Raw genomic sequence first — 142294 nt, 5'->3', positions numbered from 1 at the left:
CAGGGAAGGGCTGGCCAGGTTTTGATCCTCCTTTCCTTTCATCCTGAGCTTCTACCGTATCTGTTTTATCTTATTTGGGGTAGAGAAATTCTTCCCAGTTTATTCCTTTTTTGTTTTGTTTTGTTTCCAAAATTGTTTTTAGTTATTCTCAGGTCTGTGCTTTACTGTCTAAATGTTAGGATAAGCTTATCTATGTCTACAAAATACTTGGTTAGAATTTTTTAATTCCAGTGTAATTAACATACAATATTATATTAATTTCAGGTGAACAATATAGTGACTCAATTCTATACATTACTCATAGCTCATCATGATAAGTGTATTCTTAATCCCCTTCACCTATTTCACCCATCCCCCCACCCACCTCCCATCTGATAACCATCAGTTTGTTCTCTATAGTTAAGAGTCTGGGTTTGGGATTTTGTGTGGGTGTGTATGTGGGGGGGGGGGTTGTTGTTGTTTTGTTTTGTTTCATTTCATTTCATTTTGTTTGTCTCTTTTTCTTTCATCTTTTGTTTTACATCTTAAATTCCACATATGAATGAAATCATATGGTATTTGTCTTCCTCTGACTGGCCTATTTCACTTCCTTACTAGGATTTTGAAAGAAATTACATTAAACCTATAGATGAATTTGGAGAGAATTGACATCTTTACTATGTCAAGCCTTCCAATCTATGACCACAGTGTATCTCTCCATTTATTTAGGTCTTTTATTTATTTCATCAGCATTTTGTAGTTTTCAGCATACAGATCCTGTGCATGTTTTGTTAAGTTTAAACCTAAGTATTTCGTTTTCTTTGGAACAATTATAAATGGTATAGCATCTTAAATTACAGTTTCTACATGTTTGTTGATTTTTGTGTGTTGATCTTGTATCCTGCAACTTTGCAGAACTCATATAGCAGTTAGAGGAATTTTTTTTTTTTTTTTGTAGATTCTTTGGGATTCTCTATAGCCAATCATGTCATTTCAAATAGGGACGATTTTGTTTCTTCCTTTCCACTCTGTATGACTTTTATTCTTTTTCTTGCCTTATTACAGTGGCTAGAAATTCCAGTACTAAGTTGAATAAAAGTGATGAAAATAGAAATCCTTGCCTTGTTCTTCAGTCTTAGGGGGAAGGCATTCAGTCTTAGGGGGAAGGCATTCAGTGACTCATCATCAACTATGATGTTAGCTGTAGGCTTTTTATAGATGTTCTTTATCAAGTTGAGGTAGTTCCCTTTTATTCCTAACTTGTTGAGAATATTTATTATAAACGATTATTGGATTTTGTCAAATGCTTTTCCTGCACCAATTGATAAGATTATATGATTTCTCTTCTTTAGCCTGTTGATATGGTAGACATTTTTGTTAATCCAGCTTTATTGATTACTTGATATGATGGACTTTTAAAATTTGAATCAGACTATATATCTGGAATAAATTGTACTTGGTCATGGTATGTAAGTTTTTGTATTTATAATTATTTTATAATGATGGATTCAATTTGCTAATGTTTTTTTGAGGATTTTGAAGGAGATAATTGGTATAAGTTCATAAGATATTGGCTTATAGCTTTTTTTTCTAAGTTCATGACAGATACTGGCTTATAGTTTTCTTTTTTTTAGTACTGTCTTTGTCTGGTCTCATAAAATCAATTGGGAAGTGTTCTCTCCTTCTCTGTTTTCTGGAAGAAGTTGCAGAAAATTGGTATTTATTCTTCTTTAGGAGTTTGAAAGAATTCTCCAGCGAAACCATCTGAGCCTGGGGATTTCTCTTTGGGAAGGAAATCTGTTTTATCTGGATCATGACATCTTTGTCCACTGAAGTCACAAAGGTTTTGGCCAAGTTTTAGGATATCAAATTGCAGAAAACCCTGGAAATCATCACCCACATCCCTCACCACATATGAAGAAAGTGACTTGCCTAAAGTCACAGAGCTAGTTAGTAGTAGAAATGAGAAGAGCCTGTGTTTCAGGATACTCAGTCCAGCTTTCTTTGCTGCTAAGTAAATGAAAGTGGCTCAAGAGTGAAGACTCAATTTTCAAACACCCTCCCATTCATTGCCCACTCACTGTCTCATAGGAGGAGATCAAATGCTTCCCTGTGTATAAGCCCTCAATAAGAAGATTCCCCAAGCCCCTTCCACCCCAAAGTTAGAACCAGGAAGGGCAGGAGTCAAGAGCAGAGCTGGCAACCCATGGCCAAGGGGGCAGAGAGGCAAAACTTTGGCAAACAAATCCCCCAAGGAAGAAGCAACTATAGGGCTGATCAGCCTGGGAATCAGCCCCCTCTGTTGGTCTGATAGACACTTGGATGAGAGGCTGAGCCAAAGAGGAACAGAGACCATGGGCACCTCTCCCAACAGGGTCAGCAAACAGTAGAAAGTTAGGGTTTCCTGATCACATGCCCTGTTTTCCTTAGGGTATGAGCCAGCAACCACTCTCCAAACTGTAGATAAGAAGGCAGAAGATAGGGTGCCTGGGTGGCTTAGTCACTTCAGTGCCTGACTCTTGATTTCAGCTCAGGTCATGATCTCACGGTTGTCGGATGGAACCCTACATTGGGCTCTGTGCTGGCAGCTCAGAGCATGCTTGGAATTCTCTATTTCCTCTCTCTCTCCCCCTCCCCTGCTTGTGCATGTGCTCTCTCTCTTAAATTAAATAAACATTAATTTTTTAAAAAAAAAAAAAGGGCAGAAGAAAGGAGTGGATAGATTATACCTGCACAATAACATAACATGACATTCCCACAGCTGGATCCCCATCACTGCTTAGGATGTCATCCAGTAGAACATTCTGCAATAGAAATATTATATATCTGCACTGTCCAATGAGATGGCCACTAGTCCTATGTGGGTATTAAACACTGGAAATGTGAATAGTGCAACTAAAAATACTAAATTTTTTATTGTAATTAATTTAAACTTAACTAGTCATATGTGACTAGTGGCTACTGTATTGGATAGCCCAGAACCAGAGAGACCCCTGTAAATGCACTCACGAACAAACCTGAAAAGCATATGAAAACCAGAAGCATAATCTATAATAAGGGAAGTACTAAGATGCGATGGCAACTCACTTAAAATTGAGACAAAACCTCACTCCTCAAATTTGCACCAATATTACACGATGCTCTGGTTTCACTTTATTTTAGCTCTATGCATGCTAGTTTTGGGGGAAAAGATCACTTTTGGCAATATAAGGGAAGGAGCATATCATAGGCTTCAGGGATCCACTTGGAAGTTACTAAGCCTATATCGAGTTAGAGAAAGAATATTATGGAGATTTGGCTTGTTTTGTTGACCGTTATATCCCCAGTGCCTAGACTATCCCCTGGCAAGAAACATTCTGGGTAAAAGTTTGTTGAGTGAATGAAAGGAGAGGCAGACTGCCAGAGAACTCGTCTTAAGAAAAAGAACAATTTATAAAGCAAAACCTCTAGGCTCAGCCGAATGGCCACTAGAGGGCGTTCCAGTCCAGCCGCTAACTGGTGACCCGCCGCAGGTAAATCGTTCTCCCCCTTGGGAGAATTCCCCGGTTTTCCCTAGCACTTCCCACGCTCTAGGGTGGCTGTAAAAGAGTAAATCCCAGCCACCACCACTTCCTTCTTATCACACTCCCATGTCTTTCTTTCTTTTTTATTTGTCTGTATGTTTTCTCATGTATACCAGACAACCCTCTGACTTAGATGTTAGGATCACATCTATGTATCTATGTATGGGCAACGCAAGGCCCCCAGCATGCTAGGACGCTTAATAAATGTCATATTTTGCGCTTCAAATAAAGGAAATGGAGAGTCATAGGCAGCAGCCCACGCCTGGGAATCAGGAGGTGGGTTTCTAGACAACTCTGTTCAATATAAGTCCAATATGGTCCCAAACACTGTGCTGTAAGATTCCCATAGGTAGTATTATCTCCATTTTACAGATGAGAAAATTGAATTTCAGAGTGATTGGCAAAGGTCACATAGATTATAAGTGGATTTTGAACCCAGGATGATTTGCCTACAAAACCCTTGGAATTAACTCTGTAGCATTGGTTTTGAGTTCAAATTCGGCAATGCTGAGAGCATGGCTTTCTAGGAGATCCAGTGAGGCTAGAAGACTGAAATTGGGGGTTGCGCTGGAGTCAGGAAAGGGAAAGAAAAGGCAGTTACATTGGAGTCCTTCGGGGGGGGGGGGGTTGGGCAAGGGCACTGTTACCACCCAGAAGAGCAGGGTGGACCTATCACAGACCAAAGTCTTCAAGATTTCTGTTTAAGGACTGCGTGTTGGGGTGCCTGCGTGGTTCAGTTAAGTGTCCAACTTTGGCTCAGGTCATGATCTCACAGTTAGTGAGTTTAAGCCGTGTGTCGGGTGTTGGGGTCTGTGCTGACAGCTCAGAGCCTGGAGCTGAATCTGTCTCCCTCCCTCTCTGCCCCTCTGTCCCTCTCTCAAAAATAAATAAATAAATAATCATTAAAATTTAAAAAAATAAAAGGACCGTTTGTGTTGACCCCCAAATCCACAAGTAAGCCCCAAAGAGATGGCATTTGGAGGTGGGGCCATTGGGAGGTAATTAGGTTTAGATGAGGTTATGAGGGCGGGGCTCCCTTGATGAGGCTGGTGTCCTTTAAAAGAGGAGAGACAGGGGCCCTCTCCCTCCGCTGCGTTGAGGATACAGCAAGAAGGTGGCCCTCCCAAAGGCAGGACTAGTGCCCTCACCAGAACCAAATCTGCCAGCACCTTGACCTTGGACTTCCCAGCCTTCAGAACTGTGAGAAATCAATGTCTGTCATTTAAGCAGCCCAGCCTATGACATTTTGCTATAACAGCCCAAGCAGACTAAGACACCACCTTGCCTCCGCTGTACCCTTTCCTTTTCTTTGGGATAGTTGTCTCTTCTCCTCGAATTAGAACTTTCTCTCAGGTAAAAAAAAAAAAAAAAAAAGAACTTGCTCTCAGGTGAAGATCCCACCTGCTTCCCAAGCGCTGCAGCTAATCTCATACTCTCCAAAATTTGGAAATCCCTGCGGTGGTTGTTAAGTGCATGGGCTTTGGATTAAGCAGGTTATAAAAATAATTAAATATGAGGCTTTGCGCAAAGGCCGGTTAATCCCCCACACCCACGACTCATTTTCCTCACGTATATGCAGCGTGGATAATACTTGCCTTATGAGGTTGTCGTGTGATTTATTGATTTTGTCAATGCCAAACCTCTTGCATTGGGTCTGTAGGCACAGAGCAGGAACTCAGGAAGTGTTCGTTTCCTTTTTTCCTTACTTGTGGTGTCACGAATGCCAAGGACAGTTTACATTTAGCAGAACCTTTAGCTCAAAGGAAAAAGCTAAAATGGAAGAATTTCAAGCATCAACCTGTGAGTGGAGAAGATATCCGGGGGTAGGGAGGAACATTTGAGGACCAAGGACCTTGACTTCTCACCTTGTACACAAGAGGATTGTGCACACAGGTCCCTGCCCTCACCTCAAAACAAGAAGAGTGCCTTGTGAGGCTCAACAGGCTTCCAGCACATACATTTGCTCAGGACCAAGATTTTCTCTGGACTGCTCCACAAGTTACTCCCCTCCTGATTTTTTCTCTACTCCACTGTGTTGGACTCCTCTGCTGTCCCTGTAGATCCAACCTCCCTCCACTCTCTTCTGTCCCACTCAGTGTCCCAGGAGGTTGGGCTATCAGGCTTGTCCTTTGTTTTCCAGCTAGATTAGGCTGTCAGGGAGTCAGGCAGGTGAGTTGAGGGCTGGAGGCCAGAGAGGTGAGAGTTTCTGTTTCCTAGCTCCCTCCCTGTGCTTGGCCAGGACTGAAGGCCACAGCTCCAGGGTGGCCTCTCCACACAGTTGTTACTGCAAATACTCGGCGCCCAGGAAGAGACAAGCCACACGCACTCGGGGAATCAGGAAAAGATTGTTTATTGCACACTGGTTCCAGCCCAGCAGAGTCACTTCCAAAGGCTGAGCCTGGAACCTTGGCATCATCTTCCTTTTTTTTTTTCAATTTTTTTTTTCAATGTTTATTTATTTTTGGGACAGAGAGAGACAGAGCATGAACGGGGGAGGGGCAGAGAGAGAGGGAGACACAGAATCAGAAACAGGCTCCAGGCTCTGAGCCATCAGCCCAGAGCCTGACGCGGGGCTCGAACTCACAGACCGCGAGATCTTGACCTGGCTGAAGTCGGACGCTTAACCGACTGCGCCACCCAGGCGCCCTGCATCATCTTCCTTTTATGGCTGGCATGGTAGGGGGTTGAGAGACAAAAGAAAAGGGGGAGGGGGCACTTATCAGTGGTGCTGTCTGGGCAGTTGGTAGGCACAGGAGGCAAGCCAGATTACAGAAGCCAAAGTAGTATGCAAGGGGAGCATCCAGCCTCGGACATCTGGCTGGCCCCTTTTCTCTTGTTTTTACTAGCTTTTCTTCTCACAGTGAGTGTGTGCTTTCCCTAACAAGAACACACTCTCCCTCTTTTTGGATTTCAGTCCCCACACCTTCCCCTTGCTCCTTCAGGCCCAATTTCAGTGCCAGATACCACAGTGTATCTTCTGGCTTCCCTACCTCCTGCCCACACCTTTGTAGATCATCCTTTTGTCAAATTCTCTCCAAATTACCCAATTTGAGTGACCCTAATTGATATAACGCTGATGATGAGGATGCAAAAGGTAAGCTGAGGGCAAAGGAGGTAGCTTTACCCCTCTCCCCAGGTGGGATATGTATGATATTCCTCAGGCACCCCTGCTCGCCCAAGAACAAAGGAAAGAAAACAAGTAGTTAACTGATAGAGATCACAGCTATGCAGGACATGAGTCTCCATCAGTTTACAAATGTCTTAGTAAATTACAAGAAAAAGGCAATCTTATCAGTAGCCTAATCTCCAGAAAGCTGTGGACTCAGTTTCCTGGAGCCCTAATATTACCCTCCCCTCCATAATGATATGGGGAACAAAGGCAAGAAGGAAATGGCAGGTGAACTTAAATTTCCTTATAACCTGCAGCCCATTAACAAATACTTGAGGCAAATACAGAGTATGACATCTCTCCAGGAAACCCCTACTGTCGTCATGTTAATGCCTTACTAGAGGGAAAACAACCTTAGCTTGATAATAGCAAGGCCTCAGGTATTTTAGAAGTCCTCTTTGGCATAGCAAAGTCCTTCTGGAGGCCTCCATTTGTCTTCACCTCCCCCAGCTCCACAGTATATAACCAGTTACTCTGCACAACCCCAGTGCAGCTCTTTCTGCCCACAGGTCCTGTCCCTGTGCTTTAATAAAATCACCTTTTTGCACCACAGATGTCTCAAGAATTTTTTCTTGGCCATTGGCTCCAGACCTCCACTACTCCCAAACCGTATCACCGAGGGCTGGTTAGGCCCAAGTAGTTGGTCTCCCACTGATCCATGGAGACCACGGGGCCACTGTTCTTCAGTTGCCACCAAAGGCTCTCTGCTGTTTTGCTCTCCCGGCCAGGACACAAAACCTTCTCAGGTGGACACACCCAGAGCCACCTGTAGGAGGGCAACCCCAAGCAAATCCCAGGTGGCGACTCCTGGCACTTGCCAGCACCAGAGTATTGTTCCCACGTGGGAAGAAGATGATTTTTATTTTTTTTTAAGTTTATTTATTTATTTTGAGAGAGAGAGAGAGAGAGAGAGAGAGAGAGAGAGAGAGAGAGAGAGAGAATCCCAAGCAGGCTCCACACTGTCAGCAGGGAGACTGATGTGGGGCTCGAACTCACAAACTGTGAGATCATGAACCGAGCCAAAATCAAGAGTGGGATGCCCAACCAACTGAGCCATCCAGATGCCTGGGAAGAAGATGATTTTAAACCTGAGAATCTGCTCTTGAGGTCCTTTTATTTATTTTTTTAATTTATTTATTTTTTTCTTGAGGTCCTTTTAAAGATTGCATACCCTGCTCTGAGCCACTAAAATTTTTTGGAATCTCTTGAGCCTAGAAATGGTACTAAAATGTTAAATCTACCATTGGGAATTGTTGAAAGAGAAACAAGAAGTCCAAAATGGAGTCATTGGTCCCCAACCACAGCAAACCAAGACCTAATTGTAGTTTGAACCTCTCTCAGGAATGTGACCTTTTAAGTTAATCTGAAATTTCCTGATCAGCTCTGGTTAAAGTAATTGCGTGATAAAAACCCTGCAATCCCTTCCTCCTCAAAAAAAGATGTAACAGGGGTGCCTGGGTGGCAGTTGGCTGAGTGACCGACTCTTGGTTTCAGCTCAGGTCATAATCTCATGGTTCATGAGTTCGAGGCCCACATCAGACTCCACCCTGACAGTGCAGTTCCTGCTTGGGATTCTTTCCCTCTTTCTCTGTTTCTACTTTGTTGGTGCTACCCTCACCCACCCCACCCCACCCCACCCCCACAAAAAAAATAAACTCTTAGAAAAAAAGATGTAACAATCCTTTTCTTTGCTGATAATGTCCTTGCCCCATTCTCCTTCCTATAAAAATCTTCTATTTTGTACAAATCCTTGGAGCATCCCTGTACTTGCTAGGTGGGATGCTGCCCACTGATTGAAAATCAATTAATAAATCACAAATCGATTAATCAATTAGCAAATCGCTTAATAAAGCCAATTAGGTCTTCAAATTCACTCAGTAGAACTCTTTTAACAGACTCCTTTATGTTAGCTCATGTGACCTCCACAATGTGTCTTCGGGCTCCCCAATATTCAGTCCCTTCATGGTCATTGGCCATGACACCATGACTCTCACTTCTGCTTTGCCTCGGATGATAATGAATGACCAAGCTATTTCTCACTGTAGATGTTTATTTTCAACGATAATCTGTTTATCCTCTAGTCAGTGGAGAATGTGCCTGTTTTTTTTAACGTGTCCTTTTTTTTTTTTTTTTGGTACCTTTTGACCCCCTTCGAGAGAGAATTCCTCCCCACCCTCGCTCTGCCTCTGACAACCACCAATCTGTTCTCTGTATCTATGAGCTTTTTTTTGTTTTGTTTTGTTTTTCTTTTGAACATGTCTTTTTTTTTTAAATGGCTGAATCTCGATCAGGGGCAGTAAGTATAGGAAGCCCTAATTGTACAAGAAAACACAATAGCCTCCAGAAGCCACTGGGGCCATGGCGACAGGATGCATTAGCTAATTCAAAGGACTTCCAGTGGTGAATGGGGAACATTTTCAGCACCAAATATGTTAGGAATGGATTCCCTAACCTGAGGGGCTTCCTAAACAGCATCTATTATAGTGTGATTCGGAGACTCTGAAAGCATTTGTCACTCTTGTGGCTCCTGCTACTTTCCTCCCAGGCAGCCACTCCTGGGGGACCCTCTCTTGGCACTGCTAACCCCACACTGGTCCAGCTCACCAGAGATGTGTTGAGACAAAAACTGGGAAGGGCCAGTGCCTGCTTAAGGATTAGACCTCTGTGCCTGGTTGGCTACCCAGAGAAATTCCACTTACTTAAAGTGATAAAATCGGTCCCTTGTCCCTCCCTGCCTACAGATCAAGTAGAGCAAGATGAAATGGAAACTTCCCCAACCTGTGTGCACAGATCATTACAAGTGTTCAGCTAAGCAGCTGCTTTCCCTGGAAGTTCAGTTCTAACCAAATATGCACATTCAATAAGGCAACTGAGCCAACCTCCTTTCAAAACAGTTCTTCCCAAGGCAAGACGGTGGGCCACTTTGTTTTCTAGCGTGGTGACAAAAGGACAGGCCTGGAAGGGAGGGGACACTGGGCCATCTAGTTTTGCCTCAGGTCTTTCATCGCTGTGTGATCTCAGGCAAACCCCTGCTCTTCTCTGACACTCTGGGTTTTGTTTTTTGAATAAGAATGTGGTGAATTAAAAGAAAAAAAAAAAGGTGTGGAGAGCTCTCAACACTAGAACTATAAGATTTTGCCACAGAATGTTAGCATATTTTAGCTCAATTTGTAGAAACCTCAACTGGAGAAAATATGTATGTAGGATCATTTGACATACATATTCCATTTACTCTTTCAGAGAATTTTCGTTTTTAATCTTTGGCCAGGACAGATTTTTCAAAAAAAAAAAAAAAACAAAAACACCTGAGCTTAAAATTATACAAATTATGGAATTATTGTGGGATTTCTTTTTGACCTAAATGCCAATGAATGCTTTCACTTTCCTTAATTATTAGCTTTTTCCTCACGAACAGTGCAAATTATGGCCTGAATGATTGAAGAAAGATTAAATAAATGAATAAATAAGCAAATAAATAAATAAGATGGTGGTGAATGTTGTCCTGGATGACTTATAACGTACCTGGCCAGAGCTAAAATTTGGTGATTGCATAGTTTCCCGGGAGGAAATTTCCTGGAAGAACTTTAGGATTGCTTTTATCATTCTGGAGCAGCACTATCCAATAGAAATATATACATACATATTACATACATGTAATTTCTTATAGTTTGACCAAAACAAGTAAAAAGAAACAGGTAAATTAATTTTAATGTTTTACTTAATCCAATACAGTCAAAATATTTCAACATGTAATCAACATAAATTATTGAGATATCTGAAGTGTTTTTCATGCTAAATCCTTGAAATCTATTTAGTTTACACTTGTAAATACGGACTAGCCATATCTCAATTGCTCCCTAGGCACAGAAGGCCAATGTCCCCCACAGTAGGCAGTGTAGGCCTAGAGTTAGCTCAGGAGTGCCCAAACCCAGCCAGTCCTCCTACCTGGGGCCTGATCCCTCCTGTGGTCCCTTCTCAAACTCCATAGCTGGCCAGTCATCTTTCTGAAACAAACAGACCCAACCCTAATCCTGTCACTCCCCAGTTTAAGAGGTCTCTGATATCTCCTACCCTTGTGGGACAGAGTCTGAACACCTTGGCATGATTTAAAAAAAAAAAAAAAAACCATCACAATTCAGCCCCAATTTCTCTCTTTAAAAAAAAAAATTGTTTTAAGTTTATTTTTGAGACAGAGAACTAGTGGGGGAGGGGCAGAGAGAGAGAAGGAGAGAGAGGAGGGAGAGAAGGAGAGACACAGAAACTGAAGCAAGCTCCAGGCTCTGAGCTGTCAGCACAGAGCCTTGAGGCAGGACTCGAAGTCACGAGCCTGAGATCATGACCTGAGCCAAGGTCGGACACTGAGCCATGAGATCATGACCTGAGCCAAGGTTGGACACTTAACAATGGAGCCACCCAGGCGCCCCTGACCCCAATTTCTCTTTCAGCGTGTTCGCCTGTCTTCTCTCCCCTTGCATGACGTGGCCACAACGATAGAAACTGTTCTCTCACACAACAGGCTTTTCTGTTCCTCCTAGCATTTTTCTGTCCCCATTCGGAGAGGTCCTTGAAGACTCATTCATTCGTTCGTTCATCCATTCTTTCAAGGAGTGACTACTAAATGTCAGGTAGCGTGTGGGCCCTTGTACCCAACTCAAAGGGCTACAAGGAGCCTCTTTGGCCAACTCTTACCCTCTCCACTCCTCCCTCCCCCCCCCCCCCCCCCCCCAGCCACCACTGACGTCAACCCCTCTCAGCTCCACCTGGGCTCTAGTTTTAGTTTTGATCACCCATCTGTGTGACTTGTTCACCCGTCCTCCCACACCTTCCCCCAAGCCGTGGAACGCCCATTCTTGGTTATTTCTTCACACCGTGAAGGCTCAAAACATCGAAGGGGGGTGAATGACCAATCAACCCCCACCTCCTCATCGGAGGAACTAAAGCACGGAACAGGGAGGGGACCATCCGGCCCAAAGTCCTCAGGCAGAAACCAGGCCTTCGCCAACCGCGAGGACTGCTAGGATCTCGCACAGCTCTGCCACACGCCCCGGACCCGGTGTGGGGTTAACTAACCTACACCAGCCCCCGGCCCCCGGCCCCATCCCATCGCTGCCAGCGTGGAGGAGAGGGTCCTGGGAGCGAAAGGGGCAGGCCGTAGTGGGGCGGCGCCCGCACCCGCGCCGGAGGCCATGGGGAGGAGGCCTCAAACTTAGGCTGCGGAGGATCGCCCGTACCGGCGGCCAAGCCGAGGCGGGTGCGGCTGCTGCTGCTGCTGCTGCGCGGCGGGAACTACAAATCCCAGGTGGCGCCGAGACGCAGAGGCGGAAGGGGTGGGCGTGGGCGTGGGCGGGGCGAGGAGGGACGGGCCTGAGCGGCCTGAGGGCCACGCTCTGGCTGCAGGCACTGCGAGCGGGAGACCATGTCCGGGAGCAGCAGCTGCAGCCAGACCCCAAGCCGGGCCATCCCGGCCACTCGCCGGGTGGACCTCGGCGAAGGTGTGCAGCTGCCGCCCGGGGACTACAGCACCACTCCCGGCGGCACCCTCTTCAGCACCACCCCGGGAGGTAGGCGCGGGCTTCGGGTGCTCGCGGCGCGGGAGGACTGACTGGGCAGAGCGGGAGGGGTCGGGAGTGGCCAGTTGGACAGGGCGACGGGGCAGAGGGGCCCGACGACTGGAAAAAAGGGCACCACGGACACAGCGAGGGTCACGAGCGGATGGCCGCTTCCCATTGCCTGCCCTCTGAGTGCGTCCTCCGAAGCCCCGGCTGCAAACTACCCCAATTCGTTTCCTCCTGGGAGAGACAGCCGAGTCTCCCTACCCAGACGGATACGCACACTTCCAGAACAACCACATGCTGAGGTGTGCTGCCTCTTGTGGGTGTGGGGCGTACTGAGGGAAAATAGCGCCGGCTCAGGGTGGCCTGGAAGCAAGGAGAGGCCTGGCCTGGGGTTTTTAGGGGATGGGATGGGCGTTCTTTTTTGGGGTAAACGACTCTTGCAGAATCCCTTTTTCCTTCCCGAGGCGCCCCCAGTTTTGCGTTGGGCCTCCGCCTCTGACGGAGGATTTGGGCCGAGGGCTCTCTCCTCCAGCAGCGCCTCACCTGCACCTGTGGCAGGTTGCCCACTTACGCATGTGGGATCTACGCAGAGGGACCTGGGGCCGCGGGCAGGACTGTGCAGAAAAACACGTTCTTCTGTCCAGGGGGAGGGGGAGCCTTGTGACCTCCCTGAGTGTATAAGGAAGAGGAAGCTGAACTGGCACGGGTTGGGGCCAGCCTTAGGCTGCCCCCGGGAGCCAGGCATTCCTCCCAGCCCGGGAGCCCCGGCGCACAGGCGCTGATGAAACCTGCCCGCGCGTTTGCATGATGAAATCCTCGTGGCTCACCACTTCCCTGCCATCCCCGCGCTGCCCTCAGCCCGCTTTGCTCTTCTCCCCTCCCCTAAGCCCTCATCCACCGCTCCTGCCCAAACTACTCGAAAACTACTCGCAGACAGTGGCGCTCCGTTGAGAGGCACGGGTGCAAGTGGAGTCAGGGGAGCAGCAGCGTCGCGGGCCACATCACATGCTTATTTTCTCAGGCTGCGGTCCCGCCATCAGCAAGCACAGCCAGATCCGAGGTCTCGGGCCGTTTGATCCAAAACATACAACGTTAGAACTGTTAGGAATCACAGATGTACTTGTTTCATGAGGCCCCAAACTGGAAAACACATGTCCCTTGTCCGATGTCACACCGTTTCCTCAGATTGAACGAGAAATACTATCCAAGTGTAGAGGGGAAAATGCTCTCTCTTCTATTAAAAATGATCCAAGGAAAAGTTCTCAGTAAGCCTTCTGTCCACCCTTGACTCAAATTCTCTTTCCATGCTTTTGTAGTCCATTTGGTCTGCTTTCTCTGTGTCATACTGTGTCTGCCAGGATCCTTCCTGACAGTTTTGGGGTTCTTCAAGTGAGGGTGTGCATCTCTGATCTTTTCAGAGTGGGCACTGAGGCAGCCCTGAAGGCTCAGAGGTGCCCTTTTCTGCACTCTTTATTGCTGGATGGGGACAAGTCAGATTGGAAGGCACAGCCAAGGGCACTGTTTACAGGGAACTCTGATCTACTTCTCACCTTGGACTGGGAAATGGGTTTTTTGTTTGTTTTTGGTAAACCTCAGCATATCTCCCTGCCTTTGAAGGTCTCTAGTTGGGAGAGAGGGAAAGGGGCTCTGAGATCAGAGTGTAACTCCGTTTCTGAGGCCAACTGGAGGGAAGCTAGCAGTGCCAGGAGCCTAAAGCCAGCTTTCTTGTCCTGGAGTGTCCAGCAGGACAGGCATAACGCACAGGCTGTAACCTGGAAAAACACACCTTGTTTTTGCCAAAGTCAGCCAGTCTGGTCTGCCTCAGTTAGCCAAGGCTTGGAGTCTTCCTCCAAAGCCTGCTTCACCCTACTTCTTTGCCAGGGCAAAGAAGCTTAACCTAAGGAAAGGTCATTTCTGGCACCCTTTTGCTGTAGCCTTGAGTGCTCTTTCTCATTCCTCAATATACATGTGAATTACCTGGAGACCTCATTTTAATGTTTCTTTTTGAGAGAGAGACATAGCGTGAGAGGCAGAGAGGAGTCACAGAATCCGAAGCAGGCTCCAGGCTCTGAGCTGTCAGCACAGAGCCTGACGTGGGGCTCGAACCCACGGACTGTGAGATCATGACCTGAGCTGAAGTCAGATGCCTAACCGGCTGAGCCACCCAGGCACTCCACCCGGAGACCTCATTTTAAGTGCAGACTCTTGATTCTGTAGATTCTGCCATTGGGCCTGGGATTCTACACTTCTAACCAGCGCCCAGTGATTGATCTAAGTACTACACTGAGTACTCAGGAATGAGTGGACTGTGACTTCCCTCACCTTTGCAGATCTCAGGGTCTGGCAAAATGCTGCTGCTCTCCAAGTAAACTTCTTTTGAGGTTGGGTTTGGCATCAGCCCTCAAACCAGGCTCTGGAGAGAGTCTGCACAGGTGCCCATGCTAGTTTCTTTGCAGGTGTCAGGAGCTCTTGGAGTGTCCACAGGTCACTCTTGCTGGGAATGGCTCTGCAGTGTTTGTCCCCAGAGGAACAGGAGCTGTGGTTGATTTGAACCGTCTCATTCCTCAGGCTCTGATTTACTTTCCATGGTCATTAACCTTTCACAGGCTAAAACACTGATCTGGTTAGAAGTCTGGAGAACTTCAGAGAAATTTGTTGAAAGGAGTGTTGCTTATGAATGTTTGAGGCTTAAAAATCACCAGTGACACCATAGCCCCGCAGAACCTTTGAATGGTCAGAAACCTTCTTCCACCCCTCTCCCATCAACCTCCACGTTCCCCATTTCATGTTGGATTGTTTGACCCCAAAGCCACTAGGGTAGCTTGGCTGGTAATCATACCTAAACCCTGTAACTGGGTAAGGTTAATCAGAGGTAGGCAGGTGGGGCTGCAGGTGTTAATGGCACCCTGATATAGACAAACAAAGTCTATGCCCAGAAAGCTTACCTTGGAGCAGCTCCCAGGTCTTTGGCTATAGGACAGACAGTGCTGGGAAGAGGAGGAGGTGGCCTGGGCACTGAAGCTACATCTGTCCACTGAAGTCACATCTGCCCAGAGCATAGCCAGTGTCCGGAGACCTCGGTCACACAGTGGGAGATTATGTCTCCTAATTACCCAGGGTCGACAGTAACTCTGATGAGACTAGGGTCTCATTATTCTGGATGGGTTAAAAGAACTTGGACATTAAGGCAGTGAGGGAAATGTAATGGGCCCTCTTCTCCCATTGAGCTGAGCTTCCTATTAAGACATTTAGAACATTCCACACTATGTCCCTCATTAAAGACTTTGACGGGGAGCCCTGGTGTAGAGCACCCCAGACTCCCTCTGATGCCCACCAGACTCCATGTGTTTAAGGCATTGACCACATCCAGAACCTGGAAAACAGTCTGACCTCAAGGGCTTGGCTTGCTACTTAGGAAGATGAAGACACACCTGAAATAGAATTAGAAGCATCAAAGTTGTAGCCGTAGAATGAGGCAATTAGGCAGATACCCCCACCCTTCATAACCAGTAGAACTTGTATGATTCTCATTGTGAGAATTGCCTGCTCCAGGTCGGCAGCCTGCTAAGCCTTACATTCTAGCAATGCACACACAGCTGTGAGATTTTAATTGCCTTCACATTTTGTTGTTGCTTTTGTTTCCAGTATCCTCAAAGGATGGCAGGGCCTTATTTGAAAGAAGAGTTTGATCTTTTACATATTGATTTTTTTTTTTTTTGAAAGAGCAAAAAAGTCCTCCATTACCAAATTTAGTAAAAGGACAGGCAGGGTGGTACCTTGTCTACTGTTGTCATCAAGCAGTGAGGCCTTTTCTGGTGTGGGTCTTTAAAGTTTATTTATTTATTTTTGAGAGAGAGCGCAAGCGGGGGAGGGGCAGAAAAATCCGGAGCACAGAGCCCTATGCGGAGCTTGAACCCATGAACTGTGAGATCATGACCTGAGTCCAAGTCTGACGCTTAACCCACAGCCACCCAGGTGCCCCTCTTGTGTGGGTCTTTATTGATATCCTTGCAAAAGAGCGGGAAAGGGGCAGCGGGACCGAAAAAAGGATTGCTTCCCAGGGCGCAAGTTTTGAACCAGGAGTGTTCATTTTCACGCCTACGTTTTACGTGTTCACACAAACAAAAAAACCTGTTGCTTTCTGGGCTTAGAGCCACGCCAGTGTTCTTCCTCCATTATGATTCATGACAAATGAATCACATGTGCTTGTTTACATGTTTGTTCCCTGGGTAGATGGGAAGTTCTTTCCGAGCAGTCTTACTCATCTTTGTATTGCAGTGACTGAGTGCTGAGTCTGGTGTTTAGCAGGTGAAGAGTTGAAAAGAATCCTGGAACGACCGTATTCTCAGGGTAACCTAGTTCCTTTGCCACCGGGCCTGGGTCTGAGCTGGCTTAATGAAGACATCTAAATTTTTCTTTTCTGCTCTTTCAGTTGCAGGGCATAATTGCTTACCTTGGAATGTCCCAGGGGCAAGACTAACTTTCCCTGAACTTTGTCACTTATCCCAGTATTGCTAATACTACTTTTTCCAACTATTGCACAGAAAGTAGAAGGAGGTAGCCTTTATACTGAACGTGTCACTACTGGGGCCAGGGTCTCAGACACTGGGATTGATGCTCCTTATTTACTTGTTTGCACCCAACCTCACTGCTAGGCAGGAGTAAGTCACATCTGCCCAGGTCATTTGGATGCTCCAGGACATGGGCAACACAAGGTGCCTTGCAATCCAGTGCCCATGCCCCTGAAAGTTTGAGAGAGTTCAGATACTAGGCCCCGAGTATCACAACACTTAGTAACTTCAACAACAGCAACAGTAAATTCTTTAGGCTGGTTGGGCATTTTCTGATGATCTCCCTGAACTCACTCATCTGGCTGCATACAGTTAGCAGCTAGATTGTCTGGGGCTAGAAGGTCCAAGATGGCCGTACCCACATATCTGGGGACACCTGGAAGGCTGGGAGTTCTCTCTTTCCTCTGTATTCTATTACTCAAAGCAAGCCACAGGGCTACCCCAGATTCCAGGAGAGGGGAGATACCAGCCTTGGAATGAGAGGAGCCTCCTATAGGGACAGGGATGGGAAGAGTCCCGGGGCCACGTTTTCAGGCAGTCTTCCACAAGGGCCAAGCCTCAAAGAGTGGTCCTTCGAGGGAACTTAACTGCCCATCCTGCTGTGTGGCTGCGCAGGGCCAAGGCCAGGAATTAGAAGCAGACCAGAACTGCAAGCCTGTGAATTGACTCTTGGTTTAAGAACTGAAGACACCTTCCTGAAAACACAGAGCTCTCGATCCGATGCCCCGTTTTCAAGGCCTTATGTTCAGCTCCACAGAGCAAACTATGCGGGTGGCCATGATGCCAGGCCGCTGGGCCATACCTTCCACTGTGTGTCATGCCCCTCCTTGCTAACTGCTACCTAGCCTGCCTCCTCTTTCCTCCTCAAAGCAGCTAGGCTTTGGGAACTCCCTTCAGAGGAGCCCACGCTTGCCCACCCTGCCCAGCACTTCCATCTGAACATCCTTGATTTTCTGGAGTGCTGGCAGTAGGATGGAGTCAAGTTCTGAGGCCAGCGGTCCAAAAATGCGTAGGAGTGAGAATCCCAGGAGGTGCAGGTGCAGGTGGGTTCAGAACTCCCCTTGGTTTCCTGGTGACACATACAACGCGGAGGTTAACCAGGTCTGTTGCCTTAGAGAGAGTGCGTGTGTGTAAATCAATTTCTCTCTTCTGGTCTTTGGAATAAAAGGGGAAGGCAGGCCTATCTTAATTTGCTCAAGCGGCCATAACAAAATACCACAGACTGGGTGGCTTAAACAACAGAAATTTATTTTCTCACAATTCTGGTGGCTGGAAGTCCAAGTCAAAGTGCCAGAAGGGTTGGTTTCTCCTGAAGCCCTTCTTGATGGTTGCAGATGACTGTCCTCTTTGCTGCCACTCTATGTGGTGTGTGTGGTATCTCCCTCTCTCTCTTATAAGGACACCAGTATATTGGATCAAGGCCCTACCCTAACAGCCTCATTTTAACTTAATGACCTCTTTAAAAACTTTATCTCCAAATTCAGCTACATTGAGGCTGGGAGTTGGGACTTCAGCATATGAATTTGGATGCGAGGGGTTGGGGGGCAATTCACACAAAAAACAGAGCCCCTCCTCTTTCCAACCACAGCTTTTGTTGCTGTGTAAAGGGAGGCATTTCAGATGGAGGCTTAATCTGCTTGGCCTGGGTGCATTTTGAAATGTTTGGTTGGGGTGGGTGTGAGGGGGTTGAGGGAAGGGGAAGGAGCTTGGCCAGCCCTTAGAATACTTATTCCAGCTATTTTGTTCTGCACATTTCTGTAAAAACTTTGTCCCTCCCACTTAATTTTCAAAAACAAAATTTTTATTTTGGTGTTTATTTTTTGAGAGAGAGACAGACAGACTGCAAGCAGGGGAGGGGCAGAGAGAGAGGGAGACACAGAATCCAAAGCAGGCTCCAGGCTCTGAGCTGTCAGCAACAGAGACTGATGTGGGGCTTGAACTTACAAACCACAAGAGCATGACCTGAGCTGAAGTCAGACGCTCAACCAACTGAGCTACCCAGGCACCCCTCTCCTGCTTAATTTTCAAATAAAGCGGACTCTTCCTCACATGTCAGGGCCTCGAAGGGAGGGACTAGTGAGAGGGCCCTTTGTTACTCACTGATTGCCCTCATTTGGTATTTGAGGATCTTCATGAGATTCCCGGCCCCTAAGAAACTTCCAGACTTTGGTTCTCTTTGCAGAGCTGGTAGGGCCAGAGATGAAGAAAAATCTCAGACCAAGCACACCCTGATTGTCTCCCCAAGATATTCTCCTTGACAAGGTGGCTCTGCTTGCTAAACAGACTGCCCAGCAAGGAAAGCCACCCTGACGCATCGAGCTCCTGCCTGGTGTGTGGCGGGCGGTTGGGAGCCCCCCCCCCCCCCCCCCCGGTAGACCCCGCGTGTTGGCCTCCAGGTTGACACAGAGCTGCTGGCGAGAGCTGAATGTAAAATTATCCGGAGTATTTTGTTCACAGGCTGCTGGCTTGCATCCGAACAAACGTAGGCATTTGAGCCTCCCCCAAGCATGTTGTGAAACACTCTCCCTTTCCCTGGAATGGGAACAGCAGTTCTAGGAATTCTGTTCTTGTACTCTGGCTCGGCCTCACGTCCCCCCCCCCCCTCCGCCCAGGGGAAGAATGTTTCCATCAGGAGAGGCACAGGGGAAAGTGAGGAACAAGCAAGGCTCAATTTACAGAAATCCCTGCCAGCCCCATTTTGAAGCTGAGTGTGGCTACTGTGGGAAAATGGAGAAGAGATCAAGGCCAGCCTCTCTCTCAGGGAACATCCTGTTCTGGCCAAACACTCAGAAGAATAGGTAGCAGTCTGGAGACCCCTGGAATGTTCCCAGTTGCCCGTGCTGGCTAAGGCACGGTAGCCTGGTCTGCCTTGCTAGTTTTAAACAGAAATTGGTGTTTAGGACTGGAGGCAATACAGGTTAGGTCTGCCCCCTGGATGTCCATGGAGGGGACAGCCTTTCTGAGCCTCAGCTTCCTGTCTGCCAGTTGAGGATACTGTATCTCCCTTGTGGGGAGTGGGGGATGGGGCACTAAGACCTGGCCTGTCAGGCTATGGGCAGTGATTTAATCTCCACACTAGTCCTGTGAGGTGTGGATTTTGTTAGTACCGTCCTCTTAGAGCTGAGGAATTCAGCGGCCCTTGAGAGTTGAGGGGCTGTTACACGGCATACCCAGGTTTGAGCCCAGAACTTGTGCCTCCAAGCCCCGTGCTGTTTGCACCGCACTGAGCACCTGCCAACCAGCTCCTAAAAATAAATGGTAGTGTATCAGACCTGGAACAGACCCTAAAGATTACCTACAAAGCCTGGCACATGGTTGGTACTTTAAAAATAGTTTGAATGAGCCTAGTACACTGCCCTTGTTTGCAAGTGAGGAAAACAGACCCGAGGGGAATGTCTGCATTGCTTTGTACATTCAAAGAAACTGCTGTCACCACAAAGCATGTCTTGAGAAAAAATACCATTCTTGTATTTGGCGCACATCTGAAGTTTTCAAAGTCCCAAATGACACTGGTTACCAAACGTGCCGAAGCGCATGTTGGTTCTTGAAGCGTGTTTCCGTGGGCCAAAAATAGGATAGAGGGTGCCCTTACCCTACCCCTTTCACCCCCAGTCTCTTTTTCCAGGGTTGCATACCTCCCCTCTGATTCGTCCCAGCTCTGAAAATATAATTGGTCCCTAAATCATGTCATCTGAAGCTGTGCCAGTCATAATAGCTAGGATTTGTTTGCATAGGGCTGACCTCATGTCAGCCTCTGTTGTATTCCACACCATAACCCTATGACGTAGGCACCATCATCATCGTCCCCATTCTACAGAAGAAGAAATGGAGGCACAGAGAGATTGAGTAATAACTTGCCCAGGGTCAGTAGAGTTAGCAAATGGGAGAGCTGGGTTTCTAACCACTAGACTGTATGGGGAGAGGAGCTCGTATTCATCCTGGCGTGTTGTACCCATACCCTCTCTCTACAGGGCAGGTAACTCTTGCAGCCCGCTGGACTTAACATCTTCCCCACGTGTGTTTATGTGGTGACGTGTTTAAAAGGCTTTCACTTCGGGGCGCCTGGGTGGCTCAGTTGGTTAAGCGTATGACTTCGGCTCAGGTCATGAGCTCAAGGTCCGTGGGTTCAAGCCTGCTTCAGATGCTGTGTCTCCTTTTCTCTCTGCCCTTCTCTCTCTCAAAAATAAACAAACATTAAAAATAAATGAATAAAAAGGCTTTCACTTAGAAAATAGACTCAGTTCTTCTCTACAAGTAGTTCAGAACCAAACCTGACTGCTACCCCAGCACCCAGCAGGATCCCAGCTACACAAATGGTTTGAAGCATGGGGGGGCGGGGGTCTGCCTCTGTTCTTTTCCTACCCTGCTGGGAGGCAAGTTCTGGATACCCCTGCTCTGTACCTCCAGTTTCTCCAGTCTAGACCACCCTCAGTCCATAGACCCATTCCACTTTGGGAGAGTGCAGAATTGGGGTGACACTGATTTCTCTGGATGCCTCTGACTTTTGGAGGGCTTGATGTCTCTGTCCACACTGGCACACACAGGGTAGATCTCTCCCCTGTCTCTGATCCCCACATATGCCTCTGCTCTCAGACTTTACCCACTTGACTATAGTTGTTTGTTTACAGATCTTTCCAACTAAATTCCGAGTGAGATCAGGAAATTGTTCTTTACATGCCTAGCACTTGGCATGGTGCTGGTACAAAGGGGTTCAAATACATGAGACCAATACACCTGTTTGGGGATGCAGGATCAAGCAAAGATTGATAAATGTGTAGGTGAGGGTAAACACTTGTCCATGGAGGTTAACACTTATCCCTGGATTGGTCCCTATCCTTGGATACATGTCCTGGGAGTTACAGTCTAGCATGGACAGGGCCTAGCACACAGCCCAGAGAGGTGCTGGAGGGACGGGCTCACCACTCCACTTACCCTGCCCAGCAGAGAGCCCCTAGGCTTTTTGTGGGGAGTGAGGGGAGTCTACCTAGTTCCGGTCAAGGCCATTTTCACTTGACTTACTAGAAAAGACATTCTGACCCTATATCCTTATTTATTTGTTTGCTTAATGCCCTGTGTGTTAGAGTTTTGTATTAAAAAACAAAATATACTCAGCGTAAAAGATGTTCGTCTTGCCTTGATCCTTATCTCACCCCCAGAGGTGACCAGACACAAAATACATACAGTTCTGTGACTCTTCCACACAATATGTTGCAGACAATGTGCACTTGTTCCAAATAGTAACCACACAGCACCGAATTATAGGTCTGATCCATACTTTAACCTGTCCTTTAATTTAAAAAATAAATCAAAGTTTTATATACATATATATGTGTGTGTATAATTATATAATTCTATCTTCTTTTGTATGTACTTGATTTTTTTCTGTAATACAAGTATGTGAACATTATTTGTAAATTGTTTATGTAGGTAAGTAGTTAAATCTCAAAATTACTGAAAGCCTCCCAACAAAACAGTAGCCCTGTACCTCTCTCCACCCCCATCTCTTTAAAAAAAAATTTTTTTTTTACACTTATTTATTTTTGAGAAACAGAGTGAGACAAAGCGTGAGTGGGGGATGGACAGAGAGAGAAGGAGACACAGAATCCGAAGCAGGCTCTAGGCTCTAAGCTGTCAGCACAGAGCCCGATGCAGGGCTCAAACCCACAAACTGTGAGATCGTGACCGGAGCCGAAGTCGGACGCTCAATCAACTGAGCCACCCAGGCGCCCCCCCCCCCCCCCATCTCACTCTTTAGATGCAGCTAACATTTTTCAGCCCTTTCTCTGGGGATTTACTTCCATATTTCTGACTTTTTCTTGACTTTTATTGATAGTTGAGGACTTATTGTCTGTACACCCTCATCTCTTCCTTTTTTTTTTTTTTTTTAATTTTTTTTCAACGTTTTTATTTATTTTTGGGACAGAGAGAGACAGAGCATGAACGGGGGAGGGGCAGAGAGAGAGGGAGACACAGAATCAGAAACAGGCTCCAGGCTCTGAGCCATCAGCCCAGAGCCTGACGCGGGGCTCGAACTCACGGACCGCGAGATCGTGACCTGGCTGAAGTCGGACACTTAACCGACTGCGCCACCCAGGCGCCCCTCTTCCTTTTTTTTTTTTAATGTTTAGTTTTGAGAGAGAGAGAGGGAGAATGCGACCTGGGGGAGGGGCAGAGAGAGCGGGAGACACAGAATCCGAAGCAGGTTCCAGGCTCTGAACTGTCAGCTCAGAGCCCGACATGGGGCTTGAACTCACAAGCCGTAAGATTGTGACCTGAGTCGAAGCCGGAGGCTTAACCGACTGAGCCACCCACGTACCCCTCTCATCTCTTCCCATTCCCTAATTTAATTATATCACAAATTAAAAAAAAAATACACATTATTTTTATTACTATGGCCCTTGATGAGCCAGGTAGTTAATTATTGTACAACTTAGAAAAATAGAGTTAATAATTGCTTCATTTTAAAATGTAATTCGTTTTCAGGGGCCTGGCTGGCTCCGTTTGTAGAGCATAGGACTTTTGATCTCAGGTGTGAGTTTGAGCTCCACATTGCGTGTAGAGATTACGTTTAAAAAATGTGCTTACACTCACTTTAAGGACCCCAGGTTCAAAAGTAACAGTGTTGGCCCTACTTTGGGGTCTAAGAATAGGCGTGATGGGTGAAGGACCTGGACTGTGGCAAGTAACCTGTTACAGACTTACGAGGTGGCTATTTGAGGCTTCTGGTGAAATCTGCACATCTGTGCTTCATATCTGTTTCCTACCCTCTAACCCACACCTGTGCACTTGTTCTGTGGTTCTGGTGTCTTGTAATATTACTGGGTAGCCAGAAACAGGTGCAAATGCGTTGAGGTTTTTGCTGTGTTTAGCATGATCGGCAAGTTGTGAAAATGTAGAAACACACAGAAAAGGTCCAGTGGCATAAAATAAATGCAGAGCTGGAAGTGGACTCCCTGGGGCTGCTAGACTTGGTACGCTGGACTGTGAGCCTGTGATGAGCTTCTCGTCTCTGTATAGATGCAGTGTTCTTAGCCTTAGTGGAAAACCTTGGTTTGGTGGTTTCAGCCTAGGGGGGCAAATAGATTGTAAAGGACAAAGCAGTATCTCGGTAGCATAGACCAGTGCTAGCCCTGTCTATTGAAATAGAGAAATGGACTTAGCTTAGCCACAGAGGTTTAAACTATCTGGTTGTCCCATACATGAACACAACCCGGGGCTCGGATACACAGTTGTATTTAGTGTTTTGTGGTCTGCTAGCCTTTCCAGCCCAGGAGCTTTTGGACAAACCTCTGTCCTTGTGTGAGGTTCGTTGTTGGGATTTTGTGTTTGTTTTTGTGAATATTCCATCCCTGAGCTGTGCAGGTAGACAGATGTGATTCAAAACTCACATTCTGAGGTGTTTCTTGCAGCAGAGTAATTGGTTTGCAGGAATAAGTCACGCTTTTCCGCTCAAGGTGGGGGAGGGGTGGTAATCCATGGGATAAACTAAAGTTAAGTTGTTAGGAGAATTTGATTGGAAATTTTAGCTTTGAGCTTTGTTGCTCTAGTTCCTGAAGTAACTTGGAGATGCTCCTCAATTGTCCATCCACTGCTGTGATTCCTTGGGTCCCACCCATTCTTTCACTTTAAGAGAAAACAAGTAATTGTTGCAGGAGTGTCTGTATTTTGCAGCTGCCCTTTATAAGAAGCACTTTTTCCAAATAAAACAATTTTTTAAAAATGTGCTTAGTTAAAGGATGCCTGGGTGGCTCAGTCAGTGGAGCATTTGACTCTTGATTTCGGCTCTGGTCATGCTCTCACAGTACATGTGTTCAAGTCTCACGTCGGGCTCTGCGCTGACAGTGTAGAGCCCACTTGGGATTGTCTCCCTCTCTCTCTGCCCCTCCCCCACTCACTACTCTCTGTCTTTGAAAATAAATAAACATTTTTTTTAATTTTTTTAATTTTTTTAACGTTTTATTTATTTTTGAGACAGTGAGAGACAGAGCATGAACAGGGGAGAGTCAGAGAGAGGGAGACACAGAATCTGAAACAGGCTCCAGGCTCCGAGCTGTCAGCACAGAGCCCGATGTGGGGCTCGAACTCACGGACGGAGAGGTCATGACCTGAGCCGAAGTCGGCCACTTAACCAACTGAGCCACCCAGGTGCCCCAATAAACATTTTTTTTAAATGTGCTTGGTTTTCATTCAGGTAAGTCTCCCACACCCTCCAGCACCTCTAAAATACTAAACAAAATACAGTTTTACACACAAATTCGACTTGTGGATTTATCAGTACATTCTTTCCTTCTGTCCTGAAATGACAGGGTTTGGTGGCTCTAGAACGGTTCTAGTAGCTGCTGACATGAGATCTCCTGAAGCCCTTCATCTTATTCTAATTTTGTTACAATATTCATCCTGTAGCTTTCTGAAAATGTTTCTATTATACTTTTACTTGGTTAGTATTTGGCTGGGTATAAAATGAGGCCAAAATGAATTCTCCCTGGAGATTGTGAAGGCATTGACCCACCATCTTCAGGTTTCCAGCCTTGCCATTGAAAACATTTATGCCATTTTTATTCCCAATCCTTGCGTGCACCTGCTGTTTTCTCACCCTTTCTGGAAGATTTTAGGATCTTTTTATCCTCAGTGTTGTGAAATTCTGCAGTGCATGTTAAGTTGGTGTTTTTAATTCATCACACAGGATACTCAAGGGGCATTTCAAGACTGATCTCTTTCAATTCGGGAAATTTTTCTTCCCTTTTTGTCTTTTTAGGTAAATTCCTCTTAGCAGTTTGTCTTTTCTCTCTTTCTTAACTTCTTGTTATCTGATGCTGGATTTCTAATTTGGTCTCTTTTTGCCTGTTATTTTTGTCTTTCTGTTCTTTAAAGTCTTTAAAAAGTTAGGGTGCCTGGGTGGCTATGTCGGCTAAGTGTCTGGGCTCAGGTCGTGACCTAGCAGTTCAAGGATTCGAGTCCCGCATCGGGCTCTGTGCTGACAGCTCAGGGCTTGGAGCCTGCTTCAGATTCTGCCTCTCCCTGTCTCTGCCCCTTCCCTGCTTGCACTGTCTCTGTCTCTCTCTCTCTCTCAAAAGTAAATAAACGTTAAAAAAAAATTCTCTCTCTCCCTCTCTCCCTATCTCCCACTCACTCTCTCTGTATCTCTGTCTCTGTCTCAAATAAATTAAAAATATATATATTCTTTCAAAAAAAGTCTTTAAAAAGTTGAAAAGTTTAAAAAACAGTAAAGTCTGGGGCGCCTGGGTGGCTCAGTTGGTTAAGCGCCTGACTTTGGGTCACATCATGATCTTACATGAATTGTAGCCCCACATCAGCCTCTGCTAATAGTGCGGAACCTGCTTTAGAACCTGTCCCTCGCTCTCTGCCCCTCCCCCACGTTTGCTCTCTCTTTTTCTCTCTTAAACTTAAACAAACAAACAAACAGTAAAGTACCTTAACTGTTTCCTTCTGTTGGTTTGTTTGGATCTCTCCTTAGATGTAAGCTTTTCTCAGAAATGTATGGAGACATCTGGCTGGTTATATTTAAGAGTTAGACACTCCAGAGCTGACTGGAAGCCCTTTGTGAGGTCTGGAGGCTGGTGGGTTCAATCTGGTGGCTAGCTGGTATTTTTCATTGGGAATCCCCTTCCCAAAATCAACTTCTTTTTTTTTTTTTTAATATTCTGTATTTTTTTTACGTTTATTTTTATCTATTTTGAGAGAGAGAGCGCCCACAAGAGCAAGCAGGGGAGGGGCAGAGAGAGAGGGAGACAGAATCCCAAGCAGGCTCCTCACTCTCAGCACAGAGCCCAACATGGGCTTGAACTCTGTGAACCAGAGATCATGACCTAAGCTGAAGTCAAGAGTCAGACGCTTAACTGACTGAACCACCCAGACACCCCCCGAAATCAACTTCTATTGGTCTTTATTTTTGCTGTTTATTCTAAAGCAGAGCAGGGAGGGGGGTGTGAGGCTCACCATTCAGGAGGTCAACCTAAACTTAATTTCTCTGTCTCCCCTCCCTCCTGGGGTGAGGGACATAGGGGACCTCTCCCCATTCCCATTTTCCATGTTGACTCTAATTCCTGAACCTTCCTGGGGTTCTTCAGAACCCCGCTTCCTGGTGTAATGTCCACCCCTACCTCCCTGCATTAAAATTTTTTTTTTAACATTTATTCACTTTTGAGAGACAGAGAGCATGAGCAGGGGAGGGGGAGAGAGAGTGAGATACAGAATCGGAAGCAGGCTCCAGGCTCCGAGCTGTTTGTTAGCACAGAGCCTGGTGCGGGGCTCAAACCCACGAACCTCCCTGCATTTAGATGCCACCCTCATCCTCTCTGTTAGAACTATTCCTCCATTCACTTTCTGTGTTCATGTATTATGATTTGGGGTAACAGTTTGAGCCCCACTTGCTTCCAACTTGAGTATGGGCTTCTGTTTCTTGTTTTATTTCTCGGTGTTTACGAGACTTTTGAGGGAAGCATCAGGGAAAAAAGTGTCTTGGCGTTGCCATCTTAGAGCCGCCTGGATCCTCAAAAGCTCTTCCTGATCTTGTTTGTAGAAGCCTAATGGAGTTGGATCATGTTCCCTAATATAGAGAGAAAAGGTAGGCCCTCGGCTGAAAAGGATTATGTGGAGACCACGGGTGTGAAACCCACATACCCCAGAAGACCACACCTGACCGACACCCAAGGTGCTGCCTGCTGCTCAGCGCTTTATAGGGACCTTTGCATTCCCCCCCCCCCCCCCCCGGTTTCCATTTCCTGTTCCTGTATGCAGGCCAAGTCCCCAGCTCCTGGAGACTGCGTTTCAGCCAAGGGTACCTATTTTTGACGATATGAGGCTGTGTATTTTGCTGTTTGCCTCATCTGTGGGAGACATAGGGAATTTCCAGAAGATCACTGTTGCCATGTATTGGTGGATCCCATGAAGGGACAGGGGGAAAAAAGGGTTAAAAAGCTAAAACTGCTTCCACAGGAAACATTTCCACTACATTGATCTCTAGCTCACATTCCTCACTGACCCCGGATGAGTCAGTGGGGGTTAGTGGTCCCCTCCTAGGCTTGACACCTTGCCAGCTGACTTTCTGAACACCACTGTTCCTGCCCCCCGCGTGGCCTCCCTCCCCAGCTGAAATACTCCCACAGTGGGCATCTTGGGAACCACCTCTGCTGGCATTTGGTTTCTGGATTTTATTAGCACAAATGAGGATTCCTATTTTTAAACAAGTGGCCTACCTAGGTGGAGGGCAAGGGGCACAGAAGTTCTTTCTTTTTCTCCTTTAAGTATAATTAATGACTTAAAAATCGCCCGGTATAGACCCCCAAAGAACTGAAAGCAGGCTCTCGAAGAGATAGTTACACACCCAGGTTTACAGCAGTATTATTCACACTAGCCAAAAGATGGAGGGTGAATAAACAAAATGTGGCATATCCACACAATGGAATATCATTCAGCCTTAAAAAGGAAGGAAATTCTGAGACATGGCCAACAATGTAGATGAACCTAGAGGACATCATGCGAAATGAAATAAGCCAGTCACAGAAAGACAAATACTGTATAATTCCACTTATACGAGGTACCTAGAGCAGCCCAATTCATAGATACAGAAAATAAAACGGTGCTTTCCAAGGCTTAGCGGGGAGGGAAATGGGAGTTGCTATTTCATGGGTGTAGAGTTTCAGTTTCGCAAGATGAAAAGCATCTTGGAGATTGGTTGCAGAACACTGTGAAGGTACTGAACACTGCTGAACTGTATACTTAGGAGTATTTAAGATGGTGAATTGTATGTTATTTGTATTTTACCACAATTACAGAAAAATTTCTGGGGGCTAGTGGCCTTTAAAGAGCTTCTCCAGGAGTGCTGACCCCCCTCTTTCGTTTTTTGAGACCCTTGAATCTCCAGCTCTTAGGTTCCACTCAGATGGGGTCAGTTCCCTATTCTGTGGTGAACAAACCAACAAAAAAGCAAAGCTGGAGGGAGGCCAGGACAGGGGAGACTCTTGCCGAGCCTTGAAGATTAAGAAACAGAGAAGAGTGGTCCCTCTCTGAAGCCAAGGCATTTACCCTCAAGGAGAAGGCACTGTTGTTCTCCATTTGTAGCCCACTGGGCTCACAGCCCTTCATGTTACAGACGAGGAAACTGAGGTTCAAACGGGGGAGGAACAGAGGTCTGTGTGCACAGGGTCACACTACTGGCCAGTGGCCGAGCCTAAAATGCAGCCTGGGTTCTGTGTTCTTTGCTTTACACTGTCAGCACGGAGCCTGCTTGGAATTCATATTCTCTCTCTCTCTCTCTCTCTCTCTCTCTGCCCCTCCCTTGCTTGTGCTCCCTCTCTCATTCTCTCTCTCAAAATAAACTTAAAAAAAAAAAAAAGGAAGAAATGTGAACTGTGAACTTTAGCCCACATAGTGATGATGAACAAGACTCAACTTCAGCATCATTGCCTCTCAGCCAAGGAGAGCAAGGCTCTGGGTAACTTAGGGCCAGAGTCAGACTAGGACATCCTACATGAGTAGGCCAAGTGCACGTTTTGGTGTCTCTGACCATTTTTCTGCTCTTTAGCATCCTAGCCCTCAGCAGAAGGACCCCGACCCCACGCAAGCCTACTCAGAGCCCAGAGATGCAAATGAATTCCTCTCTAGGATGCCACTCACAGAGAGCCAGTGCTCAACATCTGAGACGGGAGTCCCTGCTGTTGGGACAGCACACTGTCATAGCCTTTAAGTGAGGGAAATATTTGAGGGCTATTGATAAGGAGGGGCATTCCTGAAGTCTAAACCATAGCTTCTAGCTGCTTCTCCAGGAAAATACCAAATGGCGGATGACCTTGGTGCTGTGGAAATGGGAGGCCAAGAAGGCTTCCACAGAGTCTTGGGCAGTGGCATCTGTGGCCAGGGTGGGGCCGTGGAGCTCCAGGAGGCAAGGCCAAGGACAAAGAGTGGGTCTGCATCACCAAGCTGGGCCGCCTAGTCAAGGACATGAAGATCAAGTTCCTGGAGATCTGTCTCTTCTCCCTGCTCATCAAGGAATCTGAAATCATTGACTTTTCTTGGGGGCATCCCCCAAAGATGAGGTTTTGAAGATTATGCCGTGTAAAAGCAGACCCGTGCTGCCAGTGGACCAGGTTCGAGGCATTTGTTGCCATCAGAGATTACAATTGACACGCTGGTGTGGATGTTAAGTGCTCCAAGGAGGTAGCCACTGCCGTCCAAGGGGCCATCATCCTTGCCAAGCTTTCCATCATCCTGGTGCAGCAAGGCTGCTGAGGGGGGGAGACAAGATCAGCAAGCCTTATATTGTCCCACGCAAGGTGACCGGCTGCTTTGGCTGTGCTGGTGCACCTCATCCCTGCCCCCATGGGCTGCACTGCCACCCTGGGCAACTTCACCGTGGCTACTTTTGATGCCATTTCCAAGATCTACAGCTGTCTCACCCCTGGCCTCTGGAAAAAGATGGTGTTTACCAAGTCTCCCTATCAGGAATTTACTTGCCATCTTATAAAGACCCACACCAGAGTGTCTGTGCAGAAGACCCAGGCTCCAGCTATGGTCACCACATGGTTTTATACAAGAAAAGTAAAAGGAATTAAAGCTTGTTAAAAAAAAAAAAAAATCAGGAACACCTGGGTGGCTCAGTCAGCGAAGCATCCAACTCCCGACTTTGGCTCAGGTCATGATCTCACGCTTCATGAATTCGAGCCCCACATTGAGTCCTGCGCTGACAGAGCCGAACCTGCTCGGGATTCTTGCTCTCCTTCTCTCCCTGCCCCTCCCCTGCTTGCAGTCTCTCTCACCCAGAATAAATAAATAAATATTTAAAACAATATTTTAAAAGATCATAGCTTCTAAGCTCCGGGCACTTATTCCCTCTGCAGTTTGCATTACAGTTGCAGCTTGCATTCTATATTAAGTATTTCTCCTTATATCCCATACCTTCTTAACTTAGTTTTTGTTACTTTATTTAATGATGTGCATTATTTATAACATACATACTATTATATTAAATTATATCCTGTTATGTATTGAAAGGAAACTTGATATCACGACCATATATGGAAAACCTGATCCACTTACCATAAATAGGAGGTAACTATAAAAAGAAATATGACACCAAGAGAGTTTTAAATTCTATCTGGATTCCACTGCCTGCTGAAGGCTTTGAGCCTGAAACCTGCTCTTTGTTGAAAAGGAAGAATCAGGAGTGTGAGCGAGGTGTTTAAGATAAGTTACTAGTACCACACTGGTGCTTTAGAGGTAATCCTGATTAAATAAGAACCCAACATGAATCGCTTCTCATTAGTCACTGTTCTTTGATGAAATCAGCTGATTCTCCCACCAGAATCCCGGGTCCTGGACTTTAGAAAATTCTCCTTTTTAAGGTATCACTCAGGCAGCCGTCCTCACAGGATGGCGGGATGGGATGGGTCCAGGGTGTGGGTGAAGGACCAACTCCCTCAGAGTTGGTCCTCGCCCTGGGGTGATGCTTGGGAAAGGAGAGAGAAGAGGGAGTGGGTAGAACACAGACCATGTGCGAGCCCTGAGGTGCAATGACATGTCAGAGCAGGTGTCACAAGGGGACACACGTAGCAGGAGAGCCTTTGGTGGGAAAGGTGGAGCCCATGTGGTACTCCTGTCCACAAAGCCCAGGAAGGGAAGTGTTCTCATTTTTACTAGTCTGGGGGAGTCACTTAATTTTCTGTTGGCTCATCTGTAAAATGGAGTTAAAGGTTCTGGATATCCCTGGGGCACCTGGGTGGCTCAGTCGGTTGGGCATCCGACTTTGGCCCCGGTCATGATCTCACAGTTCGTAGGTTCAAGCCCCCTTAGTAATAACACTAAGCACTGGCTAGGTATTCGAGCCCCACATGGGCTTTAAGGAGAGAGCCCTGGATGTGCTGATCCGAGGGGAAGAAGCATGGCATGGTGGCCTTGCCAGGCCCCTCTTCCATCAGTGTGCCCCACATGATGGTGTTGGTGGTTCTGAGGCAGCAGAGTAGGGCTGCAGCCAGACACCTGAATCTGCATCACTCCTCTTTTCCTTTTTTCTTTCCAAATGTTTATTTTTGAGAGAGAGTGCTAGCGGGGGAGGGGCAGAGAGAGAGGGAGACAGAGGATCTGAAGAGGGCTCTGTGCTGACGGCAGAAAGCCTGACACAGGACTCGAACTCAAGAACCGTGAGATCATGACCTGAGCCGAAATCGGACACTCGACTCACTGAGCCACCCAGGTGCCTTCCCTTTTTGTTTCTTTTCTTTTCTTTCTTTTTTTTTTAAAAGTAAACTCTACCCCAAAGGTGGGGCTCAAACTCATGACCCTAAGATCAAGAGTCTCATGCTCTACCAACTGACCCAACCAGGTGCCCCGGTCTCACTCCTCCTTGATCTGGCTTTTGCAGAAAAACTTGCTGCCTCTGCTGCAGCCATGCCTCAAAGATGTGGAAAATGCACAGGCAGGAGGTTTGAGATGGCTTTTCCAATGTCCCTGCCTCCTCCCAGGTACCAGGATCATCTATGACCGCAAGTTCCTGATGGAATGTCGGAACTCGCCTGTGACCAAAACACCTCCACGAGACCTGCCCACCATTCCCGGGGTCACCAGCCCTACCAGTGATGAGCCCCCCACAGACACCAGACAGAACCACCTGCGCAACAGCCCAGAAGAGAAGCCGGCAGGTGGTGAGTGGCCGGGCTTGGCCAGGCTCTCCCTTGGGAAGGGAACATATGCAACCCGTGGGTCCCTTTCAGAGAGGAAATTTCAGGAGGGGGATTGATGGTGGCTGCCCCACCCTCTGTGGAGCAGCTTAGAGTGCAGAGGTGGCGTTGGGGGACAGTATTGTCACCAGTGCCAACTTTCCACGTGCAAGGGGTCCAAGAACTCCAGGAGAGGTGACTTGGCCCCATCAGGTAGTCTAATTAGTGGAGAGCTTGTTTGAAATGAGGGGGACTCCACACAGCAGCTTTCATAAATAAGTATAACCCTTTGTATCATTGTATTAAAGCATTTCTGCTTGTCTGCCTCATGTGGGCCACACCCACAATGTGCATGTGCAGGAGAGGACTTCTCAAAGATACGGTGTACTTGCCCTCTAGGAAATCACATGTCTGCAGGATCAGAAAGGCACCCAGAGTGGCTTCTGTCAGGGTATTGGTCCACTAGTGGATTCTTGATGAAGACAGGTAGAAACCGTGCAAGCGGTTATTTCTGCAGGTTTGACACTGGGCAGCTAGGTCCTTCCTGGTATCTCTCCCCACCTTCCCCCTAAGTAATCAGAGCAGCCACCCTGGTAGAGGGCCGTGTGAATGTACTCTTTGTGGTATCATGACTAGCTAGCCAGAGCGTCTGAGTGCTCCCATTGTGGGAGAACATAGTGTAAGCACTTGCAGATGACCTGAGTCAGATTGGAACCCTCTGACCCTTCCCCCGGAAGGCAGTGCACCAAGCCCAGACAGGAAGCAGCTGGGACCTCAGGCTGGGTTGGCCCTGCTGACAGCAGCAGAGCCCGTGTACCCAGGGCCTGCAGGATGTGATTCATAGTTACCCAGCGAACCCCACAGCCATGACAGGCAACCCTTGCCTTGCCTTTCCTTTCAGACTTGGACAAGAGTGGGAGGGAGGCAGAGTTGGGCACACAGAGCCGAATGAAAGACGGCACCAGGCAGTGTGGCTCCCTGCCTTTCATTAGAGGATGCAGAGAAAGATGGATAGATTCATGTGGTCAGTGAGGTGGTGCTTCCCAGCCACCCACTTTTGCCTCAAACCAAAAACCGGAAGTTGAGGATGAAGGTGGTCACACCTGACATTGCTGAGCCAGCACTGCCTGAAGGCTATCCCTAACCCCTCCCAGTTTCTGGAGCAGTGATCCCCATAGCAAATGCAGTGGTGGCCCAGAGGTGCCCCAGGCTGACAACCCTTAACCCACAATAATGGCCTAAGAGTTCCATTGTGATGGGGTGGTAGGGATGGACATAGTTTTTCATTTTGCTGAACAGGCTATTAGCCAAAGCTCCTAGCCTAGCCTTGGACCATATATTTGTGTAAATATAACCAGAAGAAGTGGCCAGTTTCCCCGTGGGGGCCAGAGCCGGCATCTCAGTATATAGAACCAGAGAGCAGCCTTACCCAGGAGATCATGAATGAGGCAGCTCCATTTCAGAAAACAACTTCCTGCAGCATGAGTTACTTGGAGATTTTTGTGGAAAGAGTTAGGGTGAGGGCAGTGAGTAGCTGAACTACCAAAATAACTCCTTTACTGCAGAGTCAGGCTGTTCTGCGGGCAATTGGACATATGCCTAGTAGGTTGTATTACCATTTTCTAAACCACAGCTGACACAGTTGCTTAAAAAAGTTTTATGTTTAAGGAATATTTTTCTGTGAGGTTGTATTTTTGTTTTAATTTTTTTTACGTTTATTTGTATATTTTGAGAGAGAGAGAGAGAGCACGACTGGAGAAAGGGCAGAGAGAGGAGAGAGAATTCCAAGCAGTCTCTGCACTGCACGGGGCTCGAACTCATGAACTGTGAGATCGTGACCTGAGCTGAGATCAAGAGTCAGATGCTTAACCAACTGAGCCACCCAGTTGCCTGTGAGGTTGTATTTATGTCAAATCCAAGTAACCATTCACTTTTATTAAAAACAATAAAAATTGGCTCAATTGGTTAAGTGTCTGACTTCGGCTTGGGTCATGATCTCGTGGGTTTGTGAGTTTGAGCCCTGTATCGGGCTCTCTGTTCTCAGTGCAGAGCCCACTTTGGATCCTCTGACTCCCTCTTTTTCTGCCCCTCCCCTGCTCATGCTTTCTCTCTCAAAAACAAATAATATATTTTAAAAAATAAAAATCAGTGGTGGCTGGGTGGCTCAGTTGGGTTAAGCGTCCAACTCTTGATTTTGGCTCAAGTAATGATCTCACGGTTGTGAGATCAAGCCCCAAGTCAGGTTCTGCACTGGGCCTGGGGGCCTGCCTAAGATTCTCTCTCCCCCTTGCCCTCTGCCCCTCCCCCGTTTGCACATGCATGCTGTCTCCAAAAAATACAATTTTTACTTTATGTTTTTTAAATATTTTTGAGAGAGAGAACGTGAGTGCGTGAGTCGGGGAAGGGCAGAAAGAGAGGGACAGAGGATCTAAAGCGGGCTCCGCACTGACAATGGAGAGTCCTATGTGGAACTCGAATTTGCAAACCATGAGATCATGACCTGAGCCACAGTCGGATGCTCAACTGACTGAGCCACCCAGGTGCCCCCAAAATAAAATATTTTTAAAAAACAATAAAAATTGTATGAAATTCGGGACTGCCACTTCTTCTGTGGGCATACCTGGTCTCCCTTCTTCCTTTGGGACTAGGGAAGAGAGCACAGCTGGACAGGGAAACTTCAGGCCTGTTTCTAGGAATTCCTAGTGGAGTTCTGCCCTCCCTCCATTCTCCTAGTCTTGTAGGAACAACAAAACGAAAAATAATAAACCATCTCACTGGCTTCTAAAATGTGAGCCCTACCATTCATCCATTGCTTACCTGGCCATCTGTCCCTTCTCTCCCCAGGTGAAGAGTCACAGTTTGAGATGGACATTTAAAGGACCAGCCATTGGATTGAGTGATGCCTCTGGGCCCCTCTGGCCCTTCTTGGGAAGAGTAACACCAGCCAGATCTCTTGCAAGTTCTAATCCTGGGCAGGCGTTGAGCTTGGGGCCGGCCATCCCGGCCCTCTGCTCCCTTACTCAGGGCACCTGCTCCCCCTTCCTCTTCGTGAACACCAGCAGATACCTCCATGTGCCTCCATTCATGCACCCTAAGGGGAGTGACTCTCGGGAGCACACCCTGCAGCCCAGGGCCAGGAACTGGACATGGAGGAGCCCTTCTGAATGATTGTCCGGCTCTTCCAGCCCCATCCTCTGGGGGCGTACCCACCCCTTCCTTAGGTCGGTGTTGTGGGAAAACTGCCCTCCCCTCCTTCCCTAAGAGAGGAAATAAAAGCCACCTTCGCCCTAGGGCCAAGAGTTGGCCCCTGTCTGAGCTCTTTTCAACTCCATGTGGATAACTAACCCCAACTACAGTTTCCATGGTGCCTCTAAGCACTTTCCTATACTTCTCCCATTGCTTCTCACATTGAACCTCTAAGGTAAGTAGGCTAAGTGTTCTCCTCATTGTACAGCTCAGAGAAGTTAAAATCACATACCAGTAAATGACGGATGGCACTGGCTTGGAGCTGTGCTGCTCTCCATCTCTTGTTGTTCAGTGCTGGGTGTGATTTCTTTCCTGGGCTTTGTCCCCCAAGCCTGTCAAGTGACCCGGTCACCTTCATTCTGTCGCCTGTTCCCTGCAAGAGTCAAAGGGAAGAACCTGAGCCTTGGCTGATACAGGCATGCACCCCTCATATTTGTCCAGTGATCCCTTCATGTGAGCTGTCATGGGAGGGCACACACATGACACAGGTGCTCTGTCTTGAGGATTTCACTGACACACAAAATTCGTCCCTAGGGAAAGGGAGTATAAAAGAGACTGTATAGGATTGGTTATCAGGGAGTGGTCTGTGCAAGTAAATGCTTCATGGAGGTGATGCTACAGCTGGGTTCTGAGAAGGAGTGGGCTGGGGAGAGGCAGGGGCCCAGAATTGCCAGGGTCAAGTGATCTTGGGGAACCAGGACATACGAGGACATGACATCAAGTTGCCCGCTTTAGCCAGAGCAGGTAATTTGTGTGGGTGGGGACGGCTTGTATAAATGGCCATAAAAGGGCCAGATTTCTCAGGGCCTTAAATGCCAGGCGGAGGTCTTGTGGAGAAGCAGCAGGTGTTTCTCATTATAGGATATGCTGGGCATGGGTGGCCTTTGGCAAGAGGCAGTGGTTGACTTGGACCTTACAGTTCTGGACTCATAACACTTGTCAGTCTACCATTTGGGAGCAGCAGGCCTTAGTGGTCAAGTCCTTTGCCTGGACTTTTCTACAGCCAAGTTGGAGTCCCCTCCCCCCACAAGGACTGTGAAGGCAGCTGGAATCGGTGTGCCTGGTGAGGGTGTGTGGAAGGGCCCAGCCGTAGCGGCATGTTGGCTCCAGGCACACAGGATACCCTTTTCTTATAGATGGAAAGTGATGGGCGCCTGGGTGGCGCAGTCGGTTAAGTGTCCGACTTCAGCCAGGTCACGATCTCACGGTCTGTGAGTTCGAGCCCCGCGTCAGGCTCTGGACTGATGGCTCAGAGCCTGGAGCCTGTTTCCGATTCTGTGTCTCCCTCTCTCTCTGTCCCTCCCCCGTTCATGCTCTGTCTCTCTCTGTCCCAAAAATAAATAAACGTTGAAAAAAAAAATAAAATATAGATGGAAAGTGAGACTGGAGAAGCCATCAGAGCAAAGACAACAACGGAAGCTCTAACTAGGTTCAGCATGGAGACCAGTCAGCCTTCCCCATCCCTTAGCTTTCCAGTAAAAGCATCTTACCCTTCCCTCCTGACATCCAACCTGAGGTCTTACCCACAAGTCTACATGGTAGATCTAGTCCCCTTGGCCCTACATCTTACGGTCCAAGAAAGTGTAAAAAAGAGGCTTCTCTGACAATAAGGAAATCATAAGTTGTACGCCTTTCCCACTGAACAAAAGCATCCTTCAGGAAACCCAGGTGTTTCTTGAACATCATTTTAGCTGGATGCTATGGAGTGGCCAAGATCTAGGACAGTCCCTGCCCTCGAGGAAGTTAAAATCTTAGGGAGATAAGGCTCCCCAGGCCCAATTGAACATCCCAGTGTAGTGAGTCGTAAAGCCTTTGTAGAGATATCCTAGGAAACCATCAGAGTTTGGCCTGCCCACCCACTGACATCACCAACAGCACTGTTTCTGGCAGTTGGGACCCCAGTGACAACTGTTAGGACAGACACCACATGCTGTGAAGCAGGGAATACAAAGAAGTGTTTCAAGCTGTAGTATATGTTTCCAAGGTATCGACCCGGTCTGGAGACGAGAGTTGCTACGAATAGGAAAAGTACACCTAGAAACATCATAAAACAATACTTCTGTGTTTGTCCAGTGTGGTGGTTATGCAGATGCCATGAGTTAAGGGAATCTGAGAAGTCTTCAGAGAGGAGGAGGGTAGGACTTGATCCTAGGAAGGGCCTTCCCTGGGTCATGAATGGCCTGAGGTACAGGGGCCAAGAGCAGTTTAGCTGGAGGAGTGTCAAAGCTGTTGGGTTTTCCATACACAAATGAAGAGGCCAGGTCGGGCAGTAGGGGCAGTAGAGGCAGCAACAGGGCTAGACTGGGAAAGGAGGCTTGAAGGCACTTGGTGCGGTGGAAGGCGGAAAGACATGTCCTGGAGGTTTCTGGTCTGGGTGACCCAGAAGAGTGGTCAGAAGGGAATGCTGGGTCAGGAGTTGCACAGAATAAACAGTGAGAAGGCTAAAACCGGAACCTTGGGGAATGTTCCCAGGGAACACGAGCGGAGTAGGGACCTCAACTGCCAGTGATTTTTCCGGCCTCCGTGCTGCTGTTGGCACAGTTGTGGGCATCCCTCCAATTCCCAAGAAGCTAGATGAGGTCCTGATGGAGGCTGTCTTTCTACTAGCATCCTTTTGTGAGACATTTACTGTGGAAATGACGCAAGGAGCGGCCCAAAGACACATAGCCAACCAAGGAATCCCATGGTATTTCAGGAGGGGCAGGGTTCATTAATTAATAGACCTACATGTGGTCTTTTCCAGCTAAAATCCAACTGCATTCTGACTTAACAAGCCTTTGCTAAGCCCCTTATCTATACTCAGCATGGTGCTAGACCTTCCAAGCAATACAAAAGAATTTCAAGACCACCACGTGAGGAAAAAATCCAAGGAGTCATGATGAAGTGCAAGAAGGTGGAATGAGAGACGGGCAGGAGCAGTCGGAGTATGATGGATAGGTAGGCTGCGGGGGTGGTGTCTGGAATATACATACGGTGTGTATAGGAAGACTATGTGAGGCTCAGGTGTGTGGGGTAGCACGAGCTAAATTTAGATAGCATAAGATTAGGTTATTGGGGTAAAAAGCCATTGATTGAGTGCCTTTTGTATGTCTGGAGCTTTACTACAATCTTTCTGGCCCCAATAACTTAGAAGGTGGATGTTCTTATTCCCATTTTATTTATGTCCGTGGTGGATGCATGGCAGAATTGGGGTTCCAGCTTCTGTCTGTCCAGGTCCACAGCCCATGCTCTTCGTACCACACTGGACGGAAGGGAGGTCTGCATTATTTAGATTCTGAGCCATAGACAACTAGGATGTTGGATGGAGGTATTAGAATAAGGCAGTGACAGGTGTTAAGGCGAATCAGGTGAAGGTAACTAGAGCAAAGAAGTCATTCAGATGTTCGGTGGGTTGCTGAGAATTAGGGAGGTGGGGGTGGGGGGTGAAAAGTAGCGAGTGAAAGAAGGTTGGTACATTTTGTCATTTATGCAGGGGCTATTTTTTTTTAATTTTTTTTAATGTTTATTTTTGAGAGAGAGAGAGAGAGACAGCATGAGCAGGGGAAGGGCAGAGAGAGAGACACACACAGAATATGAAGCAAGCTCCAGGCTCTGAGCTGTCAGCACAGAGCCCAATACAGGGCTCGAACCCATGGGCAGCGAGATCATAACCTGTGCTGAAGTCAGACTCTTGGGGCGCCTGGGTGGCGCAGTCGGTTAAGCGTCCGACTTCAGCCAGGTCACGATCTCGCGGTCCGGGAGTTCGAGCCCCGCGTCAGGCTCCGGGCTGATGGCTCGGAGCCTGGAGCCTGTTTCTGATTCTGTGTCTCCCTCTCTCTCTGCCCCTCCCCCGTTCATGCTCTGTCTCTCTCTGTCCCAAAAATAAATAAACGTTGAAGAAAAAAAAAAAAATTGAAGTCAGACTCTTAACTGACTGAGCCACCCAGGCACCCCAGAAGGGCTATTTATTGAGTGCCTACTGTGGGCCTGCATGCAGGCACTTTCAGGCACTAGAGACAGCAGTGGGCACAACAAAGCACTGCCTTCTAGGAGCTGACCTAGTGGAGGTAACACATTTAGGGATTGAGCCTGTGCATGATTCTTATCTTGTATATTCAGCTTTTGTTGCTGAAATTACAAACATGGTCCCCTCAAAATGAGGTTCAGAATTTAGCAGAGCCAACCCTCCCTGCCCTTCTAAGCAGAGGACAGGTGCCATGTGCTGTGGGACAAGTATTCCTGCATGGAAGAGCCAACACCCCAGTGACAGGCAGTCGATACCTCATTTTCTGGAAATAACTAAAACAAACCTCCCTCCTCATCTGCAACAGGTTAAATGAATATGAGGAGTAGAGGAAACTGTAGATTGATTGGGGGAAAGCACAACCCCTGAAGATTAGGTTTTCTTGAATGTACACATTCCAAAGAATATGACTTGAATGTGCCCTGCAGGGAGGGAGAGGACCCCATGGCCAAAATGGAAGCAAATCCCTCCTTCCTCCAGCTGTTAAGAGGCCATAGCACAGGAAGCTGGTTTTTAAAGGAAGACCTTTGGGAGCACCTGGGTGGCTCAGTTGGTTGAGTACTGACTTCGGCTCAAGTCACGATTTCACAGTTCTGGACTTCGAGCCCCACATCAGGCTCTGCACTGACAGCTCAGAACCTGGAGCCTGCTTCGGATTCTGTGTCTCCCCCTCTCTCTCTGGCCCTCCCCTGCTCGCTCGCTCGCTTGCTCTCTCTCAAAAAAATAAATAATAAACATTTTTAAAAATGTTAAAAAGTAAAAATAAAGGAAGACCTTTGAGCTGTCATTTGTTCCTTATTCTTAGGTTCTTTACAAAAAGTTGTGTGTGTGTGTGTGTGTGTTTTTAGTTTCCAGCCACAATACTTAAGTTAGTGCTGCCTCCTGCTGGGAGAGTTCGTTAAAACAAGGAAGGAAGTCTAGTCTCGGTGCTTCTGTACCATTCAGTGAGGGGTGCCACAAGGATTGTACACCTCAGCATACTGCTTCACATTATCTCAAGATGATGCCCCTGGCTTCACGCTGTCTGAGATGAATACTGAAGGAAAAGTTCCAGACAGCCTAACCAGAGTTGCTGGGGGAGGTGGGGGGTGGGCAGAACCAGGGACGGCATAGAACGCTTCTGCACTGTTCAGATCTGGTTTGGGACAAGCTAGTTACAACCCTGCCTCCCCTCTCCAGTCAAACAGAGCCATGCAGGCAGATGTGCTACCTTCTGACCTCAGTTCACCACTCATCAGTCAGCTCTATCCAGCTAGGAACAAAGTTTGCATGGCTTCTCGACTTGAGCTTTTGCCATTGGGTTGCATTTAAGCCTTTTTCTAGTCACTCTACCCTGACATGGGAGGAACAAGACTTCCTTCCCATAGGACAGACAGGACTCTGAACTATTAAGAACTCTTTCCTTAGGCTCTATCAGGATAGGTTCAGATTTGCAGTGGAATCATGGATATAAATGTGGTTGTCCTGGGGCACCTGGGTGGCTCAGTCTGTTGTTTGACTTCAGCTCAGGTCATGATCTCACATTCGTGAGTTTGAGGGCTGCATTGGGTTCTGCGCTGACAGATCAGAGCCTGGGGCCTGCTATGGATTCTGTGTCTGTCTCTCTCTCTGTAAAAACTAAACATTGAAAAATAATAATAATGTAGTTGTCCCTCGGGTAATCCCTCAGCTCTTGGGACTTTCAAGTTCTGAGCCATTCAAGAACCACCAAGAAGCCCATTCACAGCTGTGTTTCCTGGCCCCCAAGCTGAGCCTCTTAACTCAGACTAGGGACATTTTATAACGTACTAGACAGTTCTGATGTCCTACATAGTGGCATTGAACTCTACTCTGTAAGCCTGATGAACTTTGCCACTCAATTCACTGACAAATGATGCTGGTGGTACTGATTTGGAGGGAAAGTAGCATGACTTCCTCTCTCCTTTCCTCCATAGATGGTATCTGAACCAGATCAGCTTTCTGTAGTGCAAGGGGCCCAGAGGCTGTGGTTCATTACCTCCACCTATTCAGCCCTGGGTTTAGAAGATCTCAAATCACAAAGGAAGAAGATGGCACCACCATTTTTCTGCTGTAGTCAAGATATAATTGGAAATGCCACTCCATCATCAGTGGATAGTCCCTCCTTTGACAAGTTTTGGCACCTTCAAATGGAACAAACCTTTTACCACTGATTCCTCTTTCCCTCCTGGAGACTCCCAATTCTTTCTTCATCTCAGACTTGACGGCTTCCTTCATGTTCCTCCAGGGTTGAAGATAAGCCATTGCAAACAGGAAGACATTATCAACCCAAGGAGAGCTATCAAGACAGTTGGCCTGCTATGTATAACATTCACATAGATGCCACACAAAGTATATGTGACCAGTGGGTATTTGGATCCAGTGAGGGGTGGGTAGCAGAGGGCCCTGGCTCTTGGGCCTGCATCGTGAAAACTTAAATCCCTGAATGAGTAGCTGCATTAAAATTTACAGTTCAGTCAGAAGCTTTCTTTTGCCAAGGAAGGGAAAGAAAGGAAGTCGTAACATTGTCTCCCCAGGAGTCTTCATGGACTCCTGAATGAAGTAAACCCACTCTCTGATTTCCCCTACTTCAATTCTCTGATAATTGCTGTCTTCTTGACCTTTCCCAGATAGTTGGGTTTCTTGTACCATACAGCTTCATTTATGTTCTGCGCTCCTGACTACACCTCATCCCCTACAATTCCAACAGAACAACCATCCACCATGTCCTGGTCAGAACTATGTCTAGAGCAAGGGAAAACTGTAACCTCACTCTTTCCCTGCCCACATTTTTGGCCTCGAGTATTCCACAGGGACTCTCACCAGAGAAACTCATGCCTGCCCCATGTGTTCTAAACAGTATTCATCACCAGCTCCCTGAGGAACCGCAGGAAGGCGGGAAGCATCTTTTTGCTTGGATGCAGACCCCACACTAAGACTCAAAATGGGCCCCGAACTTCCGATCCTTGTCCCCTCTCCAGCTCATCCTCTTGCCCCTCATCCTGCTACATCAGTGATGCTCAAACTTCAGAGGGCATTAGAACGACTTGGGGAGCTTGTTAAGACACCTTGCTAGGCTGGACCCCCAGAGTTTCTAATTCAGGAGGTCTGGGGTGGAGCCTGAGAATTTGCATTGCTAGTACATTCCCAGATGATTCTGATGCTGCTGGTCCACTGTGAGAACCACTGAGCTACATAATCTGAGGACGTCAGCTCTATTAGTCCAAACTATCACAGCAAGCTTGCATCCACCACAAGAGCCAGAGTGGAGAACCAGCCAGCAGGTGCCCTTACGTCCTCGGGTAGGTCCTCCTCAGACTCCAGAGGACCCCCGTGCTGAAGCCTCTGGGCCACTTTCCTCAGTGGGACTGGTGGCACCTTTGGCCTTATAGTGGGACAAGCCTTCACAGGAGAGCGATGCAGTTTGATTCATTCAACAAATATTTCCTGAGTGCCTTCTGTGTGCTGGACACTGATCTAGGTGTCTGGGATACATCAGTGAGCAAAACACAAAAATCCCCACCCACGTGGAGCTTCGTTTTTTTCTTTAAAAAGGAAGGATAAAACCCTTTCACTGCTTTCAGGACTCAGATATGTGGTTACTGGGAGGAATCAGGAGTGTTTTAGTTAAGTCAGTTTATATACACTAGAGATTAAGGACCAAGAATTCAGGCAGACTAAATAAATGCTCCATTGAGACAAACCACCGCAGTAGTTATCGTCATCTTTTTGATAGTTACGACAAACATAACATTTTGTTGTTGTTGTTGTTTTGCTTTACAGATGACAAGAACATGGAGGTATGGGCAGGGGAAGGGGGAGCAGGGAGCAGAGTCCTGGACATCCGACCCACTGTTCTTTTTTGGGAAAGGGCCTGGAAACTTTTGGCAAAGGCTGGTCTGGGATGCTTGCTTCCCACAGGTTCTCTCCCTTGGGTACTGAAGGCCCTCTGCTAGTCAAGAACTCTATATAAAGTACAAATACAGTGCTTCTGAAGGGCTCACACTTTAATCTTTACTAGTGTAACAGATGTGAATCTTGGTCTGCAACTCGTCAGCAAGGAATAGGGCTATCTTTTTGTAATTCAACATAATTTACATTCTTTTTACACGTCTTTTTATAATCCAACAAAGTTCTCCTGAACTTGTTCTGTTGAGCGTGGTATACCCAAGCCTAACCCCCAAGGCGTCCAATGAATTCCTCAGCCACCCCATCGGATGTTCAGTTATGGCCCCACATGGGGCATTGAAGCCTTGGCCCTGCAGCTCCAGCAGCCCCTTCTGCTATTTCTGGGCCAGGTTAGAGGATATGGGAGTCATCCCGTCTTGCGTGCACTGCACCAGGGCACCCAAATCTCTGCAAGGCTCAGTCCTGGTCTGTCTAGACTTACCCCACAATCATGGTGCGTCCCTTTCTCATCTCGTAGGTAATCTACATGGGGGTAGAAGTATGTATCCCAAGTATCTTAGTTCTGAGTTCTTTCTGTACCTGTAAGGAACGGAGATGACAGACTATTTCTTTCACCTTGCCCTATCTCCCCTTCAGTGACAAGCACAGAGCAACGCTTGTTGCATCTTAGAACCACACAGGAAGCTTTTTTAAAGCTATCAATGCCTAGGGGTGCCTGGGTGGCGCAGTCGGCCAAGCATCCAGACTCTTGATCTCCACTCAGGTAATGATCTCACAGTTTCTGAGTTCTGAGCCCATCAGGCTCTGCGCTGATGATGCGGAGTCTGGTTGGGATTCTGTCTCTCCTTCTCTCTGCCTCTACCCTGCTTGTGCTCTCTCTCTCTCTCTCTCTCTCTCAAAATAAATAAATAAACTTTAAGAAGATTTTTAAAAATTAATATAGCTATCAATGCCTGGATCCCCCGTTCACAAGGTCAAATTGTATTGGCCAAGGGTCCTTGCCTTTTTTTTGGCAAAGTTCCTCAGGTGATTTCAAAGTATAGCCAGGGTTAAGCACTATGTGGGAAGGGAGACGGGGTAGATGGGAAATTCATTACTATGTGGAATTACTCTGCTATGTTAGCTAATAGCTAAGCATAGTTAGTTATTACCAGCTGTATACAAGCCCTGTTGAAAGGGATCACGTTAGAGAAGCTAGTCGGGAGGTGAAATAGAGTCAGAAATACTTATGATCCTCAGGCCAGCATTCCTGCCACCCGCCTGGGAGCTTGTTAGAAATGCAAGAATCTCAGCCCCCACCTCCCCCCCCACCGCCTCCCCCCCATCAGACTTTCAGCATGTGCAAAGTACTGCCTAACACATTTATTTTGCTAAAGCAGACTCCTGTGAGGAGGAAAGTCTGGAACTGGGTTTTTAAGTTGTAGAACTTTCTGGAAAGCTTCATTCATCTCTGAGAAAACAGCAAGAAAACACTCATGCAAGAAGTTAGTGGGGCTGCTTGGTGACAGACAAAATGGACACAGCTTGGGTGCGTTTCAGGAGCGAGGAGTAATTCAAAACAATTAGAAGCCAGCTCATCCATGTCTTCGTTTTGTCTTTAAATGAGAAGAAAATGATCCGTTCCTTAAGGAGAGGGAGCATCGTTTTTTCTGCTTGAAAGATGATAGAAGTAGGTTAGTTCACTTCAACACTTATCCTGGGGAAATTACTTTGTGTGGTTTAGTTTACCTGTGTGTACAGTTCTTGAACATGTGTCCACCTTTTTCAGATTACAAATCTAGTTCATAGAAAAATCTAAGATACTACAGAAGTACATTACAGAAAGTCTTTGTAATCACCTCCATTCCCTCAGACATAACCACTGATATAAGCTGTAACTCCAGATTTCTTTGTGTATACTAAAAATATACAAAAGTAGAATCACAACATAATACTGTTTTTTCTCTTTTGAAGTTTATTTATTTAAGTAATCTCTACATCCAACGTGGGGCTCCAACTCAAAACTCCAAGAGATCGCTTCCTCTACCAACTCAGAGAGCACCCCAATACTGTTTTTTTACACTCTTTTATTCTCAAATCCAGAAGATCCATTAGTCAAAATAATTGCTTCTTAAATTAAAAAAAAAATGTTTACTTATTTATTTTGGAGACAGAGTGGGCACACGTGAGAGCAGGGGAGGGGCAGAGAGAGAGGAAGACAAACAATCCCAAGCAGGCTCTGCACTGTCAGCGCAGAGCCCCTAGGTGGGGTTAGAACTCACCAACTGTGAGATCATGACCTGAGCCGAAATCAAGAGCCAGAAACATAACCAACTGAGCCACCTAGGGGGGCCCTGCTTAATTTTTTTTTAAAGATTTATTTTTAAGTAAACTCCACACCCAACGCAAGACTCAAACTTATAACGCTGAGATAAAGAGTCGCATGCACTACCACCTGAGCCTGCCAGGCGCGCTATTAACTTCATCCAAAATAATAAAACCCTATGGGATGAAACAATACTCTTTTGAAACTTGATTTTTAACATTTGCCACTCGAACTGGAGAGAACAGCTCAAGCAAAGAAATGAGAGACAATGGGGTGCCTGGCTGGCTCAGTCACTGGAGCATGTGACTCTTGATCTTGGGATTGTGGGTTTGAGCCCCAGGTTGGGTGCAGAGACTACTTTAAAATCTTTAGGGGCGTCCGGGTAGCTCAGTCTGTTAAGCATCTCTTACTTTCAGCTCAGGTCATGATCTCACAGTTCGTGTGAGGCTCTGACACCGATGTCAGGCTCTGCGCTGACAGTCCTGCTTGGGATTCTCTCTCTCCCGTTCTCTCTGCCCCTCCCCCACTTGTGCTCCTTCTCTCTCAAAATAAATAAACTTAAAAAAATAATATCTCTAAAAAAAGAAAAAGGAAACGAAAGTGAACTGAATGCAGAGTGGGGTGCTGACTGCTTTTAAACATTTTAAAGTCAATTATTCATAAGACATCATGGTGTGTTACAAACGAAATGATCCCCTGTGTTGGTCCCCGTACAGAGGAGCCAAACAGGATTATGAACACTGGGTCTACAATAAAAATGTTCTAATTTGCAACCGAGGCCTAGTGAATCACATACACTCACATAAAGACTGCGGGAAGCAAGGTTTCCAGGGGAAGTAACTTAGGCATGTGTCTTGATGTAATGGACGCGGGGGGCCAGGGGCAACGGGGGGCCAGGGGCAATCGGGATGGAGGGAAGCAGGACCAAACCTAGAGATTGGAAGATGGGGTGGAGTATGCTGAGAATGGTGGGTTCCCACAGGAATTGGGGTCATTTGCTGGGCACTCTTGGACTCTAAGTTTTCTCTGAAAGGCAGTAAGTAGTTCCCTAAAGAAAGATGAAGTGCTGCAGAGGTATCAGATGATTGGCCAGGCTGAATTGGAGTAGGAAAGCCCGAATCAGGAAGATTCAGGTGTGGTAATCCTAGTGAGGTGAAAAAAAAATGGCTGGGGGCACCTGACTGGCTCAGTTGGTTAAGTGTCAGACTCTTGACTTTGGCTCAAGGAGTTCGAGCCCCGCATTGCATCGGGCTCTGCACTGACAGTGCAGAGCTGGCTTGGGATTCTCTCTTTGCCTCTCCCCTGCTTGCTTGCTCTCTCTCTCTCTCTCTCTCTCTCTCTCTCTCTCTCAAACAAAACAAAACAAAACCACAATAGGTTGGAGGGACAAATAGGTTGGAGAAGGGACAAATCTGAGACCTAGTGGAGAAAAGTGTGGAAGGAGACAAGTTTTCTTTTTGAAGACTTTATTTACTTCTGAGCAACTCTTGGCACACTGTCAAACACTTGGAAAATACAGAGAAGAGAGTAAGAGGCAGTCTTTATAAACCCACTGCTCAAGAATAACAATTGTGAACATTCTGAATACTGTATTTGAGGATGAGAGAATGTGCTCCATGTTTTCACCAGGGCCAGGCGAATAAGCGACACTCCAGCTGGATAGTCCGCTTTCTGACAAGCTGGGTGAGTCCCCCACTGCTGACAGGGAAACCTTCCCAAAATGTGTTTCTCCTGTTTTTATCCAGCCTAAACGTGTAAGCTGGTGCTATGAATGATTTTATTAACCTTCATCTTGAGCAGCTGTCCAGTGTGTGCGATGCCTTGCTTTCCAATTCGAGAAATTAGGTCTGGTTCCACCTTAGCCTCACCCACTTTTACCCACAGGTGAGCTGGCTGTGGAATTCTCCGAAAATCCTGAACTCAAATATTCTTACTTTGACCTCTCCCCATTCTAGTTCCTGCCTTTTCATCCAGACTTCTGGACGCTGAATTCCCCCGTTTCCCTGTCTTTCTGCTTCCTCAGATGCCATGGTTAATCACCTGAACTGCTTTCTTGCTATCATCTTTGGCTGCCTTTTATCCTGGCCCTTACTTTTACCTGCCTGGCAAAACTGAAAACTCAGATGATTGTTTCAAATCATCTTCGCTGTTATATAGCATTGTGGTGTTGCAGGAACTGGAAGATATAAATTGTAGGCACTATCAATATGCAGGCTCAGAGCTCAGTGAAGCCCTCACTATCAGCCACCGATATTTTCTCATAGTCTCCTGTTCCTAATTACAAACCACGTCCTTATTCCATCCTCCCGATTTCTTCCTGTTTCAGATGAATGGATTCTCTCCTTGTCATCAAGCCGAACTTCATCTCTGCCAGTTGACTCAGCTCCTTGACCCGGTTCATTAAAATAATAATATGGGGTGCCTGGGTGGCTCGGTCGGTTAAGCATCCGACTTCGGCTCAGGTCATGATCTCACGGTCCGTGAGTTCGAGCCCTGCGTCGGGCTCTGTGCTGACCTCTCAGAGCCTGGAGCCTGTTTCAGATTCTGTGTCTCCCTCTCTCTCTGCCCCTCCCCTGTTCATGCTCTGTCTCTCTCTGTCTCAAAAGTAAATAAACGTTAAAAACATTAAAAAAAAATAAAATATAATAATACTTTTTTTTAAGTTTATTTATTTTGAGAGACAGTGAGTGCGCATGCATGGGGCGAGGGGCTGAGAGAGGGAGACAAAGAATCCCAAGCAGGCTCCGTACTGTCAGCACAGAGCCCAACGCAGGGCTCGAACTCACAGACTGTGAGATAATGACCTCAGACAAAATCAGGAGTCAGATGCTTAACCAACTGAGCCACCCAGGTGCCCTGACCCAGTTTCTTTAGAAAGCTGTTCATCAACTACCACTTCTGCATTTTCAACCTCTGGCTCCATACTGATGAATAAAAGTGTGTCATGAGCCTCTCTCCCAACCCTGCATTCCCCTCCAGCTATCATCTAATTGCTCCTTCAGAACCAAACCTTTGTTTAGGAACTATTTCAAACACACTGAAAACAGAGCAAAGAACCAGGTAACAAACAAGGATTTAACAAATGTCAACATTTTGCCACATTGACTCAGTTTTTTCTTTGCAGAAATAAAATGCCTCCAGATGTCTGGGTGGCTATCAGTTAAGCTCCTGACTCTTGATCTCAGCTCAGGTCATGATCTCGAGGTCATGAGATCAAGCCCCGTGTCGGACTCTGTACTGACTGATAGCTTGGAGGCTGCTTGGGATTATCCCTCTCTTTCTGTCCCTCTCCAGCTCGCTCTCAAAATAAACGAGAAAGAGAAAGAGAGAAAGAGAGAAAAGAGAGAAAAGAAAGAAAAGAAAGAAAGAAAGAAAGAAAGAAAGAAAGAAAGAAAGAAAAAAGAAAAAGAGTGAGCCTCAAAAACTGGAAAGATCTGTCTACACAGCTATTTCTGCTTCTATCCTTCCACTCCCTTTTCAATCCACTATAATGTGGGTTCTGCTAAATGATTCCAAGAAACTGGAATCACTCATCACTTTCATTTAAAATGAATCATTCATGGCCTTCATTTAAAATGTAGCTGATGGGGTGCCTGGGTGGCTCAGTTGATTGAGCATCCAACTCTTGATTTCGGCTCAGGTCATGAGATCGAGCCCTCCATCAGGCTCTCTGCTGAGCAGGGAGCCTGTTTAAGATTCTCTCTCTCCATCTGCCTCTCCCCTGCTCATGCTCTCTCTAAAATTTAAAAAAAAAAATTTTTTTTAAGGGGCGCCTGGGTGGCTCAGTCGGTTAAGCGTCTGACCTCAGCTCAGGTCATGATCTCATGGCTTGTGAGTTCGAGCCCCATGTCGGGCTCTGTGCTACAGCTCAGAGCCTAGGGCCTGCTACGGATTCTGTGTCTCCATCTCTCTGCCCCTCCCCTGCTCACGCTGTCTCTCTGTCAAAAAGAAATAAAAATTTAAAAAAAAATTTTTTTAATAAAATAAAATGAAGTTGCTGCCCAGAACACAACCCCCAGATCACAGCTCTTTGAAAACAATTCTGTATCAGAGGTTGTCCAATCAATTTAGAGTGTCACTACTGGCATTAAAAAAAAAAAAAAAAAAAAAAGACATAATACAAATGCAGATTGTTTCATAAATCTCCTAATTGTAACTAATATAACGTGTATACTAGGTCACATTGCAAAATGTGTTTCTTATGGGAGTTGTGGCCAAACATTTGAAAGACATTGTTCTAAATTAGTGGTCTTCAAAATTTTGTTTGCATGAATGAATTTATCATTGTAAATTTAATTACCCACAGGGGGTTTCAGACAGATTGCAAACATTAGCATTGTTAAATAAAACTAAAAAAAAATTTCTGAGGTGCCAGCTGGCTCAGTCTGTGGACTGTGCAACTTTTTTTTTAATGTTTATTTTGAGAGAGAGAGAAGGAGCATGCATGTGCACACACACACACAAGCAGGGGAGGGGAAGAGAGAGGGAGAGAGAGAATCCTAAGCAGTCTCCACGCTCAGTGAGGAGCCCAAGGAGGCGCTCGATCCCACAACCCTGGGACCATGACCTAAGCCAAAATCAAGAGTCAGACGCTCAACTGCCTAAGCCACTCAGGCGCCCCGGAACTCAATTATTTGAACTCCTTTGAAGTTCTATGCCAAATCACATTGTGATCTACCACCAGTTTTTTAATTTAGATTTTCAATTACTTTTAGATTTACAGAAGCGTCACAAAGATAGCGCAAAGAGTTCCCCCACATAGCCTTAACCCAGCTCTTCCCCTAATGTTGACATCTTGAAGCATGGTACATTGATCAGAACTAAGAAATTAACATTGCTGTAATACTATGAACTACAGACATTATTGATTTCACCATTTTTTCCCTCTAATGTCCCTTTCCTCTTCCAAGATTCAATCCAGGATACATTGCATTTAGTTGTCATCTCCTCGTCTCCTCCAGAGTTTCTCATGTCTTTCATGATGTGAAAAGTTTTGAGGTGTACTGGTTAGATATTTTCTAGAATGTTTCAACTTGGATTTGGCTGTTTTCTCTTGATTAGACTGGGGCTATAGATTTGGGGGAAGAATTCCACAGAGATGAAGTCCTTCTCATTGCATCGTATCAAAGGGGCAAATGATATCAACCTGATTTATTACTGGTGGTGTTAACCTTGACCACTTGGTTAAGGTGGTATCTGCCAGTTTCTCTACTGTAAAACTTACCATTTTCCTTTTCCATATTCTATTGTTCAGAAACAAGTATCTAAATCCAGCCCACACACTCAATAAGAGGTGGGATTCAAGCTCTACCTCGGAGGAAGCAGTATCAAAGATTTTGTAGCTGTATGTTAAAACATTTAATACTAGAGTAAATATTTTGGAGGAGATACTTTGAGTCTGTGCAAAGTATTCTGTTTCTTCTTAAAATTTCACCCACCACTTTTAAAATAATTATTTAAAATTTTAAAATAATCTATCAATTTTTCCGGGCACCCGGGTAGCTCAGCCAGTTGAGCATCCGACTTGGGCTCAGGTCATGATCTCCCGGTTCATGGGTTCAAGACCTGCGATGGACTGTCAGCTTGGAGCCTGTAGCCTCCTTCAGATTCTGTGTCTCCCTCTCTCTGTCCCTCCCCCGCTTGTGCTCTCTCTCTCTCTCTCAAAACTAAATATATAAACATTTAAAAAATAATAATAATCAGTTTTTAAAATAATCTATCAACTGGTAACTCAATTAGGATCCCCTTCAATTTTGTTGAAAACAAATAATTGGGAACCAACTGGGAAATCCAAATACTTACATATTTCCAATTGTTCTTGTGTCTGGTGTCCCATAGGTTTGTACACCCTTGGGCAAGACATCATAGTAAGATTTGATTCACGATTGGAGAGAGGTATGCCTTTTTTTTTTGTAAAGTGGGAGAAAAGTGTGTTCTCGGGCGACTCTAAAAATTAGGATGTACACACTGATTTTCTGAAAACTCTCCTGGCCTGAACACTTCTAGAGGTTTATATTCTTGAGTTTGAAGACTCTGAATAAGTCTACTCCAGTTATTTCACCTACCAATATTGAGGTTGATTCCTCTCTTACCTTTGGTCGCTACCTGTTCCTTCCTCTAAGGACAATCTTCTCTCAACTGGAAAGTCCTCCAGCACCTGGCTTCCTAACTCGGGCTTCATTTTCCTCCTCTTAAAATATTAAGTGGCTTGCAGCTTCTAGAACACACATTGCTGCTTACCTCTTCCGCCTGGATGGAACATCCCCTCTCCGGTCCTCACCTATGTAGCTGGGACTCTGGACTCCTACTTTCTAGGCTACGCAGCCACTTGAAAACGTGCTCAAAGTGGCAGATCACCACGGCAGTAACGAACTGCTTCTGGGGCGGGAGGGCAGTGAGTGCTAGTGTTTGTAGAAGACATTTCCTACATTTAATGGTGAGGAACGTTTGCAATGCACACCACAGCCTTCAGAGTCCGTAGGCACCCAGCGCTCTCAAGGCGCCTCATCAGCGCTGATTTCCAGTGTCGGCCACGAAAATCACAACATCCAGCCCGGAAAACGAAGCGAGCCCTGGAGGAAATCAAACTAGTACCTCCGCCTTCTCCTAGCTCTGTGGCTACCACTCCAAATCCCAGAACCCTGCCCGCCTCCGCCTGCCCGACCTTAAAGTGGGCCTGGAGGGCCCATTCGTCAAGGCAAGCGGTGGACCCACCAAACGCGTTTACTGTTTGAAGATTACAAAGCCAGTCAGCAACTCACGCGAGACGGAGAGCGTATTGTCGCGAGAACTCTGGGAGGCGGCAGTGATGGCGGCGGCGGGAACCGGACCGGGACCTGGAGTGGATGCAGGACCCGGCCCAGCAGCGGCAGCAAATGCAACAGTGGCAGAAGAAGGGGAGACAAAACCGGTGGTAGCGGTGGCAACTGCCCCGGCTGGAGAGGGAACATCTGTTGCTCCAGCAGTAGAACCCGGTTCTGGAGAGGCAGAAAGTGGGTAAGATGTCCTGCAGCCCGAGGGGGACACTGGGAGGGAGGCCCACCCCTCCTGGAGTCCCGCGGCTCCCTGGAACTCTCCTGCCGCACCCTCCGAACCTAGGCCCTGCAGCCAACGGCTCGCCCCCCCCCCCCCCCCCCCCCCCCCCCGCCCGCCTTCCAGGACTGTAGTCCCGCCCGCCGCTTGGCCCGTCCCCTTCTCCCTCCCCTCTGAACTGTGTCTGTAACTACGCCCCTTTCCGTACCTTTCGCGGGTCCTGAGAGTCAAGGTTCTTGTTCTCTCTCAGGCTCCTGAGAGGTCTGGTAGCTCACTCTTATAGCAGGAACTCCTCAGATATCCCAGAGGAGAAACCACTTTGCATTGCCGGACTGGAAGAAGTAACGGTTCCTCTGAAAACAAGAGTGGGCGAGCTGCATCTAGGCGAACCTCCCCCAGGACTAATTCCATCTCCTGTAGATTTGTCAGTAAGGACAGATTAGGCTTCCCTCTGCCCTATGGGCCTGCGTCTGTCTTGGTCATATTCTTCCTAACCCTGGGCACCCAGGCTGAGAGATAGGCTTAGCTGAAAAAGCTGTAGGAGTGTGAAGTTCACCTGTACTTTGATCATTATCCTTAGGCATAGGCGTTTTGAGGTTTGTTTCCCTTGAAGATTCTCACTTGAGTACTTTCACTATCTTGTAGGGATGCAAATTCAGTTGATGTAGGTGGTGGTTTGGAGACTGAATCTTCTAATGGAAAAGATACACTAGTAAGTATTTCTTTTTGGATGTATGCAAGGCCAAAATAGGTTCTGTTTTTGTTTGTTTGTTTTAAGTTTTTAAGTGAGTTAAATACAATAGGGTCAACTGACCTGATTCTCTAATTGCTGTGTGGACACAGGAAGGTGCTGGGGACACTTCAGAGGTGATGGATACTCAGGCGGGCTCCGTGGATGAAGAGAATGGCCGACAGTTAGGAGAGGTAGAGCTGCAGTGTGGCATATGTACAAAATGGTTCACAGCGGACACCTTTGGCATAGATACCTCGTGAGTATTTTTTGTAATCTTGTTAAGAATCGCTTTTTAAGGGGCACCTGTGTGGCTTAGTCAGTGAATGTCCGACTTCGGCTCAGGTCATGATCTCGCGGGTCTGTGAGTTTGAGCCCTGCGTCGGGCCCTGTGCTGACAGCTCAGAGCCTGGAGCCTGCTTCAGATTCTATGTGTGTGTGTCTCTTTCTCTCTGTGCCCCTCCCCGCTCATGCTCTGTCTCTCTTTCAAAAATAAACATTAAAAAAAATGTTTAAAAAAATCGCTTTTTAGGGGCGCCTGGGTGGCTCAGTCGGTTGAGCGTCCGACTTCGGCTCAGGTCATGATCTCACAGTCAGTGAGTTCGAGCCCCGCATCAGGCTCTGTTCTGACAGCTCAGAGCCTGGAGCCTGTTTCGGATTCTGTGTCTCCCTCTCTCTCTGACCCTCCCCGTTCATGCTCTGTCTCTCTCTGTCTCAAAAATAAATAAACGTTAAAAAAAATTAAATCGCTTTTAAAAATAAATCTCAGTATGTTCAACAGTTGAATAATAATTTGGAGGCAAATATAAAAGCATATTATTTCCTATGTCTTCTAACCTCACCTTCAGTGAGTAGTAGGATTTGAATCAAGAATTGTTTTAATAATCTGAACTGTTTTCTGTCTATGAGGGTCGAAGCCCTAATAGGTACAATGATAGGTATTCTCCTTGCTTTGAGCTTACAACCTGGTTAGGAGACAAAACCATGCAATTACAAAGCATTATATAAACAGTTATGGGACAGTAGCATTTAGATGTTGTATTGGTGTACGGATTTTGGGGAGAGGGTTGGTGTATATGGTGGACAAAGCCTGTTGTCAAAAATTGAGATAACCAGTGACTCTTCATGCTTGAGCGATCCTTTTTTCCCTTTTGGCTTCAAACTCACTCCCTTTAAGTATTCTGTGTTCACTTCTCAGCAAAACATATTTCCTATCTTTTACCTCTTCTAATAAATCAAAATCACTTTATGATTGATTGAAAGTAAAAGAATTTTTGCTTTATTGCAGGGAGTTAGCCAACAGTAGCAAGTGCTTGATATTGACATACTGTCTATGGAAATCATTGTACTGCTGGCTCTCTTTGGTGTTTTTTATGGTTCTTATTGTGCAAGTAAATTCAGATAAGACTGCCTCAAAATAAGGGCCTGCACTATTTTGAAATTCTCCTTCTTGGGTGGGTTGTCGAGGAAACACCTTCCTTTATAATTTATTGTGTGCTTTCTAATTAAAAAGTTGTAGGGGACTTTAGAAATGCTAATGTTCTAATAACATGTGATAGTGATCTAGGATACAGTATTTAAAAAAAAATACTGAAGGATCTGGAAGAAAGAATTGATCTTGGTAGAAGGATCTATAGGGAGGGTATACAAGATAAGCAAAGCTGGTCACTTAGATAAGACCCAACTAAAATCTGGCCGCTTTGGCCAAAGAGAATTTATTTGGATAGACAGAGCCTAGGAAAGGAAATTTACCAGAGAGCTCACTTGGGGTGATCTAGGGAAGAAGCAAACCACAGTTCAAGAGTTTTGGTAGAAACCAGTTTGTACCTGAATTTGAGAAGTTACACCTAAAGCCCAACTAGGTGAGGACAGATTGTCTTTCACAGCTGAGATGGAGGAAGGGAGCTAGTCAGGGTAGGAAAAAGGCTGCTGTGAATACCTGATTATATTTGAATTAATAACTATACTTCTACATGTCTCTAGTTTGAGCTTTACTTTCTGTAGGTGATTTTTATCATGGTGGGCTGTTGAACAGAAAGGGTTTCAAGAGCAAGGTAAAGGCAAGAGAATTCAGTCTTAACATTCACAAGAATGTTTCTTAATTTCTTGAGTGGTGACAATAGACACACATTTGGGAACCTTCTCTTCGAGGATACTTAAAGCAAGTTTCAGTGAGTCCAGATAAATCTGCTTTTATTTTGATTTCTTCTCTACAACCTAAAGCAGTCTTGTATTTTTCTATTACTTTCTCCTTTTTAAGACTAAGGTCTCCTGGGGCACCTGGGTGGCTCAGTGAGTTAAGCGCCTGACGTCAGCTCAGGTCATGGTCTCCTGGTTCTGTGAGTTCAGGCCCAGCGTGGAACTCTGTACTGACAGCTCAGAGCCTGGAGCCTGCGATTTCCGGTGTCTCCCTCTCTCTGCCCCTCCCTCCTCCCCACCTCCCGCGCGCTGGCTCTCTCTTGCTCTCTCTCTCAAAAATAAATATTAAAAACAAAAAAAAGAGTAAGGCCCCCTTATACAATACAGACAAGTTTTCACTTGCCCCCAAACTCACTTCTGAGGAGATATCTTTGTGATACAAGCAGTCTTAATAGTTAGAACTCCTTTCACTTCCTTTCCCCTGCCCCATCTTCCATATCTAATCAGTCACCAAGCTTTACCAATTTTTTTCTCTTGTATATGGGCTAGTCCTTTCCGTTTTTATTCTTTCACCCTAAGTGAGGCCTTCTTTGCCTTCTGCTGGAACTGCTACAAAAGTGTCTTACGTAGGGGTGCCTGGGTGGCTCATTCTGTTAAGTGCTCTGTCAGTGCAGAGCCCAACTTGGGGCTCAAACTCACAAACTGTAAGATCATGACATGAGTCAAAGTCAAGAGTCTAATGCTTAACTGACTGAGCCACCCAAGTGCCCCTACATTTGCTTTTTCTCTTCTCTTCCTTCAGACCCAACCTGTCACTTAAAATTTTAACCATGTCACTTCCCCTTCAAGGAGTTCCCATTACCCACAGAAAAAATCCAACTCTACCTGGCTCCTTGCACTTCCTGCCTTTCAAGCCTTTTTTATTTTTCTTTCTTTTTTTTTTTTTCTTTTTTTTTCTTTTTTTCTTCCAAATCCCCTCTCTGGGACAAACTCATCTACAGCAGTTTGCTCCTCTGCCCCCTTGTTGGCCTTTCTCATCTCTGTATATAGTTCACTTAGACAAAAGAAAACCAACTCATCTTCCCAAATCTAGTTCATAACTTACGTTCTCCAAAATGTTTCTAACTCTTAAATCTGAAGTTACTACTTGGATCCTTAAAACTCCTCTGGAGTAATTATCACCTGTAGGATTCCTTTGGTACTGAGACAAGTAATGTTTTGTGACTTACGTGTTGTCTTCTTGAATAATTATTTACATTTTTAATAATCTTGTCATATCTTCTGTCTGCCCTTTCCAGCAGTATTATTGGCCTTTTAAAGAGATATTTAAGTATTTAAGTGTATAAATGTCTGTGTGTAATTAGAGTTGATATATTTAAATAAATTTACATACAAATATTTGCATGTAACTATATTTAAGGAGACTACTTTGTCTTCCACAACTGGCCTGGCATGCTCTTTTTAGGTGCTTAAATACTATAATAAACTAGCTTGGACAAGGCACCAGTGATAATCTTCCGGTGCTGAATTATCTACTATGATAGGTAATATCTTATTAAATGTTTTAACAGAAAAATCCAGGTATTTGTGAAAATATAAGCCCTGTTTTGGTTTTGATGACCTTTGTAAGTTTTAATCATACATTAATATATTAATATTCTTATTTCACTGTAGGGAAGGGATCCCTGTCGATTCAGTTGATTTACTTCTACAAAGAAGTGTGTATTTAGAAGTTCACTGATTTTTTAATCTGGCTGTTCTGCAGATCCTGTCTGCCTTTCATGACCAACTACAGTTTTCATTGCAACGTGTGCCATCATAGTGGGAATACCTATTTCCTCCGGAAGCAAGCAAGTAAGAACAAACTCACGAGTGCCGCAAAATTGTCCTCTGGGTAGCTGCAAAAGAAAGAGATTTGGGCTTAGCAGGATCAGGGAACTCCTGCCTAGTAGCCGGTAAAAGTTATGTAACATTGGAGTTTAGCTCCAAATAATGGCTATGGTCCACTTCAGGTAAAATCATGACTCTTATTTTTTTGCTGCTATAATTGTTAACTTGTGGATCACCTAGTTGAATATCCTTTAGGTAACATGACTATAATACTATAGTAATACTATAGATCATTTTTTTCTTCCTTTTTCTTTTTAACAGACTTGAAAGAAATGTGCCTTAGTGCTTTGGCCAACCTAACTTGGCAGTCTCGAACACAAGATGAACATCCAAAAACCATGTTCTCCAAAGATAAGGTAGAGAAGAGATTAATGTAATTGCAATTATGCCAAAGAATCAGGTAGAACATCTAAATATACTCTTTAACAATGAGTACTTTGCCCCCAATTTTTATGAATATATGACTGTAGATTCAGTGGTTGTTACTGATTTCATGTGATTTACTAACTTCTAATATGTGCACATTATGTCAGTGGCTAAATTATTAGTTGGGGGAATCCTTAGAATAGTTTTGGTTGGCTTTATAGAAGCAAACAACTGTCTATCCCCCAATTAATAATCAGATCTTGAGGCACCTGTGTGGCTCAGTTGGTTAAGTGTCTGACTCTTGGTTTCGGCTCAGGTCATGATCTTACGGTTTCGTGACTTTGGCCCCATGTCGGGCTCTGCGCTGACAGCCTGGTTTGGATTCTCTCTCTCTCCCTCTCTGTCTGCCCCTCCCCTATTGGCGCTATCTCTGTCTCTCTCAAACTTAAAAAAAAAATCTTGAGGGGGTGCCTGGCTGGCTCAGTCAGTACAGCATGTGACTCTTGATCTCAGGGTCTTGAGTTCGAGCCCCACATTGTGCATAAAGATTACTCAAAAACAAACTTAACCAGGAAAAAAAATCAGATCTTGAGCTGAACCTTCTCAGCCCAGTTTAACTATTTTTATAGACGATTATTATAGATTTTGTCAGAGGGAAGAGGGTAGGTTTATACATGCCTTTTATTTAAACGAATTATCCTTTATTATTAAACTGCAAAACCACACAACTGAAGTCAGGACTCAAAATTAGACGACTAGCCCACCAATGAGTCTTTCCTACTGTGATTCACGGTAAGAAAATATGAAAATTAAGTAAATTTTAGAACGATGGAGTTTACATTTTGCCTACTATACATTCATACCTGCCCACTTTCATTTAAGCTGAAACAAGGGGCACCTGGCTGGCTCAGTCAGTAGAGCATCTTGAGTTCGAGTCTCATGTTGGGCGTAGGTAGAGATTGCTTAAAAATAAAATCTTTAAGGGTCCCTGGTGGCTCAGTTAAGCATCCAACTCTTGATTTCTGCTCAGGTCATGATGTCATGGTTTGAGAGATCGAGCCCCACATCAGGCTCTGTGCTGACAGTGTGGATTCTCTCTGCTTATGATTCTCTCTCCCTCTCTTTCTCTCTGTCCCTCCCCCACTCATGCTCTCTCTTTCAAAGATAAACTATTTTTAAAATTCAAAAAATATAAAAGATAAAATCTTGAAAAATAATAAAATTTCACCAAACACGGGCGCCTAGGTGGCTCAGTGGTTATGCATCTGATTCTTGATCTCCACTCAGGTCATGATCTCACAGTCTGTGAGGTGGTCTGTGAGATTGACGGCACAGAGCCTGCTTGGGATTCTCTCTCTCCCTCTCACTGTCCCTCCCTTGTTATGTGTGTGCACACATACTCTCTCTCAAAATAAACTTGAAAAAAAATTTTTTTTCACTGAACAGTGCTTACCCTCCACTCTTTTTCCTCTGCATTGTTATTTTCTGTTCTAGTCAGTGCTAGTTTTGACTTACAGAATTGATTTTATAACCTACTAATAGATTGCAATCTACAGTTTGAAAGACACTGGCATAGGGTATATAGTGAGACCAATATAGTTGGGATCAGACCTGTAAGGGCTTTTCTACTGAATAGAAGTTAGGACTTAATCCTGCAGGCTGGAGTAGTCAGACAGCCCTCTCACCTCCTTTTTATTCCTGCAGTAGAGATGTGTTATGATTACATTTGCATTTTTTCTGGTTTTTTATTCCTCCCAAATTCTATTTTGAAATTTCAAACATTGAAAAATTCAGATAGTACAATGAACCATCTGTAGTTATTTTCCTAGATTTGCCAGTTATTAATATTTTACTGCATTTGCTTTATCTCCCTAAGTTATATGAGACTAAACTGAATACTATACCCAGTATTTTCCCATAACCATAGTACAGTGATCATACTCAGAAAACTTAATGTTGATGTAATACTACTATCTAATATATAGTTTTTATTTTTTATATAAAGTATATAATTATATTTTCTCATTGTTAATTATCATTTTAATATCCTCCATAGCTTTTTTTTCTCTATCCAGGATCCAGGCAAAGATTGCACATTACATTTAGTTGTAATGTCTCTCTTGCTCTTTTTTTTTTTTAAGTAGGTTCCATGCCAAACATGGGGCGGAACTCACAACCCTGAGATCAAGAGTTGCATGCGCTACCAACCAAGCCAGCCAGGTGCCCTGTAATGTCTTTTTTGTCTTTAATCTAAAATGGTTCCTGAATTTATTTTACTTTGTTTTTTTGGTCTGCTGTGACATACATTTATTACTTATTTCTCTATAAAGTTATTTCTTTATAAAGTTTATTTATTTAAGTAATCTGTACACCCAGGATGCCTGGGTGGCTCAGTCGGTTAAGCATCCAACTTCAGCTCAGGTCATGATCTCATGGTCCGTGAGTTCGAGCCCCACATTGGGCTCTGTATGGCAGCTCAGAGCCTGGAACCTGTGTCAGATTCTGTGTCTCCCTCTCTCTTTGCCCCTCCTCTGCTTGTCCTCTCTCTCTGTCTCTCAAAAATAAATAAACCCCAAAAAATAAAAAAAAAAAAAGTAATCTCTACACCCAATGTGGGGCTCATGGCCCCGAGATCAAGAGTTGTGTGTTTCTCCAACTGACTCAGCCAGGCACCCCAGTCTGCTATGACATTTAAAATTTTGGGAAGCCCAGACAGTTGTTTGGCGTGATTCTTCTGTTTGCATTTATCTGATTGTTTCCCCATGATAGAGTTCAGGTTAAACATTTTTGGCAAGAATATTATGTAGATAATGTATGTATAGTGTATTTTTTCCTTGTATCACATCAGGAGGCATAAAATACTGGTTTGTTTTATTATAATGACCTTAAATTGATTACTTGGGTAAAGAGGAGGTATCTATCAGATTTCTCCATTGTAAAGGGACCTTTTGTCTTTGTAATTATTAAGCAGTCTGTGTGGTGATGTGTTGAGATTGTGTAAATGTCTCATTGGGACCCCTTCAAGCAATGGTTTTAGCAACTAGCCTGATTATCCTAGCCTGAATCAGTTAATAGAGTGGTCATTGTGAAAAGAATACATTTGTTACTTGCAATTCTTCTGTTAAGAGAGTTTTCCTTTCTGTCCATCTTTTTTTTTTTTTTTTTTAAGTATCCCTGCAGATTTGTGGATTATTTTTTTTTAAGTTTGTTTATTTTTGAGAGAGAGTGGGGAGGCAGGGGAGGGGGAGAGAGTGAGAGAGAGAGAGAGAGAGAGAGAGAGAGAGAGGTGGAGAGCAGAGAAAAAGGAGAGAGAGAGTGCCAAGCAGGCTGCACCCTCAGTGCAGAGCCTGACGCAGGGCTTGATGTCACCAACTGTGAGATCATGACCTGAGTTGAACTCAAGAGTTGGAGGCTTAAGCAAATGATCTACCCAGGTGCCCCAATTTGTGGATTTCTGATTCTGGTGCTCAGATTTGATCAGTGTATCCCCATGAGTTTGATGCCTGACACTTTTTGATATGTCCCTATGGTTACTTTCTGGAACAACAGAATATTCCAGATTTCCCTTCTACTTTCCCTGATTCAACCCTGGTTCCTTTTATTTATTTAAAGATTTTTTTTTTTTTTTTTTTTTTTTTTTTTTTGAGTAAATTCTACATCTGACATGGGGCTTGAATTTGTACCTCAGAGCAAGAGCCACACACTCCACTGACTGAGCCAGCCAGGCACCCCAAATAGTTCCTTTTGGTAAAGATTTGGTTTTCATTTCATGGAACTAAGCGGTGGAAGGTTTTGGTGGTAGACTCTAACTCTGATGGACTTTGGCAGAATGGTGACAGTGGGGGAAGGTCGATGTCAAGGTCAAGCTCAGATATTTGTTTAGTCATGTCAGCAAGAACTGGTGAGGATAATAATCAGAGCAGTGGGATAGAAGAGGCCTGATGGGTGAGAAATTTTCTGAAATCTTAAAATTCATTTGGTGTCGGTTTAGACGTGATGGTTGTGCACAAGAGAAGAATCAAGGATGATGCCCTTGGCTTCTAGCTTGTGATTCTAGGAGGTAGGTGATTCTGAGCATTAAGAGCAAGAATAGAGATCTGCAGAGCAGATTTATGAGTTGAGATACAAAGTTTAGTTTTGTAACAAGAAGTTTGAGGTGCCTTTGGGATGACCAAATAGAGATGTTAGAAGCAGGTAAAACAGGAGCTCAGGAGAGGAGAATCACTGGGAGTCATTGTCCAAATGTCACCCAAGGGAATGGGGTGGATCTTTCCCTCCAACTGGATTGTAAACCTTCTGAGGCTAAGACTTGTATATACTTAAATGAAATTCCTCACAATCTGTATATTGTTTGCATGCAATTATGTATTTGTTTAATCATGAAAAACTAAACGTGGATTTTTCTCTCGATTCTGACAAGCTCTTTGAAAATGCTGCAGTTTTCATTCCATTTTTGTGAGTATAACTTTGAAAGCAACTATAGAACTCTAATATATTTTGTTTTAAAAAATTAGGATATCATACCGTTTATTGATAAATACTGGGAGTGCATGACGACCAGACAGAGACCTGGGAAAATGACCTGGCCAAATAATATTGTTAAAACAATGGTGAGTAGACCAAAATGATCAGACTTGACGTTTCAAAATCCGTGTTCTTTGTAAGTATTAAATCTGTTTTAGTCTCACTGAAATAACGTGATGACTAAGAAAATGAGAACAACTTAGTTTTAAATCTTGGATAGTGAGGTATCACTGATTGTAAAGTTTAATAGTTTTCGCACAATCACCAAGTTGTGTCTGAAGTAGACATCAATGTCGTTTTATACACGACAGGGGAACCTTGGTCCACTGTGCTTTTGCAAGTATAATTTATATTGACATGGCAGACTGTTTTTCCCTTTGATTTAAAAACAAAAACAACACTGTTCTAAACATTATTGTCCTTAGAATTAAAGAGAGTACCTGGGGAGAAGGCCACAGCAAGCTGTTAACAGTGCTAACTTATATCTGTGAGGTGGAGGGATAGGGGAGGATTCCAAAGGACTTTGGCTCTCATTTCTTCAAGTTCCTCTGTTTGAATTTTTTGATGGTCGTGTATTTTCTAATCAGAGGGAAAAGCAATACTATCATTTGGGGAGATTACACTTAGGAATTGGAGTTGCTCGTTGATCATCCATTTGATACTACTTTGAAGTATAAAATTTCCGGTAATGCTAAAATACTGCTTCCTTTTAGAGTAAAGAAAGAGATGTATTCTTAGTAAAGGAACATCCTGATCCGGGAGTAAGGACCCAGAAGAAGATTACCCCAAATTTGGACTTTTGGATCAGGTACTTTATATTCCCCTTTTGATTTGGAGACAGAATCAGGTTTTGTTTACATTTGTCTGTTTGCTGCAGGCCATTCCAGGCCTCTAACGTGGTGAGCCCCAAGTAAGCAGTTATTGTCATGTGTGGGGAGAAAAACCCCTACCTTAAACCAGGAGACTAGTGTTTTAGTTGTGGTTCTTCCCCTTAACATTACAACCTTTTGCATATCATTTTTATCTTTTTTAATTTTAATTTCCTCACTTGTAACACAAATATGCTGGGCCAAGTTATTTCTAATTTTCTTTCCATCTCAAATTTTACTCTTCAAAATGTGTATTAAGAGAAATTTGTGGTGAACAATTGAGGAGAAAGAAAATGTCCACTCTTTGTTCGATGGATCACATTTGGCATCTCAGGAGGCCAAATCTTTCAGCTAGCTGTGCCTTGAAATGTTTGATCTGCCAGCATTGAAAGTAAAGGTTTCACATAGAAATGTTACTCTGTGAGGACCCATTGCCCGATGATGCACATAAGCCAAACGCTGACACCGGTTTTGTAGCAGAAAGGGTTTTATCGCAGGGTGCGAAGCAAGGAGATGGGAGAAAATTTCTCAAATCGGCCTTCACAAAGGGTGTGGGTTGGGTGCCTTTAACGGTAGGAGTCAGGATGTCACGGGGTGGTATGTAGGTTGAAGGGAATATGCTGATTTGATATAGGGACAAAAGGAGGTCTCTTCCTTTCTGGGCGTGCACATTAAGGAATCAAGCCTCTTCATAAATGACAGCATAAAGGATGTTTACGCAGTTGCTTGGCTCCCCTTATCTGTGGTCAGGCGACTCTACAAAACAGGCTCACGTGAATCAGTCAGGTTAGCCAGAGTTTTCTTAGGGTAGATGAATCAAGCATTTGTAACTTAATGTGCTGGGGGCAGAAATTCAGATTTCTGTCTTTTCTTCTAGGATGAGAAGATCTGATTACAGTGGGCCTGAATTCCCACAGGGGGCCGAGAAAATAGCATTCATGCACTCCTGTTTGCCATCTCCTGCTCCAACCACCCCCCCCCCCGCCCCGCCCCCTGCCAATTCACTGTTAACTTCGATCCTTACACTTGGCCTGCCTCACACATGTTACTTGTTGATCTCTGAAGCATCCAGGTTTGGACCCCTGTAAATTTCAGGCTTCTTAAGATTGTTCAGTTTTGATTCACATTCTACTAGGATTTCCTGGTTTTTTGAGCATTGCCAGATAGGTTTGATTATATAGCCTCCCTTTCTAATTGAATGTTTTTCCCTCTAGGATCTTAGTAACCTTGGTCCTGCTTATGACAACCAAAAACAAAGCAGTGCTGTGTCTACAAGAGGGAATCTAAATGGTAAGTGTTTAATGTCTCGATGAAATATTTGTAAGCTGTTGGATCCAAATATGCCTAGAATTGGGCATCCTTTGGGTTGACTCTAACTGGAATTTAGAAAGATGCTTTACAGTCCAAACCTCAGTTTTGTGAAGCTGGCCAAAGATTTGACAGATGGTAGTGGAGAACTGTTTGTTCCTTTACCCACAGTTTGGTCTTAAGTGAAAACAGATTTAGCATAAAACAAAGTACAGGTTTAAAGTCAGATTTACTGTGCTTATTATCTTAGACTCCCCATCTATATCCTTATCACTGACACCCAGTGTGATTTTGGTTGTTCTCTCTTACTGCTAATTCAGCTGTATTTAACAGACTTCCTCTGCCCATCTTCTAATTGTTCTTGCCCTGAAACTTCAGCTTATTCCCATGACAGCGTTTCTGTACTGATCACTAGCTGTAGATGTTTTCTGTCAGTAATCCACCTAATGACAGGAATGGACTTTATTACTAATGGTAATCTAACAAAGGTTGGGGTAGCTGGGAGGCAACTAGCTATTCATCTAACACTTGGAACATTAACTTGTCCTTTGGTGCAGTAGCATCTTAAATGTGTAATCATTTCCACTGTCACTAATATTCTGAGATGGGTTGGAAATAGCTAACTGTATTGTTATCTTTTTACACCATTTTTTCCCTTTTTAACTGTTAAAATTTGACAAATACATGGTGCCACTTCTGTTCTTACAGGTGGAGGTCTCTTTTGGAGGTGAATTCCTCCTCTGTCTTCTTTCATCCTCTCAGACTTAAGTATTATGTGGTTTGGAAAACGCTTTTTGCTGAGTTGTGGTAGAAGCTAAAACTAGATTAAAATTTTAAAGCATCGTGAAATGATGGCAATAGCACTTGATATGAAACCATAGTTCCAGTTGAATGTTAGTAATTAAAAGCTTGTACGTTGTCATATTCTGCCTAACATGGCCAGCAGTCACCTTAATATAGTGCGTCTTGTTCAAGATGGTTCTAAACTTCTCTTTCAAATTAATAAATACCAATAACAGTAAGAAATCCATAGTCTTTTAAGGTAACACAAACTCAAATTGATATTGCAACAGCGTAACATTAAACCTTTTTAAAAATGAAAAATAGGAATTTTTCATTTGAAAAATATGAAAAAATGAAGAATAGGAAGTTCTGCATCAATCTGGTCCTGTATATGCAGAATATGACCTGCTCTCAATGTCTTGATCCTTTTTATTCCAGCAGAACTGCTGAGAATTTCCAAGCTTGCCCCAAATTAAGATACAGTACTCTATGCAGTTGTTACCATAAAGGTGTTTTCCTGCAGTTCAGGGACATTTTCTGACAGAAAAACAAATTGAGAGGAAAGACAGAACTGGACAAAAACTTCAAGTACCTATTTCAGAAATCACTAGGTAGTATTCCTTGTGGCCTTAGTACGCTGCTAAATTATTTTTTGCATAAAATATGTAAATTTTTTATTGATACTCGCTCTTAATTCCACAAGCTGGGTTAGTCTGACCTGAATTTATGCATTGGCACAATCTTAATTGTAAAAGTTGCCTACTAAATTTAAAGCCTTTCTACTTGGGTCATGAACAACCAGAGTGGATACCTAGCAGCACTGGAGAGAAACACCTTTTTAGTATTTTTGTTTCTGTTTTCTATGTTTTATGTACCTTTGTCTTGTTGGGTATTCAAGTTAAGTGCTTTAGCGGATTACTGTGCCTTTATTATGTTTATGGAATATATCCTGCATAGATCAAGTGATGTGAACATCTACTTGTAGTGAGGATATTCGTTGTGGGTGTTCGTATTGATTTGGGTGGAAAACAAATTTTATCCTTGCAGTTGTTTTTAGATGTGGGTGTTTGGAGTCTGAATGCGCGGAAAATGCATTTGTGTCACATCCTCAGAAAGTGTACCAGTAGTTGCAGTTCCTTAAGAAAGGAAGGTGAATGTGTAACACAGGTGTCATTAGTGCTAGGTTCATTTGAGCTTACTGCCAGAACCCAATGTTCTGAGCTGTGAGACCTTCAGCCGACTCTCTCAGAACCAGGGTGAAACCCCAATATGCTTTCAGGAAGGAAATCCTCCTGTGTGTGGTGTTACACAAATGCACGACAGGAGTGTTAGTCACCATGGAATTTCCACATCCACATGAAGCTTCTGTGACAGCTTATGAAAGTGATCTGCCTTCTCTTCAAGGGGGAATTGCAGCAGGAAGCAGTGGAAAAGGAAGAGGAGCGAAGCGCAAGCAGCAAGATGGAGGGACCGCGGGGACCACCAAGAAGGCCCGGAGGTGGGCAGAAACACCCACTCGCACTCACCACTGTTAGGCCATCTTTGGTGCTGGCACAGCCCATCAGAGGAACAGAGCTGCACTCTTCAGTAGCTCAGGTGTCTGAGATTAAAAAGGCCTGTCCATTTTTCTCAAATCTTGAGCGCTTTGAGGGATAAAATAATGCCAGGCTGGGAATCGAAGTTTACACATTTGTTTTGTTAGGGGAGTGCTGGGGCAGCACCTGGGGCGCATTGCCTGGGGAGTAGAGTTCAATGCTGTTAAGACATCCTGAGAAAGGATTGAACTTTATCTCTTTTACTTCAGCTGTGTGCCTCTGCCCTCAAGCCTCTTCCCTTCTTTTTATTCAGTAATCCTGGTCTTTCTTATTTAAGATTGTAAGTACTCCCAGTCTTATCCCTGAGTTTCTGTTCATTTAGTTTTAGTAATTAACATAATAAAGGAAATCACCCTTGTTCCCCTTCTTCCTTACTTTCCCTTAGGACATACTGCCTCCTTTTCATAGCTATTCCTACAGGCTAGAGTAATTTGACCAAAACTACTTTGCTAAATTTAAAAGCGGATGCTTTTTGTTCCCTGTTTTACCTGCAGAGGGCAGGATCCTCTGTTTGAGCAATGAAAAGCATGTGTGAAATTGCATGTGTTCCTGCTGAAATCTAATAAATCAGATGTCCTTCTTAAAGAATTGAAGCCATTTGAGCTAAGGGGGTTTTAGTTTCTTGATATTATTTTTTTCCTTTCTGCAGTGATCCTTTGTTTTCTGCTCAGCGCCTTCCCCCTCATGGCTACCCCTTGGAACACCCGTTTAACAAAGACGGCTATCGGTATATTCTAGCTGAGCCTGATCCCCATGCCCCTGACCCTGAGAAACTTGAACTTGACTGCTGGGCAGGAAAACCTATTCCTGGAGACCTCTACAGAGCTTGCTTATATGAACGGGTTTTGTTAGCCCTACATGATCGAGGTATGTAACATATTAATACTCAATGTCAGGGGGTGCCTGGGTGGCTCAGTCAGTTTAGTGTCTGACTCTTGTTTCAGGTCATGGTCTCACGGTTCATGAGATCAAGCCCCGCATCAAGCTCTGTGCTGATAGCATGGAGCCTGCTTGGGATTCTCTGTCTCTCACCCTCCCTGTCTCCATCTCTCCCTCTCTCTCAAAAAACAAAAACAAACTTAAAAACACCTTTAAAATAATAATGTTCATGTTGGACCCAGATGTTACTTTGAATATTGTCCTCAGCTTTGTCCAGTTTAGAATTAGATATACATGTCGGTCTTTTACCACTCCCCTGCCGCCTAGTTCTAACTAGACTCAGCTGAACACACAAGAAATAATTTCCTTGTTGTCTTCCTTTAAGCTCTAGCCATTTGTGTATATATATATATATAATATATAATATATATATGGGTTTTTTAACTTTTCTATTTTGAACTTATTATTTTTTTAATTTTTTTTTTATTTTTAAGTAATTCTGCACCCAACATGGGGCTCAAACTTTCAACCCCAAGATCAGGAGTTGCATGCTCTACTGACTGAGCCAGTCAGGTGCCCTTATTGAACTAATTTTAAACTTACAGTAAAGTTACAAAATAATAGTTTTAATGGTAACATCTCCTCCTCAAGCTTCTAATGGTAACATCTTATAGGATTGATGGTTGTCAAAACCAGGAAGTAAACATTAGTAAATGCTGTAATGAAACTAAAGACTTCATTTACATTTCACTAGTTTCCTCATTAATGCCTCTTTTCTAGGATCTCACAATTTGTAAATCTCTGGCCACCTTTCCCAGGTCTGTTTTGGATTCTGTTTATATTTTGCTCACTAATTTTAGTACCTGGATCTTTTCTGCAGTGATTATTTACATGGTGTTTGCCTGATGATTTTTTATTTCTTCTCCATTTATTATTTACTCGATTATTTATATCAATGTGAACTCAGATATTTATTTTATTCTGTTGGGGTATACTTTATCTAGTTGCTCAAATTATTCCCGCTTTGGCCATTGGGAGCTTCTTTAGGTTAGTTCCTGTGTGGTTTTTTTTTTTGATAAGCCTCATCTTTTTTTTTCTAAGTACTTCTTTACTTTCTGGCATCACAAAATGTTCCTGGCTTATCTTGTATTTTCCATGCCCCAGGCCAAGTATCTGCTATTTCTCTGAAGAGCCCTGGTTCCTTTGATTGGAAAATGATGTTTAGAAATAAAGATCTAAGTGTTAGATATGCTCCCTGGGTGTCACTTCCAGACTCCCTCGACAGAAGTAGGAAAGTATATGTATACCAACTGATGCGTATATGTACAGGGCTAGACTGAGTTTGTACTGATAGCTTGGCTCCCAAATGCTTGCAGGGTTGTTCCAGGCCTCCACCTTTCCTTATTTGTCACTTCTTTCTCCAACCGTGAGACACCTGACTCTATCTGCATTGTATTCCCTTGTTCACTTCTCATATGCACATAAAGCAGTCTCAGAATTGCTAACCTCTATGAGAAACCTTCACGAGCTTCCAGTGTTTACGCACAGCTCTTTGTCTTTGGCCTCGCAGTATCCCTTCAAGTTACTGTTAACTTAGATTCATTCTGTTCTTTCTCACCACCTTCAGTGTGCTTGTGTTTCTCATTTATAACAGGCTCATTTGTTAGTGTTTGTATGCTGTTTTTAGGTTCTCCCATCTCTTTTGGGGAAGGGGCAAAGAGTGAGTGTGTGTGTGTGTGTGTGTGTCTATGTGTCTATGTGTGTCTGTGTCTATGTGTCTGTGTCAGGGGGTTATGTGAAGGGTGTGTGAAACATTACTGTGGTTCCAGGAGTAAAGTTGTATGAAAAGGTTAACGCAACCCCATCCCTGCAACCCCATTCTCTCTTTTTTCCCCTCACCTACCCTTTATAGGTAACCAGTCTCTTTAGTTTCTAGTTTATCTTTGCTGTGTTTCTTCTGCACAAATAAGCAGATATATGTGTATTTCCTTTTATCTCTTTTTTCGTATGCGGAGGGCAGCATACTATAGATACTCTTTTGCGTTTAGCTTCATGTCATAACTCCACAGCACTTTGAAGAGATCGTCCTAATTGTTTTCTATTTTTTTAGCTTCATGATTATTATGTGGATGTATCTGGTTTATTCAGCCATTCTGTGGGCACTTAGATTATTTCTAGTATTTCGCAATCACAAAAAGACAGTGAATAACCGTGAGCATGTGTGTTTTGTGTTGTTGCTGGTGTGTTTTCAAGGTAGAATTCCAGAAGTAGAATTGCTGGAGCAAAAGATAAGCAACTATATATGTAGTTTTGCTAGCCTTGCCAAATTTCCCTTCAGAAGGTTGTGTGATTTTGTATTCCCATCAGCAATGTAGCGTGTTTATTTCCGCATGGCCTCACAAACAGAATGTGTTGTCCTGTGTTTTAACTTTGGCCAGTCTCATAAGTGAGAAATGATATCCCAGTGCTGTTTTAATTTGTGTTTCCTTGAATTATCTGTCCCTTTATATGCTAGGAATATTGGCTTTTTGTGGTACATATTGTGAACATTTTCTCCTAGTTTGTCAGTTGTCTTTTGATTTTATGACTTTTTTGTCATAAAACTCTTTAATGTTTAGTAGCTCTTTTAATGACATGATTTATTCAGAATAGCCTTCATTATCCTTTAGAATGTGAAAGTGAATTTAAATACACTCACTACTTAAAATAATAAACTCACTACTTTCAGACAAGCGTACCTTATGAATTTTGTCTTTGTTTTTCTCGAGTATTAATGCAAGTTCCAAATAGCATATTATCCACCAATAAATACCTCAGTATTTAGGGTCACCTGAGTGACTCAGTTAAGCGTCCAACTTCAGCTCAGGTCATGATCTCGCAGTTTGTGAGTCCGAGCCCTGTGTTGGGCTCTGTGCTGACAGCTCGCAGCCTGGAGCCTGCTTCGGATTCTGTGTCTCCCTCTCTGCCTCTCTACTGCTTGTGCTCTCGCTCTTTCTCTCTCTGCCTCTCTCTCAAAAATAAATATGAAAAAAAAACCCTCAGTATTTGTGTCTAACAAGGATTCTTTAGAATGAAACCATTATACCATTATTATTCCTAAATAAGATGGATAATAATTCCTTAATGATCTAATACCCAGTCCACATTCACAGTTCCACAGTTGTTTAAAATACACTTCTTTCAGTTGTTTCTTTGAATTGGATCCAAACAGGTCATATATTTATTGCATTTGGAAGCCCGTTATTTCTTGATTTCATGCTAGAAATGAACACTTGTATTGATACTGGTCATTTGGAAGTGAAGTGATGTAATTCCATGGTGTGATGTCCATTATATGTGGATTGTTTGACTTCTTGTAGTGATGAACATACTTTGCTAGTAGGGCAAGTAGGGGAGGGCCAAATAAGTGACTTCAGGTTTTAAGAAGTGAGACTTGTCTTGTTTCACTATACTTCACAGCTTTAATTCTGGAGGAGGGGAGAAAAAGTAGGAACACTGGTCCTTAATAGTAAATTCATTTATTAGAATATATAGAAAAGCAATGCATGCTTGCCATTTATGCTACTCATGCTGAGCCTAATAAAAATTAATGATAAATCTGTATTGTATCTTTTAATGTTTTTATTTTGAAATAATTTCAGATGTGTAAAAAAGTTGTAAGAACAGGGGCGCCTGGGTGGCTCAATTGGTTAAGTGTCCAACTTAGGCTCAGGTTATGATATTGTGTTGTGGTTCATGAGTTCAAGCCCCACATCGGGCTCTGTGCTGACAGCTCAGAGCCTAGAGCCTGCCTGGGTTTCTGTGTGTGTGTGTCTCTCTCTCTCTCCTCTCCTCTCTCTCTCTCTCTGCCTCTTGCTTGCTCACGCTGTGTGTGTCTTGCTCTCTCAAAATAAACAGACGTTAAAAAATTTAAAAAAAAAAAGCTGTAAGAACAGTACCAAATTTTTTTTTTTGAACCATTTGAGAGTAAGTTGCCATGATGCCCTCTGGTTTTTGAGAACTTGATTGTGTATTTCTTACAAGCAAGGACATTATCCTTCTGTTGTTATTTAGTGCTGCTTGACAAATTAACATAAAACTTAGCAGTCTAAGACTACAAATGTTCATTATTTTCTATGGTTTTTGAGGTTGGGAATCTGAGAGCAGCTTGACTGTGTGGTCTGGCTCAGGAGAATTCACGTGGCTGAGATCAGGCTCTTAGATGAGCCTGCCGTCTCTGAGGACTTAGAGACTGGAGGATTTATTTCCAGGATGGCTCACTCATGCCGCTTTGACAGGATGCCCTTAGATCCTTACCATGTGGGCCTCTCCATAGACCACTTATTTGTCCTCACCCTGGAAGCAGAGTTCTGGTGCAAGTGATCCAAGATCGCAGTAGAGTTTGAGTATCTTCTATGACCTATCTTTGAAGTTGGTCCGCTTCAATTTGTTTTATTTGTTAGAAATGAGTCACTAAGTTCAGCCCACACTCAGTGGAGGGAATTAGGCTCCACCTCTACAAAGGAAGAGTATCAAAGAGTTAGTGGGTATTTTTTAAATTTTCACATTCTTACAGAACCAGTATATAGCCATCAAAGATGGGAAATTAACACTAACTACTCTCTGATGGTCCTCAGATCATATTCAGGTTTCTCCAGTTGATCCAATGTCATTATAACAGAGGATCCAGTTGAGAAGTGTGTGCTACATTTAGTTGTCCTGTCTCAAGTCTTCTTTAATCTGGAATAGTTTTTCTGTCTTTCCTAGACTTTGATGACCTTGAAGCTTTTTTTTTTTCTTAAAGTTTATTTATTTATTTTGAGAAAGAGAGTTTGAGCAGGCAAGTAGTAGAGAGGAAGAGAGAGAATCCCAAGCAGGTTCCGCTCTGTCAGCACAGAGCTTGACACGGGGCTCAAACTCACAAACTGTAAGATCATGACCTGAGCCAAAATCAAGAGTCGGACGCTTAATTAACTGAGCCACGCAGGCACCCCAGCCTTGAAGCTTTTGGAAATTAGAGGCCACTTGTTTTATAGAATATCCCTCAGTTTGAGTTTGCCTGGTTGAATACTTGCGATTCAATTCAGTTCTGCATCTTTGGCAGAAATATCATTAAAATGCTGTGTTCTTCATATTGCATCCTGTCAGGTGGTTCTTGATTTTAATTTGTCCCATTACTGATCATGTCCACTTTGATCGTTTTGCTAAGGTGGTATCGGCTGGCTTTAGCCACTGTAACGCTAACTTATTTCCCCTATGTAATTAATAAGTGTTTTATGAGGAGGTAAGTCCTTTAGTGTTTTTTATAATTTTTTTTTTTTCAACGTTTATTTATTTTTTGGGGGACAGAGAGAGACAGAGCATGAACGGGGGAGGGGCAGAGAGAGAGGGAGACACAGAATCCGAAGCAGGCTCCAGGCTCTGAGCCATCAGCCCAGAGCCCGACGCGGGGCTCGAGATCGTGACCTGGCTGAAGTCGGACGCTTAACCGGCTGCGCCACCCAGGCGCCCCAGTCCTTTAGTGTTTTATTCTGTCCTGAACACTTGCCTTGCTCAGCCCCCACCTAGTGATTTCAAGGGCTGAATTTCTCAGGAAGGAGTAAAGGATGAAGAATTTGTATTTGAGAAGGTAGAATTTCCCAAATACCTAATAAAGTTCTGCTAAACAACATGCATTTAATTTAAATAGGTTACCATTGTATCTGGCTGGTACACAAGCCGTGGTGGCATAACCAAAAGAGTGCAGATCCAGGGCTTTTCAATCTCTGCCACTGTCAGCCAGGCCACACCGGCCTGCGGTGTGATCTTGAACAGCCACATGCTTTGCTTCCGCATCTGCATAGTAGGCATGGTGGTTGCAAGGGTCAGAGAGTCTGCCTACCCGCCTGTCTACCTACGAAAGTACTGTGTAAGTCGTAAAGGCCTTTGTAAAAGCTAGAGCTAAGTTTTGTGCTTCCTCCAGTAGAATTCAGACAACTTCTAGTGTTAAACACTGTTTCAAATACTTTTTCCTCAATTAAGTCTTAATTGGATTTGTGATGTTTCTACATTGATAAAATCAACCTAAACCACCTGGAAATGTTCTCCTATCTTTTGTCATTGTTTTCTTCACTTCCAAGTCATTATGTCCCCTCCGATTGGTTTAGATTGTCCCCTTATCTTACATAACGGCCTCATAGAAAGATGAATACGATGAATCTTCATATACTTTTCTCCCAGATTTAACAATTACCAAGTTTTTGTTCTATTTTATCTGTTTATTTCTGCATCTCTCTTTTTTTTCTGAATTTGTAAGAAGTAAATCTCACCCTTCATACTCTAAAAATATGGATATTTTGTTTTATAACCACAATGCTATTATCACACTTAACAAAATAGATCATTTCTTGCTATCATCTGAATTCAGTCCATAATCAGATTTCCTTGAAATATCTTTTTATCTCCTCACAAAATACTCATTATTTACAAAGGGAAAATCGTAACTTTATAGTGGAGAAACCTGTAAGGTACCACGTTAATCAAGTGATCAAAGTTTAATACAGTATCAGCATTTTGACATCATGTGCTTCCTGATATGATGCACTGAGAGGCACAGCATTATTTCGGTGATATTCCTTACAAAAAGCTTAACCTGGGCTTAAACAGGAGGAAACATCAGACAAACCTAACTGAGGGACATTCTACAAACAAAGTGACCAGCACTCTTTAAAATGTCATGGTCATGAAGGACTTGAACTGTCCCAGATTGGAAGAAACTAAGGACACATGACAACTAAATGAAATGTGGATGTTGGATTAATCCTGAAACAGAAAAAGGATATTATTTGGATAATCGGCTTAATTTGAAGACGATGTATAGATTAGTTAATAGCGTTGTATCATTGTCAGTTTTCTGGTTTGATAATTGTGTTATGACTGTAGATGGTGTTAACATTTGGGAAGCTGAGTGAAGGGCATATGGGGAATGTGTACTGTTTTGGAAGTCTAACATTGTTTCAAAATAAAATACCAAGTCTTTTATTAATTTTTTATTTTATTTTTAAAGTTTATTTATTTTGAGAGACAGCAGAGAGACAGATAGCACCAGGCAGGCTCCGTGCTATCAGTGCAGAGCCTGACATGGAGCTTGGTTACAGGGTCATGAGTTCAATCCCATGCTGGGCCTAAAACTTACTTAAAAAAAAAAAAAAAAAAGGGCGGAAGGGGGCGCCTGAATGGCTCAGTCATTTAAGTGTCTGACTTCTGCTCAGATCATGATCTAACGGTTCATGGTTCGAGCCCCACTTTGGGCTCTGTGCTGACAGGTCAGAGCGTAGAGCCTGCTTCAGATTGTATGTCTCCCTCTCTCTCTGCCCCTCCCCTGCTCCTGCTCTGTCTCTCTCTGTCTCTCAAAAATTAATACATATTATTTTTAAAAAGGGGGGCGGTTTATACAAATCAGGATCCAAGCACATTACAGTTGGTTTGTTATATTTTAGGGAATAGACAGCATAATTAACTCTTAACCTGTTATCTCAAATATCACATTTAATAGAAACTAGGTTATCTGACCACTTAACTTCCGTATTCTTCCTCTCTCCTTTGGCCGTATCTTAATGTTGAGATTTTGAACCTCCTGAACTTGAGAGCCCTGATCTGGTATTTCTGATTTTTTACTTTGTTTTACTGGAGTGTAGGAGACTCCGGTTTTTGTGGCAATCGTCTCTAAGTGCCTCCAGTAAGATGCAGGCCTTTGTTTCCATCTCCACACTGCAGCTCCCCAGTTAAAGATCTCTGATGACCGGCTGACTGTGGTTGGAGAGAAGGGCTACTCCATGGTCCGGGCTTCTCATGGGGTACGGAAGGGTGCCTGGTACTTTGAAATCACAGTGGATGAGATGCCGCCTGACACTGCTGCCAGACTGGGTTGGTCCCAGCCCTTAGGTGAGTGGGAGCGATCATGAGGACATCACAGCAGGCGGAAAGGTATAGACCATGTGGTTGTGCTTCATGACTTTTTGGCTTATTGGATCATAGGCATAAAATTCACTTCCTAAAGGATAAGGTAGTTTGCATTTCCTAGAAATATTTTTATAACTCTTTACTTGTGAGAAAGTTTGTCAGGAATTTTGCAAAACTGACCAAAAAATACAGTGAAAAGGAGTAGAAATTTTTCTTTTAGCAAACCAGAGTCAATTTGCAATCTTGTGACTTCCTGTACATCTCTTTATTGGGACAGGTAACCTCCAAGCTCCCTTAGGTTATGATAAATTTAGCTATTCGTGGAGGAGCAAAAAGGGAACCAAGTTCCACCAGTCAATTGGCAAACACTACTCTTCTGGCTATGGACAGGGAGACGTCCTGGGATTCTATATCAATCTTCCTGAAGATACAGAGACAGCCAAGTCACTGCCCGATACTTATAAAGATAAGGTGAGTTTGTATCCCTGAGAGATTCCTGGGTTTGAAGACCTGTGGCAACCAACATATTCCTGCACCCGTGGCCTGAGTGTTCTCTTGTAATGCTGACCTAGCATTCACACTTTCTTCCAGGATTTCATTTTGAAAGTTTTTAGATGTAACAAAGTTGAAAGAATTTTAAAGTCTGTGTCCAAATACCAATCACCTAGATTCTACCTTAACCTGTTATCTGTTTATTCTTCCATCCATCCATCCATCCATCCATCCATCCATCCATCCATCTTGTTTTAATGCACTTCAGAAAATACTACAGCCATCAACATACCTCACCAGTGGGGGGGAGGGGGGAGGGGGCGCCTGGGTGGCTCAGTCAGTTAAACATCCAGTTCTTGATTTCAGCTCAGGTCATGATCTCACAGTTTGTGGGCTCTATGCTGAGTGTGGAGCCTGCTTGGGATTCTCTCTCTCTGCCCCTCCCCCACTCACACATGCTTGTGTGTGTGCGTGCACGCTCTCTCTCAAAATAAATGAACTTTAAAAATATGTATACATCACCTGCGCCCAAGTACTTCAAGATACATATCATTAGCTAGAGTTCAACCTTTATTTATTTATTTATTTTGATACAAAATTTACATAAATGAATGTATAAGTTTTAAATGTATATTCACTGAGTTTTGAGTTTGGCCCAAACCCCTAAGGAGACACTAGAATCTTATCACCCCAAGAAGTTCCCTCATGCTCTTTCCCAATCAGTCCCAACTGCCATCCCTACAGAGCCAACCATTCTTGAAATTTTTTTCCCTATCATAATTCTATTCCATTAGTTTTGTTTGTTCTTAAACTTATTTTATAAATGGAACCATGCAGTACATAATGTTTTGGGTTTTGGGATTTTTTGTGATTGTTGTTTTAAATGTTTATTTTGTGAGAGAGAGCATGTGAGGAAGGGGCATTATCTATTTTCCCATTTTTTTCTAGGTTTATTGATTATAGTTGACATATAATTATCCATTTTCCTATTTTTAGAAAATTCTTAAATTCCATTATAATTAACATACAGAGTTACATTTGTTTTAAGTGTGTAATATAGTAATTAAAAAATTCCATACAGGGGAGCCTGGGTGGCTCAGTCAGTTAAGTGTCCGACTTCGGCTCAGGTCATGATCTCGTGGCTCATGGGTTTGAGCCCCACGTCGGGCTCTGCGCTAACTGTGCGGAGCCTACCTGGGATTCTCTCTTTCTCCCTCTCTCTCTGCCCCTCCCTAGTTTGCCCACACTTTTTCTGTCTCTAAATAAATAAATAAACTTAAAAAAAAAAAAAGAAAAATTCAATATATTATTTAGTGCTCATCATGATAAGTATACTCTTAATCCCCTTCACATGTTCCTTTTTTTGTTTTTTTATTTTTTGTTTTCCCCCTTCACATATTTCACACATTCCTCCCCCACCCCCACCTCTGGTAACCACCAGTTCTCTAGAGTTAAGAGTCTTTTTTTGTGTTTGTCTCTTTTCTTCTTTGTTCATTTGTTTTGTGTCTTAGATTCCACATATGAGTGAAATCATACGGTATTTGTCTTTCTCTGACCGATTACTTTCACTTAGCATTATACCCTCTAGATCCATCCATGTTGTTGCAAATGGCAGGATTTTATTTTTTATGACTAATATCCCATTGTATGTATATACCATATCTCCTTTATCCATTCATCTATAGATGGATACTTGGGTTACTTCCATAATTTGGCTATTGTAAATAATGCTTCACTAAATATAAGTGTTCATGTATCTTTTGAAAATATCCAGTAATGGGATTACTGGATTGTATGGTTCCATTTTCCTATTGATGGACACTTGGGCTGTTTCAAGTTTGGGGCTATTATGAATTAAGTTGCAATGTACATTCTTGTACAAATGTCTTTGTAAACATGTTTTCATTTCTTTGGGTCAAAGGGTAGTTATAGATTTAGTTTTAGAAGAAATTGACAGACTTTCCATTCCCACCTGTGATGTAAGGTCATTTTAGTTGCTTCACATCCTTGTCACCATTTGTTGTTTGCCAACTTAATTGTAGCCATTTTGATGGGTGCCTAGTATAGTGTCCCATTATGGTTTAAATTAGCGTTTCTTTGATGACTAATGCTGGTGAGCAGGTTGTCATGTGCTACTAGCCATTCATCTATTTTCTTTTGTAAAGTTTCTTTTCAAATATTTTGCCTTTTTAAAAAGAATCAGGTTGTTTATCTTTTTTTATAGAGATGTGGAATTTTTTTTAATATATTCTGGATTATGGTCCTTGGTTAAAAATTATTTTTGGGGGCTCCTGGGTGGCTCAGTCAGTTGAGCATCCAATGTCAGCTCAGGTCATGATCTCACAGTTCCTGAGTTTGAGCCCTGTATCCAGCTCGCTGCTGTCAGCACAGAGCCCACTTCAGATCGATCCTCTGTCCCCTTCTCCCTTTGCCCCTCCCCTGCTCACTCTCTCTCAAGAATGAATACACATTACAAAATATGACTTTTTAAAAAAATTTTTTCTCCTAGTCTGTGACTTGTTTATTCATTTTCTTAATGGCGTCTTCTGATGAACTGACATTTTTAATTTTTATGAAATCTGTCAAATTTTTTTTATAGTTCTATTGCTTTCTATAAGTTAACAATTCTTTGCCTACTCCCCACTCATGAAGATATTCCATGTTTTCCTTTGAAAACATGGTTTGGGGCGCCTGGGTGGCGCAGTCGGTTAAGCGTCCGACTTCAGCCAGGTCACGATCTCGCGGTCTGTGAGTTCGAGCCCCGCGTCGGGCTCTGGGCTGATGGCTCAGAGCCTGGAGCCTGTTTCTGATTCTGTGTCTCCCTCTCTCTCTGCCCCTCGCCCGTTCATGCTCTGTCTCTCTCTGTCCCAAAAATAAATAAACGTTGAAAAAAAAAAAAATTTTAAAAAGAAAACATGGTTTTAGCTTTTACATTTAGATCTTTGATCCACCTCGAATTACTTTTTGTATATGGTGTAAAGTAGAGATGAAGCTTAATTTTTTTTCCACATGGATGGGTATGGTTTTTTTTAATTTTTTTTAAATTTTCTTATTTATTTTTGAGAGAGAGAGAGCAAACAGAGGAGGGACAGAGAGAGAGGGAGACACAGACTGAAGCAGGCTCCAGGCTCTGAGCTGTCCACACAGAGGCTGATGTGGAGCTCAAACCCACATCATGAGTTCATGAGAACCATGAGATCGTGACCTGAGCCGAAGTTGGACGCCCAACCGACTGAGCCACCCAGGCGCCTCATATGGGCATCAGTTTTTGAAAATTTTTTCTCTCAATTCTTTGGTGCCCTTTGTGAAAATCAGATGACTTTTTGGGGTCTTGCTTTGCCCTTTTTTTTTTTTTTTTTTTTTTTTTTTTTAATGTTTGTTTATTTTTGAGAGAGACAGACAGAGATCAGAGTGTGAGTGGGGGAGGGGCAGAGAGAGAGGGAGGGCAGAATCTGAAGCAGGCTCCAGGCTCTGAGCTGTCAGCACAGAGCCTGATGTGGGGCTCAAACCCATGAACTGTGAGATCATCACTTGAGCCAAAGTCAGTCGCTTAACCAACTGAGCCACCCAGGCGCCCGGAATCAGATGGTTTTATAAGTAGAATGCAGACATTTAGCTTTTGGGCTCTCTAGTCCATTGATCTATTTGTTGATCTTTATGCCAGTACCACACTGTCTTAATTATTGTAGTTTTAGAGTCAGTCTTTAAATTGGGTAGTATCAGTCCTTTTTGCTTCTTTGTGTTTTTGTCTGATGTGGGGTTTTTTGTTTGATTTTAATTTTGAAGATATTAATATATGCCTAGACATTCTGGAAGGATACAAGGCCACTGGAGCAGAGATCCCTTTTGGCAAAGAGAAACTAAGTGTTGAGGGACATGGGGAGAGGTAGAGAAATTTCATGTTCTTGTATATCTCTTGAATTTTTTTTTTACTATGCTTAATATATGTATGTGCTAGAGATTAAAATTTTTAAAAGTTAATGTCATATATTTCCCTGGGAGTGAATAGTTAGGCTCTTGGGAACCAGCAAGGAAGGGGTGACCCAGAGGCCCACCTATAGGAGAAACAGGTAGGGAACTAGGAGGGAAGGAATTGGCCCTAAAAAAATGTTTTTATAGAATAGGAGATTTTAGGCCCAGTAAGGTTGTCATTTCTTTCACTGAGATTACTGAGGGGGAAAAAAACTGAATTATTTTTAACTTAATGGGTATTTTTGTTGTGATGAAAGTATATATATGTGTGTATGTATTTCCTCGCAAATCTTAGAAAATGTCTTTTTTTGAAAATGTTCAGCAAGTATGTGCCATCTGGTATTTGTTAAGAAGCACATAGTTGTTTAAAATCTAGCAAAGCTGGGGCGCCTGGGTGGCGCAGTCGGTTAAGCGTCCGACTTCAGCCAGGTCACGATCTTGCGGTCCGTGAGTTCGAGCCCCGCGTCGGGCTCTGGGCTGATGGCTCAGAGCCTGGAGCCTGCTTCCGATTCTGTGTCTCCCTCTCTCTCTGCCCCTCCCCCGTTCATGCTCTGTCTCTCTCTGTCCCAAAAATAAATAAACGTTGAAAAAAAAAAAATTAAAAAAAAAAAAAATAAATAAAATCTAGCAAAGCTAACCCTGCATAGATTTTTAATTTCTGTTGCAAAACACAAGGACTCAGTGCTACTTGTCTGAAATTGCTTTTTTTTTTTTTTTTTTTTTAATTTCATGATGATGTAGCTGATGCTTCAATGTTCCCTTTTTTCCCTTTCCTTCTTTCTTGGTTTTCAAGGCTTTGATAAAGTTCAAGAGTTATTTGTATTTTGAGGAAAAAGACTTTGTGGATAAAGCAGAGAAGAGCCTAAAGCAGACCCCCCATAGTGAGGTGAGTCGGTGAGTCATGATCATAAAAATGTCAGAACTAGAAAACTTTGAAGATTGGGACCAGGCTCCTAATTATAAAAGTGAGGAAAGTGAGGCCCAGAGAGGACTGAAGGGGTATGTGCTATGAGAGCTCGGCAGCCGCAGAGCAAGCTCCCTCTCCTGCCTGCTGTGATTGTGGGACCAGATCGCTCTTCCTGTGTCACCATCCCGCTTTCAGAGAGATGATCGGTGTTCTTCTAGGGACAGTCTCCAGTGCAGAGGGTAAAAGCAGCAGCCTAATAAGGAAATCCATATGCGATTGAGGAAGCAAGGCAGAGATATTTCTTCTGCTCGGGAAGTATCAAGTACAGAGGGAGGAACACTGAATAGAAGAGGAGGGGACCTTGCTCTGTGACCCAGAGGCAGCAGGAGCTGTAATGGCTTATTTAGTTCCTCTAGAACTTTCCCTACTTCCCCTTTCCAAGGTTGTTGGCCAAAGTCGTACCATAAATACAGTCTGGCCCAAAATAGGAGAAGGGGTGGAAGAAAATTTTGAGCTGGAAACACTGTTCCCTAAAAATGCTGTGATCGCTGTCTAGGACAGTAATAGAAGCTAATGTAGGAGAAAATAAAGTAGGCTTCCAGTTGTTTTTAGGGGAGAAAATAGTAAAGGGAAACAGGTAATGGACCTAAGATGATACAGCCAGAAAATCCAGCCCAGGAGAAGACAGCTCTTGCTGGGAAGAACAGGCAGAGAAAGTTACTTGAGAAAAGGGGGTCTTTTCTGAAGTCCATATGTAGTGATTAAGAGAGGATATTCAGAATAATTTCCAGACAGAAAGGACAAAGAAAATGAGGATTCAGAAACTTAGAGGATCTGAAGAGATTTTCAAAGTAGAAATGCAGAAGTGAGAATCTGATGCAAGGGAAGGGATCAAATAAATAAGCTTAAGTAGGTACGGTTCTAAGGAATCGGCAGAAGACCAGTTTGTTTTTTATACAGATAGTATAACGAATAATAGAAAGAATGCTTTGGTACAGGTAATGTAGGAATTCCGAAGCAAATAAACCTAAAGACCACCATTTACATGGTGCATATAAATATGCTCTGAAAAACCTGAAGACCAGCTAGATTGGTGCATGTAAATACGCCCTAAAAATGTAAGAAGACGTTATTACACCATATGCTCTTCTGAGAAGACATCATTACCAGCGTGGTGGCAGTGCTTGTAAAGGGTTCTCCAAGGGAGTTCTTCAGTTTGCTTGTTCTGTTGTTAAACTCTGAAGTAAAACTGTCGTTTTTGTTTCAGATAATATTTTATAAAAACGGTGTCAATCAAGGTGTGGCCTACAAAGATATTTTTGAAGGGGTTTACTTTCCGGCCATCTCACTGTATAAGAGTTGCACGGTATGTATCGTCTGTTCGTCCTGTGAACAGAACTTGAGGGAAATAGGTGAATGGTTGTGATGGATGACCATTGATGTGAATTCTAGAAAGAAATCTGAGTAGCCTAAGAGTGAGATGGGAATGCGTTCCTGTTGTTACTGTTCCAAAAACAGTTGGGTGTCTTAGGAAGTATTTGCTTGGATAGTTAAAAGATTGTGCAACTAGTGTGCTCCATACTTTGAATGTGCTGTACGGTAAATGTCATTGTTCAATGTAAAGGATGTGAAGTATATGCATGCAGAAGTCAGCTTGGTGTTATATGTCATGATAACCCACCATCATTGGTTAGTAAGTGTTGCTTATGCCAATCTTTTTTTTAACACGATACAGTATGAAGGGGACTATCATCAGATCCTATTGTGGGGTTTTTTTGTTGTCTTTTTTTAAGTGATTTGAAAAGGTAATATCTGGAAATTTACATATACTTTTAGTCTGTCAGTAACCACCACTGGAGTAAGATAAGGAAATCTTCAGGTAATAAACAGAAATCAACAAAAGTCTATTTTATTTACCTAATTTTTGATGGACATTAGGGTGTTGACCACTTTTAACACTGGTAATCTATATCATTAGTTCCACTTATACACTGAATATCATAGCTACATTTAAAAATAAAAAGTTCCTAGGTCACATTAAGCTTTTTTTCACTATTTTCCTCTGTTTTCTCCTGTCTGCTTGAATTGATCTATCCCAGGTTTCCATTAACTTTGGACCGTGCTTCAAGTATCCTCCAAAGGATCTCACTTACCGCCCTGTGAGTAACATTCACAGTGCATCCTCAGTATCTCTGCTCCTTCTTGCCATACTTATTCTGATCACCTCCTTTCTGTTTCTTGTTCCTCCCACAGATGAGTGACATGGGCTGGGGCGCTGTGGTAGAACATACTCTGGCTGATGTCTTATATCATGTGGAAACAGAAGTGGATGGGAGGCGGAGTCCTCCATGGGAACCGTGACCAGGTCCCTCTTTCTTTGCAGACATGGACTTGCTGGGGAATAAATTGGGGAGGGAGGCCTGTTTTTGTTTTTTGAACTGTTGCAAACATTCTCCCAAAGATACCGCAGGACACAGCCTGTGCTGTTAGCAAATTAAAAGTGTGGGTGAGACTGGGAGACTCCCTGCTTTTCAACACTCTCCCCACTTCTGGTGACTGCTTCTATTTTGTGTGCCATATGCCAACAGCTGCTGACCCCGGGATCCTTTGCGCCCCCTGTGAAACTGGTGCTGTACCACGTATCCCTCCGACCAGGACTAGTTACCTTATTGTATTTTCTAAGGAGTGAATAATCTCGTCTAAGGCACTGACTTATTTAAAGACCTCTCCTTTTGTGGCATTGACTCCATCCCATCCGATTTCCAAGGAAGTAGTAGGCCTGTTTCTGAGAACAGCTGAAATCAGTGGCTGTACATTCCAGATCTAAAAGGTCTTTCCTTTTGGTATGGGTTTTTATTCCTTTTGAAATATTTTTGAACACTGGGGTCTCTGAAACTACTAGGTCTCTAGAACTGTAATTGTAAAAAGAACTTGCTTGCAGCTTTAACAATTAGAAACTCTTCCCAAATAAAACCTGTCTTCAAGTGTGTGTGGCACTCTGCTTCCCTTTCGGGGTGGGTTCCTCTTGGTGACAGGGGTAGCGATGTGGGCAGTGAGGAAGGGAGCCAGCGCAGGGGGAGGGAGGCGGGTTTCTGACTATCCCAACCCCTCTTCTCCTGCTTCCATCCTCTCTAGCCAGCTCAGCCACCCTTTTTCTCCAGTGGAAGTCACCTCAAGGAGATGAACAAGAGTTTAAAAGGGTTAATGGTGTCCCTCCAGCATTTCCCTTTGAACGTGTATGCTAATGCGTGCACGTTGTTTTCTTGCCTTACTTACCTTCCTTCCAAATACGTGACGATTCAGAATACTAAAAACTGGAATGTAAGAACGAGCCTTCCCTTGAGCTCCCTTATGGCTTCCCTGTCCCCCTTTTTAATACGTCAGTGACAATGCAGCCTCCCAGGAATTTCCCAAATTTCGTGGGAATGTTGGTACCTTAACTTGGTAGCTTTGACTAATAGATTTGTCTCCTAATGAACCATCCAGGCTGTTTTGGCCATTCCACATCTCTTAACAGGAAACCTAACAGAATCAGTGTGATTGTAGGCTGAAGGCTCAGCCTGTCACTGCTGGACACCCATTCATTCGTGGCCGGTCTTAGAGGGCAGACTTGGTCATAAAGCTGGACCATCAGAGTTTGAAGAACTCTAAGAGAATGAGGGTAGTGTTCTGTAGAGGAAGCTGGAGGTAAATTCTTTGTAATATAAATTACCACGTATTTTATTACTTGTACACCCACTCTCCATTTGATAAAATTTCTGTACAGTGGATCTTCATAAATCAGGTTACAGAAGTTATGATGTTGCCTATTTATATTTCATATTCAAAATGTGTGTGTGTGTGTGTGTGTTTTGAGAAGGTTCATTTGAAGGACTCACAGAATACCCACTCTCCATGGAGTCCTCTATAAAATGGTGTCAGTGAGCATATCATCACTGACCACTTACTTTATTCCAACATAAAATTAAACAAGTGGGGAAGTGGCTCCCAGTCCCCTCAAAGACACAGTTGCACGGTTTGGAGAAGGCAAATTTTAACTGAGCTCCAAACGGTGGTGTGCAGCAAGAAAGCCCATTTCCTTACTTCCAGCCTGCTCTTTTTTGAAATCAGTTTGTATCACTTTACACATCTTTAGATGGTCATTTTCCCTTACTTAGCTGGGGGTGGAGGATAGTCTGTTCTAGAAATACTTTCTACAGCTCTGAGGCTCCCTGGTAAATAATAATTTGGTCTGTGCTAAAAATAGACTATGAGATAAGAATAAATAAGAAGAAACACTTCTATCAGATATAAAATTTCAGTACCTCCATAAATATGAGCATTCCCATGACTGCTAACCTGTTTACTTAACAAGCCGGGGCTCTGTTTCTGGATGGTTTAAATCATCAGTGCTGTTATAACTAGAATGGGAAAGTTTCAAGTAGTAATGGCTGGCTTTTCATCCTACTCACCCTTCTTAGCAAAGTAATCCCACCCCAATCTATATTTTGAAAGCATAAATTCTCTGAATCTTGAAAGGGGAATTTGCTCTCACCATATTCCCTCTTTTGGCCTTCTCTCAAAATAGTAAAACAGTGACCTGTTAAAAGCCGTGAAATTGGCAGCCCTGAGCCAAGCTGGAAGTAGATGTAATTGAGTGAACTGAAGATTCAGTTTCCAAGGCACGTGGGTGGCTCAGTAGGTAAAGTGTCCAACTTCAGTTCAGGTCATGATCTTGGGGTTTGTGAGTTCGAGGCCAGTGTCAGGCTCTGCCCTGACAGTGTGGAACCGGCTTGGGAGTCTCCCTCTCTCTCTCTCTGCCCCTGTCCCTCTCCCTCTCTCTCTCTCTCTCTCTCTCTCTCTCAGAATAAATAAGTAAACCTTACAGATTCAGTTCCCTTGTTAGGTGTCAACATTCACAGAAGGGAAAATAATAAAATTTGTTTTTGTTTATCTTAGTAATATCATTAATTTTCTTCATTTGGTACCATCCTTTTAATTACATAAATAAAAATCCTCAGTCATCACCTTCATCTTGCAATGCCTGTCAGCTACCAGTTCTAGAGTTCTTTTAAGAATTGATTTAGGCTTGGAGCACCTGGGTGGTTCTGTCGGTAAGCATCCGACTATTGATTTCAGCTCAGGTCATGATCTTGGGGTTCGTGAGTTCGAGCCCTACATCAGGCTCTGCGCTGAGCCTGCTTGGGATTCTCTCTCTGCCACTCCTACTCTCTCTCTCTAAATAAACTTTAAAAAATTGAATTAGGCTTGTGCTTATTGTGGAAATTAAGTACTTATGAAAGATTCTGGCAGCAGATTCTAAATAATTGAGTGACCTATGTCCCCAGTAGTTTTTCCTTTTAATGAGCTCAGGGATCTAGTTTAATTAAAATCTTTGTCCAGGACTCCTTTAGCATGAAGTTGCTGTTTACTAGAATGATTTTTTTTTTTTTTTAAGAGTAGAATTTTTAAACAGGTACAGACTGAAGTTTGCGTCTTAGTTACAACTCTTTATTCTGACTGGTGCCCATGGAAGAAATAGGGTAACTAGTTTAATTAGTTTCGTATCTTTTTCAATCAAGAAAACTTAGACTACATCTCTAGAACGCATCCGCTGTGGGGAGTTACTTGGTCTTTGATGCAGCTCTCTACCTGTTTGGTAGAGGAGCAGAGGGTTGCTGGAGTCCCTTTTGTAAGACCCCCCACACACTGCCTGCGGGGAATGGAGCTCTTGAGCCCCTAAAGTATGAGGTCCCAGTCCTTGTACTTACACCCTCTGCACCCTGTGTCAGCTAGTAGCATTTTATAAAGATGTTTTTAAATAGATGTGTAAGGGCCCAGAAGGAAGTTTTACAAATATTTTGGAGCCCTTAACCTTCATTTCAGAGCTAATCATTGAATCGAGTTAGAAAGCTCTTTCTCTTAAAAGCTCTGTCCCCATTTTCTTGGTCCTAAAATTTTGCCAGTCCCAGCATCCTAAATATACTCCAGCCCATTCCACAGTCCCCGGATGAAGAGCTTAAACAGACTTGTAGGCTTCTAGCAGGGATCTCCCTGAAGGGCATGCGAGCCAGTGTGCTAGAAACAGTTGGAAGCGGCAGGCTGGTCCTTAACACCTGGCGTCAGGAGCGGGGCTGGACTCCAGGTGCTTGCGCAGGTGGTTGGCAAAGTCCACCTGGGTCTGTGATAAGACCTGGTTGATGATCGTCTTTGGCAGCCATCCCTAGAGTAGAAGATAGAAGAATTTGGCCACCTTGTGGGTGATGTTCCCCTGTAGACACCTCTGTACCTGTCACAAACATGGATTGCTTGGGGCTTGGTCTTCCAGCTCTGTTTATAGGTGTGACCTTGGAATTGACCCGGGAGGACTGCCCTACTGCCCTGCTGTGTCATGACCATGTAAGAACGGTCAATTATGTCAAGACAAAGGTCAATTGTGTGACCCTGAGCTAGCAACCATATCTTTGGGGGCCTAAGTTTCCTTCTTTCCAAACGGGCAACTACAGAGTTGAAATTTGATATGAGGTAAAAGGGAGCTATTGTAGTCTGTGGAGATGATGGAATAGCAGGCCGATACTCAAGCCTCGTCCTTTTCCCAACAGTCTGTCTCTCAAAATGGAGGAGGGTTTTTCCTGTTCTTGCAGGATCACGTGGGAGGGTAAGAGTCAGTTTTTCTCCCCACCCCCTACCCACTAGCCACCTCTTGTGCCCCTCACCTTGAGGTCGATACTGAGCAGCCACGTGAGTTTGGTCTTCGAGGGACTTCCGGCCAGGGGACGGAGCACCATGCAAGTGGGACCATGCTCTCCTCTGGCAAATGGAGAGCAGTCCAGTCAGGAGGACAAGGCAGAATGCTCTTTTTATGCTGACCAGTTATACGAGCCACACTTCTCTGGTACCTTGTCTTTTCTAAGTCTCAGAACTATTTTGTCAAGGGTGATAAACTTAACAGTTGGCCTGGTTACCAGCTCACCGGAACACATGCTGGTTGGGGCTGGAGCCTGAAGGCTCCCTGTGGTGCCTGTGAGTTGCCGGATGCCAGGGAAAAAGGGTCCCGGGTGATGGGTGCGGCCCCTCACAAACAGCAGCTGTGTTCTAAGCAGTATGGCTTGCATTTCGTTGCCAGTATGGCCAGACCTGAGCGTACCAGCTAAACCTCAGCCCTACCTCATGTTTTAGAAAATTATTAAGGTTCTTAAACTTTCTAGGAAGGTTGGTTAGGGCCGAACTTGTCTTCCTCCATATTCCTGTGCAAAAGGCAGTTGAAGGTAGGGACCAAGGACTGGTTTCTTGGAGCCGAGGATTCATCACACCCTCGCTGGGCACGTGCCCACAAGCCTGCGTGAGGGAAGAGAGGTTTTGGGCGACTGCCAGTATTACCTGATGATGCCTTTCTGCTCGGGCATCTCACCGAAACGTGTGGCCGTGCCAGCCAGCACGCAGGTGGAGCCTCGGCGCTTAGTGCAGCGCACGCTCACGAAGTCCCGGGGCCCCACGAGGTTTCCTGCTGATTCTGCAGCCAACTCGTGGGTGATGACTGTATCTTTTCCAATCTTCTGCAGGACCTACCGGGCCACGGGGAGCCAGAATCATTAGCCAGTGCTGGGGCTGACGCACCACCCACAGCTTGCAACCTTTTTGGCACACCTTTCAGACTGGGCTCCCATGGGTTCCTGCCACCCACACCTGGACTCTCCTCACCTTAATCTCCTTGACGTTCGGGTTCCACTCTCCCATCGCTTCCATGTGCTCCACAAGCTCTTCATAAAGCCTCTCCATGGGCTGGTCCACTACCACCTCCAACCGAAACACCTTGCCCATATCTGGGACCACTTTACTCAGTACCGTGTCCCCATTTGCCTGTCAGGGAGAAAAAAAGGAGCTTCAGGATAAAGTTTACAGAAAAATATTCCTAGGCAGGAATATGACAAGGACAGGCAAGGCAGGAAGGGGAACAGCACAAAGAACTCTAAGCATGAGGAAGCCTAAAATTACTTCTTCTAAGACAGTTGGTCATCTTTCCCGCCATGAGCCTCATACATCTGCTGAAACCTTGAGCAGTAACCTGCCTGCTTCTGGACCCTTGTTTCTTGGTGGTAAATGTGGGTAGGTCCAACTGAAAAGGCCCCCCTACCTGACCTCAGAAGCTCAAATTTCCTGAGCAAAACAAAACTGGAAGCGGGAAAGTCTGGTCTACAACCAGCTCGTTCTGTACACACAGTATTGGGTGGGATCTTAAGGATGTTTTCAGTCCTCATTTTACACCAGAAAGATGTAGAGACCCTTAGGGCACTGCTGGGCCTCGAACCCGGATTTCCTGACTCCCAGACTAGTGTCTGCTAACTCAGAACTTGGGAGAAGGAGAGGGTTTACCTGAACTCTGGACACTAGGCAGCATGTAAGTTAAAACCACTTGCTGCGTGAGGCGGGAATTGTGAGAATGGCCTTGAGGATGGCAATGGAACAGTGAGGCACGGGGGTTCCAGGCCCACCCTCACCTGCTGGTTCTCCTTCTTCCAGCCCTCCCGGCTGCTGAGGATGCCCAGGGCCTTCTGCATGGCCTCCTCTCCCTGCTGGATATAGGCCAGCTCCTGGTCACTGTAGAGAGTGTCTTCCAGCTGAGAACCTGGATACACAGCCCAGGAGAGACCGAGCTTGCTTCCGTTTCCTTAGCCTATCCCCCGCCCCCACCTGCCACCCGCGCTTCCATCCTCGAGTCTGGATTTGCTCTTTCCTCTGAAGAGCCAAGGCCAAAGTCATAGGGTCCGGCCTGCAGGTGAAGTTAGACACACAGCTACAGCCGACGGGGTCTGCAGAGCCTTGCACCCCAGTCCCACCCCCTCAAAGTGAGAAAGGCCAGCTGAGGGCTAGTTAGGGGGAGGTGGGTCGTGCACAGAGCAATGTACACAAGCTCCTGCCACTGGCACAAGCCCAGAAGCATCAGCACTCACCAAGCAGAGAACTCCGACGCCGAGCCTGGTTAATCCATGCACCCGGTGTCGGGCCCCCTAGTGCCCTCCGGTTCAGCTCCTGGCCGATGGCCAGCACGGCTTGGTGCCTCAGCCCTGCAGAGAGGAGAGAATATTGTTGCGTAGAACAGAGGAATCCCCTTAGAGCGAGATGGTTCCACCCCTTCGTTTTGCCACAGAGGAGGAAACGCGTGGAGGGAGAGGTAACTTGCACAGGAACACAGATCCCTGGTGGGGTCTGAATGAGAGCCAGGCCACCTCCACCCAGTGCTGTCACTCTGTGCCAGGCCACCTTTGGGCCCAGAGTCGGTCTTCCATCTGGGCTGGCCAGGCCTGGTGCTGCCTGGAGGCAGAGGCTGCACCAGAACCTGCTGCAGTTTCCTTCTTGAAAGGGAAAGAAGCTCTGTTCAAACAAGCAGAAAAATCCTGGCTGTGGAAGGAGAATTCAAGACCCCCAGCCCTTGAGGCCTGTAGCTGTCAGCAGCTGGGGTCCTTCGCATGAGTAACTGCTCTGCATGCCACTGGGGTCTGAGCAAGGGATCCTGTTGATCTGGTGGAACAGCCCTACTGCTGGGCCGGGTCTTCTTTTTTTTTTTTAATTTTTTTTTTTTCAACGTTTATTTATTTTTGGGACAGAGAGAGACAGAGCATGAACGGGGGAGGGGCAGAGAGAGAGGGAGACACAGAATCGGAAACAGGCTCCAGGCTCTGAGCCATCAGCCCAGAGCCCGACGCGGGGCTCGAACTCATGGACCGAGAGATCGTGACCTGGCTGAAGTCGGACGCTTAACCGACTGCGCCACCCAGGCGCCCCTGGGCCGGGTCTTCTAAGCACGGCTTCCTTCTAAAAAGAACCCAGGGGTGCCTGGGTGGGTGGCTCAGTCCAGTTTGGGTTTTGGCTCAGGTCATGATCTCACAGTTTGTGAGTTTAAGCCCTGCATTGGGATCCACGCTGACAGTGCAGGGCCTGCTTGGGATTCATTCTCTCTCTCTCTCTGCCTCTCCACTGCTTGTGTGTTCTCTCTCTCTCTCTCTCTCTCTCTCAAAATAAATAAACTTAAAAAAATAAAATAAACGGAAGCCTGTTCAACCCAGGGTAATTGGAAAGGACTTTAGATTGGTTTGTGTACCCTTCAGTGACTGCAGGGGACTGACTAGGATGGCCCTGGGTCCTGATTAGCTCTACCAAACCAGACTTCGGTACCTGGTTCTGCTTCCTCCTTGTAGGATGGGAACACGACTTCCTGCTGCACCCACTTCCTCTCTCTGCCTTGCTCTTCGGGGCCTTCCCCACTTTCTTTTTTTTCTCCTCTCTTCCCTGCCCATGATGTCTCAGGCCTGCCAACACTGCTTGCTGGCGTCAAGGCTCACTCCCACCTCTGCCACTGTGGCTGTGGCTCTCTTGGTACCCTTAGTGCCAATCCAGGCAAAGTTCAAGAAAGATTGGTGCCCCAGAGAGGACAGCACAAGTGACAGAATCCAGAAGAGACGGAGGCATCTTCGTATCCAGGCCAACCATTCAGGTGGGAAAAGGGAGGTCCCAGAAGGTGAGAGGTTTGCTCACATTCACCCAACAAGAGGCGCAAGTGAGATGAGCGAGGAGTGGCCGCCACCCCGCCCCCCCCCCCCCACCGTCCCAGTAACCACATGGCCTCCACGCGGCCAGCCTCTCGCCCCAGAACTCACCCTTCATGTTACGAACGTGTCTATAGGAGCTCCCAGCGCACAGCTTGAACGTCGCTAGGAGCATTGTTTCCAGGCAGAGGGGGACAGGCAGGGTAACGGTGCTGCTGCCACTGCTGCTGTGGCCTCTGCTCTCGAGGGTGGCTTCTTCCCTCCTTCCCCAGCCGTCAAGGTCTACCTCTGGGTCCTGCGGCTGTGGCTGCGCCCAGCTGCATGTGCTGTGTCTTAAATGCCCCCCGGCTGAAGGCTGTACTTCATCATCAGGAGATAAAAAAGCCATCACTCGCTATGCAAAGGAAAGGGTCAAGGGCAGAGGGATTGCCTCACGCCATGGCTTTGGCCATTTGCGGGGAGTGGGGGGGGGGGGGAGGCGGGTGCACAGAAAGGAGCAGGGAGGTTGGTGCCAGACTCCAGCGGATGGAGCGGGGAGAAAAAGCAGCAGCTGAGGTCAAGGCGGTTTAGAAGAAAGCGTACACCATCCAACTGTGGTTTTCAAAGAGCATGTGAAATGCAGATTTCCGGCCCTTGGCCTCAGAAACTCTAGATCTAACCCGGTCTAGAATTGAGGCTAGAATGCCCAGGTTGCCGCGCAGGTATCCTGTGAACTGCACGCTACTCTTTGAGAAACCCTGCCCCGGTCTGGGACGAAGTCTTTTCCCTTTAAGGTTGAACTTGAGGTTGCTTTCAAGCCAGATTCACCTGGCAAGAGTATTGGGGGCGAGAGAAGCACACTGGCTTGGCCCCTGGCCCAGGGCCTTCTGTGTGAGAGAGTTCTGTGTCCTAGCACTGCTGTCCAGAGTCAGGGAGGGAAGGCCTGAAAAGTGGGGAGCAGTGGCGGTCCCCACTGGCTCTTGCTGGGTTCCTCACTACAGAAAGATGAAGGGGACAGGACCTGTTCAGGTTGGCCCACTACCCGGAGCCCCTACAGAACAGAGTCCCACACCCGCCCTGTCAACTCCTCATGGAGAGTGGCAAGGGTCCAGTAATCCAGAGGCCCTTGTCCTGGGCTCCTCTCCGAGCGGTGGCTGCCTGGAAGCCCATTTCTCGAGGCCCTCTGTGGGCCCTCTTCCCCTGGGAAACCTTCCTTGACCACCTCAACCTTCTGGAATGGTTTGTTCCTCTGAAGCACACCCTGTCACTACCCCCAGAGGGCTCATCATCTCAAGTCCCCTTTTGTATAACAGTTGGTAAGTGTTGGCGTGTCTCTTCTGTGGGACTGTTTCTCCCTGAGGCATGTCCCCTTCCCCGCATCCTCCCCCCCCGCCGCCCGCCGCCCCCACACTCAGCTCGAGGCGGGGCACAGAGCAGGCTGGTGCTTCTCCGTTGGGTGAACAGTTGCGGGGCTGCAGGGGGGGTGGGTGGGGTGGGGTTGGGGCGTAGCTATGTCTTTGGCTTAGGAAACGTGCCTGTAGGCTTCGTTTCCAGCCCCTGTGGAGTCCTGGGGAAGACAACACCAAAGGGATGGGCCTTGGCCTCTGGTTCATCTCTGGCCTGGGTGAGGGGTTGGGGGGGACTTAACCTTTCACAGGCTGGAAAGAGGAGGTGCAGAGGGCATGCAGCAGAAGTCGGACACCAGGTACCCAGGCTTCTCCTCTCTGCCTGTACACGTGAGCCCTCATGCACATGTGTACCTCAGTGGAGGTGGTGGGGAGTGGGGAGGGGCTTATTATGGACGGATGGTGCAGAAAATGTTCAAGGCCCTGCTGTTGCCATCCTGTGGAGAGTTATGGCCACTGTGAGAGGGCGCAGCTTGGGGTGGGGGGGAGACTTCGGGACTGAGGCACACAGCTGTTGCTGATGTCAGAAGCTGCCACTGACTCAGGGAAGGGTGCTGGTGGCCTCCCCCAAGGCCAAGGCCCTTTATCCTCCCTCATCCTTTCCAGGACGAATGACTAGTTAACTCTCACTGTCCCTCTGAGCAGTAAGGTAGGGGGACAGGTCTGGAATTACCTCTGGCTCTAGGAGTCGTCTGTGTCTGGCTTTGCTATTTGAGGAGGGCAGAGCCCCCAAGGAAGGAGACCATGTGGACACAGCAGGCCAGGGAGAGAGGCAGGGCCTGGAGAAGAGAGGACTCCACTCATTCCTTCAACGCCCCCTTGCTGAGTGTCCACTGTGCACCCGGGGGTCAGGTGGGGAGCCTGGGGGCTGCAGTGGGGAAAGCACAGGTGTCCTACTCTCGGTCCCAGGCCTGCCTCTCGCTTCGTGATTGCGAGCCACTCACTACTTCCATCCGGACTCGCTGATCTGTGAAATGGGGATATGTTTTCTTTTTCTTTTCCTGGGTGTGACCCAGCTGAAATCAGGTGATACGTCAGGAGTCCACAGAGTAAGTCCAGACTTCTTAGCCCAATCTCTGGGCCCTCCAGCTTCACACCCTGGCTGTCTTCTCCAGCAGGGCTCAGCAAGTTCCTCAGGGGCCTGCCCTGTGCACACCTTCATGGCCGGGTAGCTCACAGCATCACCTCCCCTGAAAGATCCCCCTTGGGCCCCACTCACTCTGCTCTTTAACTAGAATTCAATACTTTTTCCTTTGGGCCCTCTTGGTAAATGTGTAGCACAGTACCAGTAAGACCATTCTCCCCCACATACACCTTTTTAAAGTTATTTGAGTACTTTTCGCTTCACAGCAAAATTGAGAGGAAGGTACAGAGATTTTTCATGTACCCCCTGTCCCCACACGTGCAGGCCCCCCCCCCCCCTTTTTACATGTCTGTAAGCTCCATAAGGACCTGTAAACTCTAGGAGAATTTGGCTCTTTTGCAGGTTCTTGAATCCCCAGCACTTAGCACAGTACTAGATAATGACGAGATCTTGAATCAATGTTTAATGAATGATTAGAAAGCATGATTAGAAAGAACTCTATGCTTTCTCAATAAATACTGATTTGTAAATTCTCAATAAATACTGATTTTCTTCTACTTCTTAAGGGTGATCAGCCTGGAGGTGAGGACAAACCCCGGGCTGCTTATAGGGTAAATGCTTATTCAGTATTGAAAAAATGTGTTTTCCTCCATAGGCGCCACTGTGAGAGGGAAGCAGAAAGTTAATGCAAACTTGACTCGTTGGACTTGAGGTAATTATGGGTATAGTCAGTACTTAATTCCTTAATTCAAGTCGGTCATTGGTATTTCACAAGGTATCCTTATTTGATTCTTGTTTTTAAATGAAAGAGGAATCAATTTTATTTCTTTTTTTAAAAAATATTTATTTATTTTTGAGAGACAGAGCACGAGTAGGGGAGGGGCAGAGAGAAGAGGGAGACACAGAATCCAAAGCAGGCTCCAGGCTCTGAGCTGTCAGCACAGGGCCTGATGCGGGGCTTGAACTCACAAACTGCGAGATCATGACTTGAGCCGAAGTCAGACTTTTCACTGACTGAGCCACCCAGGTGCCTCACAAGGTATCCTTATGTGTACAAAGGAGACTGCTAAGTATCAGTTCATCGAGGGTATGGCATCTATCCCAAGAATCCAGCACATATCAGGTATTGAGCGGATTATAGTAGCTGACGCTGAGCACTCTTTCTGTTCCAGGCACTGTTCTAAGCTATTCACCCATATTAACTTACTTTATTCTTACAACCACCACCCAAGAAGTTGTTACTATAGTCATACCTATTTTCCAGATGAGGAAATCGAGGCACTGAGGTAAGCAACTTGACCAAACTTAGACAACTATGAAGATGCCGGTATGCAAAACCAGACAATCTAGTCTGTGCTTTGTCATACAGCTTAACCTTTTTTTTTTTTTTTTTTTTAAGCTTATTTACTTATTTTGAGAGAGGGAGAGGGAGCACAGGCAGGGGAGGGGCAGAGAGAGAGAGAGAATCCCAAGGAGTCTTGCTTTTGTCTGTCAGCGCAGAGTGTTCGATCCCATGAATCGTGAGATCATGACCTGAACTGAAACCAAGAGTCAGATGCTCAACCAACTGAGCCACCCAGGCACCCCTACAGCTTAACCTTTTAAAATCTCAAGTTTCTCTCTGAAAACCAGGGCCAACTATTAAGTTATACTTGGTCCCTTGTTTCCCTTTCACTCTCCATCTCCCCTATAGGTGAGCCAGACTTTAGGTCACCTTGCCCAGGGATTTGGGCACAGAAAGCAAAGCTTTCTGTCTTTTGGAATAGCTTAATCCAGAAGAGCAAACTGAAGGTGGGTGGGATAAATTTAACCTTCCAGATTTTTTTGACCTGTACACTATTTTAAGAAAATTTTGAATGAGTTGCCAACATAACTATAGCAACAACAGATAGACCAGTGGCTGGCTGCCAGGGGCTGGAAAGGAGGGAGCAGTTAAATTCAAAGGGCCAGGAGTATTGGGTACATAACTATATGCAGTTGTTAAAACTCCTAGGACTGTGTACATTGAAAGAGGGGATTTTACTGTATGTAAATGATACAGCAAAAAATCTGGTCTTAGAGCTAAATCCCCAGGCCATCTGGATATCTGACCTTGAAATACACTCAGCACTGAACCCTCGCTCTTCTTTTTGTCCTTGCTAGGGGCTAGCTGGCTGCCCAGAGCAGCCACAGTTGAGGCCATTTTCTACCCCTGGGTTTAGCCAAGTGACAGCAACCGCTATTGAGTGGCTGGAATTAGGGGGAAAATTTTTTTCTTTTAAAAAGGGGAATGGGTACAAAAAGGGGAAAAAGAGGCAAAGTGGTGAAGAGAGATAGGAGAAAACAAAAGAAGAACTTGATTTTATTCTCTACTTCCAGAGACCCCAGGCAGAACCGGAGAAGCAGAGAGGTAGGGGAGTCCTAACCAAGTGCACCCACCCAGATGAGTAAACAGCCAGCCTCCATTTCCTAGGGTTGGTTTTCTAATTTTTTCAGGCTAGGAGATCAAGGGATGGGATAGGAAAAATTACTTTTGATTTTGGATCACTTAACTGGATACAAGACCTGCTTAGTTGGAAAGCAAGCGTCCACCAAGCAGTCTCTTGCTCTTCTTACCTGGGAGCTGCTGGAGGGTGATGGGGGTGGGGCATGGCAGTTGGGAAGAAGACAGGCTGAAAGAAGAGCATGTTCTTTCCTTCCAGCAACCTTGACGCGTCGTCCCCTACCTGCAACCTCATGTTTCCCTGGGATGCTCTTCCAGACATTTTTACATCAGTTCTCTCCACTCTTCACACTTGGAGGGCTGTAGTCTAAGGTAAGAGCACATCTCCATATTCAGTGTAAGGGTCTCTACTAATCACTCCTGCTGGTTGTTCATTGGCTCCAGCTGTCCACATGTTGAGTCTCATGGGCAAAAACCTGACCTCTCTTGGATTTAATGAACAGTTGACCCTAGAACAGCAGGTGTTTGAACTGCGCAGGTACATGTATACGTGGATATTTTGATAAATAGATGCATACGGTACAGGATGGTAAATGTATTTTCTCTTATGATCTTCTTAGTAACATTTTCTCTGGCCTTTCTTACAAGGATCCAGTATATAATACATAGAACATACAGAATACGTGTTGTTTATGTTATTGGTAGGGCTTCTGGGCAACAGTAGGCTGTCAGCAGTTAAATTTGTGGAGAGTCAAGAGTTACACGGGGATTTCTGACTGAGTGTGTGTGTGGGGAGGCTGGGGTCCCTAACCCCTGCATTGTTCAAGGGTCAACTGTAGTTTTTTTTTTTAATTTTTTTTTAATTTTTTTTTTTAATGTTTATTTATTTTTAGGACAGAGAGAGACAGAGCATGAACGGGGGAGGGGCAGAGAGAGGGAGACACAGAATCGGAAACAGGCTCCAGGCTCCGAGGCATCAGCCCAGAGCCTGACGCGGGGCTCGAACTCACGGACCGCGAGATCGTGACCTGGCTGAAGTCGGATGCTTAACCGACTGCGCCACCCAGGCGCCCCTTTAAATTTTTTTAAAAATGTTTATTTATTTTTGAGAGAGAGAGAGAGAGAGAGAGAGAGAGAGTGTGAGCAGGGGAGGGGCAGAGAGAGAGAAAGACACAGAATCTGAAGAGGCTCCAGGCTCTGAGCTGTCAGCACAGAGCCCGACACGGGGCTCGAACTCACAAACCATGAGATCATGACCCGAAGTCAGATGCCTAACCGACTGAGCCACCCAGGTGCCCCTAGTCAACTGTAGTTCTAACAGGTTGGGGGGTCACCCTTAGGAATCAGCGGCATTGGTAGAGCATGTGTGCATGTGACCTTTTATCACAGATGACACTCTGCTCAGCTCACAATAACTCCAAGGTGACAGCTCAGACTAGACTCTCTTGCTACTTTCCTTCATTATGAGCAGAGTGTCGGTTGTAGCTTAAAGCTGCAGGATTGTTTCCACACGAGAGCATCGGCCTGTAACATCTGCAATCAGGATGCCTTCTTTCTACCTGAGAACCCTGGCTTCTAATGGGAAAGGAAGTTGGATGAAGTTGGATGGAGCTCATCTGGTAACATGCCTTTGGAAAGGTGAAAAATGCCCCACAGATATGTACATACATAGAACTTCTTTTGGGGGAGAATGGGGGTGTGGAACTGTTTGTTAATTGCTTCTCCTCTAGTATTTTCTTGTAAGGTAGTTCCTGGATTGGTTCCCTGACCTGGGCAGTGCTATGAATCTCACCTATGGCTCTGAGGCTACAGCTTGCCTGGTGCGTCTGCTGTCTGTACTGCACTCTGCCTGAGCCTGCCAGCCCTATACTCTTGGGAGCAAAATGAGACCACTTTCAGCCATCTTCACCCATGTAATACCTCTGGGTTCACGCTGACAGGGCTTCCCTGAAAAGCCCTGCACAATGAACAGTGTGAGACTATCTGGCTTTACTAAATATCCAGGACCTGTTAGTTTATCAGAGCCAGGGGAGGGGAGCAGATACTGTGGTTTAAATTAGCTAAGAGCACGCAATATAAGGTCAAGGGCCAAGGAAAGGGAAAAAGAACAGCTGGGAAAGAGATACGCTGCTGTACTCAATGTCATCAGAATAAAGATGGACAGGAAAGGGGCTTTGGTAGGTTATCCTTGTCTCCCTAGAAGGCAGCCTCATGGAAACCCTTATTGGAAGAAAGTATTAAAGATAATAGAAAAGTGTGAACTGAGGTTGATTCCGAAATCTAACAATGGAAGAGAGGGCTAGCAATGGTCCAGGAGAAAAAGCACCAGATTTCAGTATCTGCAAAAAGGCTGGGCTGGGCAGAGCTGAGGGCGAGCCATTGGGCCAAGCAGCCTGGAGACCAAGGAAGGAAGCAGGTAGTCGTTTCATCCTTTGGGTCCAACTCTTAGCTGCTGGTTGTGTGACAAAAGGTCAGAAAGCAATGATCAAAACTTGCTAAGGCTGGGAAATTCTATTGTGGAAATTAAGTCCCTTTTTCTCATAAATGATAACTCGTTACTGCATTCAGAATTGTTTGAAGGAGGCCAAAAAAACAAGAAAACCTAGTGAATCCAAATTTCTTGAAGGTGTCTGATGTTCTGATGCAGTGGTGCTCAGAAAAAGATGCTGTAATTCTTGTAGAGATACACAGGTTTTTCAAAGGTTGGTGATGGTTTTTTTTCCCCTTTCTGTGTTAATAACAAATTCTGGTTATTAAACAGTAAGATTAGAGGCAAAACACTAGATAAATCATTACGTGCAATAGTTTCTTCACAAATTATCTACTTTAAGGGGGCACCTGGGTGGCTCAGTCGGCTGAGCATCAGACTTCAGCTCAGGTCACGATCTTGCTATTCTTGAGTTCGAGCCCCACATCAGTCTTGCTGCTTGTCAGCCTGTCAGCACAGAGTCCACTTCAGATTCTCTGTCCCCCTTCTTTTGCCCCTCCCCTACTTGTACCCTCCTCAAAAATAAATATTAAAAAGAAAACAAAAACCAAAAAACAAATTATCTACTTTAAAATCAATCCAATGATGAATAGCTCAGCAGTCAAATGGTTTACAGATATCTGGGGCAGTTTTAAAAATACGTGAACCTGTAAAACGTTAAGTATATTTAATACTGTCAATACATAGGGATTGGATATAAGTATCTAAGGAAAAGTTCTTTGCTCAACAGACTACAAAAAGGAAATTATCTGGAGTAATTCCACATTTAAAAAAAATGGAGTCGGAGAGATTAGCAGAGAGAACAGAGTTATCAGCCAGTGTGTCTGAACTCCTAGTTCAGTACGCTGCCCATCACACTACACTGCACTCTCAAAACACAGTCTGTTACACTCCCTGTACAATCAGCACCATGCCAGCAAAGTGGCATCCGCATGGGTTGTTAGCTGGGAATAACCTAGATTACCAGCCACTGAAACACCACTTCATTTGTGCTTTTTGAGGACATAGAAGAGGCTCAAGACTCAATCCGAAGAACAGGAAAACCTCATGAAATTAACAGAAGATTTAGAGAAGAAGTCACCTTCGTAAAGTGCTGGATCTCATGGGAACACAGTTTGGAATAGCTGTCGGTGAAGCAGGACAGCAAATACAGTTGGGATGCTGTTTCTCAAAACTGAGGCTTCTGTTCTCATCAGTAACTGCATACCTGGACCAAAAGCTCCTTCCTCAAGCCTGAAAATGCGTTTTTCTTACCAGACAGAAATACAAAAAGGGGAGAGGGGTGGACCTGAAAATGTTCCTTCACAACTAACTAGCAACTTGGAACTCTCACAGAACAGAGCAATCGCAGTCCGTGGACAGCATTTACCTTTGGGAACAGAAACTTAATTTGTCAACTCACTGGCAGCAACTCAAACTTGGGAAATAACATGAGTTTGGACATTCATATTTTATTTACAAGTAAATGAAGAATGTCTCCCGTGAACGCTAATTTGGAACAAGAGCAACATAAAGAAGTAGCTGCTGGCTCCACAGTGACGTGTGAAAGGAGTCCTTGCTACTGGTTTTTCTTAAACAATGATTTTGTCATTAAAAAGGAAAAAAAACAACAAAGCCATGTGATTTCTTCATGTTGCACATGCGAAAGAATTCAAAATAAAAATGACTTTCCAAACTCTACAGTCTCTAGTCAAACGTGTGAGGAGACCAGGATGTCACTTTCATTCAGTGAGAGCCCCTGCTTCCCAAGAGCCATGGCCTCTAAGCAAATGACTTAATACTCATCAAGAGTATCTGCTCGAGGAATGGAGAGACCCCGATCCTTAAGAGCTTGAACTTTCAGCTTCTCGGCTTCCAGCTTGGTCTGCTGTTCTACCCTTTGTTCTTCTAGGATTTCTTCAATAGACACTTGCTGGAGGGGTGTGTCACTCTCCTTTTCCAAGTCCTACAAAATAAGCAGGGTTGAAAAACTTCCACTGACGACCAAGAATAGAAAATATTATAAACCTTTAGGCAAACGGATTCCTATGCCAGGCTTGGGTTATTTTTCATGATTGTGACACGGCTGAAATATCCTTCTCCTGAGGACAGAGAAGTTTCACAGAGAAATGGCAACACTACTACAGAATACATACTTAGATGAACACAGTATTGGGGATCAGTACCAGTGTGTATAGAAAGCTTTAAGTTATCTGAAGTCCTACATTACTCAAGGACTGTTTTTCTTAAAAAGATGACATATATGCATATATATGTATGAATAGCTATTTCCCCAGCCCCAAAGGACACAAAAGAAAAGTTACTGAGGCCAAGATGGCTTTAGATAAGTTTTGTATTTTTACATGATCAAAGTCAGCTTAATTTCTGGGGGTTGTGGCTCACTAAGGTAGAGAACACTGATTCAAAGATGTACCCCCCACCCAAAGACAACAAGTCTTCTAGGGAAAACCTCATTAGACCAGTTAGGTTACTAAAAATCAGCTTGGCTCCACTATTTTAATTTAAAATATTTTTCCATTAAAAAAAAAAAGTTATTTTTCCCCTATTTTATTTTTTAAGTAGGCTCCACCTCCAGTGCAGGGCTTGAACTCACGACCCTGAGAGCAAGACCTGAACTGAGGTCAAGAGTCAGACGCTTAACTGACTGAGCCACCCAGGTGCCTCATTTTTCCCCTTATTTTAAAAATACACACTCACTGTATGAAATTTAGAAAACAGACCAGCAGAAAAAAAAATTTTTTTAAGATTATCTATAATTCCAGTATAGAACAATATTTTGGTGAACATCCTTCCAATTTTTCTATGTATATACTGACTTTAAAAAAATCTACAATGCAAACATTAACTGTAATTTTTTCACTTACTCTGGCATCATATGCTTAATATTTTTATGTCTGAACACCTTACAAACATCTGATAACTAACTTTTCATGCAGAACCTTGCTATAAAAGTATCTCATTATCCACAGATTGTTTATTCTCCTTAAACAATTCTGTGTTTCTGTAACATGGAAGGCCAATACACACAGGTATTCTTCTCTTCCTCTATGATTTTCAGTAATAAAATTCTGGGAAGGCATCAACACATCGACGATGTGCTCCAGATGCTCCAGCCTACCCCGGATACTAACACTTCATGTGCCTGCCAAGGCCTCGAAAGCCACAGGCAGTGACAGCAGATGGAAGATTCTCACCAGAGAGGTTAGAAAGAAAGCCAAATAAATTACAAAAGTCCTGCCCTGGGTCAAATGTTAACTGTACTGGGCAAAATATATCTAATCAAATGTAACCTGCCCTCACAATCTATGGGTAGCAGCTGCAGGGAAGATAAGGTCTTAGCCCGGTGTACTGCTTCTTGGACTTTTCAATATGCTATTCATCAAGCTATGCATGTGGTTATGATGATGTCAATTCCCAACAAGCAGTCTTATTACTTAAGGCTGTGTGCATTACTGTCCTTGAGGCAGAATCCAGGGACTTCTTAAACAAGATGTTCACAGAATCTAAATGGTTTCTGGGTATGAGCTTCCCTAGGGCTGGTACTTAATTTCTTCACACTGACTATCGATTTCATAAGCTGTGTACGGTTCAACTTACTTGAACCGTTAAGTGTTTAGTGGTACCACTGTAGAAATTTTGCAGCATCCAAACAATTAACATATAAGAGTACTTTCTCCACAAAAGGGCCCCTAGGAAACAATAACCTTCAAGAACAAATGCAAGGTCATTCCTCCCCACACACATATACATCTACACAAGGGTACATTTGTGCCAACGTTAACTGGCACACAAAGCATTTCTGTGGTGTTTACAACTATAAAACCAAAGCAGAGTATGTATGAATATTTTAACTTAAATCTTTTCCTCTGATAGCAAAGTAGTATGTTTCCTTTTTAAACAATAGATTGAGAAAAGTATAAACAAAGGAAAAATAATCACCCACACTCCTACTGTCCAGAGAGGGGTTAGCTCTCTTAATATACTGGCAACAACTTAACATTTACTAGCCCCACTCCCCACACCCCAGGATACCAGAGTGCTGTATTTCAACTTTTACATATTATGACGGGATGACAATTTCTACTGCTGAACAGTGCAAAAAATGATCTAATGGACCAAAAATAGCAACCACAAAAACATTTTAAAAATTAGAAAAAACCATTTCATACATTTCATAGCAGCACTTAGCAATACTGCTATTTATTGATAATACTGATTAGTAATCTCTAGCTGTTTCAACATGAGGTCTCTAAACCAACCTGATCCTGGCAGAATTATCTTCTTACTTTCTCAAATGGCTTATTATTGAAAATTGCTACAGACCAAACCACTCCACTCCAAAGACTTATGTAAACCTAACTTAAGATGTGGGTAGGTATTGAGAAACTACATTGAAAACAAAATAGGAAAGGATAAAATTAAGCAAATGCCAAAGTTTTTTAGTTTGATTTTCCTGACAAACCCAATAATCAGAAGCAAAGTCAAAGGTTTTAAAGAAAGCATTTTTAAGTAAATATTTTATGTAAAACATGAAGTCAAGTTTTATCTTCTTTTAAAAATGTCTGTGAATCACTGTATTGTACACCTGAAACTAATATAACAATCTGTTAACTGGAATTAAAAACTTAAGGGGCACTTGGGTGGCTCAGTCAGTTGAGCATCCGCTCTTGATTTTTTGGCTCAGGTCACGATCTCATGGTTGGTGAGATGTAGCCCCACGTCAGGCTCCGTGTTGGAGCCTGCTTGGGCTATCCTCTCCCCCCCCCCCACCCCCCCCCCACTCACATGCTCACACTCTCTCTCAAAATAAGTAAATAGACTTTATAAAATAAAATAAGGGGCACCTGGGTGGCTTAGTCCGTTAAGCATCCAACTTCGGCTCGGGTCATGATCTCACAGTTCGTGAGTTCAAGCCCCGTGTCAGGCTCTGTGCTGACAGCTCAGAGCCTAGAGCCTGCTTCAGTTTCTGTGTCTCCCTCCCTCTCTGTCCCTCTCCTGCTTGTGCTCTCCTTTTCTCTCAAAAAATAAACAAACATAAAAAATTAAAAATAAAAAAAAATTTAAAAAGCTAAAAAACAAAGTGTGAGTATTTCTAATAGTTATATATGATTTTCTAATAGTTTTGTATGTATATATGCTTACATATATGTATATGCACAGTTATGTATTTACACACACAGATCTACAGTATAACAGGTTAGAAGACTTAACTTTTCACCTGCCAACTGGTCTTCCTGGCATAGATACACAGCTACCTCTTTAGTTGTGAGCTAAGAATCCAAGTGAAGCTGAACTCTATTCTCAGGACTGGTAACAGATGGCTTCTCCTACAGCCATTCTTTCCCCTTCCCCCCTTAAAAAACAGGGACATCATATTGTACATGCAATGTGTCTTTCCCCCAAACCCTGCTCATTAGCTTTATGTCATGAAAACCGACTTGTAACCAATTGTTTAAATGACTGCAAAATATTCCAGTGTATATAAATCATTCTTTATTGAACTATTCATCTCTTGTTAGGTATTAAGTTTTTCAATTTTCTGCTATTAAAGATAACAGAAATAATATATTAATGAACATATTTGTACCAGATGGTATTTTTGTATCCAGTAAAATCAATGATACTTTGCTGCTAATGGGATCAAAATCTTTAAAATGCCAAGAGGCACTGAAACAAAGTTAATTATTCTCTGTAATTTTCCTTTTACCACTCTAGCTTTCCTAAGCTAATTTGGTGGTTTCCTATGAGAAGCTGGGAGAAACGTGAAAAATGTATTTTTTCCTTCTTAAAAAGACAAAAAGAAACCTAACTAGCATGATTATCAAGACCCACAGCAGCTTAACAGTTTTCACTTACTATTTCTCCTAGTAGGACCACATTTTCTCCTCTGACCACAAAAATCCCTCGAGGAATATCACCGTATTTTTTGCCCACATGAATACGCTCCACAGTCTGATGTAGCACTAAATTAGCTATAAGTGTATAGGGAAGAAACAAAGATATTTAGTTCAAATTATTGGGTAAAGGTCCACAACTCAAATAATCAGTTGAGTAGAAAAGATTTAGCTAAACATGATTTTAAAATTTTCTAATTCTGGTCAAAAGCTAAAATTTGAAATAGTCTTCTCCTATTTCACTAAGACATACCACTTGGGAGAGACTTCTAAACAATTGCAAACTGAGAGAGCATTTGGGATTATGTTGCACTGATGCATGAATGTTGGTGGGAATCAGTCACAAAAATTAACTTCCTTTATCAGTTAAATTGAAAATATCAACATAACTGTAAGAAAATACAAAGGAGTAGGACACTTGGAAGACTCTAAAGCCTAAACAACTGCAGAGATCAAAATTTTTTAAGACAAAAGCAATCTCTCTATGTCGTGTGGGTATGTGTATATGACGATTTACCAAAGATTTAACTTTGTTTCAGTACTTAGGATTCATTTCACCCAGTGCAGGTATCCATGGGTTATGACATACAAAAACTTTTTTCACACTGTCAGATAACCATACCTGGTAAACTGAGAATAAAGCATTTGCTACTCCCCCCTGCCCCCCCAAATAATTAGACAAATTTGACTTAAGATTCAGAACTCTAATCTGTTAAGAGTAACTACTTTTCTTTTAAAATTGGTACTATTTGTCTTATTTGAAGAAAAGCAAATATCTATGTTATCTTCCCCAATTCCTATAAAGTGTTTCAATTATGTTACTTTTCCCCATGCCCAAATCCACTAGCAGAAATCCAACAAATGTTGGTATGAACTGAGAAGTTCCTTGAAACAGAAGCAAATATAGATCTCTTTAGAAAAATGCAAGGTGCAAAACAAAGATCGAGACTCTTGAGTCTGATGTATCCCTAAAGTGTAAAATCTTGAACTTAACGTTGGGATCCCTAAAAAGCTTCCGGAAATACCTTCTATCCAACTTTCATTGGACAGGGAGGGATTACCTTCAGTGCAGGAACTGCTTTGAAGAGTAGTGGCACCCAAGCCAATGTACAAATGAGCAGCTTTTTCAGTGGACTGAGTTTATTTCTATCATTTGGCTCCCTCTACTGGGGAAAATAAAAAAACAGTCCAAAACATTGTAATCGTATGTTCTAGTGAAAACCAGTTTTAGAAATACGAACTTGTAAATACTAGCTTTTGATTCACCTAATCGTAATTTAGAAAACAATGATGTAATGACTCAAAACAGTATTCCATTATGCCAGACACTTGAGAAAGCTGCAGGTAAGTCAATTTCAACATGAATTAACACAAAAATACATAACAATGGTGTCTCTCATTATCCAGAGGATAAGACTCCACAACTAGTACATACCGAATTGATCAATGCTTCTTAAAAAACCTATAAGTGTCCTTCCATCTCGAAGCAGGACCAAATGCTTTTCTGGGGAGAGGAAAAAAGATCTTTAAAAAATGAGAACTGTTAGCTTCAGGATTAGTTTACAGAATTAACAATAAAAAAAAGTTAATAGCAATTTAAGCTCCACCACTTCCTCTTCCAATGTATTTACGGCAGAGTTCATTGGGAAATTAGAAAGAGGACCAAGGTATTCTGGGGTTTAGATGACAACAGTCGTGGTGAAAAGGAGCAGAAGCGTGTGGCAGAGTGGGCAAAGGACTGGGTGAGGAGCACGGAAGCATGACTCCCAGCTCTAGCTGTTAATGTTGGCAGTTAAACCCTCCCAGTGTCATGTCAGTTTCTACATCCACAAATTGAGAAATTTAGTCTAGATGACCTCTGTGATCTTAATTCCACAATTATTTTCCTCTCAACTTAGAAGAGCTTCTATTTCACCCTTTGGAATCAGGGAAGGTTTTAAATACAAACAATGCCTCAAGTGAAATAAGGATGCTGACAATCAGCTAGAGCAAAAATTCATGAATATTTATTGAAAGCTATGTGTTGTTCCGGGGCTGAGATATACAGTAGAGAAGACTCAAAGTGATCAACCTTATCAACTTATATTCCTGGTGGAGGAAGGCAAAAAACCAAAAAACGACCTACTGTGATTAGTGCAATGGAATAACAAACAAGACAGCAGGATAGTATGATGAAGAGAGAGAGAAAGTGGCTAGGAAAAACCTCTCTGAAGAGGTGACTTTCAGCTGATACTGAAGAATGACAATAAGCCAGTTGCTAGAATAGGTAGCAAAATTCATTAATTTCTTTAATGCCATCAAGTACTTACTAGAAGCATAACAGAGAAACAAGACAGTGATTCTTCCCTGAAGGAATCTGTAGTCTTCTTTGGGCTATAATTAAGTATTACAAGAAAGCAAATCTTAATTATATGAAACTGAGAAAAACTATTTAGCTGGAGGAAGTATCTGAGTTCAACCTTGAAAGGTAGATAATTTTTGGCCTTTGGGAAGAGTGACAGGGAAGGGGAGAGAAAGGGAAATCTGTAATTTAGGCAGCAGGAAAAAAAAAAAAAAAAGGTCTGTATGTATCCATACGTTTGGCTAAAAGTTGGGGGTGTAAAGGGAAGTCACAGGAGATAAAGTCCAAAAAGTACCAGAAGCAGGTTCAGCTCGCATTATGCTTCACAAGAAAACACTGAAGACTGAAACGGCAGAAAAGGGAGAGCAGAATGTGAGACATGAAAAAGAAACCTACGCCAAGGCCAATGGAAACAGAGAGGCAGAGAGAACTAAGACTGTGTGTGATCCTTTTTCTTTTTTAGAGAAAGAGAGAGAGAGACAGCACCAGCATGCATGCAAGAGAAAGACAGAGGAAGAGAGAGAGAGAATCCTAAGCAGGCTCCACACTCAGCGAGGAGCCTGATGTGGGGCTTGATCCCATAACCCTGGGATCATGACCTGAGCTAAAATCAAGAGTTGGATGCTCAACCAATTGAGTCATCCAGGCACCCCAACACTATGTAGTTCGAAATGATGGGACTGGTCAGCTGAGTTTGTAAAGGTGTGGGAGGGTGGAGGGGGTGAGTGCTGAAGAGAGGAGTTAAGGAAATGTAGGAATTTTGAGTCTTCATGTCAGGGCGGGTCATTTATCAAAAGTTGGGAATAAAAGAAGCTTAAGGTGGAAGACTATTTAGCTATTTGTGATTCTGAAGTGCTAACCAGGACACCTATGTAGAGATGTCAACAGGCAGTTGTAAATGTTAAGACTGGAATGTCAAAGAGGTCAGAATTAGAATTTTGGATAAGTCCACAGGGAGGTGATATAATTATTAAAGTCCAGGAACTCTCTTAGAGATTTAAAGAAAGAAGCACACCAAAGACAGAACCTAAGGGACCACCTATTTTAGGGAATAGTGAGAGTTAGGTAATAAAATCACCAAGTATCAATCTGGCGAAATCAAGAAAAGAAAACAATTAAGAATCTAGTAGTAACAGTATCACAGTGCTGCAGAGGGGAGGGAAGAATCCAGAAGAAGGCATCAGACTACTGCCTTTCAAGAATACAGCTTCAGGGGCACCTGGGTGGCTCAGTCGGTTAAGTGTCCACCCTCTTGATTTCCACTCAGGTCATGATCTCACGGTTCCTGAGATTGAGCTCTGCTTCGGGCTCCACAGTGACAGTTCAGAGCTTACTTGTAATTCTCTCTCTCTCTATCTCTTTGCTCTTCCTCTGCACATTCTTGCGGCACGCTCTCTTTCAAAATAAATAAACTTAAAAAAAAGAATGCAGCTTCAGCGGTATGATGACAAGAAAAATCAGACTGCAGGGGTAATGGAGGTGCTCAGGAAGTAGAGTCAAATGGAGAAGATTCAAAAGGTTTGGGGGTAAAGATAGGAAAAAAGGAATGGGAGTCTGCTGAGGAGACACAACTGAGAGAAAATGTGAGATGGACACACAAGAATATAAATGAAGGAAAGAATTTAGGGGAAGAGAGAAGATATGAGAGGAAAAGGGTATTAATGGAAGAAGCAGTGGAAGAAAGAGGAATAAAAGAGACTGAAAGGGAGAAACACTTCCTACTCAGATGAGACAATGAATGAATATGCAGAAAGACTGAGGAGAGAAGATGAAATTGTACGTGTGGTTGTGGGGGTAGTGAAGGGTGCATAAGAATTGTTTCAAACTTTTTAGTAAAGGAAGGGGCTTGGAATCTACAAAGAACGGGTTAGAGGGCTTTACTACATTATTTTTAGTAAAACAGCAGAATGTATTAGGGGCCTCATATAATTCAGATATACAAAACGAGAGGTGGAGGCAAAAGGGCATCCACAGACGACAGAAATTGAAGATTTCATTACATATTACAGATAAGCTTGTGCAGTTCTTATTCATATATGAATATGGTCCAATTCACACTACACTTTCTTTTGACAGCAAAATCACTAATTTTGATTTAAAAAATGATTTCAGACAATGATAAAAAGAGAATATGATCATGGACTCACCTTTTATTTTATTATTATTATCTTTTAATATTTAGTTTTGGGAGAGCACAAGTGGGGGAGGGATGGAGAAAGGGGGACAGAGGATCCTAAGCAGGCTCTACACTGACAAGTTGACAGCAGTGAGCCCCATATGAGCTTGAACTCACCAACCACGAGATCATGACCTGAACCGAAGTTGGACACTCAACTGACTGAGCCATCCAGGTGCCCCTTATTTTACTATTTTTTAAAGATTTTATTTTTAAGTAATCTCTACACCCAACATGGGGCTCAAACTCACAACCCAGAGACCAAGAGTCGCATGCTCTACTGACTGAGCCAGCCAGGGGCCACACAGACTCACTTTTTAAGTTTGCATACACAGTAACTGTGATTGTTGTGACTTGTTCAAAACCGTGTAAACTATTCTACAGCAATTACAAGTTAATGAGACAGATCACACAATTAAAATTATAAAATGTTGCTTGAGGAATAATTCACAGATGAGAGCTTAGAAAAAAGGAAAGATAGGACAACTATTAAGTTGGCTCCTCTTTTGTACAGGACTGTACTCATCTTCAGGACAATTACTGGCAATAAGAGATGTCTTATTAGTAGGAATAAAAGAAAATTGTCGAACAGAAAAAGAAAAAAAATTGGAAGTGATTCAGCCTTTCCAGAAAAGTCAAGACCTTGTCTGACAGCGATCTCTACTATCATAACCTGAAAGTGCTTAAGACCCTTACGGTAGAAGAACATTGCAATGACTACACAGCATAAAGCCTATGTTTAGTGTCAATTACGTACAACCACTGTTGGTCTTAAATTTTTCGTTTCTTAATGAATCCTTTCTCTATTCTGATTCATCCACCATTAACAACCTGGTACTTCGATATATCGCAGGTGGGAGATAGTAGACGGGGGGAGGGCAATTTTCGTGTTTGGGCCTCAGTAGCCGCGTCCTTCCACAGCAGGACTTAAATTCTACAGCTTGTGGCTTACCGACCCCGGGATTGGTGGAGGCTGCGAGAGGCAGGGCGAGGTAGACGGCTAGGGGGTGGGCAAACGGAGCGTCTTGCGGCTCTTCACTCACGTGGAGGATGTCAACGCCAAACACCCTGAATTGTGTCAAAAACACACTCAACCCGCCCCAGACTCATTCTACGAGCCCCTTCCCGAAGAGATACGCGCCCAGGAGGAAGGATCTCACCCCGGACTTCATCCAGGGGAGATGAGCTACTCACTGTCGATGTCCTCGATGAGGCTGGCGGTGCCGGGCATATAGTTCATTTTGAGCTGAGATAAGGCTGCAGTGTACAGCGGCGGTGGCCCAGCGTGTCCAACACCTTCCTCCGACCGCAGTCGCCGCCTGGGCGGGACTGGGACAAGGACCCCGACCAGGAGCAGCACTTCTGCCCCGGCTTTCAGCAGCCGGGGCCTGCCGGAAACGCCTCCATATTATTCCCACCCACTTCCGGTACCACGTGCCCGTCCTCAGGAAGAGGCGGGACTGTCGTGCGGTCCCGAGACAACATTTCCCCATCCCTGATAAAAGGGGAAGAGGAATCTAGATTGACTAGATGGCAGGGAAGACGTATTCTACCTATTGAGGAACGCGGTGCTGCCGCCTGCCTTCTTACTTCCCAGACCCCAAAGTCACGGACCTCCGTTCCTCAATTGTCGGGACTCGACAGCCGAAGGGGCGGGACCGGGTCTGGGATTGGCTGTTGTTGGCCGACCCCTTTCACTGCTGTCCAGTTCCTCTCGCGGGCAGGCGCCTGCGCAATGGGACGGTCGTGGGGGGCGGGAAGCGCTTAGGGGCAGTAGAGCCCCATGTCGGCCTTGAGGCGCTCGGGCTACGGCCCCAGTGACGGCCCGTCATATGGCCGCTACTACGGGCCAGGGGGTGGAGATGTGCCCATGCACCCACCTCCGCCCTTGTATCCTCCTCGCCCTGAACCTCCCCAGCCTCCCATTTCCTGGCGGGTACGCGGGGGCGGCCCGGCTGAGACCACCTGGCCGGGAGAAGGCGGAGGAGGCGATGGCTACTATGCCTCTGCAGGCGCCTGGTCAGAGACAGGTCGAGCTGGAGGAAGCCACCAGGTAAGCTTTGCGCCATCTGTCCCAGGGGGTTCCGATAAGGGGAGTCTTGGGTGGGGGGTGAGGGCCATCGGGATTGATAAACCTCCAGAGTTCATAATGGATCAGGTTTCATATTTGTTTTCCTTATGGGAGGATTGGAGAGACGGAGACCGGAATCGTGGCGGGGGCGGGGGGATATGCTTGTGTTCTCTTTGCTTTTCCTTTTCTGCTTCGACCATAGTAAATGTGTCTATTACCATTAAAAAAGGAAGAAAGATACTGCGCTGACTTGCTAAGCTAAGTAGCAGGCTGCGGAGTCTCTCGCCTTGAATTGATGTTGGGCCGGAGTGACCTGGGCAAGCTTTTCGAGCTCTGACAATTTATCCTGCGTGGCTCATATGGCCGGCTCTCCCCAAGAAGGGAGGTGGCTGCAGCCCCCGCTGTCACTCAGCAACCCCTCCCGCCGGGAAGGAGCGGTGAAGGAAGAGGAGGGATCCGGCATTTAGCCCTTTGCCCCTAATACTTTGCCCAGGATTGAATCACCAATAATCAGTGTTAGAAAACACCTTTACTTGGATTATTAACTTAATCTTCACTGCGGCTGCAACGTAAATGTCATCACAGTCTCCCTATTTTATGCTTAAATAGTTGGCTCTGAGAGGTCAACTCACTTAACTTGGTCAATAGAGGTATCCCCGGCTTTTTGAAGGTTCACCTCATTGCCACTTCAGGTTTTTCAGGAAAGACCTACATTAGTGCCTATTTTTACTTAACGAAAAGAAATCTGAAGAAGAGTTTTGCTCTCACGAAAAAAGGTGAAAAGCGAAAATAGCTTCAGCGTTTGTTTTGCAGCAAGCAGTTGTAGAGGCAGTGCGCAACTGGGCAGTGAGAGTGGCACCGCCAAGCTTCTTCCCTGGGAACTGCACTCCGCATCTCAGTATCATGCTGCCATAGCTTTGAACTGTGTGAGCATCTGTGTTTTATCTCGATTTATTTTGTGCATCCATCAGCAGGATATGTCCTAAGGTATTAGAAAAGCCTCAGAAAGGTTATTTTGAGGGTCTAGGATTGCGCAAACGTTTTTCATAAAAATTAATGGTAATCGCTTTTTCGCCTTATGCCATTTTGGCTTGCAAAAGATTTCATAGGAATGTCCTACTTTTAAGATAGCAGGGGAAACCTGTACACTCGGATTTACAGCATCTTACTCTTGTATTCTTGCCAGATATATACTCTCCTTTGCTAATTTCAGTATTCTTAGTAGAGAATTATTATATGGTGAGGCGCACACCTCTGTTTTTGTTCAGTAATTAATAGCATCTTCATGGATTGAAAACGTAGTAGTGAAATTCTCATACATTGCTGGTGGGGATGTAAAATGGTTCAGTGGTTTGGAAAATAGTTTGGCAGTTCCTCAAGCATTAAGTGTAGAGTTAGTATATTATTCAGCAAGTTTGCTTTTAATTATGTACCCAACAGAACTGAAAACATGTCTATGTAAAAACTTGCATGTTTTTATGACCAACAAGCATGTTCGTGGCAACATTACTCAGAGCAGCCAAAAGTGGAAATAACCCAAATGTCCATCAACTGATGAATAGATAAAATATGGTTCACTTATACAATGGAATTATTTAGCCATAGGGAGGACATAAGTACTGTTATGTCCTATGATGTGGATGAACCTTGAAAACATCATGCTACATGAACAAAGACAGTCAGAAAGACCACATACTGTATGAGTTCATTTATATGAAATGTCCAGAATAGGCAAATCTGTAGAGAGAAAGATTAGTGGTTGACAGGGGCTAGGGGGACTGGGGACTCTGAGGTGATGATAAAGGGTATGGGGTTTCTTTTTGGAGTGATGAAAATATTCTGGAATTAGATAGTGATGATGATTGCACAACTTTGAGTATACTGAATATACTAAGAATTGTACACTTTATTTTTAAAAAAATGTTTATTTTTGAAAGAGAGAGGGAGAGAGGGAGCACGCGCACATGCGAGCGGAGGAAGGACAGAGAGAGGAGACAGAGGATCCAAAGCCAGCTCTGTGCTGAGAGTGGAGAGTTCAGTGTGGGGCTTGAACTCACAAACGGAGAGATCATGACCTGAGCCCAAGTAAGATGCTTAACCGATTGAGCTGCCCAGGTGCACCTGAATTGTACACTTTAAAAGGGTGGGTTTTATGCTATGATAGTCCTATCTTTAAAAAAAATTATGCAAGAAACAACATGTTGTAGTAGCGGTTAATTGTGAAGAAGGGTTATATATTTTTTTGTCTAAATCTGGAATAAGCAGGCTATGGAACTTTAGTTCCATGGGATCAGAGTGATGAAATGCTTGGCTTATAGGTAGGCAAACTAGACCGAAGATCAGGGGAAAGAAAAGAGAGGACCGATACACTTCTCCTTGGACTTGCAGTATTCTGAAAACAAAAGTGTGTTTTCTGGGCGAGGTTAGAGAAGTTAAGGTTTTAGAATTGTGTAGGGTGTTGTAATGTATGATTGGAGTATAGGTGTGCGTGTAAGATGGGTGATGGTGCTGGAGTAGGAGTGGTTGGCGATGAAGCTGGAATGTGTTATGGGTATTTGTAAACCATTTCAAGAATTTATCTTTCATGTTAGTGTTCTGGAAACTGGAAAAGCATAGGATGGCAATTTCTTACACAGCAATGGAAAATTGATGCAAAAGATATGCATGTTATCAGATGTTGCAAATGTATTTTCCAAATTCATTGTCTTTTAACTTAATGTGGTTTTGACATATAATAAGTTTTACATTTTTATATAATCAAGTATGTCAAAAAACAAAAGGTATAGGAGGGGGCGCCTGGATGGCTCAGTCGGTTGAGCATTCAACTCTTGATTTTGGCTCAGGTCATGATCCCAGGGTTGTGGGATTGAGCTCTGCATTGGGCTTCATGCTGAGTGTGGAGCCTGCTTGAAATTCTCTCCCCCTCCCTGCCCCTCTCTCATGCTCATTAGCGTGCACACGTGTGCGCTCTCTCTCTGTCTCTCTCTCTCTCTCTCTCTCTCTCTCTCTCTCTCTCTCTCTCTCTCTCTCTGGGGGCTGGGAGGTATATATAGGAGACTTTTGAATCTTACTACTCAAAAAATGCCGTCCATGGACCAGAAGCTTCAGTGTCACCTGGGGGTTGTTTGAAATGCAGAATCTCTCCTACTCCATACTTAATGCTGCAGTTTAGTAAGATCCCCAGGTGATTCTATGCTTGTTTATGTTTGAGAAGCACTGCTGTATAGAATTAAAGATACTGAGGTGATGTTGCATTGAACCACTACAAGGACTTGACTCTGTATTAACATATGTAAATATTCAGGGGAAGAAGATGGAAATCTAACTATCCCTGTTTTCTTTCTTTCCTTAACTTGTTAGTTATACTTACAGCACCTTCCCTGAACTAGCAGCATCTGCATCCCTTAAGAGCTTGTTGGAAATTAGGTATGTTAGGCCCTGCCCCTGCCCTCCAGAATCAAGTGTGTATTTTAACAAGATCCCTAGGTGATCTGCATGTTACCCCAGAATGAGTCATCAGAGAGAGAGAGAGAGAGAGAGCTGAGATGGAAGCTGGAAGCTGCGGGGTTGGTGTCTTACAACCCAGTCTTGGAAGTGATAGACCATCACTGTGTGCTCTGCGTCATAGAGACCAATTCTGCTGTGTGCTATGGTCACAGAGACCAATTCTGGTACAGTGTGGGAGCCATCGCCACAAAGGTGAAAATACCACACTAGGGGATCATTGGGAGCCATCTTAGAGGGTGATTACAATGGGAAGGACTGGGGAAACAGCTCAGTTATGCTCTCAGAGTAGTTCAGAGGAGAGGTAAAAAAGGCAAGCATTTGAACAATGAATGTACACAGCTTTTTTTCAACATTTTGTTACAAAAATTTTCAAACATACAGAACAATCGAACTACACAGTGAATACCTATGTAGCCACCAACTAGATTCTGTAATTAGCATTTATTATATTTGCTTTATCATACCTATGTAGCTTACTTTTACTTTTTTTTTAGGTTATATTTTTTTTTAGTAATTTCTACATTCAACATGGGGTTCAAACTCAAAACTCCAGGATCAAGAGTCACATGCTCTTCCAATTGAGCCAGCCAGGCACCTCTATCTTACTTTTTGAATGCATTTCAAAGCAAGTTGCATAGATTTGAAAGACATTTTTTTTTTTTATTTTTTTTTTCAATGTTTATTTATTTTTTTGGGACAGAGAGAGACAGAGCATGAACGGGGGAGGGGCAGAGAGAGAGGGAGACACAGCATCGGAAACAGGCTCCAGGCTCTGAGCCATCAGCCCAGAGCCCGACGCGGGGCTCGAACTCACGGACCGCGAGATCATGACCTGGCTGAAGTCGGACGCTTAACCGACTGCGCCACCCAGGCGCCCCAGATTTGAAAGACGTTTTTAAAAGTGTATGTCAATTGGAAGTGAGGGAAACTGGAGAAACAAGGTGATCCTGAGGTTTTAGTATTTCCTAGGAGTAAATATTCCATAGTAATAAAAAGGAAGAGGAACAGGTTTGTGTTTTTTTTTAACTTGTTTTATTTTTTATTTTTTTAAAATTTACATCCAAATTCGTTAGCATATAGTGCAACAATGATTTCAGCAGTAGATTCCTTAGTGCCCCTTACCCATTTAGCCCATCCCCCCTCCCACAACCCCTCATGTAACCCTCAATTTGTTCTCCATATTTATGAGTCTCTTCTGTTTTGTCCCCCTCCCTGTTTTTATATTATTTTTGTTTCCCTTCCCTTATGTTCATCTGTTTTAGTCTCTTAAAGTCCTCATATGAGTGAAGTCATATGATTTTTGTCTTTCTCTGACTAATTTCATTTAGCATAATACCCTCCAGTTCCATCCATGTAGTTGCAAATGGCAAGATTTCATTCTTTTTGATTGCTGAGTAATACTCCATTGTGTGTGTGTGTGTGTGTGTGTGTGTGTGTGTACATATATATATATATACCACATCTTCTTTATCCATTCATCCATCGATGGACATTTGGGCTCTTTCCATACTTTGGCTGTTGTTGATAGTGCTGCTATAAACATGGGGGTGCATGTGTCCCTTTGAAACAGCACACCTGTATCCCTTGGCTAAATACCTAGTAGTGCAATTGCTGGGTTGTAGGGTAGTTCTATTTTTAGTTTTCTGAGGAACCTCCATACTGTTTTCCAGAGTGGCTGCACCAGCTTGCATTCCCAAGGAGGAACAGGTTTTTATGGGAAGATAATAGTTTAGTTTTGTACTCGAAGAACTAGTGATTGTTTAATAGAGAAGCTTAAAAAAATACAAAGACTTGGCAAGGGTTTATGTGCTACATTTATTTCATTTCTGTTGGAAGTCGGTTACTCATGGTGCTTATGATGTGCCAACCTCTGGATGCAGTGTATATGATTGATTAGAGAGAAGTTTATGATTTTGTTTTTGTTTTGGGTTTTTTGATGTCACCTTTTTTTTTTCTTAAAGATTTTATTTAAGTAATCTCTACACCCAACATGAGGCTTGAACTTAAACCCCCAAGATCTAGAGTCACATGCTCTCCCGATTGAACCAGTCAGGTACCCATTGATGTCAAATTTTAGAGTCTGGCATCCAGGAGTTGTTGGTAGGACAAAACAATAGATGTGGAGTTAGGTGAGTGATGGGGGATGGCGATAGTGATTTGAGAGTTATCAAATTGAAGCATATTCGAGGTACTAAACTGGGTAATGTTCCCATGGGAGATCTTTAAATAGTGATCTAGAATAGTGACAGAGAAAGAGGATTCCAGAAGGAGACAATCAGAATACGTGGAAAGACAGTAGGGAAATCAGGAAAGTCATGCAATGCAAAGCAAGCAAGGACGTAATATTGTTTTGCAGGTAAGTGGTAATGAGAACTGAAAAGATGCTGTTGGATTTGGCAATTAAAAGGGCCTTGTTGATTTTAGTGATGACAGTTTAAAATCGTATTAAAAGTAATGAATGGGAGGTTTGGGTGAAAAGACAACCAGTGTAAAAACTGTATTTCCAGAAGTTTAGTAAATGAGAAAGTTAGCTGATTGCAAACCAGGATTGAGGGAAGAATTTTTAGGATTAGGTGATTTTGAATATGTTTGTAAGCAAAGGAGGGTAACCTAGTAGAATGAGAAGAAAGATGAGAACAAAAGAATAGAATGTGGCTTGTGGAAAGAGGAATTAAGAAGTGAGGAAAAGGGACACTTAGGTGGCTCAGTCAGTTAAGTGTCTAACTCCTGCTCAGGTCATGAACTCACGGTTCATGAGTTTGAGCCCTGCATCAGGCTCTGTACTGACAGCTCAGAGCCTGGAGCCTGCTTCTGGTTCTGTGTCTCCCTCTCTCTCTCTGCCTCTCCCTTGCTCGCACTCTGATCCTGTCCCCCCCCCCCTCGAAAATAAATAAAACATTAAAAAAAAAAAAAAAGTGAGGAAGAGCTGGAAAACCATCCAAACCAGAGGAAGGAAAATCAGTTTGGAGTCAGAGTGGAGGAACATTGAAGGAGTTTATAGCTCTTGGTGTCCTTGATGAAGTAGGAGGTGAGGTCATCTGAGAGGAAAGGAAATGGCAGGGATTAAGCTGGGAACTTGATATGGTGAATATTTGAAACAGGTGCTAGGGGAAAGTGGAAAATTGTAGAGAAGCACGGGAGAGACCCAAATGAGATTGAGAAAATTTTTTGATGGTGGTCAATACAGGAACATAAAGTGCTTTTGTAGTGATTTGGACATAGATAGCTATAAAAACCATTTTTAATGTACTTTTCTAATTGTTTTTGTCTAATTCTTGTTAACAAGGTAAACAAATCTGTAAATGGAGTTTAGTAGCAGCACTAGTCAGCTTCCTCTGCTGGTTAGATTTGCTTGGGCTGGGGTCATATTTTGGAGGCATGTTGGTAAGTCACTTTGTAAATTTAATCTTGTATCCACTTCTTCAACCCTAGTTTTCTGTTTGTTAACTAGTTCTAAGATAAACATGAAAGGAGTTGACTCCAGCCTTCATCTACGATTTAAGTATTTCTTCTCAAAAGGGAAGTAAATTAATTTATTCTTGCATAATTTTGATCAAATTTCCAGTGCCATAAGAACTTTAATTCACATTAATTACTACCTCTTGTGAAAGCCTTTTCTTACCTCTGTCTGGTTTATATTACCTTTTAGCACCTTTGTCTAGTTTCAGACAACAAATAAAAAGTTTGGAAAGAGTTAAGCATGTGATAAAATTGGCAACTCAGTTTATAAAACAGAGATCAGCTTCAGCCAGCTTCCTGTGAGACCAAATGCTATTTCATAGAATTAGTGTTGTGTTAGGAGGACCTTGAGCTGCAGACTTTCATCATTACTGGGGATATTTTTAGATTTGTTCCATTTTGTCCAAAAGGGAGGAAAAAAAGAAGTGAAGACAATTTTTTTATTAAGACTTAATAAAATTAATAATAATTCTTACTACTTCATTGAAGACCTTCTCCCATCCAAGTACTAACCAGGCCTGAACTTTCTTAGCTTCCGAGATCAGACAAGATTGGGAGTATTCAGGGTGGTATGACCATAGACAACATTCTTTTTTTTTTTTTTTTCATTTTGAAAATTATGGTATAATTACATTCTGTAAATTGTACTTTTTTTACAGATATAGTTCTGTGAGTTTTGACAAACGTATACAGTTATGTAACCACTACCATAATCAAGGTATAGATATTGACTTTTTTTTTTTTACATTTATTTATTATTGAGAGACAGAGACAGAGCGTGAGCGGGGGAGGGGGCAGAGAGAGAGGGAGACACAGAATCTAAAGCAGCCTCCAGGCTCTGAGCTGTCAGCACAAAGCCCAATGTGGGGCTTGAACTCACAAACTGGGAGACCATGATCTGAACTGAAGTCTGATGCTCAACTGACTGAGCCACCCAGGTGCCTCTCTCTTTTTTTTTTTTTTTTTTTTTTAATGTTTGTTTAGTTTTGAGAGAGACAGAATGTGAGCCGGAGAGGGGCAGAGAGAGAGAGGGAGACACAGAATCGGAAGCAGGCTTCAGGCTCTGAGCTGTCAGCACAGACCCCAATGCGGTGCTCCAACTCAGGAACCGTGAGATATGACCTGAGCCGAAGATGGACACTTAACTGACTGAGCTACCCAGGCGCCCTTGACCCATCTTTTAAAAAAAAGATTCCCAAGAGAAGATGGAAGATTTAAGGGGCACCTGGGTGGCTCAGTCGGTTAAGCGTCCAACCTCGGCTCAGGTCATGACTCATGGTTGGTGGATTTGAGCTCAGAGCCTGGAGCCTACTTCGGGTTCTCTCTCTCTCTCTCTCTCTCTCTCTCTCTCTCTCTCTCCCTCTCCCTCTCTCCCCCTCTCCCCCCCCCCACCTTCCCTGCTCGTGTGTGCTCTCTCTCTTTCTCTCAAAAATAAACTTAAAAAAAAAAAAGATGTAAGATTTAGTTTTCATTCACTTCTAAACCCTATTAAAATTATAGGAAAGTAACTTTCTTGTTTGTTGTTTGAAGTATCATTATGATCTCATTTGCATAACCTGAATAAATGTATGTATACACATATAAAATATATTCAGTATTTTCAATGCATTTCAAGCAGTTGCAGTCATTTGATTTCTATTGCTTAAATGATCTCATATCATGCCAATGGGAGTTCCTTCTTCTTAGCTTCTGAGTCCTTTTGACATGACCCATTGATTTTTGTCACCTTCTGTGATTTCTGGCACAAGATGTGCCAGGCTTATTTTGTATATATTCTGTCCAGACATATAATCAACCATTCCTTTAGGAAGCCTTGATTTTTTTTTTTTTTTTTTTAATGAGGAATTGTTTTCAGAAACATTTATGTCAGGACGTAGGGAGGAAAACAGAACCTACTTTAATTTATTTTTTATTTTTAATGTTTACTTATTTTGAGAGAGAGCATGGGGGAGTGGCAGAGAGAGAGAGAGAAGTAGAGAGAGAGAATCCCAATCAGGCTCCATCTATACTGTCAGTGCAGAGCCTGTTGTGGGGTTCAAACTCACAAATTGTGAGATCATGACCTGAGCTGAAATCAAGAGTCAGACACTCAACCGACTGAGCTACCCATGCGCCCCACACTAGTTCTTTTAAAAGAAAGAATTTGTTTTAGGAAATTAGTTAAGTGGGTGTTAGAGATCTCAAAAGGCAAAAAGAGAAAAGGGAGGTAACACAGAAGATGGTAACTGCAGGAAACAACTACAGTTCCTAGGGCTGGAAAATAAGAGAAGAGGTAAGGTTATTAGAACCAGCAAACTTGGAAGAATGGCCTGCTGGAGCTGGAATCCAGGAAGAGGCACTGCCTAGCTGCTGCTGGTCTCTCTGAGGGAGTTCTGGAAAACCAGAAGAATCTGGAGATTGCTACTAACTGCTGCCTCCAGGTTGAAGGGCATTGCTGGGCTGACACAGAAACAGCAAACAAGCAAACAGGAAGGAGCAAATCTCTTCTCTCCTCCTCTAAACTAGTGCCTCCTATGGTAGAACTGAATAGTAATAAGCAAGCAGCAGAGGAGAAATGTTCCAAATCCTGCATCACAGAAAAGCACTGCATTTGTGGAGTTGAGGGACAATAGCTTAATAACTGGTACAGAAGTTAAATTTGGGTGCCAGGTATACTGATTGCAATTGTGTTATCACTGCTTCTAGACCCTTTCAATGGACAGAGTTGTGAAATAGGTTTTTTTAATGTTTTTAAATTTTTATTTATTTATTTTTTAATGTTTATTATTTTTGAGACAGGGAACAGAGCGCAAGTGGGGGGGTGCAGAGAGAGAGGGAGACAGAATCTGAAACAGGCTCCACCCTCTGAGCTGTCAGCACAGAGCCCGATGTGGGGCTTGAACCCATAAACTGTGAGATCATGACCTGAGCCGAAGTCGGACGCTTAACTAACTGAGCCACCCACGTGCCCCAAGTGTTTTTTAATTTTTAAATTTTTTTTTGCAAGATATTATTTTTTTAGGTAATCTCTGCACTCAACACGGGGCTTGAACTGATGGACGGCAAGATCATGACCTGAGCCAAAGTCGGGCACTTAACTGACTGAGCCACCCAGGGGCCCCATCCAAGACCATTTAATAGAGGGAAAGAACAGTCTATGGCACAACATACAATACCATGGCAACTGGATAGCCATATACAATAAATAAAGTTTGGACTCTCATACCATATATAAAAATTAGCTTAAAATGGATCATAGACCTAGATGTAAGAGCTAAAACTATAAAATAAAACTCTTAGAAGAAACAAGGGGTAAATCTTCATTACTTGGGATTTTGGAGTGGTTATGTTACGGAGTGTTAGATGGAAAAGGAAGGAAGCCTGGATTCTTTTCACTGCCATAGTAAAGAGTTACAGGGCAGCAAAAGCAGAGCAAAGTTTCGTTAAGTACACTCAAGGGAGGAGCGGACCAGTGAAGACAGACAAGGGCCCTGCAAACTCCGGGGTGTGAACTTGTATCCGTCTTTTCTTTTGGGTGGGTTCTAGGGTCACAACATAGGCCTGGAATACATGATAATTAGTCAACTATGTGTTTCCTTTCCAAGAAGTATTGGAAATGCCTGCATGGGATAGGAAACGGCAATATTATTTGTATTCTAGAAACATAGGTCAGATAAGGACAGGCACAACAAACTTAACTCTTTCTCTGCTGTGATAATGTAACCACAAACCGACTGCTAGATGAGTGGAATAAGGTAGTCCCTGGGCGGTCCTCAGTTGGGGCTGTCTGTCAGGACATGTAAGGTCCATTCTCTTGCTGCTCATGCCTAGCTTCCTGCCTAACAGTTTCTTAGATAAGACACCAAAAAGCACAACCAACAAAAGAAAAAAATAGATAAATTGGATTTCATTAAAATGAAGAACTTTTCAAGGGACACTATCAAGAAAGTGAAAAGGAATAAAATGTTTGCAAATCATATATTTGAAAAGGGACTTGTATATAAGATACATAAAGAGCTCTTAAAACTAAACACTAGGGGGCCTGAGTGGCTCAGTCGCTTAAGGGTCTGACTTCAGCTCCAGTCATGATCTCATGGTTCGTGAGTTCGAGCCCCGTGTCGGGCTCTGGTCTCAAGAGCCTGGAGCCTGCTTCAGATTCTATGTCTCCCTCTCTCTCTGCCCCTCCCCCGCTTGCACTCTGTCACTTGCTCTGTCTCAAAAATAAATAAACATTAAAGAAAAACACTAAACAATAAAAATACAAATAACCCAATATAAAAATGGGCAAAACATCTGAACAGATAATTCTCTAATGAAGACAAAAAATGGCCCATGAGCACAAGAAAAAAATGCTCAACATCATTAGTCATGAGGAACTGTAAATCAAAACCACAATGAGATAACACTTCACACCCTCTAAGATGGCTATAAACACAAAACTACAGACAAACTATTTCTGAGGATGTGGGGAAATCGGAATTCACACATAGCTAATAGGAATGTAAATTGGTGTAGCTGCTTTGGCAGTTTCTAGTTCCTCAAATTGTTAAACACAGTTATCATATGACCTAACAATTTCACTTTTAGGCATATACCCAGGAGAACTGAAAATGTATGTTCACATAAAAAATTATTCATGAAGGGGCACCTGGATGGCTCAGTCGGTTAAGCATCCAGCTCTTGATTTCAGATTAGGTCATGATCTCTCCATTTGTGAGTTTGAGCCCTGCATCAGGCTCTGCGCTGACAGTACAAAGCCTGCTTGGGATTCTCTCTCTCTGCCCATTCCCTGGTTGTGTGCGTGGGTCCTCACACTCTGTCACAAGATAAATAAACTTTTAAAAATCTTTAAAAAATGAGTGATTACAGCAACATTATTATATTATATATTAAAATATATATTAAATATTCATTATACTTATATATTATATGTAAATATGTAATATACGTTAAATATATATATTAAATATATTTTATAGTATCATATTAACATTAATATAATGTTATAATAGCCAAAAGGTGGCAACAGACAATAAAAATGTCTGTCAACTGATGAATGGATAAACAATGGAATTTATACACAATGGAATACTATTTGGCCACACAAAAAAATGAAGTAGTGATATGTGGTACAACATAGTTGGACCTCAAAAATGTTATGCTAAGTGAAAGAAGCTGGCCACAAGATATCACATATATGATCCCATTTATATGAAATATCCAGAATAGTCAAGTCCATAGAGATAGAAGTAGATTAGTAGTGGCACAGGGCTGGGAGAGTGCAGAGGTAGGAGGGTATAGCTAAAGGGTACAGTGTGTCCTTTGGAGGTTTTGAAAATGTTCTGAAATTGGTTCTAGTGATGATTGCACTTATCTGTGAATCTAAAAACCGCTGAATTGTACAACTTAAATGGTTAAATTGTAGTGAATTATATGTCAGTAAAGCTGTTAATAAAAATAATAACAGCAGTGTTATGACTAACAGTTAACTAATAAGTGCAATTTTAGGTTTCTTTGCAGTTGAGCTTATCCCTAGAATATATTCCACTGAAGATGTATAGTAAAAATACTGCTATTTAAAAGTCATTTGAAATAATTCTTTCTGTATGGTTTTGTTACCAACTTGGTATTTAGTTATCGTATTCCTGACTTTTCCTGTAGTAAAAAAAAAACACTTCAAGAATTGTGGCTTCCAACAGTAAACATTTATTTCTTGCTCATGTTCTGTGAGTCTGCTGTAGTGACTCTTCTCCAGGCTCCAGGTTGGGTTTGGTTTTTTTCGTGTGTCTTTTTGTTCTGGGACTGAAGCTGAAATCCCAGCTCCTGTATGGGATATGCTGGTTTCATGGTAGAGGACAGGTATGCAAAAGAGTTGCTAGAGTTTGCATTAATTCCTAAATCCTTTGTTTGGAAGTGGCACACACACACATAATTTGTTTCTTTTGCTTAAATGGTGAAATTACATTTTTAGGGGCACCTGGGTGGCTTAGTCAGTTAAGTGTCCGACTCTTGATTTTGGCTCATGTCATGATCCAGAGGTCATGGGATCAAGCCCTGCATAGAGCTTAGCGCTGAGTGTGGAGCCTGCTTGGGATTCTCTCTCTTCTTCCCTCTCTTCTCCACTCCCCTCTCCCCAAAATAAATAAATAAACTTAAAAAAATGTTAAATTACATTTTAGAATATGTTTATACTTGTACGTCTAATTCAGATCCACTCTACACAATACTTCTGATGTTTCTCCATTTAATATATTATTTTTCTTTTCTAGTGTGAAAATACTGGTTCCCAATACCATTGTTCTATTTATTTCCTCTATTCTGAAATACACACAAATAGTTTAAAAATTAAAATGCTAATATCACTACTGAGAATATTCTACATAAAGTTTAATGTTTCTTTGTATTTATTTTGCCTTTAGAATGTATACCACTGAGGCTATCCATTCAGAAACCTGTTCAGGAGTTACTTGAATGAATTATTTTGTGTGTGTGGTTATCCAATTTGTTAGTTTTTTAATTTATTTATTTTTTAATGTTTATTTATTTTAAGAAAGAGAGCACAATAGCATGAGTGGGCGTGAGCAGAGAGGGTGGGAGAAAATCCCAAGCAGGCTCTGTGTCGTGAGCATGGAGCCTGAGCTTGGCCCCAGTCTCACAAACTGAGATCCTGACCTGAGCTGAAATCAAGAGTTGGATGCTTAATGGACTTAGCCACCCAGAAGCTCCAGGAATCAGCTTTTAATAGGACCAGAGGCACTTCCTTCACGCTTTCTGGGAAGACTATGGCAGATAGGGTGCATTCAATTTAGTTAAGTAGGAAGATGGCACTTCTGATTCCTTTTTCCTATTTTTTTTTAAGGTGAAATATGAGATAAAGTCAGTTGAAAAATGAGGGATGGGCTAAGAGGATACTGGTAGATTTTTTTTTTTTATGTTTATTTTTGACAGCAGAGACAGAGCACGAGCGGGGGAGGGGCAGAAAGGAGGGAAGACATAGAATCTGAAGCAGGTGCCAGACTCCAAGCTGTCAGCAGAGAGCTTGATGTGGGGCTCAAACCCACAAACTGTGAGATCATGATCTGAGCTGAAGTCAGGGCTCAACCAACTAAGCCACCCAGGCACCCCAGGCTAAGAGGATATTAGAATTTGAGGGAACAAGAAGAGTGGAACTATTCTGGAGAGTGAGATGAACATTCTAAGGAAGTGTGGTCTCTACTTGAGATTTATGGCCTCTAAATAAGTGAATAAGTGAAACCAGAGCTTGTGTTTCTCCACCAGTATTTAGAGGAAGTGCAGATGCGAAGTCAGTGGACAGTTGGGTTTAGACAGGGCTGGGTTTTTGCAGGGTGAGTGTATCTGAGGGAAGCAGTGGCAAAGGATTAGGTGTTGGTAAGCTGAGGAAGGAAGGAAGTGAGGACCTGGGCAGGGTGAGGGATAGGAGTGTGAAGTAGTGGAAATGTGGGTACCTCAGAGAGTCAGTAGGAGAGAACAGGAACCCGGTTCCTGCTAGAGGAACCTAGTTCTGGAGATTTAGGGATTAGTTCACCACTGCCGGGGTGAGTCAGCTTCAACTCTTGTCTTTTCATCTTTACTCACAATTCATGTTCTTGGTAGAGAGAAATCAGTTAGTCAAATGCTTACCCTTTCACCAGGGGAAGGAAGGGAGGGCATTAATTGGGGGCATCTGCCTGATTAAGAAATTTGGTAGTTAGGATCTGAAGTATGCCTGTGATCTTTTTTTTTTAAATCTTCTCTTCTCTAATTTCTGCATTATGTAAAGGAGATGCTACTTGCCCAGCTTGTATAATGTCTTATGGAAGAGTTTCGTGCTTTGAAAACAAAGCATTATGAAACATTAGTGCAGTTAAGCTAAGATGGTGACAATTAAACTCAGTGATTACAACTGCCAGTGAATTTCTTTGTGAAACAATTTGAAGATCTTGTTTAAGCTTAAAACTAAAACTATAAAGTTCAAAGGGAAATAACTTCTAGGAACAAGTGTATACATTAAATAGACTCTAACATTTTTTTGAGTTGATCTAGTCTCTTAGAGTTTATTGGCTTATTGCAAATCATTAACTCTTTGAGTTGTAGTGCACAGCTGTAGAGATTAATGTCATAGCTAGATTTTCTTCTTGGAGTGGTAGTTGTTCTGTATCAATTCCTGATGCTGGAGTTAGTTGTAGACTGCCAGCAGAAGGTGTAGCCATATCGGAAAGCAAAGAAATATGAAAAAACTAGTATGGCAGGCAAACGAGTATTGAAGTTGTATGTGTTTGAAGTAAAGTTTAGTGGTAATATTTTCAAGCTTCAAAGTTGTTGAGATAGGCAAATATTACTCTTTAAAAACAATTTTTTTATGTTTATTTTTGAAGGTGAGAGAGCATGAATGGGGGAGGGGCAGAGAGCGAGGAAGACACAGAATCTGAAGTGAGCTCCAGGCTCTGAGCTGTCAGCACAGAGCCTGAACTGCTGTGCTTGAACTCACAAACTGTGAGATCTTGACCTGAGCTGAAGTCAGAAGCTTACTGACTGAGCCATTCAGGTGCCCCTGGGCAAATACTATTCTTAACAGTGGCAAAGAACTATATTCTTGTTGTGCTAATTAAATTGGTAGTGATAGGATTGGTGATTGGAGAGGGACAAAGGAATCTAGTATCTGGTTTTGATAATCATCTTAAAATAGTAGATTTCCTTTATATGTCATTTGGTATCATAATGCATAAGAATAGACCTAGAAAGGCAATAATTGCTTTTTCTAGGGCATGTGACTTACAATATAATATTCAAGCATCAATTTAATAATGAGTGATTTTATAGTAAAGTTCTCTTTTTATTTTTTATTGATTTTTTTTATTTTTTAAATATAGTTTATTGTCAAATTGGCTAACATACAGTGTGCTTTTGGTTTTGGGGGTAGATTCCTGTGATTCATCGCTTACATACAATACCCAGTGCTCATCCCAACAAGTGCCCTCCTCAATGCTCATCACCCATTTTCCCCTGTCCCTCACCCCTCCAGCAACCCTCAGTTTGTTCTCTGTATTTAAGAGTCTCTTACGGTTTGCCTCTCTCCCTCTCTGTTTGTAACTAATAGAGTTGTTTTTTGGTTTTTTTTTTTTTTTTTGATTATTCATTTTGGGAGAGAGAGAGAGTCCATGTGCAACTGGGGAGGAGTAGGGAGAGAGAATCCCAAGCAGATTCTATGCTGTCAGCATGGAGCCCTACACAGCATGGAGTCCCATGCAGGGCTTGAACTCATGAACTGTGAGAACCCTGAGATCATGACCTGAGCTGAAACCAAGAGTCGAATGTTGAACCAACTGAGCCATGCAGGTGCCCCATTTTATAGTAGGGTTCTATTGCCTTTGTTTTTTGTTTTTTTTTTTTTTTGATAATTATACTTGCCTCTATCAACTTTTCAATATGATGTAAGAATATTATTAAAGGTGACTTTTTTTTCTCTCCTTAGGACCAGCCACCATATCCTAGCTACAATTCTAACTATTGGAATTCTGCACGACCTAGGGCTCCATACCCAAGTACATATCCTGTAAGACCGGAAATGCAAGGCCAGGTATGGTCTAAAATTGCCAGACTTTCTGAATTTTTTCTTAATATACTGATTTTCAAAACATGTGAGATTTCATAATAATGATGTGTGGGTTTTTGTTATTTAATGGACTCTGTCCTCATGTTTTTGTCTCAGAGATAAAGAAATATCTAGGCAAATATTACCCTTAGCAAAAGTAGTTTGAAGCATAATAGATTATTTCTTAGGACCTGGAAACAATAAACATAAAATGTACTTATTTTTCTAAGTTTGACTTTTTTTTTGAAATATAATTGACATGTAATACCGTATTAGTTTCAGGTATATAATGTAATGATTTGATATTTGTGTCTATTGTGAAATGATCACTACAATTAAATCTAGTTAACATCTATCACCACATATAGTTACAAATTTTTTCTTCTGATGAGAACTTTAAAAAATTTTTTTAATGTTTATTTATTTTTGAGACAGAGACAGAGTGCAAGCAGGGGAGGGGCAGAGAGAGAGGGAGGCACAGGATCTGAAGCAGGCTCCAGGCTCCGAGCTGTCAGCCCAGAGCTGCATGTGGAGCTTGAACTCACGAACTGCAGGAGATCATGACCTGAGATGAAATCAAGTCACATGCTTAACTGACTGAGCCCCCCAAGCCCCCCAAGAACTTTTTTTTAATGGTTTTTTTTTTTTTTTTGAGACAGAGAAAAACAGAATGTAAGCAGGGGAGAGGCAGAGACAGAGGGGGACACAGAATCCCAAAGCAGCTCTAGGCTCTGAGCTGTCAGCACAGAGCCAGACGCAGGGCTCAAATCCACAAACCGTGACCTGAGCGAAGTCAGAAGCTTAACTGACCGAGCCACCCAGGTGCCCCCTGATGAAAACTTTTAAGATTTATTCTGTTGACAGCTTTCAAATATGCAATACAGTATTAACTATAGTCGCCATGCTGTATCTTACTTACTCATGACTTGCTTATTGTATAGCTGGAAGTTGGAAGTTTGTACCTTTTGACGCCCTTCAGTCATTTGCATCCCTGGCCCCACCTCTAGCAACCATGTCTGTTATCTGAATTTAGGAATTTTTATTTATTTTTTTTTATTTATTTTTTTTTTTTTAAAATTTTTTTTTTTTCAACGTTTATTTATTTTTGGGACAGAGAGAGACAGAGCATGAACGGGGGAGGGGCAGAGAGAGAGGGAGACACAGAATCGGAAACAGGCTCCAGGCTCTGAGCCGTCAGCCCAGAGCCTGACGCGGGGCTCGAACTCACGGACCGCGAGATCGTGACCTGGCTGAAGTCGGACGCTTAACCGACTGCGCCACCCAGGCGCCCCAGGAATTTTTATTTTTTATTAAAAATTTTTTTTTTATCTTTATTTATTCTTGAGAGAGAGACAGGGTGTGAGCAGGGGAGGAGCATAGAGAGAGGAAGACACAGAATCTGAAGCAGGCTCCAGGCTGTGAGCTGTCAGCACAGAGTCCCACGCGGGGCTCGAACTCATGAACCACAAGATCATGACCTGAGCTGAAGTTGGACACTCAACCAACTGAGCCACCCAGGAGCCCCGAATTTTTTTTTTTTTATGATTGCATATGTAAATGTGATCATACGGTGTTTGTCTTTCTCTGTCTGACTTATTTCCATCTGTGTTGTCACAGATGGCAACATTTCCTCCTTTTTTATGGCCGGGTAATAGTAAATTGTTTTTGTATACACCACATTTTCTTTATTCATCCATCAGTAGACGCTTAGGTTGCTTCCATGTCTTGGCTATTGTAACTAATACTGCAATGAACATGGGGATTCAGATATCTTTTTGAGTTAGTTTTTTTGTTTCCTTTGGATATATTGCAAATAGGGGCATTACTGGGTCACTCAATTTTTAATTTTTCAAGGAATCTCCAAGCTGTTTTCTTTCCATAGTGGCTATACCAATTCACATTCCCAACCAACAGTGCACAAGGGTTCCCTTTTCTCCATATCCTCACCAGCACTTATTATTGTCTTGAGAATAGCCATTTTAACAGGTGTGAGGTGATATCTCATTGTGGTTTTGATTTGTATATCCCTGGTGATTAGTGATGTTGAGCACCTTTCATGTACCTGTATGTCTTCTTTGGGAAAGTATTCAGGTTGTCTGCCTATATGGATTGTTTGTTTTTTTGCTATTGAGTTTTATGAGTTCTTATATATATATATATTAGTTATTAACTCCTTATCGAATACATGATTTGAAAATATTTTCTTCCATTTAGTAGGTTGCCTTTTCATTCTGTTGGTGGTTTCCTTTGCCATGGAGAAGCTTTTTAGTTTGATATAGTCCCACTTGTTTACCTTTATTTTTGTTGCCTTTGCTTTTGATGTCAAAAAAACTGACCTCTTAGGACAAATATTTAATTTTAAATATTTCAAGTAACTGAAAAAGTACAGAAAATATGTACATCTTTTTTTTAATGTTGATTTATTTTTGAGAGCGAGAGAGAGAGAGCAAGGGAGGGAAAGAGAGAGAGGGAGACAAAGGATCTGAAGCAAGGTCTGCACCAATGCAGGGCTCAAACTCAGGAACTGTGAGATCATGACCTGAGCCGAAGTTGGATGCTTAGCTGACTGAGCCATCCAGGTGCCCCTGTACATCTTTTTATCCAGCACCTAGCTTTGTCAAATTTTTTTAATTAAAAAATTTTTACTGTTTATTTATTTATTAAATGTTTATTTTTGAGAGAGAGAGAGAGAGAGAGAGAGAGAGAGTCAGAGTGTGAGCCAGGGAAGGTCAGAGAGAGAGGGAGACACAGAATCTGAGGCAGGCTCCAGGCTCTGAGCTTTCTGCACAGAGCCCATTGTTGGGCTCAAACTCATGAACCGTGAGATAATGACCTGAGTGGAAGTCGGACGTGTAACTGACTGAGCCATCCAGGCGCCCCAAGCTTTGTCAATTTTTAAGTTTGCCACATTTGTTTCAGATTTTTAAAGGGGGGTAAAATAAACCCAGTTGAAGTCACATATAACACTTCTTTCTATTTCCTGAAGTTATATTTTGATCTCATATGTGTTTTTGTGCTTGTACTACTTGTATACACATTTATATAATATTATTTAACTTGTTTTTAAACTTGATATCAGTGGTTTCATACTAGCATTCTCCTGCAGCTTGCTTTTTTACTCAACATTGCTTTCCATTTTTCTATTGGATACACTTGAGGAAAGAACTTTCCTGGAGTATGGAATTGTTGGGGTTTGGTATACATGCTTATTAAATATAGCCAAATTACTTTTCACCATGGTTGTATCATTGTGGAAATGAGGAAATGTTTAAAAAGTTAGTCACCCATAATCTGCCAACCCTAATAAAGCAATAATTGTCACATTTTCTTTTCTATTGAGGTACCATCTTTGCATTAAAAAAATAAAAAAAATACTTTTTGTAAAAATAAGACTGTAGTATATACAAATTTAAAGCAGTTGCATTTTAGCAGCTTTCAAAGGATCTGAATTTTAGATCCAGGTCAGAATTCTCTGTAAACTGATATTCTCTGCAGAATTAAATTTTCAGATCACCATAAAACATTAATATAATTCTTCTGATAGATTTCAAATAGTCAAATAATATGTTCAATTCTGTTCTGACTTACTGGTGATATGGAGGCTGAAATAATGAAAAGAAGTTTCTTTATGGGGCTGAATAATTAATTCATTAAAAGAATCATGTTCCTGGGGTGGCTGGGTGGCTCAGTCGGTTAAGCGTCCGACTTCGGCTCGGGTCGTGATCTCGCGGTTTGTGAGTTCCAGCCCCGCATCGGGCTCTGTGCTGACAGCTCAGAGCCTGGAGCCTGCTTTGGATTCTGTGTCTCCCTCTCTCGCTGCTCCTCCCCCACTCATCCTCTGTCTCTCTCTCTCTCTCTCTCTCTCTCTCTCTCTCTCCTTCAAAAATAAATAAAAAACATTTAAAATAAAATAAAAAAAAGAATCATGTTCCCTTTTTTTCTCATCAATTTGGTTATATAATCCTTTAAGACTGATTTTGAGCCAGAAGAATTCATTGAAGTTAGAGCAAGATTTGCTTATTTTACTTAAAGAAAATCTAAAAGCAATTGATTTTTCATAATGATTATGTGTAAATCAACTTTAGGATAAGGTTGTAGGAGATCATGGAACACAAAATAAAGAAAAAACCATGTTACTACTTAATTTTTTTTTAATGTTTATTCATTTTTGAGAGACAGAGACAGAGCATGAGCAGGGGAAGGGTAGAGAGAGAGGGAGACACAGAATCCAAAGCAGGCTCCAGGCTCTGAGCTGTCGGCACAGAGCCAGATGCAGGGCCTGAACTCACGAACTGCAAGATCATGACCTAAGCTCAAGTCGGACACTCAACCGACGGAGCCAGCCAGGCACCCCAAAACCATGTTACCTCTTATCACAGACTTGTATTTTACTTCTGTCATCTGCATTCCTGTGACTGAAATTGAGAGGCACACATTGTTATTGCTTAATGTGATATGCTTATGGTTTGGCCATATATCATAAAATTCACCCTTTAAATGTACAATTCAGTTGTTTTTAGTCTACTCACAAGATTGTGCGACTGTCATCACTATCTATTCTAGAATATTTTTATCAGTCCAGTTAGAAACTGTGTACCTATCACCCCATTCTTCTCTCCCCCTAGCACCTGACAACTTTTAGTATACTTGTTATCTCTATGGATTTGCCTATTCTGGACATGTCATTAAACTGAATCATATAACATATATTCTTAAATGTTTATTAATTTGAGAGACAGAGGGACCGTAAGTAGGGGAAGGGCAGAGAGAGAGGGAGAGAGAGAATCTCAAGTAGGCTCTGTGCTGTGAGCATGGAGCCCAACATGGGGCTTGATCCCACGAACTGTGAGATCATGACCTGAGCTGAAATCAAGAGTCAGATGCTCAACAGACTGAGCCACCCAGGCACCCCAGGAATCGTATCACATTTGATATCTTGTGACTGGCTTTTTTCTTTTAGCATAATGTTCATCCATGTTGTGACAATGTATTGATACTTTGTTCCTGTCTGTGGCCAAGTACTATCCATTCTGTGGATATACCACATTTATTTTATCCATTTATCAGTTGATAGAAATTTGAGTCTTTTTCACTTTTTGGCTGTTATGAATAATGCTGTTATAAACACTTGTTTGCTAATTTTTATGTGGACGTATGTCTTTTCTGTTGGTTATATATGTAGGAGTGGAGCTACTGGGTCATGCGGTAGGTAGTTCTGCTGTGTTTAACACTTTGAGGAACTGGCAAAGTTCTAACAAAAAATACTGAAGTCCTTTGATAGGGTTCTGAATTGAGAAACCATGATACAGAAAGACACTGGTCAGAAATTTCATTTAATTTGAAGGATAACTAGGTTGTAAACTACAGCCTATTAAAAACTGGTCAGGAGCTCCTGTGAGACAAAAATTGGAAAAGTTCTATAAATAGAGGAAGCAACCTGTGGATGATCATAGATTTGTTAGTTCCAAAAATGAGTATTAGAGAAATTCAAGTTGATGTCGACTGCTGAAGATTATGACTCTTGGAGCACTTTTGTGGTGAAACTTTCCATGTTTTTCAAGAGAAGCACAATAGGAGGAACTGTGTTGCTGAAAGGTAATCTGTTTTTGCTTGGATTGGGTCTGTTTGCTGTAGAATGGAAAGGGAATCCGCCGAACAGTGTATCGCTGTCCGTGTGAGAGACTTGACCACTTTTCTCCTCTTTGGATTCTACATCTATACAGCAGTCCATCAACTGTGAAATTGACTGTTGGAAGAAGTATTCATATGGGTGATTTTTAGCTTGCAAGGAGACGCCAGATGATGTGATGTTAGTTTGACTTTTGAATGCTAGGTAATATCTGTATTTACATCTAGAACAAGAGTAGCAACTGGGATTTCTGAGTTTCCAGTCTCTTGATTTCTTCTGGAAGCCAGAATGAGACTTTTACAGAAATTTAATAACTGTCAAAGATTTTACTTAATTCTTATAGTTTCTCTTTCAGATTTTATCTGTTGCCGTATCAGCTGACAGTTTTCAAATTGTAACTTCTTTTCCTTAGACACAAGTTTCCCTTCAGTAAAATAGTCTACTTGGACACTGATGAAGTTGCTCTGGTCCTGGCAGCCCGCTGGATTCTAGACACACTTGGGATTTCACGACATTTGTAATAGCATAATTTTTTTTTTTTTTTGCTACAAAAGTAATACAACTTTATTACTAAATATTTGGGAAATAAAGAAAAGGAGGAAAATACTAATTTTGCCATCCTAAAAGATCTATATTTTGGTAAATTTGTTTTTGCATTTTTCCTATTATGTTCACACAGCTTTAAACTTATTGTATATAAACTTTTTTGTATGGCTTTTCATTTATCATATGTACTCTGCATGTTATAGGGTAAAATAAGAGGTGAAGTTTTTTTTTTTTTAACATTAAGGAAATTTTCAAACATAATCAAAAGCAATGACAGTAGCCCAATAATCTCTTATGTACTCAGCTTCAGTAAATATCAGTGCACAGACTTCTTGTTTCATCTGTATCCTTGAGTTATTTTGAAGTAAATTCTGGACACCATATTATTTCACTTGTAAATACTTAAGTATATATCTTTAAAATGTAAAGAAGATTTAAAAACATAACAATGTCATTTTTAAAACTTAAAAAAACTAAAAATAATTCTTTAATGTCATTAAATGTCCGGTCAGTCTAACAGTGAATTTTAAGACAATAAAATTCCCTCAATGACCAGCCTGTAATGTACTTAATCATTCCATTATTATAGGAAATTTAGGTTATTTACAGTTTTGTGTGATTATAAATAATGCTGTGTTGAACAAATTCATGCCTATAACTTTCTGTAGTTGAATCTTCTCCTTAGGAAGAATTTCTAGAAGTTGAATAATAGTACAAAAAGCCACATGATGTTTTATCAAGTTTCTAACAGCATACATTGTATTAAGGATTCTATTTTTAGGCACATCTAGGTGGAAGATCTTAACAGCCCTCCAGTGGCTTTAACAAGGGGTGGTTCAGTCATCCCTCTGGTTAGGGAATGCCTTGCTGGATCTTCCAAGCACCTGTCCTTGCATGGAATTTTTTGGCCATGTGGTGATAATACCCTGTCTTTTATCCTCTTGCCATAAAAATATGGCTAAGAGTTTATTTTCTACAGAATTATGATTGTCCTGCCACTTTGATCCATCTCATTTTTTTTTTTTTAATTTTTTTTTTTTCAACGTTTATTTATTTTTGGGACAGAGAGAGACAGAGCATGAACGGGGGAGGGGCGGAGAGAGAGGGAGACACAGAATCGGAAACAGGCTCCAGGCTCTGAGCCATCAGCCCAGAGCCCGACGCGGGGCTCGAACTCACGGACCGCGAGATCGTGACCTGGCTGAAGTTGGACGCTTAACCGACTGCGCCACCCAGGCGCCCCTGATCCATCTCATTTTAAAAAAGAATTATTTTGAGAGACAGAGAGCCGCAAGCACAAGCTGGGGAGGGACAGAGAGAGAGGCAGGGAGAGAGAGAGAATCCCAAGTATGCTATGCACTATCAGCGCAGATGTGGGGCTTGAACTCATAAACTGAGATAATGACCTGAGCCAAAATCGAGTTGGGTGCTTAACTGACTGAACGACCCAGATGTCCTGATCCATCTCATTTTTTGATGTGTTAGACTAGAAATCAAATTTGACTATTATTTGTTCGGTTATTAGCAGCTGTCTTTTTAAAAAAATTTTTTTTAATGTTTTCTTTATTTTTGAGACAGAGAGAGACAGAGCATGAGCAGGGGACGGGCAGAGAGAGAGGGAGACACAGAATCTGAAGCAGGTTCCAGGCTCTGAGCTGTCAGCACAGAGCCCAATGCAGGGCTCAAACTCACAAATGGTGAGATCATGACCTGAGCCAAAGTCAGACGCTTAACCAACAGCCACCCAGGCGCCCCAGCTGTCTTTTTTTTTTTTTTTTTAACTGAGGTGTAATTAACATGTAACATGTATTCGTTCTAGATGTACAACATAATGATTCAATATTTGCATACATTGCATAATGATCACCACAGTAAGTCTGGTTAACATCATAGGATTCTTTACTTGTTTTTCTACCCGAAGTGGAAAAGATTATGTAGTCTTAGACAAGTACTGGAAAACTTGATTCTGTGTTTTTAGCATTTAAAAAAGATGAAGCAGAAGTTAATTGAAACATTAAGATAGTCATTTAAATGTAAAGTTTGGCTGTAATTCATTTGGATATCTAACCTAGGATTCTGGGTGCCAATAGTAGTGTGGATGGGTGATTTAAAACTATAGTGAACGGGGCGCCTGACTGGCTCAGTCAGCAGTGCATGAGACTCTTGATCTTGAGGTTCTGAGTTTGAGCCCCACATTGGGTGTAGAGATTACTTAAACATAAAATCTTAAAAAAAAAATGACAGCAACACATGAGGAATTTGCCTCTGTAGTCTTTTTTTTAAACATTTTATTTTTTATAATTTATTTATTGTTTAATTTACATCCAAGTTAGTACCATGTGGTGCAACAATGATTTCAGGAGTAGATTCCTTAATGCCCCTTACCCATTTAGACCATCTCCCTCCCCCCCCACCCCACAACCCCTCCGGAAGCCATCTGTTTGTTCTCTATATTTCAGAGTCTTTTATGTTTTGTTCCCCTCCCTGTTTTTATATTATTTTTGCTTCCCTTCCCTTACGTTCATCTGTTTTGTATCTTAAATTCCTCACATGAGTGAAGTCATATACTTGTCTTTCTCTGAGTTATTTCACTTAGCATAATACCCTCCAGTTCCACCCGTGTAGTTGCAAATGGCAAGATTTCATTCTTTTTGATTGCTGAGTATACTCCATTGTGTGTGTGTGCGCGCGCGCGCGCACACACACACACACACACACACACCCCACATCTTCTTTATCCATTCATCCATCGATGGACATTTGGGCTCTTTTCATACTTTGGCTATTGTTGATAGTGCTGCTATAAACATTGGGGTGCTTACCCCTTCAAAACAGCATACCTGTATCCCTTGGATAAATACCTAGTAGTGTAATTGCTGGGTCATAGGGTAGTTCTATTTTTAATATTTTGAGGAACCTCCATACTGTTTTCCAGAGTGGCTGCATCAGCTTGCATTCCCACCATCAGTGCAAAAGAGATCCTCTTTCTCCGCATCCTCGCCAACATCTGTTGTCGCCTGAGTTGTTAACCTTAGCCATTCTGACAGGTGTGAGGTGGTATCTCATTATGGTTTTGCTTTGTATCTCTAATGATGAGTGATGTTGAGCATTTTTTCATGTCGGTTGGCCATCTGGATGTCTCCTTTGAGAAGTGTCTATTCATGTCTTTTGCTCATTTCTTCACTGCATTATTTTTTGGGTGTTGAGTTTGATAAATTCTTTATAGATTTTGGATACTAACCCTTTATCTGATACGTCATTTGCAAATATCTTCTCCCATTCTGTCGGCTGCCTTTTAGTTTTGCTGATTGTTTCCTTCACTGTGCAGAAGCTTTTCTTTTTTGGTGAGGTCCCAATAGTTCATTGCAGCCTGTTGTTATTTACTTGGGAAGCAGAGTGGGATAGTACAAAGAACGTGGGCTTTTCATGGGCTTTGTACTTTTCAGATCTGGGTTCATTTCTTGATATTGCCATAATAGTAATAACAACAATGATATTATAAATAATTACTATCTATTGAGCATACCGAGTGCCAGACCCTGTGCTAAGCATTTATATATATCAGCTCATTTAATTTTCACAGTAGTCCTACCAGGTAAGTTTATGATTTCCATTTTTCTGGTAGAGAAAAGCTCAGAGAGATTAAACACAAAGCCTATGGCAGAGCTTGGTCTCTCTAGTCTTCTCTTCTTTTTTTTTAATGTTTATTTTTATTTTTTTTAATGTTTATTTATTCTGGAGACAGCAAGAGACAGTGCAAGTGGAGGAGGGGCAGAGAGCAACGGAGACACAGAATCTGAAGCAGGCTCCAGGCTCTGAGCTGTCAGCAGAGAGCCTGAGGTGGGGCTTGAACTCACGAACCACGAGATCATGACCTGAGCCATGCATCCAACTTTGGACGCTTAACTGACTGAGCCACCCAGGCGCCCTGCTTTAATGTTTATTTTTAAAAGAGAGACAGACACAGACATACAGACATAGCATGAGTGGGGGAGAGTCAGAGAGAGAGGGAGACACAGAATCTGAAGCAGGCTCCAGGCTCCAAGCTGTCAGCAGAGAGCCTGATGTGGGGCTTGAACCCATAAACTGTGAGATCATGACCTGAGCTGAAGTCAGATGCTTAGCCAACTAAGCCACCCAGGTGCTCCTCTAGTCTTCTCTTTTAGTTGTACCCTGGTTATTTTTTTCTGTGACTAGCCATTATCTTAGGTCTCCCAGGACCCCTCTCTAGGTGGCAGGCACAGGTTCTCCACTGTCAGTTGTAATTGTTAGGTATACTTACGGAAGTGTTTGGGAAGCACAGCCCTGAGGCCTTCACTTCCTCATTCATCACAATATACCCTGTCATTGCTACAACACAGACTCTACAGTGATAATCTGAGTTTAATATATGGTATATGGCCATAATACATGAGAGAAAGAATGCTTCACAGATTGCTTAGGCAGTTCATATTTTCATTAGTTACTGACCTTTGTCCCTTCCCAAACTTCTCAAAGTTGGGTATTAGGTCAGAGCACTTCAGTTCTTCTACTCAGTCACTTTTTTTTCTTTCTTTTTTTTTTTTTTTAACAGAGTTTGAATTCTTATACAAATGGAGCATATGGTCCACCATACCCTCCTGGCCCTGGGGCGAATACTGCATCCTACTCTGGGGCTTATTACACACCTGGATATACTCAGACCAGTTACTCCCCAGAGGTTCCAAGCACTTACCGTTCACCTGGCAACAGCCCAGCCCCAGTCTCTCGTTGGCTGTATCCTCAGCAGGACTGCCAGACTGAAGCACCCTCTCTTCGGGGGCAGGTTCCAGGATATCCTGCTTCACAGGTAAGCAGTTATCTGTTGGGTTTTTATTTGTTTAATATTCTATGAGTGATACCATGTTTGTTTCTCTGTCCCTTCAAGGGGAGTTCTGATACATCTTAATTTGTTATTCCTTATAGCATATGGGTCCACTTATTTCTCGTATCTTGGGACAGATTTATGCTATAATTTAGCCATTGAATTTTAAGCCTTCTTCCTTCTGAGTTTGATTGTCTCTAAATCTGCCCCTGGTATCTTCAGAATGAAGCTTTTTTTGGGCGTGAAGAAATGACTGCAACTGATTAGAGATGCTACCACTTAGCCTGGTAGCAGCCAAAGTACATCTGTTAAGGAGAGAGGAAGCATCTCAATCTGTTGATACTAGAGTTATTTTCATTACTTCGTTCAGGTTTTTTTGTTTTTGTTTTTAGCAGTGACCAGCATATTTCCTTCCTTTCAATCTAGAACCCTGGAATGACCCTGCCCCATTATCCTTATGGGGATGGTAATCGTAGTGTTCCACAACCAGGACCAACTGTACGACAACAGGAGGACTCATGGGCTTCTCCTGGTGCTTATGGAATGGGAACCCGTTACCCCTGGCCTTCAGCTGCGCCCTCAGCACCACCTGGGAATCTCTACATGAGTGAGAGTACTTCATCATGGCCCAGCAGCAACTCTCCTCAGTCCCCTCACTCACCACCACCCCAGCAGCCCAAGGTAGGAGGCCTTCTAAACATTGTTCTTTTCATGTTTGGGTAATTGAAAAGGCACAACATGAAACTTTCCTGCGTTGGTGTGTATTAAATGGGGACTAATTGCAAAAAGTTGGTGATTACTACCTATAGCTTTAGCCCAGTTTCTTCCTCTTTTTTTTAATACACTTTATTTTTTAGAGCAGTTATAGGTTCGCATCTTTTTTGTAAAAGACAGAAAAATGCTCATTTACTGTTTGTTGTAATGCTATCTGAATGTTAAACAAAATCAAAGATTGCATTTTATTATCTCAGTACACAGAAGACGATATCAATGTGAAATTGTATAAACCACAGACATAAACATCATCTGTCTGTGGCTAGATTCCTTTTTAAGGTCTGTCTTAGGTTTTAACTCTTCAGAGGAAGACTATCTAATTCCTATTTATTAAGTCACTGGGTGGATTGTGAGGTGGAAAGGAGCGATTGTGAGGTGTTCATGAGGATGAACACTTCAGGGTAGATTCATTATACTCAGGAATTCTCTGCCTTTTACTTGACAGAGCACTCCTTTTGTCTTTTTAGGGTTGTGTTTTCCTCAAATTGTTAAGGAGGGATGCCTAGTTTTTTTAGTGGGGACTCTTTTCATGTGCTTCACGGTCTGGTGAAAGATGTTGGCTAACCACTCTGATGTTGATGGATTGCCATTAAAACAGCTTTTTTCCCCTCTTTGCTCTCCCACTCCAAGGACTCCTCCTACACCTATAGCCAATCAGATCAAGGCATGAACCGGCACAACTTTCCTTGCAATGTCCATCAGTACGAGTCCTCGGGAACAATGAACAATGATAATTCAGATCTTTTGGATTCCCAAGTCCAGTACAGTGCTGAGCCTCAGCTTTATGGTAATGCCACCAATGAACACCCCAGCAATCAAGATCAAAGTGATAATCTTCCTGAAGAGTGTCTATCTTCAGATGAAGGTACTCCCCCAAGTATTAAAAAAATCATACATGTGCTGGAGAAGGTCCAGTATCTTGAGCAAGAAGTAGAAGAATTCGTAGGAAAAAAGACAGACAAAGCATACTGGCTTCTGGAAGAAATGCTAACTAAGGAACTTTTGGAACTGGATTCAGTTGAGACTGGGGGCCAGGACTCTGTCCGGCAGGCCAGGAAAGAGGCTGTTTGTAAAATCCAGGCCATACTGGAAAAATTGGAAAAAAAAGGATTATGAAGGACTTAGAACAAAGGGGAAGCCTGTTACTAACTTGACCAAAGAACTCTTGATTTTGGTTAATTAACCCTCTTTTTGAAATGCTTGTTGGTGACAAGAAGCAATACATTCCAACTTTCCTTTGATTAAAACTTGAAAAACTGGTAAAGGACTTGAAAGAACATTTTAGTTATGAGTTGTTTTCAGTTTTCAGACCAATGAATGTAATAGGAAACTGTGGAGTTACCATTATTGCCAAGTAGACTCACTCCTTAAGAAATTTGTGGATATCTACAAGCTGCTTCTTATCAGCAGGAGGGAAACATGCTTTATGTAACAGGCTTATCAAAAACCTACCAGATGAGACTGGATATAATCTGAGGCAAACAGGCTCTGTTTTTTAAAACATCTGGATTACTTGTCACATTTTTGTACATTGTGACTGCTTTCAACATACACTTCATGTGTAAATTACAGCTTGGACTTTAGCCTTCTTGGACCTCTGTTTTGTTTTGTTATTTGCAGTTCATAAATATAGTATTATTCTCTACTTCTTGGTACGTTTTGTAGTAATATGTTTAATATAATTATTCAAGAGACTATATTGGTAGCCCGATAGTATGGCAATTCTGAATGAATTTCTATCTTTGCACCACTTGAACATATTGCAATGTGTATTGAGTTCCTGAGGTATCTTGTCTCCTTTTTTGTATAGATCTTTAGGGTAGAGTTTTACCACTCCTACTTTTCATGTTAATAGTGGAAGGCGAATTGGGAGATGGCAGGGGCATAAGAATGAGATGTTTGTGGCCATTTTCTTTTTTGCTTTTTTATTATATTTGGATGAAGATCCACCTTAAAATTTCCTTAATCCCCTCCTGCCCCCCCCCCATCGTCTTTTCACTACTGCTGCTTCCATGTAGAGCATTTTGATAGGGATGAAAAATTAAATGCCACAGTGAGTAGAAATAACTGCAAAAGTAATAAATGTGACCATCTGGAAATGTGCTTCTCCATCTAAAATACTAGGTTCACCATCAAGATCCCTATGGGCAGATTTCACCTCAGTTGATAGTCAAAAACAGTAAGGATAAAAAAGGATTCATGCTCAG

General features: G+C 43.4%; 5 protein-coding genes, 1 long non-coding RNA gene and 1 pseudogene across 7 annotated transcripts; 5 read left to right on the top strand and 2 right to left on the bottom strand.

Annotated features, from left to right (window-relative positions):
• The first annotated feature begins 12107 nt into the window (after positions 1-12107).
• EIF4EBP1 (eukaryotic translation initiation factor 4E binding protein 1) lies at positions 12108-35823 on the top strand. Its single transcript, XM_030312634.1, has 3 exons — positions 12108-12272; positions 32314-32493; positions 35353-35823. Exons 1-3 carry the CDS (start codon positions 12128-12130, stop codon positions 35382-35384), a joined length of 357 nt encoding a protein of 118 aa, XP_030168494.1. The 5' UTR covers positions 12108-12127; the 3' UTR covers positions 35385-35823.
• Positions 29645-30464, top strand: LOC115511664 (annotated as a pseudogene).
• A 16914-nt stretch (positions 35824-52737) lies between the features above and the next one.
• ASH2L (ASH2 like, histone lysine methyltransferase complex subunit) lies at positions 52738-84363 on the top strand. Its single transcript, XM_030312623.2, is given in 17 exon segments — positions 52738-52964; positions 53646-53712; positions 53844-53989; positions 57635-57723; positions 58021-58115; positions 62640-62735; positions 63363-63408; positions 63411-63457; positions 64733-64808; positions 67014-67107; positions 67854-68071; positions 75818-75985; positions 76281-76474; positions 81261-81353; positions 82642-82740; positions 83474-83533; positions 83628-84363. Coding segments are annotated over 17 exon segments (1884 nt in total). The 5' UTR covers positions 52738-52776; the 3' UTR covers positions 83736-84363.
• A 2224-nt stretch (positions 84364-86587) lies between these two features.
• STAR (steroidogenic acute regulatory protein) lies at positions 86588-92152 on the bottom strand. Its single transcript, XM_030312633.1, has 7 exons — positions 92009-92152; positions 90305-90418; positions 89852-89979; positions 89055-89213; positions 88734-88918; positions 88070-88163; positions 86588-87576 (listed from the first exon to the last, which is right to left on the bottom strand). The coding sequence occupies exons 1-7, from the start codon at positions 92070-92072 to the stop codon at positions 87463-87465; spliced, it is 858 nt and encodes a 285-aa protein (XP_030168493.1). The 5' UTR covers positions 92073-92152; the 3' UTR covers positions 86588-87462.
• A 3291-nt stretch (positions 92153-95443) lies between these two features.
• LOC115512010 lies at positions 95444-97401 on the top strand. Its single transcript, XR_003968257.1, has 3 exons — positions 95444-95652; positions 96725-96819; positions 97048-97401. It is a non-coding gene; the product is annotated as an uncharacterized LOC115512010 (long non-coding RNA).
• A 3306-nt stretch (positions 97402-100707) lies between these two features.
• Positions 100708-111197, bottom strand: LSM1 (LSM1 homolog, mRNA degradation associated). 2 transcript variants are annotated; one of them, XM_030312631.1, is made up of 4 exons: positions 110882-111194; positions 106606-106674; positions 105133-105248; positions 100708-101221 (listed from the first exon to the last, which is right to left on the bottom strand). In XM_030312631.1, exons 1-4 carry the CDS (start codon positions 110925-110927, stop codon positions 101051-101053), a joined length of 402 nt encoding a protein of 133 aa, XP_030168491.1. In that variant the 5' UTR covers positions 110928-111194; the 3' UTR covers positions 100708-101050. The 2 variants fall into 2 exon arrangements, with proteins under 2 accessions (XP_030168491.1, XP_030168492.1); XM_030312632.1 differs by lacking the exons at positions 105133-105248; positions 106606-106674 and having other exon boundaries at positions 101134-101221; positions 110882-111197.
• A 125-nt stretch (positions 111198-111322) lies between these two features.
• On the top strand, positions 111323-141732 carry BAG4 (BAG cochaperone 4). Its single transcript, XM_030312625.1, has 5 exons — positions 111323-111740; positions 128176-128280; positions 139044-139298; positions 139740-139994; positions 140718-141732. The coding sequence occupies exons 1-5, from the start codon at positions 111471-111473 to the stop codon at positions 141201-141203; spliced, it is 1371 nt and encodes a 456-aa protein (XP_030168485.1). The 5' UTR covers positions 111323-111470; the 3' UTR covers positions 141204-141732.
• The last annotated feature ends 562 nt before the right edge of the window (positions 141733-142294 follow it).

Source organism: Lynx canadensis, chromosome B1 (genome assembly GCF_007474595.2).
Source record: "Lynx canadensis isolate LIC74 chromosome B1, mLynCan4.pri.v2, whole genome shotgun sequence".
NCBI lineage: Eukaryota > Metazoa > Chordata > Mammalia > Carnivora > Felidae > Lynx > Lynx canadensis.
The sequence above is the reverse complement of the archived record's forward strand: the minus strand, read 5'-3'. Positions and strand labels throughout refer to the sequence as shown.

Excerpts from the sequence above, each read along its gene's own strand:
- EIF4EBP1 (XM_030312634.1), top strand. The coding sequence starts at position 12,128 with ATGTCCGGGAGCAGCAGCTGCAGCCAGACCCCAAGCCGGGCCATCCCG. Across the intron at positions 12,273-32,313 it reads CTTCAGCACCACCCCGGGAG|GTACCAGGATCATCTATGAC; the intron begins GTAGGCGCGGGC and ends GCCTCCTCCCAG. Across the intron at positions 32,494-35,352 it reads AGAAGAGAAGCCGGCAGGTG|GTGAAGAGTCACAGTTTGAG; the intron begins GTGAGTGGCCGG and ends TTCTCTCCCCAG.
- STAR (XM_030312633.1), bottom strand. The coding sequence starts at position 92,072 with ATGCTCCTAGCGACGTTCAAGCTGTGCGCTGGGAGCTCCTATAGACAC. Across the intron at positions 88,164-88,733 it reads GAGCAGAAAGGCATCATCAG|AGGAGAGCATGGTCCCACTT; the intron begins GTAATACTGGCA and ends TCCATTTGCCAG. Across the intron at positions 87,577-88,069 it reads TGCTCAGTATCGACCTCAAG|GGATGGCTGCCAAAGACGAT; the intron begins GTGAGGGGCACA and ends CTTCTACTCTAG.
- LSM1 (XM_030312631.1), bottom strand. The coding sequence starts at position 110,927 with ATGAACTATATGCCCGGCACCGCCAGCCTCATCGAGGACATCGACA. Across the intron at positions 106,675-110,881 it reads CCTCATCGAGGACATCGACA|AAAAGCATTTGGTCCTGCTT; the intron begins GTGAGTAGCTCA and ends TCCTCTCCCCAG. Across the intron at positions 105,249-106,605 it reads AAGAAGCATTGATCAATTCG|CTAATTTAGTGCTACATCAG; the intron begins GTATGTACTAGT and ends ATACACTTATAG.
- BAG4 (XM_030312625.1), top strand. The coding sequence starts at position 111,471 with ATGTCGGCCTTGAGGCGCTCGGGCTACGGCCCCAGTGACGGCCCGTCA. Across the intron at positions 128,281-139,043 it reads GACCGGAAATGCAAGGCCAG|AGTTTGAATTCTTATACAAA; the intron begins GTATGGTCTAAA and ends TTTTTTTAACAG. Across the intron at positions 139,995-140,717 it reads CACCACCCCAGCAGCCCAAG|GACTCCTCCTACACCTATAG; the intron begins GTAGGAGGCCTT and ends TCCCACTCCAAG.